The 135,628-nt window shown below is 42.0% G+C and overlaps 17 protein-coding genes across 24 annotated transcripts in view; 8 read left to right on the top strand and 9 right to left on the bottom strand.

Annotated features, from left to right (window-relative positions):
• The first annotated feature begins 1,583 nt into the window (after positions 1-1,583).
• On the top strand, positions 1,584-14,545 carry polr2a (RNA polymerase II subunit A). Its single transcript, XM_041030887.1, has 29 exons — positions 1,584-1,906; positions 2,713-2,845; positions 2,956-3,092; positions 3,192-3,365; positions 3,489-3,770; positions 3,901-4,062; positions 4,163-4,383; positions 4,494-4,626; positions 4,719-4,843; positions 4,945-5,155; positions 5,257-5,466; positions 5,555-5,723; positions 5,875-5,969; positions 6,064-6,267; positions 6,394-6,616; positions 6,758-6,941; positions 7,088-7,259; positions 7,386-7,491; positions 7,895-8,100; positions 8,200-8,463; positions 8,644-8,851; positions 8,969-9,069; positions 9,179-9,283; positions 9,429-9,611; positions 9,717-9,920; positions 10,043-10,229; positions 10,326-10,439; positions 10,527-10,676; positions 10,816-14,545. Exons 1-29 carry the CDS (start codon positions 1,820-1,822, stop codon positions 11,964-11,966), a joined length of 5,901 nt encoding a protein of 1,966 aa, XP_040886821.1. The 5' UTR covers positions 1,584-1,819; the 3' UTR covers positions 11,967-14,545.
• Positions 14,546-16,997: 2,452 nt separating this feature from the next.
• On the top strand, positions 16,998-26,438 carry capgb (capping protein (actin filament), gelsolin-like b). The gene is made up of 9 exons (XM_041031870.1): positions 16,998-17,135; positions 21,518-21,711; positions 23,812-23,966; positions 24,433-24,591; positions 24,823-24,972; positions 25,140-25,226; positions 25,313-25,445; positions 25,788-25,879; positions 26,001-26,438. Exons 2-9 carry the CDS (start codon positions 21,519-21,521, stop codon positions 26,064-26,066), a joined length of 1,035 nt encoding a protein of 344 aa, XP_040887804.1. The 5' UTR covers positions 16,998-17,135; position 21,518; the 3' UTR covers positions 26,067-26,438.
• Positions 26,439-28,781: 2,343 nt separating this feature from the next.
• On the top strand, positions 28,782-32,897 carry si:dkey-219e21.2 (nuclear factor 7, ovary). Its single transcript, XM_041031427.1, has 9 exons — positions 28,782-28,815; positions 29,142-29,296; positions 29,465-29,563; positions 30,528-30,659; positions 30,754-30,879; positions 31,063-31,191; positions 32,031-32,109; positions 32,235-32,261; positions 32,365-32,897. Exons 1-9 carry the CDS (start codon positions 28,782-28,784, stop codon positions 32,895-32,897), a joined length of 1,314 nt encoding a protein of 437 aa, XP_040887361.1.
• A 392-nt stretch (positions 32,898-33,289) lies between these two features.
• LOC121177151 (CD209 antigen-like protein C) lies at positions 33,290-35,831 on the bottom strand. Of its 2 annotated transcripts, none has more exons than XM_041031368.1 (6): positions 35,702-35,831; positions 35,067-35,162; positions 34,782-34,895; positions 34,464-34,624; positions 34,044-34,168; positions 33,290-33,649 (listed from the first exon to the last, which is right to left on the bottom strand). In XM_041031368.1, the coding sequence occupies exons 1-6, from the start codon at positions 35,751-35,753 to the stop codon at positions 33,532-33,534; spliced, it is 666 nt and encodes a 221-aa protein (XP_040887302.1). In that variant the 5' UTR covers positions 35,754-35,831; the 3' UTR covers positions 33,290-33,531. The 2 variants fall into 2 exon arrangements, with proteins under 2 accessions (XP_040887302.1, XP_040887301.1); XM_041031367.1 differs by having other exon boundaries at positions 34,782-34,898.
• A 654-nt stretch (positions 35,832-36,485) lies between these two features.
• LOC121176723 (receptor-type tyrosine-protein phosphatase eta) lies at positions 36,486-41,576 on the bottom strand. The gene is made up of 12 exons (XM_041030773.1): positions 41,543-41,576; positions 41,331-41,423; positions 40,860-40,948; positions 40,074-40,635; positions 39,708-39,956; positions 39,174-39,422; positions 38,720-38,843; positions 38,330-38,478; positions 37,977-38,231; positions 37,529-37,792; positions 36,989-37,086; positions 36,486-36,862 (listed from the first exon to the last, which is right to left on the bottom strand). The coding sequence occupies exons 2-12, from the start codon at positions 41,377-41,379 to the stop codon at positions 36,779-36,781; spliced, it is 2,172 nt and encodes a 723-aa protein (XP_040886707.1). The 5' UTR covers positions 41,380-41,423; positions 41,543-41,576; the 3' UTR covers positions 36,486-36,778.
• Positions 41,577-42,339: 763 nt separating this feature from the next.
• On the bottom strand, positions 42,340-48,537 carry tp53 (tumor protein p53). Of its 2 annotated transcripts, none has more exons than XM_041031253.1 (11): positions 48,380-48,537; positions 47,051-47,197; positions 46,880-46,964; positions 46,581-46,772; positions 45,188-45,362; positions 44,948-45,060; positions 44,576-44,685; positions 44,253-44,377; positions 44,084-44,175; positions 43,924-43,994; positions 42,340-43,604 (listed from the first exon to the last, which is right to left on the bottom strand). In XM_041031253.1, the coding sequence occupies exons 2-11, from the start codon at positions 47,137-47,139 to the stop codon at positions 43,508-43,510; spliced, it is 1,149 nt and encodes a 382-aa protein (XP_040887187.1). In that variant the 5' UTR covers positions 47,140-47,197; positions 48,380-48,537; the 3' UTR covers positions 42,340-43,507. The 2 variants fall into 2 exon arrangements, with proteins under 2 accessions (XP_040887187.1, XP_040887186.1); XM_041031252.1 differs by having other exon boundaries at positions 46,581-46,775.
• Positions 48,538-52,090: 3,553 nt separating this feature from the next.
• On the top strand, positions 52,091-61,509 carry LOC121176923 (solute carrier family 2, facilitated glucose transporter member 4-like). Its single transcript, XM_041031066.1, has 11 exons — positions 52,091-52,366; positions 54,127-54,222; positions 54,925-55,085; positions 57,011-57,135; positions 57,311-57,426; positions 57,539-57,701; positions 57,867-58,054; positions 58,207-58,311; positions 58,819-58,920; positions 59,032-59,235; positions 59,405-61,509. The coding sequence occupies exons 1-11, from the start codon at positions 52,334-52,336 to the stop codon at positions 59,627-59,629; spliced, it is 1,518 nt and encodes a 505-aa protein (XP_040887000.1). The 5' UTR covers positions 52,091-52,333; the 3' UTR covers positions 59,630-61,509.
• Positions 61,429-65,258, bottom strand: LOC121176924 (Y-box-binding protein 2-A-like). Of its 3 annotated transcripts, none has more exons than XM_041031068.1 (10): positions 65,100-65,257; positions 63,985-64,048; positions 63,797-63,830; positions 63,638-63,727; positions 63,295-63,537; positions 62,963-63,051; positions 62,643-62,853; positions 62,294-62,425; positions 62,081-62,154; positions 61,429-61,735 (listed from the first exon to the last, which is right to left on the bottom strand). In XM_041031068.1, the coding sequence occupies exons 1-9, from the start codon at positions 65,176-65,178 to the stop codon at positions 62,119-62,121; spliced, it is 978 nt and encodes a 325-aa protein (XP_040887002.1). In that variant the 5' UTR covers positions 65,179-65,257; the 3' UTR covers positions 61,429-61,735; positions 62,081-62,118. The 3 variants fall into 3 exon arrangements, with proteins under 3 accessions (XP_040887002.1, XP_040887001.1, XP_040887003.1); XM_041031067.1 differs by having other exon boundaries at positions 62,081-62,157; XM_041031069.1 differs by lacking the exons at positions 61,429-61,735; positions 62,081-62,154 and having other exon boundaries at positions 62,303-62,425; positions 62,639-62,853; positions 65,100-65,258.
• A 2,079-nt stretch (positions 65,259-67,337) lies between these two features.
• LOC121177075 (eukaryotic translation initiation factor 5A-1) lies at positions 67,338-73,141 on the top strand. 4 transcript variants are annotated; one of them, XM_041031272.1, is made up of 6 exons: positions 67,338-67,723; positions 69,522-69,694; positions 70,222-70,326; positions 70,874-71,005; positions 71,400-71,472; positions 72,526-73,141. In XM_041031272.1, exons 2-5 carry the CDS (start codon positions 69,527-69,529, stop codon positions 71,460-71,462), a joined length of 468 nt encoding a protein of 155 aa, XP_040887206.1. In that variant the 5' UTR covers positions 67,338-67,723; positions 69,522-69,526; the 3' UTR covers positions 71,463-71,472; positions 72,526-73,141. The 4 variants fall into 4 exon arrangements, with proteins under 4 accessions (XP_040887206.1, XP_040887207.1, XP_040887208.1 ...); XM_041031273.1 differs by having other exon boundaries at positions 67,341-67,723; positions 69,525-69,694; XM_041031274.1 differs by having other exon boundaries at positions 67,341-67,460.
• A 321-nt stretch (positions 73,142-73,462) lies between these two features.
• Positions 73,463-77,211, bottom strand: gps2 (G protein pathway suppressor 2). The gene is made up of 11 exons (XM_041031271.1): positions 77,047-77,211; positions 76,511-76,628; positions 76,212-76,321; positions 75,996-76,108; positions 75,818-75,897; positions 75,635-75,714; positions 75,330-75,501; positions 75,049-75,132; positions 74,813-74,889; positions 74,490-74,585; positions 73,463-74,301 (listed from the first exon to the last, which is right to left on the bottom strand). Exons 2-11 carry the CDS (start codon positions 76,602-76,604, stop codon positions 74,209-74,211), a joined length of 999 nt encoding a protein of 332 aa, XP_040887205.1. The 5' UTR covers positions 76,605-76,628; positions 77,047-77,211; the 3' UTR covers positions 73,463-74,208.
• Positions 77,212-77,957: 746 nt separating this feature from the next.
• gabarapa (GABA(A) receptor-associated protein a) lies at positions 77,958-81,082 on the bottom strand. Its single transcript, XM_041031379.1, has 4 exons — positions 80,837-81,082; positions 79,336-79,414; positions 79,111-79,229; positions 77,958-78,952 (listed from the first exon to the last, which is right to left on the bottom strand). The coding sequence occupies exons 1-4, from the start codon at positions 80,924-80,926 to the stop codon at positions 78,872-78,874; spliced, it is 369 nt and encodes a 122-aa protein (XP_040887313.1). The 5' UTR covers positions 80,927-81,082; the 3' UTR covers positions 77,958-78,871.
• Positions 81,083-83,372: 2,290 nt separating this feature from the next.
• Positions 83,373-92,332, bottom strand: ctdnep1a (CTD nuclear envelope phosphatase 1a). The gene is made up of 8 exons (XM_041031766.1): positions 91,610-92,332; positions 88,403-88,469; positions 86,494-86,612; positions 86,314-86,385; positions 85,924-86,040; positions 85,671-85,782; positions 84,966-85,050; positions 83,373-84,663 (listed from the first exon to the last, which is right to left on the bottom strand). The coding sequence occupies exons 1-8, from the start codon at positions 91,712-91,714 to the stop codon at positions 84,603-84,605; spliced, it is 738 nt and encodes a 245-aa protein (XP_040887700.1). The 5' UTR covers positions 91,715-92,332; the 3' UTR covers positions 83,373-84,602.
• Positions 92,333-93,052: 720 nt separating this feature from the next.
• Positions 93,053-95,978, bottom strand: elp5 (elongator acetyltransferase complex subunit 5). The gene is made up of 8 exons (XM_041031268.1): positions 95,525-95,978; positions 95,349-95,409; positions 95,141-95,221; positions 94,608-94,819; positions 94,159-94,334; positions 93,983-94,078; positions 93,781-93,881; positions 93,053-93,691 (listed from the first exon to the last, which is right to left on the bottom strand). The coding sequence occupies exons 1-8, from the start codon at positions 95,577-95,579 to the stop codon at positions 93,583-93,585; spliced, it is 891 nt and encodes a 296-aa protein (XP_040887202.1). The 5' UTR covers positions 95,580-95,978; the 3' UTR covers positions 93,053-93,582.
• A 48-nt stretch (positions 95,979-96,026) lies between these two features.
• phf23b (PHD finger protein 23b) lies at positions 96,027-100,763 on the top strand. The gene is made up of 5 exons (XM_041031267.1): positions 96,027-96,575; positions 97,841-97,872; positions 97,978-98,070; positions 98,176-98,788; positions 99,005-100,763. The coding sequence occupies exons 1-5, from the start codon at positions 96,548-96,550 to the stop codon at positions 99,196-99,198; spliced, it is 960 nt and encodes a 319-aa protein (XP_040887201.1). The 5' UTR covers positions 96,027-96,547; the 3' UTR covers positions 99,199-100,763.
• A 5,177-nt stretch (positions 100,764-105,940) lies between these two features.
• On the top strand, positions 105,941-115,294 carry plscr3b (phospholipid scramblase 3b). Its single transcript, XM_041030913.1, has 8 exons — positions 105,941-106,096; positions 106,819-106,910; positions 109,215-109,510; positions 110,551-110,593; positions 110,791-111,011; positions 112,365-112,526; positions 112,939-113,100; positions 113,192-115,294. The coding sequence occupies exons 2-8, from the start codon at positions 106,898-106,900 to the stop codon at positions 113,249-113,251; spliced, it is 957 nt and encodes a 318-aa protein (XP_040886847.1). The 5' UTR covers positions 105,941-106,096; positions 106,819-106,897; the 3' UTR covers positions 113,252-115,294.
• Positions 115,243-123,439, bottom strand: tnk1 (tyrosine kinase, non-receptor, 1). Its single transcript, XM_041030912.1, has 14 exons — positions 123,135-123,439; positions 121,232-121,410; positions 120,930-121,000; positions 120,648-120,821; positions 120,402-120,554; positions 119,990-120,267; positions 119,748-119,874; positions 119,379-119,525; positions 119,115-119,209; positions 118,523-118,768; positions 118,024-118,091; positions 117,365-117,855; positions 117,168-117,263; positions 115,243-116,355 (listed from the first exon to the last, which is right to left on the bottom strand). The coding sequence occupies exons 2-14, from the start codon at positions 121,392-121,394 to the stop codon at positions 116,179-116,181; spliced, it is 2,286 nt and encodes a 761-aa protein (XP_040886846.1). The 5' UTR covers positions 121,395-121,410; positions 123,135-123,439; the 3' UTR covers positions 115,243-116,178.
• Positions 123,440-124,718: 1,279 nt separating this feature from the next.
• trmt44 (tRNA methyltransferase 44 homolog) overlaps positions 124,719-135,628 on the top strand; it is a 13,792-nt gene continuing 2,882 nt past the window's right edge. Inside the window, exons 1-11 of the mRNA XM_041031767.1 lie at positions 124,719-125,300; positions 125,379-125,496; positions 125,603-125,822; positions 125,920-125,988; positions 126,438-126,545; positions 126,857-126,928; positions 127,560-127,666; positions 128,076-128,259; positions 129,238-129,589; positions 133,640-133,756; positions 134,978-135,628. The exon at positions 134,978-135,628 is cut by the window's right edge and continues 2,882 nt beyond it. Of these exons, the coding sequence (XP_040887701.1) occupies positions 124,958-125,300; positions 125,379-125,496; positions 125,603-125,822; positions 125,920-125,988; positions 126,438-126,545; positions 126,857-126,928; positions 127,560-127,666; positions 128,076-128,259; positions 129,238-129,589; positions 133,640-133,756; positions 134,978-135,210 (1,923 nt within the window). The 5' untranslated portion in view covers positions 124,719-124,957 and the 3' untranslated portion in view covers positions 135,211-135,628. The remainder of the gene's footprint in view (positions 125,301-125,378; positions 125,497-125,602; positions 125,823-125,919; positions 125,989-126,437; positions 126,546-126,856; positions 126,929-127,559; positions 127,667-128,075; positions 128,260-129,237; positions 129,590-133,639; positions 133,757-134,977) is intronic.

A 135,628-nucleotide genomic window follows, 5' to 3' on the forward strand; every position in this document is an offset into this window, starting at 1 on the left:
TTGTGCGCTAATGGAGACCAAGTAACATTATGCTAGCTGTAACGGCCTTTATTTTAGTCCTAAAAATACCGTTAAGATGTAATAAATGCCCCCCACTGTAATAAATACATAAATACAGTCCTGTTAAGTCTCAACACGAAGATTAAAGCTAGCTCGAAAAACCACGGCTTTAATTAGCTAATGACTAACGGGTAAGAAGCAAGCTAAACGTTTTGTGCCATTACGTTTAAGCCGAAACCATCAAGCTACTTGACCACAAAAAAGACATATTCTGGGCATAGTACTACCTGATCACAATATATATATATCGATATCAAAGCCACAGTAGTTTTACACAATAAATGCTGAAGATGTGTAAAATGGCAGACAAACAGCAGGGAACATACTGTCGTTGTTGACGAAGTAGTCTGGCATTAAGCTAACCAACTCACCAACTGCATTGCTAAAAAAGCAAATTGCGAATCTTGGTATCTTATGGTGTTATTAACTGGCTGGTAAATGACTTGCAATAGTCGCACTTTTGAGTAATTCAAATCAGTAGTCAATAAAATAAATAGCGAACACATGTTACTTAACCGCCAAAACCACGGCATTTCGGATTGCTTTCGGAAAAGAGGCCTACGACAAAATGTAACATTTTAACAAAAACATTCAAAAAGTAATAACAATTGAACAATATAATATGATAAAATCAAACACAAGACACGTATATATGTAAAAACAGTCAAAAACAGTTGAAAATTAAACGTCAATTGAGCACTTAAGGCTTCCCCCAGACTTTCCTACAGGCTGTAGGGAAATTCCAGTCCACTGGCCGGCAGTCGGTCCTAGGCGAGTCCGAGGCTTGCAGAAAAGTCCCAGACATCCAAAAATTCACTGAACGAAAAACCAGCAGCTCGACACGTTTCTAAAATATCTCGAAAAATAATCCATTATGTAGTGTTTCAAGATGAAAATGTCATGTATTTTGACAGTTTTCCCGTTTCATCAATGATCTTAACAGGCCTCAGCCCTGAGCCTCTTTTCTTAGAGCCCAGGCTGATCCAGAGCGAGACGAACGGGACAACAGAGATTTTTTTTATTTTTGCTCTGAGGGAAGAAATTCACATCGGCAGTATTCGGCACACATCGGAAACTGGGTGGGTTTTGTTGAAATTATTCTAAGAGGGCTCTTTTCGTCGTAGTCATTGGCCCTCTCCTTCCTACTATTTAATATTTATAACATGGCGGACGAATCGAGGGCATTTTAACCGAATATTCATATTTCGGATGCAAAACATAATTAGCGCCGCCTACTCTGTTTTAATAAAGCCAATAGGGATGAGTTGAGATTGGATCAAGGCCCGCCTTTAGTTGTGATTCGGTGAAAAAAACAAACGTGCGCTCTCACTGGCTGTACGTGTGATCAAATGAATTATTCATATAACTGTCTTGAATGGCCAATGAGCGTTTTACTACAGAGATCCATGTCCCACCTTCCGCAGAGTCAGTCCCTGTGTTTCTGAGTCTGCAACCCCGTAGTATGCGCTCAGTCTATATAATCAAGAGTTGGTCGGCTTCATGCTCAGAAGCGCTCAGAGCGCTCCAGAGTATAGATCAGGAAGAGGGAGGGGAACAGTCGGTAGCCAGCTTACTTAGGACCAAAACATAAATAAATCAGATTTAGAGGCAACCGACAACAGAGGTCCCTGGGATATCGCCTTCGGAGACTTTCCGGTCACCGTTGGCGGCCTGACCAGAGTCGTGGTGACAATTTAAAGGCTGTTCCTGCTCACAAAGCGGCGTGCCGAGGAAGGACGCGTCTCTTTGAATAGACAGGATGCACGGACCGCCCTCCGGCGACAGCGCATGCCCATTGCGCACGATCAAGAGAGTTCAATTCGGCATCATCAGCCCAGATGAGCTTGTAGGTTTTCTTTTCGGGGAGTGGGGATTCTTTATTAATTCTCTGACAGATCACACACTACTCTTACAATTTCTTGACTAATCTTGTAGTTTAACAAATACGGAAAAGACATGGTTCTGTTTACAACGGAAAATGCTTGCTGTTAGCCTAGCCTAGCTAGCTGTGTCAGGCTGGTGGAGCTTGCGCTAACTAGCATGTTGCAGGAAGTTTGAAAAACTTAAAGCACAACATTATCTAAAAGGATCCATGCTGATCACATGAATTAAACCCCCTTTTTATTCATGCAATGTAACATTTAGGCCCACCAGTAAGTGAAGATTTTGATTACTATATAGATATTTCTTTGGTTTTATCACTGACCGCATTGTACGCATTGGTCTGTTTTCTTTCACAATAAATGAATAAAAGGTAACTTGAACAAAGTCAGATATGCATGTTTTCTTTGACGCATAATTTTGTATTTAGAAAGTGCAATGTGCACAGTAATATGTTTATTTTTGTTAACATTTTTTACCGGTTTGTCGTTGAGTAAACCGTTTCATTTCATAGTAAAAGTTATTATATACAGAATTTAACTTTAACATGCACCAATTTTAGACAAACTTTGATTCTCAACTGTTTTTTTGTTTTGGTTTATGGAAATTTATATTTCATTGTTTATAATGATGAATAATGATGGAAAGTAAATTTTTGTGAGTGACAGATGTGTGAAAATTCTAGCACTGTTGGCAGATGATCAACTGCTGCCTACTGTAGCATCAACTGATGTGTGTTTGTATATGTACATATGCTGGTTTTCTCCATAGAAACGGATGTCAGTCACAGAAGGGGGAATCAAGTACCCTGAAACAACAGAAGGAGGACGTCCTAAACTTGGTGGCCTCATGGACCCAAGACAAGGTGTCATAGAAAGAACTGGAAGATGTCAAACATGTGCAGGTACAGTTTCATGTTAGCATTTGATGCTACAGTATGTTATTTATCAGTTGATCACTGTCCCTAACTGATGTCTTGACTTAATGTTATTGATATGTTTTTTATTCCTACAGGCAACATGACAGAATGTCCAGGCCACTTTGGGCACATAGAACTGGCAAAGCCAGTTTTCCATGTCGGCTTCATAACAAAGATAATGAAGGTCCTCAGATGCGTCTGCTTCTTTTGCTCCAAGCTTTTGGTGGATTCGGTAAGTGTATTCAGCATATTACAGTACATAATGTTAAAAATCCACTGATAAGTAATCGTAACTGTATTATTAATTTGTTCCTATTGCTGTTATCTCTAGAACAATCCAAAGATCAAAGACATCCTGGCAAAATCTAAAGGGCAGCCCAGAAAGCGTCTGACACATGTGTACGAGCTGTGCAAAGGAAAAAATATTTGTGAAGGAGGGGAGGAAATGGATAACAAATTTGGAATGGAACAACAGGAGACAGAGGAGGACATTACCAAGGAGAAGGTATTTGGGTGGAGTCTTTTTGTCATAGTTGATGTGCATCTCAGCTCTCAACATTCATGGCTCTGCTCAGCCTATTTTCTTTCTCATACTCTTATCTTCACTCCCAATTTTTGACATACACAGGGTCACGGTGGCTGTGGGCGCTACCAGCCACGTATCAGACGTTCTGGCTTGGAGCTTTATGCTGAGTGGAAGCACGTTAATGAGGATTCGCAGGAGAAGAAAATCCTGCTGAGTCCTGAGCGTATACATGAGATCTTCAAGCGCATCTCAGATGAAGAGGACATAATCTTGGGCATGGACCCCAAGTTCGCCAGGCCTGAATGGATGATTGTAACTGTGCTGCCTGTGCCTCCACTGGCTGTGAGGCCCGCTGTAGTCATGCAAGGATCTGCACGCAACCAGGTAAGACAATACAATTCCAGAATGAATGTTTTGATGTGTCACTAAATTACATTTTATGTTCCTGCATGTCTTTAAGCTGTCTTAAAATGAGATCTGCACCTGAGGATAACAACTGCCTCCTGTTTTAAAGGATGACCTGACCCACAAGCTGGCTGATATTGTCAAGATCAACAACCAACTGCGACGAAACGAACAGAGCGGTGCAGCAGCTCATGTCATAGCTGAGGATGTGAAGCTGCTTCAGTTTCATGTCGCCACGATGGTGGACAACGAATTGCCAGGACTGCCAAGGGTATGTGAGCGCTTCAGATATCAACTAATGTTTGCCGTACTTCAGTTTTGCATAATATTTTTATGGTACTTAAATTTTAATCCATGTTCCACTATCGCAGGCAATGCAAAAATCTGGCCGCCCTCTCAAATCCATAAAACAACGTCTAAAGGGAAAGGAGGGGCGAGTCCGAGGTAACCTGATGGGCAAGCGTGTGGACTTCTCCGCCCGAACTGTCATCACCCCAGACCCCAACCTGCAAATCGACCAAGTTGGCGTACCACGATCCATCGCAGCCAACATGACCTTCCCAGAAATTGTCACACCCTTTAACATTGACAGGTGCACCAGAATAGTTACCTAATTAAACCTTACTTAATGTGTAAATGCCTATATAAATTTCTTGTAAGTAGATTTGGTGGCAGCTAATTTATTCTCACAACTTTTATTAGATTGCAAGAGCTGGTGCGAAGAGGGAACAGCCAGTACCCAGGCGCCAAATACATCATCCGTGACAATGGAGACAGGATTGACCTGCGATTCCACCCGAAACCAAGTGACCTTCATCTGCAGATTGGCTACAAGGTAAGATTAAAAATATGCTGTTCAACAGCAATGTGGGTCATTAGGAAAAACACAATGATTTAATTCTAAAAAAAATGTTTTCCTCTCTTTAGGTGGAAAGGCACATGTGTGATGGTGACATCGTCATCTTCAACCGACAGCCTACACTACATAAAATGTCCATGATGGGGCACAGGGTTCGGATTCTGCCATGGTCCACATTTCGACTCAACCTCAGGTACCAAATAAAGACCAGACCTTACCGGCTATTATAAATGTTATATAGTTTGTATAAATAGTTTAGTGGCTCTAACATCCTGTCCTCTCTTCTCCCTTCAGTGTCACCACCCCATACAATGCTGACTTTGACGGGGATGAGATGAACCTCCACCTGCCTCAGTCCCTCGAGACAAGGGCAGAGATTCAGGAGCTGGCCATGGTGCCACGTATGATTGTTACACCCCAGTCCAACAGACCCGTCATGGGTATTGTGCAGGACACCCTCACAGCTGTGCGCAAGTTCACCAAGAGAGATGTCTTCTTAGAGAGGGTAAGGAGTTACCTCATGAATGCATAGTGTTGGTTTCAGGTATTCTATCAGGGTCTTAAATTTCATCATCTTACCACTCACTGTGCGTTTTACCTCCACAGGGTGAAGTCATGAACCTCCTCATGTTCCTCTCCACCTGGGACGGGAAAATGCCTCAACCGGCCATCCTCAAGCCCCGTCCTCTGTGGACAGGCAAGCAGATCTTCAGTCTAATCATTCCTGGACACATCAACGTCATCCGCACACACAGCACCCATCCTGACGATGAGGACAGCGGTCCTTACAAACACATCTCACCTGGGGACACTAAGGTACAAATCCCAGATTAAATAACTATAGATCATTTATATGAAAGTTGGTTTCAACACAGGTAAACTCACATCCAACTCACTCACACAGGTCATAGTGGAGAACGGCGAGCTGATCATGGGCATTCTGTGTAAGAAGTCTCTTGGAACCTCAGCCGGCTCCCTCGTCCACATCTCCTACCTGGAGATGGGCCACGACATCACCAGGCTCTTCTACTCCAACATTCAGACTGTGGTCAACAACTGGCTGCTCATCGAGGGTAAGGACACAGTAAAGTGAATATAACTTTATTGCTAAATTATAGTATTGAACTATTAACATTAGGCAACAATTATATTTTCTCCATAAATTAAGTTTAGTGTTTTTGTTTTCCTTACTGATGTTTTGTCTTACTTACATATCTTCTTCAGGTCATTCCATTGGTATTGGTGACTCTATTGCTGATGCCAAGACATACCTTGACATCCAGAACACCATCAAGAAAGCCAAACAGGATGTGATAGAAGTAAGCACAAAATATTTCAACACTGTATTTTTTTACCAGCTTTTCAGGGGTAGTACAGAAAAGTTATAGTTCTCCTTTACCTTTCACCTCCCAGGTCATCGAGAAAGCCCACAACAACGAGCTGGAGCCGACCCCTGGTAACACACTGAGGCAGACCTTTGAGAACCAGGTGAATCGTATCCTCAACGACGCTCGTGACAAAACGGGATCCTCTGCCCAGAAGTCTCTGTCTGAGTACAACAACTTCAAGTCCATGGTGGTGGCTGGTTCTAAGGGATCAAAGATTAACATCTCACAGGTAAGAGTGTCAGTCTAACTATTTTTACCTTACAATAGATTAATTAGATTTAATTTAATAGAACACAACCGTAGAGTTCACATATCTTGACCGCCCCTTTACCTCCGATCTTCTGTCCTCGTTTAGGTTATTGCTGTGGTGGGGCAACAGAACGTGGAGGGTAAACGAATCCCCTTTGGCTTCAAACACCGCACGCTGCCTCACTTCATCAAAGATGACTACGGTCCCGAGAGCAGAGGCTTTGTGGAGAATTCCTACCTGGCTGGCCTGACACCAACAGAGTTCTTCTTCCACGCCATGGGAGGCAGAGAGGGTCTGATTGACACAGCCGTCAAGACTGCTGAAACTGGTGAGTCCGGGCATCTTGTGTAAGAAGAGGAAAACAAGAGTCAGGATTTTCATAAATGTAAGGGGATGTTCCTTTGGTACAAAGAAGACAAAAAAAGTTTTTAATGTTTTAATTTTTTTTTTTTCAATAATACCTCAACAGGTTACATCCAGCGTCGTCTGATCAAGTCTATGGAGTCTGTGATGGTGAAGTATGATGGAACGGTGCGTAACTCCATCAACCAGGTGGTCCAGCTGCGTTACGGCGAGGACGGCCTGGCGGGAGAGAACGTCGAGTTCCAGAATCTGGCAACAGTCAAACCATCACACAAGGCCTTTGAAAAGAAGTGAGTCACACGTCCATATATATGTATATATCAGGAAAATTAAAGTAAAATTTACAAATGTATTCTCAGATTCTTGGCTGTGCATACTTTCATTGTCTCCTAATGGTCAGACTTAACCCTTGTCTCATCTTGTCTAATCTGTCTAGGTTCAAGTTTGACTGCACCAACGAGCGAGCACTGAGGCGGATGCTGCAAGAAGATGTGGTCAAAGATGTGCTGACCAACGCCCATGTGCAGAGTACCTTGGAGAGGGAGTTTGAGAAGATGAAGGAGGACAGGGAGATCCTTCGAGCCATTTTCCCCACTGGGGACAGTAAGGTTTGTGGACACATTCTCACTCAGCTCCGCTCTTAATGAGTCTCTTACTCTGCAACATGAAATCAAAAATACTAAAAAAAAATTTAAAAAAGGGAAAGATACAGCAATATTTCTCTTCACCTGCAGGTGGTGCTGCCATGCAACCTGGCCAGAATGATCTGGAACGCTCAGAAGATCTTCCGCATCAACACTCGGACCCCGACAGACCTGAATCCTCTACGAGTGGTTGAGGGTAAGCTAAAGGGGAAAAAAACATGATATGTTAATTTATGTAGTTAATTTATGTAGCAAAGTTCATATTTTTTATTTAGTTCAGGATTTTGAGAGTCACACGGACAAACGACTCACCGTAGAATCAGACTAAGAGGTTGTGGCCCGGCCTTAAGTGCTCCTTAAAGCTGTGCAAAGCCACCTGGGGAATCCACACCTGTTGCATAACAAGTAGAACAGCTCAAGTTCTAGACAAAGAGTCTTATAGACTGTCACATTTTTTTTTACCAGAATGACAGTAAAATATAACATTTCCTGGGAGAAAAACTTGGCTTTAGATGAATTAATTTTCATAAAACTACATCAGAAAGCCCAGAGATTTGTCACATAGATCTTAATCTTTGGGTTTGTATTTGGAATCCCAGGTGTTCAGGAGCTGAGTAAGAAGCTGGTGATTGTGAATGGTGACGACCCTCTCAGCAGACAGGCCCAGCAGAACGCCACTCTGCTCTTCAACATCCACCTGCGCTCCACACTCTGCTCCAAACGCATGACGGAGGAGTTCCGCCTTTCCACCGAGGCTTTCGACTGGCTGCTGGGAGAGATTGAGACCAAGTTCAACCAGTCCATCGTAAGTTTAGCATGTTGATGTATGTGGTTCAAGAGCTGTCAGATCTCTGAGACGGTTTAACATTAAATTTTAACCCCATGTTTACCTCTCCTTTATCAGGCTCATCCAGGTGAAATGGTTGGTGCCCTGGCTGCTCAGTCGCTGGGAGAGCCAGCCACCCAGATGACCCTGAACACTTTCCACTACGCTGGTGTATCAGCCAAGAACGTAACACTCGGTGTGCCTCGTCTGAAGGAGTTGATCAACATCTCCAAGAGGCCCAAGACACCCTCGCTTACTGTGTTCCTGCTGGGTCAGGCAGCACGTGACGCTGAGAGGGCCAAGGACATCCTCTGTCGACTGGAGCACACCACACTGCGAAAAGTAAGAGCAAAAAATTACTGAACACTTCCTGCTTATGTTGTTAAAGAAGCTTCGCTGGTTTCCGGTGTCATCAGGTAGAGGGATTTTACATCCACAACAACTCTAAGTCTTCTGTTTTATGTCCAATAATATAATAAAAACAAAAGAGTTTCATCCTTATCCATCCTAACTCATTCCCAGGTGACGGCCAACACCGCCATCTACTACGACCCCAATCCCCAGAACACAGTGGTGGCCGAGGACCAGGAGTGGGTGAACGTCTACTACGAGATGCCCGACTTTGACGTGACGCGCATTTCACCGTGGCTGCTGCGCATTGAGCTTGACCGCAAGCACATGACTGATCGCAAGCTAACTATGGAGCAGATTGCAGAGAAGATCAACGCCGGTGGGTTACTTTGACGTGCTTTTTATTTTGTACTTTGACCAAAGTGAAGGGCTTTTCCCAAATGTAACCGTGGTTCTCTCTCTCTCTCTCTCTCTCTCTCTCTCTCTCTCTCCAAAGGTTTTGGAGATGATCTGAACTGTATCTTCAACGACGACAATGCTGAGAAGCTCGTTCTGCGAATCAGAATCATGAACAGCGACGAGAACAAGTTCCAGGAGGTGAGTAATGATATTATACACGTATTCAAAACACCACAGTTAATACTTTTACAATTAATGTGGTGTAATTTCCACATTAACGACAAATAACTGTATTTTCCTTGTTTAGGACGAGGAGGTGGTGGACAAAATGGATGATGATGTGTTCCTGAGGTGCATCGAGTCTAACATGCTTACAGACATGACCCTACAAGGCATTGAGCAGATCAGCAAGGTAACAGAGTGAAGACAGTAAAAGCCTGTAGCATTCCTAAATTAGATTTCCCCTCAGAATCATTATAGTGTACAAATCATCAGTAATTAAAGCATATACTTGCCTGTGGCTGTAAGTCAAAGGTGAAACTCCTCTTCTCCTCCAGGTGTACATGCACTTGCCCCAGACTGACAACAAAAAGAAGATCATCATCACCGAGGACGGTGAGTTCAAGGCCCTGCAGGAGTGGATCCTGGAGACAGACGGAGTGAGTCTCATGAGAGTCCTCAGCGAGAAGGACGTGGATCCCGTCAGGACCACCTCCAACGACATTGTGGAGATCTTCACGGTACAAAAAGCAAAAAGAAAAAACATGGTTTTGTTACAACAGTAGAATTACAGCAAGTTTTCCTTGATACTCATCAAGTCTCCTGTTACTCTCTCTTTTATGTAGGTCTTGGGAATTGAGGCTGTGCGAAAGGCTCTGGAGAGGGAGTTGTACCACGTCATCTCCTTCGACGGTTCCTACGTCAACTACCGTCACTTGGCTCTGCTCTGTGACACCATGACCTGCCGCGGTCACCTGATGGCCATCACACGTCACGGCATCAACCGTCAAGACACAGGGCCGCTTATGAAGTGTTCCTTTGAGGAGACGGTGAGAAGATGATCAATAACTGAATCATTTTAACAAACTCCTTTGATCTAATGGTTATTCTCAGATACTTATAAAAAAAACTTTTAATAACTGTATTTCCTTTTGTTAATACCTCCGTCAAGGTGGATGTGTTGATGGAGGCGTCGTCCCATGGTGAAAGTGACCCCATGAAGGGTGTGTCAGAGAACATCATGCTTGGTCAGCTCGCCCCGGCTGGTACAGGCTGCTTCGATTTGCTGTTGGATGCAGAGAAGTGTAAATACGGCATGGAGATCCCTACGAACATACCTGGCATCAGCGTGGCTGGACGTAAGCGGAGAGATGTTTGTTGCACCTTTTGTGCTCTTATAGTAAAAACAGTATAAAAGTTCTCATAGTAATGTTCTGTTTCTGACCTGTTTGCAGCCACTGGAATGTTCTTTGGCACAGTGCCGAGCCCCATGAGTGGTATGTCACCTGCCATGACCCCGTGGAACACCGGAGCTACGCCAGCCTACGGCGCCTGGTCCCCCAGTGTTGGTGAGGAAATCCCCAGGTTTCTTTGGCTCTTCTCCTTCTGTTGGTTTTTCATTCACTGAGTTTCTTTTTTCTTTTCTTGTTTTCCAGGAAGCGGCATGACCCCCGGTGCAGCAGGTTTCTCTCCCAGTGCAGCGTCAGATGCAAGCGGCTTCTCTCCAGGCTACTCCCCAGCCTGGAGCCCGACTCCTGGGTCTCCAGGATCTCCAGGACCTGCGAGCCCATACATCCCATCTCCAGGTTAGACACTGCAGAAATCCTTCATATACATCACAGTTTGTTAAAGAAGTGATACTGCTTATGGCTCCATTAACATTATAAACTGTTACAGGTTCAAATTTTCTAAAATTCTCTAACATTCGTCTGTTTTCCTCTTAAGGTGGAGCCATGTCACCCAACTACTCACCCACCTCCCCGGCCTACGAGCCTCGCTCCCCTGGAGGCTACACGCCTCAGAGCCCGGGATACTCCCCAACATCACCCTCCTACTCCCCCACCTCTCCCTCTTACTCCCCCACCAGCCCCAACTACAGCCCGACATCTCCTTCCTACTCCCCCACTTCTCCCAGTTACTCCCCAACTTCTCCTTCCTATTCGCCCACATCTCCGTCTTATTCCCCAACATCCCCATCCTACTCCCCCACTTCCCCGTCTTACTCCCCCACTTCCCCCTCCTACTCTCCCACCTCACCGAGCTACAGCCCGACATCACCGAGCTACAGTCCGACATCGCCCAGCTACTCTCCCACCTCACCTTCTTACTCACCCACCTCACCTTCTTACTCTCCCACATCTCCATCTTACTCTCCAACCTCCCCCTCATACTCCCCCACCTCTCCTTCCTACTCGCCGACCAGCCCGAGCTACAGCCCCACGTCGCCTAACTACACCCCCACCTCCCCCAGTTACTCCCCCACCTCCCCCTCCTACTCCCCAACATCACCCTCTTACTCCCCAACCTCCCCCAACTACACCCCAACCAGCCCCAACTACTCTCCCACCTCTCCCTCATACTCCCCGACCTCTCCGTCCTACTCCCCTTCCAGCCCACGCTACACCCCGCAGTCACCCACCTACACACCCAGCTCGCCCTCATACAGCCCCAGCTCACCCTCCTACTCCCCCACTTCCCCCAAATACACCCCGACTTCACCCTCGTACAGCCCAAGCTCCCCAGAGTATACTCCCACCTCTCCCAAGTACTCCCCTACCTCGCCAAAGTACTCACCCACGTCACCCAAGTACTCACCCACTTCTCCCACCTACTCCCCGACAACACCGAAATACAGCCCCACCTCCCCGACCTACTCCCCCACCTCCCCGACCTATACCCCCACCAGCCCCAAATACTCCCCTACCTCCCCGACTTACTCCCCAACCTCACCCAAGTACTCCCCCACTTCTCCTACGTACTCGCCAACTAGTCCTAAAGGCTCCACGTACAGCCCCACCTCTCCTGGATACAGCCCCACTTCGCCCACCTACAGCCCAGCCATCAGCCCCGACGACAGCGACGAGGAGAACAACTGATGAGCCGCGGCAGAGAAGGGCGGGTGCCTGAAGAAACCCCGTCACCACACGGTAGACACCTGAAGGACAGCACCTGTAACCAGCTGGAGGTGGCGGTGTTTTTAGCCACAGGGGTCCCAGTTGTGATAATTTTTCTTTGGGGACCTCTGTCTTGACTATCTGAGGGAGCTGCCCCACCTTTATCCCACCTTTATCCCCCCTACCCCCCACCCCCACCCAAAAAAAAAAATAGTTAAAACTATTATGTGAAAGACTTGAACTGCTTTGCCTGAAGGAAAAAAAGGCTGCCTTTTGAAATAGTTTTTTAATTTTCACACGGGGTGTTGAAGCAAAACTGCAAATCCCAAGAGGGAATGAAAAGGAGAGGAAGATGTGGTGAACACATGAGGGGGAGAAAAAAAAGTCCCTTTTTAACTTTATAGTGTATTACATCCAGTCTCTCTCTCGTTCTCTAAATGTTGGGTGTATAGTTGTTCCTGGAAAGCGTACATTTTGCCAAAAGCCTTTTTCGAAAAGCTAAGTGGATTGTATTCATCACTAAAGCATAAGCTCTAAAGAGAATCAAGGAGGTAAGGTTTAGACTTTGTTTACTGCATATTTCACCAAGGTGTATCTTGTTAGACCTTTTGCTGCTTTTGTAAAAGTACAGTCGCCAGTTTTGGGGGCATTTTGTGGATGAAAGAAGAAGGAGCTTTAGGTGTTTGATTATATTCAAATGGTTGGGTCAAATCATCTAAAAGAAGAGAGTTGGGTGATCAGCATAAATACATGCATTATAGGAGAGAGAAACTGGCTCGCAGGGGGAGGAAAGTTCACTCTGAACATCATTAACTACATAGGTGTGTGTACCCATCGCCCTCCCCTCTTCCTCCTTCACACCCCAAAGAGAAAACCTGAAAGATGTCATGAAAACACCCACCAGTGTCCTCTTGTCCTCTACCATTTTGGAGACTTGTTCATCAATAGCAAAAAAAAAAAAAAAAAAACAACTTTTTCCAAATACTATTCTTCCCTTAACTCTGGGAAATTAAAGATTTATATGAAAAACATAATAGTCAGAATTATTATTCTGTCTTTAATTTTGATTCTAGGAGGAAATGGGGCACATGTGGAATAGGGATACTAGTTTGGGCGTTGCTGCTTCTGTCATTGTTTGCATGAGTAGCACATGTTAATACATTTTAATCAAGCTTTAGGTTGAAATTTTTTTGAATCCCTCCCACTTATTGCTAATCTTTGTCCCATTTCTAATAGCTGATGTGTACGCAGGTTTATTTGGACTATTCAATTTATTTAAGAAAGAAAGTTAACTACTATTCTGTGTGAATACGAATAGAGGAAAATTAAGAATTTTAATTTTTTTTTTTTGGCTTTTCTCTTGTTTGCTTTTTGGTGACTTTGTAAACCTGTTTGCAGGAGGCTCATGTTCTTATACTGTGGATGAAGGGGCAGGGGACGGAGGGGAGTACTTTACGGCGACTGCTCTTTTCACTAACAGTTGTACAGAGATGTCGCTTGCTGTCACCAGGTTGTGGCGTCGCTTCAGTTAAAGGTAGAAAGGCAAAAAGTTCAGTGCTCTGTTTGGTGTTTTCACTTCTCGGGACGCCAGGGGGCAACATTTGTCCTGTTGGCCTTTGTCTTCACAACGGAGCGAAACAGTTAATTTTCTTTTAAGCAGAGACTGTCCAAAGAAACAGCACTTTTGGCCTCTCTATTTAAAAAAAACAACCTTACCCACTACATTAGTGTGAACTTTCTTTTGAATATGGGTGCTTTCTCACATGACTAAACCTAGTTTGACTGCATTTGGGAACCGTCTGTACGCCTGAAACTTTTTTTTTTCCTTTCTCTCCTCGTTCCATTTGATCATTCAACGCGGTTTCTGAATTTCTTGGATTAGCTGGGTCCCCTCCCTCTTCCCTCTTCATCCACAAGTGATCCTCATTTCTGAAATCAGTGTTTCGTTTTTTTTTTTTTCTACCAGTGTATGTATCTGTGATGAGGGGAATCATGGGGAGGGGCGGGAGGGGAGGGGGATGTATTGGATCTGACTGGGAGTCCTGAGAAGGTAAAATAAAATCAGTAATTTTTTTTGGGTTATCTTCTGAAAGCGTTCAAATGATTTGTCTAATTTTGTGAAACATTGCTTCCAAGGTCTTGAATTGAAAGGGCTGCATCCTCTGGCCTTTGAGATAAAACAGGTTTGGTAATTGCACTTAGTAAATATTGTGGTGGAGCTTGTTGCTTTCAATGAAGCCCATTAATTGTCAATTTTTTGTTTTTGGTCCACTATGCTTGCATCCAATCCTGTTGTCTTAACTGTGTGCTGTCCAGTCAATTCAGGACGTCAGGACTCCCAGGTCAAATGAGTGACTGGAAGTGTGTATGTGTGTGCGGTTAGTGTGTGTCCAGAGGTGAGACAGGGTTTCAAGCAGAGGAAAGACTTCACGTCTGGGCAAAGGAAGGTTTAACTTAAAAATTGCCACTGTATAGAAATTGATTCATTATCTCATTCTCTGTATCTTTGTTCTGTTTGTTTTTTGACTTGGAAAAAAAAAATGAATAAAAATTTTACTACATGTCTTTGCTATGTTTTAGAGCATTTGGGGAAAAGTGCTAAATTTAGTGGTTGTTGGGGGAATATTAAATTTTTTTTATATATATATATATATAGGGGCAAATTGATCATTTAAAAAATGAGTAACGGTACAAATTAAGTACATTCACTCAAATATTTCACTGAAGTACAATTTTGAGATAGTTATACCATTTTAAGCAACTTTATAACTCCTACTTTACTACATGTCAGAAAGAAATATGGTAATTTTTACTCCACTACATTTCTTTGACTTCTGTATTTACTAGTTATGTGGGTCAAGGTTTGAAGAAAAAAGATGATGCATTATCATAGATTAAACTATGAAACAGCATCTAAAGTGACCAGCAATGACATTAAAATGCTCTGTATATGATGACATATTAATAATAATAATTAATTACAATTGTCTAAATACAGTATATAATACTACACTCTGAAATAAAATTTTACCGAAAATACTCATGTTCTGATCTGTAAAGTAACTTGTAACTATAGCTGTCAAACAAATGTTGTGGAGTAGAAGTATTTAGTAGAAGAAAAAGGAAATACACAAGTAAAGCGCCTCTAAATTGTACTGTTAGTTTTCACCACAGCTGTTATATAACAAGAGAGAATCATCCACAACAGCACAGCCTGTTTACTGAGGCAGTCAATCATCTGATAAGTCCTGATGCAAAACCCCTGCATCATCAGACCATTAACAAGAACATACCAAGCATCTGTTGCCTGTTGTAAGTGAAAGCTAACATGCTCCTTCCTCTTGGGGGCGCTCTCACCTTGCTGTCAACCCACCTGCCCCCTGACAGGAAGTTAACCTCTGAATCAGGCTCATTCACAAACTGGCACTGACACAAGAAACAAGACCTTTCAGACACAGAACTAACAGCAGAACATCAAATAACATTTTGACTTCTCTCCTTACAAACTCAGTCACACCACAGCTAACATTAGCTCAAGAGAAACAACTGTCCACTGTCCACATCATTTAAATTAGATGTACACAATAAAAACGTAACTGAGTACTTATACCATCATATCACTGATATAATATCTGATTCTGTCAGTCTGAGGGATAACAACAAAAGCTGAAAGAGCACATGGGTTTAGAGGAAAATTACTAAAAAAGATTAGAAAAAGATTAAAAAAGATATTTACCTGACCTGCTTGTGCAAGTAGGAAGGACAAGAAAAAATAAGAAGAAAATCTGCCTTTAGTTGTGTTTAATATTTGAGAAAAACATACTAAATGTTCAGCTTGAGATTGGCCTTAAAAATTAGAGTTAGCATTGACTTGTGCGCAGCAATTTACTGACCAAAACACCACGAGTTTAAGTGTCTTAATATTCACAGAGAGATGCTTCACGGTTTGAGCCCCCAGCATTTAGATCAGCTGTGACCCTTTAAAATGTCAGTTCAAAATACTAAAAACATAAATGGAAACTGATTTCCTACAAACATTTTACTGTATTTTCCATGATGATTTTGTTGCATAAATATTAATTAAAGTATTTTTTAGTTTAATTTAGTGGTACTTTTAAAATTTTAAATTACAGTCATAGATCAGTAAGTCAATTACTTTGTGTTTTCACAGCTCAAACAGAAACCTACCAAAAACAGCTGCACTTTATAAACTCGAAATTAACAAAACCGTGGCGAACTTTAATTTAGTAACTCAAAATAATGAACGCAATTTAAGAGCAACTATTTAAATGTTTTCTTGTGTACTTCATATGACTTTGCAAACTTTTAAAGACAAGGACTCTCATTTTTGGGCTTGAAATTTGGACTTTAGATAAGTAAGATTTAGTTTAGCTGATGTAAAAGTAAATCCCTTGTTAGTACACACGCCTGTAGAGATATCACGGGGCTCTCCTAGTTTTATAAGGGAATCCTTCAGCCCTGTGGAAATAGTGAATCACAGGTTTCACTTTAACTTTAGTCAGCTTAAACTATGACATATAATGATCTCAGTCTACACGGTGCAGCTTACACTTACACAGACATAGGTGTGTTTGACCTGAGGGAACTCATGACTAACGAGAGTGTTTGGGCCGGTTGCTGTGGTGATGTTTGCCAACTGTGGAGACCTTGAAGTGAGTCATTAAGGTAAAAGGATAGTTCATATTTCTGAAAAGGAAACAAAAATTTGTGGTATTGATTAATATGATTGTACGAGGGTGAATTGAAAAGAAATTCAGGGCAAAAATGTGCAACTCCGTGGAACTGCACAGACAATTCTGTGTTTTTAATCACCCAATTTTTTGTGTTCTATTTTATCACTTGTTTTATCAGCTGGGCAGTGAGCTTGTGAAGCAAGCACAGTTTGCATTTGAATTTTCCCTCCACTCAAAGTCCTGATTCACTCAAATTTCCTCACTTTTTGGTCCTTTTGTGGTTGAGTCAGAGGGCCGGGCCAAAACAACCACAGGCAGAGGCAGGAAATGTCTTGTGAGTGTGAGAGAGAGAGAAAAAAAATTGTACGTTTAGGGACGTGTTTCCCGTTGCATGACTGCTCGTCTCTCCGCTCTCTGCTCAGACGTGTTGTGTCCCACTGCTAACTCACTTTCCAAGGTAAGTTTTAATATGAAACCTTTTTTTTGTTTGCACTTTCTGCTCTACAGTCTCAAAGTCAAAACTCTACTTTCTTTCACTTCTGTTTGTCTTTTTTTCTTTTCTCAGTGTTTTACCCTGAAACTTCTTCCCTGTTTTTTGTTTTTTTTTTCCTCACTCATTCCTTTTTCTGTTCTGGGCATCACATTCCTGGAGGAGGAATCAGCTGAGGAATCTCACGTCAGCAGGACAATGAATTTTTAGTTTTATCTCGGCGAGACTCCACTTTGCCTGGCATCCATCTTTCCATTCAAACTCTGCACTTATTCTCCTTTGCTGCACGTTTCTGTTATCAGTGGGGAAAATCCCCATCTTTAATTTCCTTTTTCACTCCATTCCTGTCTCGGTTCCTGCACATAGCCCTGGTTCTATTTACAACTCTTTCACAACTTCCTTAAAGTCAGGGTGGGGTGCTAAAGACGTCACTGTCTCACAGATCTTCTACTTCAGGTCAGAAGAGTAGATGCAGAAGAAGAAGAAGTTTGGTGTAATATAAATTAACAACACATTCAACTACAACTGTAAAGGTGTAATTTATCTTTCATATGATTCTCTATTTCTGTTTTCATTCCTCTTTGTTCTCTGGGCCTCTCAAATTCTTCCTGTCTGTATCAGTCTGTCTTGATTTCAGTCCTCTAATCTCATAAACATACAGTGCACCCAGCCATACAAACACACACACACAGTTTACACTGACTGTCAGTTGACAGATTGCTCTCAGATCTCTCTACGCCTGCTGCTCTGTCCGCCTGCATATTGTCTGCTCTCATATTTCTGTCTGCTTATCAGCGCATGAATGACTGATCGACTCACTGACCCCTGCAGCCTATCTGTGACCCTGTGTCTCCATCTAAACCCCTCTGTCCACTCTCTCTTTCCATCTCTGTATCTCCTCTGTCTAACCAGACGCCACTGACTGCTTCAGTAGCCAAGGCCAAAAGGTCAAGTTTCCATCTCTTCATCTTGGTGACATTACCAAGACTCTCTTCTGACTTTACTCCTCACTCTTTTCTTTGTTACAGCTCACAATTCATGCAAGAACACATGCTTGCAAGAGCGCTGCAGCTGAAATAGCAAATTGAGCATGCTGCATCATCCTCATCCTCTGGAATTCGAGCCTAAATTCAACTTGCCAAGTTGTTGAATGCAGTTTAATCATTTCCTTAATATTTCTCAATATAGTAGGTTTATATTCTGGCCATTTGTTTAGTTTAAACAGCTCTAATCACTACAATATCCACAATCCCTTGCCACCATTTGCTCTGGAGAACAAGCCAGTCTAAAGCACAAATCAGGAAGAAAACACTAAACCATTGTTGCTGAATTTGTCCAAAACTGACCCAGAATCTGAAAGTTAATTCTGTTAAGCTGCAGATTATATCATCATTTTTTCCAACAGCATAATCTTTCCTGAGTTCTAAGCTTGGTCACTGTTTCTTACAGAAATGCACCTTGGGAGCTGTAGTTAAATTCTCATCTTGTATCTTTGAGTTCTTAACTGAACAATCAGATGTTTTCTAAAGCATTTCTTAAAATCTCTTTGTACTGATGATTCAACTGGGAGAGTTTTGATGTGCATCCAAACTGTGGAGGCTCTATGCAGGAAATGAGCAGGGTTATCAGGGATGCTCAATTTCTCTTCCAACTTGTGTAGCACATCAGGGGCCTATAAGTCCTTCTTATGCTCCCTCCTTGGAAAAGGAGTAGATGATCTTGCCCTTTCTTTAGAAAGAGGGCACACAGGGACAGTGTGAAGGAGGAGGGGGGAGAGCTGGAGCCAGAGGGGAAGAGAAGAATGGAAAGATGGAGGAGCCAGCAACTTGCTCTCCAGTAATTATCCACTTGGTGTTTAGCTTTAGCCAGGAACCAGGAACCCGACTCTACCCCCCCGCCCTACAGCGTCCTATCCACAGTCCGCAGGTAGGCTTTCATCACACCGGCTCCAGTTACCTCCCACATATAAGCTAACCAGGCCAGGTGAGCACAAACACTCCTCCTCACCAGACCTCTAGGTCCCTTACAACCCCCTGCACACACACACTCCAGTGGACACGCAGAATGGAGCCGGAGTCAGACAGCATGCCAGAGGTACCAGAGGGGATCATACAGTTAAGTGGACCAGGGCCTTTTTCTCTGCCTCCTTGTCTTGTAGTGGCTGTCCAAGCACTGTAACCTTATCCCGAGGGCCCCTGCATGTGCCGCCTCTGCCCCTTTCTCTGTTTCCCTCGCTCCCTCAGCTCCTCTCCTCCTCTTCTCTACCATTTTATGAGCTCAGATATTCACTCCGCTGCACTGTCACCCTCTCTATCTGCGCCTATCTGAACAACACCTGTTTATTGATCACAGTTTACTAAATTGATACAGAGTTGTAAAAGTATTAGCCAATATCACATTTATCTGGCGAGGAGAGCAACTGAACCGTAAAGTTAACTTTGAAACTGAAAACACCCCCAGAAAAAAAAATGGAGCGGGGTGGAACTGCTGCTGACAACCCGTGTGACTGACCACACTGCTGACAGTTAGCGCTAATAGCTTTTTATTTTTTGCTGCCTAATGAGAAATGTTTAACAGATACTCTAATAGCTGACAGCGGCATCTCGCCTGTTGCATTGCTGTCCTCGGTTCACTGTAATCACTATAAACAGGCTAATTGTTTGTTTTCTAGTCCTCCTTTATCACTGATGGTTGCTGCCTGGCGCCGGTCTCGCAGCAAAATTGAAACAAACTGCTGAGTTATATAATCATATATAATGATAGTTAAGTGTTATAAATGCTCCACCCCCGTGTCATGTTGTTTATTTTACCACCATAAGATTTATATGAATGTTTAATCCTGCTAGAGTTTATTTAAAAAACAAATGTCACAATCCCCATAAAGCGAAAGACAGGAAACCTAAGCAGCTTTGATTATGAAGCAGCGACATAGTTATGATAAGGTTCCAGATCTTTGCACGTTATCACCCCGGAAGAGCCTGTAGATAAACCATCGAAGCATGAAACTGCAAATATATAACACTATGATATTACATTGTATTTCTAAGAATTAAATACTGGATTTTTCAAAAGTCAGTGCTGCACACATAGTCCAACTAGCTCGAAAATAATACAGAATTATTATAAAGCAATCCTGCATTAAATTCTACTGTCATGAAAGTTGTAAAGACTTTTTGTCTAAGCTGTTTTTGGGAGGCGTCTCTTCAACTCTATGGACATTTTGGAGGCTATAGTTTGTAGTGCTGTTGGTTTTTATTGTGTTATAACAGGAAAGTGTTTCTAACATTTTGTTCACCCCATTTAAATAACAGGGTGTGGACTCTGAGGGTAGTTTTTGACATTTGTTCTTGGTGGCACCTGGTCTTATCTGGAGAACTAAACAGGCACTGTTTCCTCTTTCTCTGGATGATATACCCTCTTTCAGATCTCCATTTGTCTGGTTTTGTTTAAAAGGGCATTAATGAAACCAAAATAGATTTTTAATTTGATATGTACCTGGAAATCAATACACTGACAAATTTACTGAAATGGTCAAACAGTAAAAGGTGAATGTCTTGCAGTTCTGTCACATACTACCGCATGGCAATGGAGTGGGACAGAGTGACAGACAATTAAAAAAAGAGATGGCAGTGACTCATCTGTCTATAAACCTCACTGTGTTTCCATCTGGCAAAATTAGCACAGCAGAGCAAGAGCAGACAGGAAGAGACAGAGGGGTGGTGGTGGTGACAAACTATTGACAATCTATTGTTTTTTTTAAACTCTTCCTGTGTGAAAGGAGGGTACAGGTATATGAGACGCAGAAATGTAGAAGTGGCTCAACCAAGTCCATACCTGGCTCATGCTCGAACCTGTGACATGATCCAGCATGCATGCAGCCACGCCTGGTTTTGTGCACTGACACTAGTGTTGTGTTAGTGGGGCCTGGGCTTGGTGTTGTCTTGCATAAAAGTGATGTAACGTAGCCCATCATCTTTAGGCAGCAACACAACCCCTCATTTTGTGTCATTAAGTGCAATAGCTCTCATCACATCACCACCACATCTGAGATTAGTTCCTGTCTTTACAGTCAAACACATTTTGTTTCAACAGCATCTCAAAATCCACCTTTTCAGTCAGTATGGAAAGGAGCTAAAGTCTCTCGTTGGACACTAACCTTCTGATTGTTAGTCACCCCCTTCATTTGTTACGATTTTGTGGCTTTTACTTCTCCTTACTCCAACCAAAAACCAGCCATCTGTTCCAAAATGGAGACAGTAACTCTGTGTATTTAAACTTCCTGTTTCAGCCAACTTCTTCTTTTCTTTTGTCTTACCTGTCGTCTTCTTCTTCTTTTTCCTTTCTCGCAGTATGCTCCCCTTCCAGGCAGCACCAGGTCAGTTCGGCCCAGAGGTCCGGGAGCCGGGCCTCCGAGTGTGGAGGGTGGAGAAGATGAAGGCAGTGCTGCTGGACCCTTCCGAGGTGGGAGCCTTTTACAACGGGGACTCCTATCTGGTGCTGGAGAACCGCGGCGAGCTGGGAGCCGACCTCCACATGTGGATAGGTGAGAGACTGGAGGCACATCTGGATTATGTGATGTGCATCTGTCGTGAAAAAACAATGTCAGAGGGATCATTGAGAAACTGATTATTTTTAATAAACTTCCTTTTAAGACAAACAGAGCCTGAATGAACGGGCAGTCACATGAAATGTGTTGCAACACGTGTCTCCTTAGCAAGGGACAACACAATAGGGTTATGTAGCATGCAGCTATGCACTCTGACTCAAGACTAAAGCTCTTTGTGCACTCAACAGGCTTCCAGTGTGTCTGAGTGTGTGGCACCTTCACAATGATAGCATCTAATTTCAGGACAGAATCAATCAGTAATGTCACACCACTCGTTAGCTTCATTTATTTTAAGAACCATCAAGCTGAGTACTAGACAAAGGATAGACAGAAACAAGATGATAGGAATAAGTGAAAAGAGAACATAAGGATTAAATGGGTCTCACTTTGTGCGCTCATGGTCTGTTTCCCCAGTTGGAAAAGCCAGTCAGAGCTTTGTGGGCAGGATCAAGAATGGGGGAGTCCTCTTCCTGAGCTTTTCTATAAAAAAAAAGAAAAAGGGCGACAGAAAAGTTGTACAGGACGTCGATGTGCAGAGAGATCAGCATATCATACATAAAGATGGACATACAGCCACGCTGCATTATACATGTAACACAATGCAGTACATACTGTGCTGTGTGCTAGGTTCTGTGCAGTGTTTCCAGTCTTCGACAGGAGATGGGTGACATGGAGTGAGGAGCGACATGAGTCAAGACCTGATTTACTCTATCAAAGTCTGTTTGTCTTGGGGAGTGAAAGAAGTCACATAAAGGCTTTAAAACTGACTCATGCCGTGTCACTTGAGTCAGCATGTGTCTGGTATGAAGACTAAAAAGTTTGATGAAGAAAAAAATCAGTGTTTTTAGTTAGAAAGAAGAAGAAGACGCTTACCAGGACTCTGCAGGCCGCTCTTCATCTCAGCTACATTAGCCTCTAGCAGCATTCACACACCTGAATCTCCAATTGAATTAACAGCTGTCAGGTTGCATCGTGGGTAATGTAGGCACCAGGTTTTGACAGGGAATAAGAATACATGTAATATAAAGGATGCTATCACTGATGAGCTGCATCAGTTTTTTGAATTAATTAATTAATTTGAATAAAAACAGTGTTTCAGGAGTCCAGTGCTAAATAGGTGGAGTACTCTTGCTTTATTAGTTAGAGAGAAGAAAGGGATGCTTCTCGTATTTCTATTTACTCCATCCAGCAAAGGCGGTAACCAGTGTCCAGTGCTTACTACACACACATAGCCCTGGCCCGGTGCTGCGGCTGAAAAGCTAATAACCCTCCCACTAATGGTGATGACACATGAGACACAGCGCTGACCTGCTGCATCATTGTGTGAGGAGAGAGGCTGGATGGAGAGAGGGATGAGGGTGGATGATGAGAGAGGGAGAAAGAGGGAAAGAAGTCCCGAGGGGGGAAAAGGGGATGGCTTTTGAGCAGGGCTCATTAAAAATGGAGGAGGACTGTTACAGTACTCAAATGTGGCTGTTGTTTCCAGCATGTATCCGGTGCTTAGGTAACACTAAGCTGATTGTCACAGCTCGGAGAGGGCTCTCTTTGCTCAAGCATGCGTCTCCCTGAACCCTCCTCCACTTGTTTACAGTTGATGACCCCTGTTGTCTCTTTGTGCGTCTGCTGTTTGTTTCTCATCTCATGTCTCTGTGACCCAGCACCTCTGTCGGTGGCTCTTTGTTCCCTCGTTTTTTGACATTTTAACCTTTCTGGCCTCATTTCCTGATGCTCTCTCCCTCCTCTCGTTTTCTTCTTTCTATTTTCATTTTTCTTATCTTTCTCTGTCGGCTCTTCCTTCTTCATACCGTCTCCATCATTTTGTTGTGTTGTATAAAAAAAAAGCAGCCGTCTGGCTTTGTCAGAGTTTACTACAAAGCTTGTATTAGTCACATATCTTAATAACAAATACATTTAAAATCCACATATCTACAAAAGATTTACAGACAGTCAGACATGGATTTTCTGTTGCATGACATTTAAGTATCCAAAAGGTTTCTCCTCTCTGGATGAATGTGGACAACTCCTCTTTTTCTGCAGGTGAGAAGTCGTCTCGGGATGAGCAGGTGGCGTGTGCCATGCTGGCCACCCAGCTGGACAACTTCCTGGGCGGCGACCCCGTTCAGCACAGGCAGGTTCAGGGCTACGAGTCCTCTGAGTTCATGACGCTCTTCCCCAGAGGTGTCAGCTACAAGGTGAGGACCTGGGAGAGCCCTGATTCTGGATGCTGAGATGTTTGGTTTGGTACTAACTGTAGGTAAAACAGGGATTTCCTTGAAAGAAGAGCCCCTTAAGCCCAAGTACACATTCATTAATTCATCATTAATTTTCACCCTGTTACTACTCAGCAATTTAAAGTGCTTCACATAATAAGACATTAAGGACAAGATAGAAAAAGCAAATTTAATGGCATCTTACATGTAATCTTGCATCATTTTATTGCTTTAGAAAGCCATTTATCATGTCAGTCACCCTAGGTATTATGGCCTCTGTGCCAAAGTGCAGTCATATAACTCGGTTTGCATGGCCTCCATATCTGTCTCCTTAAAACAAACAATGATCTTAAACCTGTTAAATCACTGGGACGTTTCCCAGCAGGTCAACTGGAATAAAACATAAAAACCACCAGACTTTTAAAGGAACCTCCATCTTCTCTCTCAGGAGGGTGGTGTGGAGTCGGGCTTCAGGAGGCCTCAGGGCTCGGGGACGGTGCACAGGTTGTATCAGATCAAAGGGAAACGCAACATCCGTGCCAAGGAGGTGGAGCTGTCCTGGAACAGCTTCAACAAGGGAGACTGCTTCATCCTGGACCTTGGGGAGGTGAGGACACTTAACCCAGCCAAAGAAGGACATACGTAATATTTAGGACAAGTGCAGGACACAAAAGGATTTTAAGTCACAAATCACCTGCTTTTCTCATATATGAGTTGATATGTGCACTACAAAATATACAGTTTGTGGAACTGAAGCACATTTACAGCTGCAAACAGTTTGAAATAAAATGTCATTTTCTTACTCTTGTCTATCTGATGCTGCCTCGTCGCTCTCCAGACGATTGTGTCATGGATCGGCTCTCAAGCCAACATCTTCGAGAAGCAGAAAGTGCGTGAGATCGCCTCGCTGATTCGTGACACCGACAGACACGGCAAAGCCCGAATTGTGGACGCCAACGAGGGGGAAGAGCCTGAAGAGATGCTCAAGGTAAAGATAGACTTTTGAAGAACTTGAATTCATCATCGGGAGACACTGGAAGAAGAAAATTACTTGTAGAAAACAGGATTCAAATGATTTTGATCCAGTTACAGAAATCCCCAAAACATATCTGAATCTATTTTGTAGTCTTTAAAGTTTCTCGTGTTGATGAGCAGGTCCTGGGACAGATGCCAGCCCTGGCAGAGAGCACGTCAGAGGAGGACAGCAAAGCAGATGCCTCCAACTCTGCCTCTCTCTACAAGGTAACTTTATCTGCACACCTATCAAACTACCATTCACTTCTTTTTTTATTAAGTAAAACATAAACCTGTGTGCATTTACTCCACAGGTGTCCGATGCGACAGGTTCCATGACCATGACCAAAGTGTCAGAGAAGAGTCCGTTTGCCCAGGACCTGCTGGTCCGTGACGACTGCTTCATCCTGGACAACGGCGCCAACGGAAAGATCTTCGTCTGGAAAGGTGAGGAAATACTACTTGACCCCCGACCCAGCAGACTTCTGCTGCCTGAAACGCAAACCGAGGAAAGTGATAGTAGTTAGATGCTGGTGATATTCGGTATCTAATTGGATGAAATTTTAATGAGCATTGTGAAAAATAATGATTGATGGTTCAACAGAGCCGCCTCGGCCACAGCTTCATGTTTGAAGCAGAGGAGTTTGCTCAGTGAGCATCACCTGTTCTTCTTTACTTCCCTGTCGATCTTGTCATTCTCTCAGAAAAAAAATATCTTGAAAACCTGAATGCTGCCACTCCACATTTTTCTCTCTTTTTATCTCTTAATCATCGTTCGTTGACTGTCAGGTAACGGAGCGAATGCTGAGGAGAAGAGGGTGGCCTTACAGATGGCGGACAATTTCATCGAGCAAATGAAATATCCCAGGATGAAAACACAGGTACTGCTGTGAGAAAAGCTGATACGTTCTCTCACTGTAAATGTTGTCATAGTTGTTACCTTTAGCCTGTTACGGTTGTGTTATTATTACACAATAAGCAGTAAAAGTTTCTGTGCTGCAGGTGGAGATTCTGCCTCAGGGGAAGGAGACCATCATCTTCAAGCAGTTTTTCAAGAACTGGAACTAAAACATTTCATGGGAACAATTGACAAACCCTGCACTCAAGGAGAAGCCGTGGATCTGAAAACAGACAGCATCTCATACAAAAATAGATTTCATTTTTTTTTTATATACACAGTTACTTGTATGTATATGTATTTGTAAGGTACCTTGCTGACAGAACACACTGTAGTTTGTTTTTGGCCTTTGGTAGAATCAGAGATGTGATGCCACTTTTATAAATGCAAACATGTTTCTTCTGCTCAGAGTATAGAGATATAAAGAGATATAAAAAGAACCTTAAGTAAATGAGTTTGATTTTTTTCTTTTTTACATTTGTTCTAGTGTCACAGATTTGCCTGCCTTTGAAAAATAAATCTGAAACTGCTTGCTACTTGCAGAGGAAGTGGTTTGTTTTTTCCTGTAAACACACGGTGCCGGGGGGTTTCAGGTTCGCTTTCACATGTGCCAATACTTTCAGCCACGCCTCTGCCCATGGGCAGTGGTGTTTTACGTAACATTATTCAAACTATGCCCTCTCTATAGCCTGTTACCTGCACACAATAACCCAGTATGATAAAGTCACGGTCATGGTACATTGTTATCATTGCTTTTACTCAGGGGCACTTTTAAGGTATCTTACTTGAGTACTGCCCTTTAGCGCTCCTTGATACTTCACTATATTTTACAGGGAAATATTGTCCTTACTACTCCACTACATTTATCTGACAGCTGCATATTAAATACTTAAGTAAAAGATCTGAATACATTTTCCACCACTGACAGTAAGTTCAGTCCAGATGAACGAATGTCAAATTTACTGTCAGGTAAGGTGAAGTAGTCAGGCTGATGACAGCAGGTTTAGGGGGCAGAGCGATGATGATACACGTTGGGAGGAACAGAGATGTGATGTGTTTTTCTTTGACGTCTCTTCTTCTTCTTTATCAGGAAGTCACTGCAGGCAAGAAAACCATATTTCAGCTGAGTCATTTCTGATTTTTTTTTTTTTTTGCAAGCATTAGGCAAGCATGTTGTTTGCAGCCTACCTTTAGTGTGTGTGCATCGATTTTTATTACTAGGACAATTCTTATCTTGAAATCTTTCTTCCTTTCTTTTTAAATAAAGTCCTGGCCAAAATATCAGTCAGCAGAATTACTGTAAGCTACATAACAAGAAGGAAGAGAAATAAGGAATATAAGGGGTAAAAGCATAAAAGCCTCATTTCACACATCATTTACCTGCGTACATTTATATTAATTTACTCATAAGACTGTGCCAAAGCTTTATGATGGTTTTATGGTTTTGTCTTTTTACCTACAGAACAATACCAGTGTGAAAGTTTCTCCCTCTAAAGCCCTCAGTCGCCAAACTCCAAATCTGTTTTTTATTTTATTATTATCATTTTATTATTTTGACAGTTTATGTTGAGGAGAAGAGATAAGTGATTACAGTAAACAGTTATCTCAGATTATTAATATAATATTATATGTGTGAAGGCAGAGATTTCTCATTTTCACTGGCATTAAAATGCACATAACACAATGGTAGATACAGTAAAATATTTCAAATAAAAAGTGTAGTTCATATTAACGTAAGAAAAGAAAATTTGTTTTTTTTTTGTTAATTTTTTAAAAAAAATTCATTATTATTTAATTTAACCTTTTAACATGTTTTTGAAATCTATTATAATCCCATCTATTATAAAATCTTTGTAGATCACCAGCAGAGATTAACAGCAACAGTCCTGTTAATAAATGTAATAATAGTGACAGTAACACTGCTTCCAAATCAGCGCATATGCGTCACAGACACTTATCACTGTTATAAAGAATCATGCCTTTCTGCCCCTCATGGTGAACGTGCCAGCAGCTGCCGGGAAGGTGTGAGGATTTCGTGTCAGTGAGCTCTGCAAAAAGTTTCCCTCCCTCAGGGGCTGTAAAAAGAGTCCAAAGATCAGGGAGACCGCGACAGGAACAAATAGACTGGATCTGCAGCAGTGGCTGTCCAGTCTTCTCCACCAGCAGAGCTGCACCACCGCTCCCTCAGACAAAAGGTACGACATGATGAACTCTGAGAATATCAGCACAGGTTATATTATGATAGACTGTAAATGTCTGTGTGAGATGACTGGATTTCTGAATATAGAATTTGGGATGTTTCCTCAGATTTAAGAATATTCAGCACTGTATATTTCTTTCTTTTTTTGCATGTGATCTACAGATTTTCTAAAAATGTATCCAACTAATTTTCCAAATTCGTATTCAAGTATCGCTGAGCTGCACATCATTGTTGCTGGTTTAGTGTTTGTCATATAGCACAATTAAATGAATCATTTACAGTCAAAGAACTTCTGTTTCTCAGCATTTTGTGGCTGTTTCATATTAACACTTTCTCACTTATTTGAATTTAATTTTCTTGACAAACAGAAGGTAAATCTTAATTGAATCTTGATATATTGCTACATGTTAAACAGTATATAACACAGTTCAAGGCAGATCCACCTCAACCAAGTACAAGAGTAAAATGATGCATCAGTAAAATTAATCCAATTTTGTCATAATTAATGGCATAAAACTCATAGCAGCCATTTTACTTTTGATACTCAAAATACATTCTGTCAATGTCACTTATGTTTTTCCTTAAGCAACAGTTTCAGTATGAGGCTTTTACTTCTACAGGAGGATTTTTACAATAACTCAAGGACTTCATGTGATTTTCTCTTCTCAGGAGTGAGGACACCACCATGGAGATGAAGAGCATCCTGAAAGCTAACAAAAGTAGGTTTTATCAATATATAAATGAATATATTTTTATTAATTCACTTCAATTGCTACTTTTCCTGCAATGTGAACATTCGACAACTTATAACCTTTGATCAGCATCCAATCAAATGCTGATATTTCTGACCTTGATAACGCCTTTGATTGTGGCCAATTTTCTGATTTTATTGCTATTTGAAAGCATTGGTATCATTAATCTGTTTCACTGATTTATTGCCTCTGTCAAAAAAAACAAACAAACTTCCTTTTACCCATGACTCGTGAGCATCCATGTTATCTGTGACTCAAAACACTCTGTCTTCTCCCGCCCCCCCCCCCCCTAGAGGTGAGCACGCTGCTGAAGGTGGAGGACAGCAGCACCACCCAAAGCAGCTCCATTGGGGCCGTACGCTGGACCCTGCCTGAGGAGAGCGTCCAGGCACACAGCTCGGCCCCCAGCAGACCTGCCAACCCCAACAGCGCCAACAAACACTCACAGGTACATCACACATTCTTGAACTCTTATTTCTTTTTTTTTTTTGCCATTGAGTGTTTGTCAGTGACTTCTGTTTTGTTGAACTCATTTTTAAAGATGTATGAGTTTGTTAAACCTCACCTCTGGGCTGTGTAACTTTTATAAAAAATGCACCCGTCGTGTTTCCTGCAGCAGCATCCTCGACAGAACGGCCTGAAGGATCTGCGCAGCCTGCAGGAGTGTGTGCTGTTCATCCAACACTGGAAAGAGCAAGTGGACCAAGTCTGCAAGGTAGGACCTGAGAGAAGAAAGGAAAATGTGGCTCAGCAGACACACACACAGCAGCAATATTATAGTGTCAGTTCAGTTTGAACAAGTGCATCACCGCACGCCTAACACGTGAAGTGTGGCCATAGGGAACAAGACAAGGAAGTAATGATATTAAAGGTTTGTTTGCCCCATTTTAAACAGGTTTCCTTTAATATAGAGGCTTTTGTAAGTTGTTTGCCAGCTCAGGGGAAAAGTCAACTAAAAAAAACAGATAAGAGCCGAGTGATTGAGTCAAGAAAAAGGATAACACAAGGTGTCACAGGTTTACATGATGGATCATGTCAATCTGTTAAAGGTTCACAGCTGGAGATAAAGCTCTTTAAGACCCACACTTACAGTTCATTGATTTTTTCCCCCCTAAGATACGACGGTTTATTTAGTGTGTAATGAGTTCATGTGAACCAGCATTTATGAACGCACAAATTAGATAAGCGTTGCCACGGGAAACGATTCCTTTGCTCGTTCACTGGGTGGGTGGATGCTGACAGGACACGTATACTGACTGTTTTACAACCTGGCTGTGTGAACTTCTGCCCCACTGCACTGTAACAAAGGGGTGGGACATGTAGGGTGGGGGTCATACATACAGTAAGACATGATGTACTATATTTTTTTTTTTACAAGGGCCCCATATGACTTCAACCTGGTGCTTCTGACATCTGTAAATGTAAAACTTCCCATATGTGCCCCCGTTTTAAAGCAGATTTAACCTGTAAATCAGCTGCAGCTGATCTCAGAAACATCAGGTGACGTAACCGCAAACAGCCTGTGCCCGAGTTTCCTGAGCTTTGGCCTAAAAACTCACATTTCTGTCAACGTGAGCAGTTGTCGTTTGTCTTAATGTCTAATTGTCACAGTAACTCAGCATGATGCTTTTAAGAGTGTGTGACATCGTCTGACAAACTGTGGTCTTGTGCTTTAGCAGGGTGGAAGTGATCCAGAGGAAGGCACCAGCAAGAAAGAGGCCCAGAGCTCAGACCGGCGTACCGAGCGCAGTCTTGAGGAGAGCAGGAAACTGATCCTGGAGTGGGCCGACGAGCTCCATCATGTCGACAAGGTCAGTACACACGCTAAACGACATGTGATGGATGTGCAGTGTGTGAACAAATAGCAAATATATCAATCTTAACTCACTGATTTTGTGTCCTCAGCTCCTGAAGGAAACCCCCTGGGCACATGAGGGTCAAGACCATGAAAATAAAGAAAACAATGATGCCAGTGAGGAAGTACAACTGAGGATGATGGAGTGGGCAAAGGAGCTGCAGAAAGCCACTGAGGTGAGGAGACCTGAACCTGAAACCAAAAAAACCTGTGGAACCCTACAAATCGTGAACCCTTCACCTGTTTGGCATCAAACGTGGAGAGAGAGCAGAATTTATAGCACATGAAAGAAAATTGTGTTTCTTGAAGAAAACAGTACCAAATCTTGCACCTAAAACGAGTGGTGTTTACGTTTGCAGAGTTGTGGCGTGCAGAGCGACGAGCTGGGAAAAGTGTTGCGTCTGCTGGGCCTGAAGAAGAAGCGGCTGGTCAACCTGCTGCCTCTGCTGGAGTTCATCACCTGGTCTCTGCTCAAGGAAGACAGCACGGTGAGCAGCTAGTCCCACAAACGAACAGATGTCTTACTTCCTGTCTAAAAAGAAATAGGTTTGAGCATGAAACAGTATTAAAAAAAAAACTAGGTTCCTTAAGGTGGAATCTACCTGAATTCAAAGATAAACAGTTGAATTGATCTTATAGTGCACATATAAACCATTGTTAGAGCTGTAATACACAGAATTGGCCTGAGCTCAAAATCAAAACCAGGCAGTTGTTTGATGCCACGCAGTTTAGACATGACCTAGTTACAAAATGACTTTATGTAACTTGTTGATACGAGTGAACCCTGCTCTTTGTATCAGTGCTGCTGCTCAATAAATGAACTCTGTGATTCAGTTTATATGACCATGATCTGCCTCTGCCCTGATAACACCCAACAGTCCTTGATAACTGAGCGAAGACTCTGCAGATATAATATAATCTGATTTACAGATGATGGTGCAGCGTACATAGCATAGTTATTAATTTACTTTTGAAGGAATATTCTGTGGTTGTGCCTTATTTTATTTCATTTTCAGTTTGACATGAATACTTGACGCCCTGCAGTCAGATCCAGACACAGTTGTAACCTTTTGGGCGTAAACCTACTGTTAACCGACTTCCAAAAAAAATGGAGCCATGAACCTTGTGTTTGACATTATTGCCATTATAAAAGCAACAGAAATCAGCCAGCAGCTTAGCTGTGCGCCAACTGTCTGAGAAGTCTTCTTGAAGGTTCACACAAGGATCAGCGATTTACTGAAACCACACTGTCATAAGGAAATGGAGACAAATCAAATTAAAAAAAAATATTGCTCATGTTAAACATGTTTTCATTTCATCTTTTCAGAAGATGATTCCACAGTTATGGTTACTGGCAAAGCAAAGGACCTGGAAAGCAGGAATTCCAAGATACATCCCCAACTCAGGTGTGCATTTTAAAACCAGTACGGTTTTGCATTTCAGGGAATCACTAATTTAGACCACATATAATAAACTTTTCCTTGTTTATCCACTGTGGCTATAATATCTTGTCTGTTTTCTCTATTTTCAGTTTGGAGCTGGATTTGCAGTGCATCAGGTGAGAACACTAAATGTTTCTTTCATCTCACATGACAACCAGAAAAACAGCAAACATCACATTTACAGTAAAAGAAGCTAATTTATCTTATTTTTCCTAACAGCTGATGTGATTCTCGACCCCATGACCAGCCACTCCTGGCTGCAGCTCTCAGACGACCAGCGCATGGTCCAGGAAGGCCTCTCAGAATCCAAAGTACCTTACAGCGCCCAGCGCTTCGACAGCTGGCCTTGCGTGCTGGGTTGGGAGGGCTACAGCAGCGGCCGCCACTACTGGGAGGTAGACATAGCCAACAATGGCTACTGGCGCGTTGGACTGACCACTGCCGACTCCAAGCGGCAGGGGCGATTCCCCATGACCCCAAAGCACGGCTACTGGGCCCTGTGGCGCAGCACTCACCAGTTCTATGCCTGCGCTAAGCCAGAGGTGCTGCTTCCGGTCGGCCTCGTGCCTCGACGTATGGGGATCTACTTAGACTACGAAGAAGGTCAGATCTCCTTCTACAACGCAGAAACAAAGTCCCACATCTACACCTTCACTGGAACCTTCAAAGGGAAGCTGTACCCTCTGTTCGCCCCGCTGGATGGTCGCACACTCATGAGAATCATCCCACCACACAAAATCTCAGTAAACTGAGAGAGATGGACCTTAATAACTTTAATTGGACGCTTGAAAGAATTCATTTTAAGGAAATGAAGTTAAAACTGAAAAGAAGACTCACCACTTACATTTAAACTTCACTTTCAAAACAGAATATTTAGAATGTTTCTCTTCATCTAAATTTCTCTCCTTAAGTTGAATTTAAAATCTCTTAAGCATTGACACATGGATAAAGACTGAACTGTATCAAAGTGCTAATGATATTACCAACACAAAACGCACTCTAAAAAAAACAAAACAAACATCAGTGTTACAAATGCTGATTTTTATCGAACCGTGAAAATCACAAACTGTATAAACTCCACTCTGAGCGCATATAAAATTATTTATTTTAAAGAATTGAATTTTAAAGAATCAGCGAGGCTGAGTTTAATTTCTACAACATTTACATGTAGGCATGAAAGTGTAAACACTCATCTACATACATACTTGCACTTTCAGATATCCACACGATAAATATTTTATATACATTGCATGTTATCTTTTATACTTATTTTAGACTTTTTTTAAACCTGTATGTCAGGTATAAAAAAGGTGGAAAACATCAGTCTTTTGCTGGCACACTGTAAATAAAGAAATGTAAAGCGTGTGTGTGTGTGTGTGCAGCCTGTCAGGACTCTTTCTTACAAGCCCAGGGTCCATACGCCTCACAGTCTGCAGCGAAGAGTCTTCCACCTCCTCTCAGGTCTGCACAGTCCCTGTAATCAGCATCCCAGTCCACCGTTACCCTTTAACACACAGACACAGACACAGACACACACACACACAGACACACAGACACACAGACACACAGACAGGAAATAAGAGAGGAAAGCCCACCTGACCTGACAGAACCTCAGCTTTCTAACCCAAATAGAATTGATCTGTATTAACATATTTAGAATAAGAGCTGATTAATTTATGGAATACTTAGATTAGCTCGATTAAAGCTGTATTTGTGATCATGTTAATATATATGTATATATGTATATGGATGTACAGTATATATGTACTATGTCATTTTAATAAAAACAAACTGAACTGAAATATTAGGATTTTTGTGTGTTCATTTTTTCATTTATTGATCACTTAGTCAATTAAATAAGCACATTTTGTTTGAACAGAGTTTGAACTGTGACTCACGGCATGTAGTGCTGGATGTCCGTCCCGTCCCCCCACAGCCACTGACCCTCCTGCTTGGAGTCTGTCAGTCCCACCCACAGAAAGGGAAACTGAGGGAACTTCCTCATCACAGCTTGGATAAATTCCTGAGGACGAAAGCGACATTTAGAGGACATTATATCCAAAATGCTTCACTGCATGTTGACTGTCTGCCACGTCTGCCTAGCAACTAACAGATCACACTTAAAGGGTTAAACCTATAGAGTATAATGATGCTAAAAACTGTACATTTGTGGGTTTACCACAGAGCTCCTGGAGAGAAATCTACACCTCTGAAACTCAGTGTGAAACTCTCTACATTCCTCTTTGGCCTTGACTTGGCTTCTACTAAGGTGGTGTTTACTACACTTAAGTGCATCCTCTCCCACTATGCACAGTTACCATCTCTGCAGAGTCTTTGATCACAGCCAGACTGCTGTTGTGTTCCCGACAAAACTCAGCGCTCTCATTCCACCGCCGATTTTCCTGAAGTCCCACCGAGAAGAAGTAGCAGTTATCCCTCCACCACAGCCAGCCGCCTGGACACAACCTGCATCTGGAGTCTACACACAGCAGGTAACGTAAGTTTATGAGACTAAATTTCACTTTATCTCAAAACATATATACAGAAAATGGTTGATGCAAGCAAACAGTCCTTTCTGAGACATCACATTTGCAGGACGTCAGGTGTTTCGTATCAGAGAGGAAAATGTGAATCACCTTGAGTAACGGTGTGGAGCATCAGGTTCAGATCATGTCGCTCATTCTGACACTGCTGCAGTCGCTCCATCAGCTCCTTTACTGAAGCGTTGGACTCCGGATCCACTTCTGGTCCTGCTGTCAATAACTTGATGTGAGTGTGAGGCACTCTCAGATTGAAGGTCCATTTTAATTCAGGTGCAGGATACCAGACTTGGTTACACTCAATCATAGAACCCATTTGTACCGTACATCAAACACAACATTTATAGGCATGTACGCTTTCTATTTTATATTCATGCTCACCAAATAACACAAAGGACAAAAGGAGTCCACCCAAGAGGATTGCCGTTGCAACAGCCACTCCAGCTATCACATGACAAATTTGACAGGATCCAGCATCTGTGATGGTTAGGGAAAAAAAAGAAAGAAATAATAATCATGAAAAAGTATCTGTGATCGCAGCAGAATCTTTTTGTACTTCCACTTTACAGAAGCTCTGCACTGGCTCTTTAAAATCATGCCATCATGATGTATTATCTAAATTCTGCAAATGGAGAGATTTAAAGTGTGAGAAAGTGATAGCCAAAGACTTAAAGAGATAATTCATTGTTATAAGGACTTCTCATATGTTTACTTGTCTGTACAGCACATGCACCGTGTCACCTTTTGGCCTCTGACACTCATTAAGATAAAACTGAGAAACTTTCTAAGAACAGGAAAAAAACAAAACACAAAAAAAACTTGGACTTTGAAAGCAGAAAAACTGTAGATTTGTTCTGAATTAACTGTAAAATCAGGTGACGTATTTGGGATGAAACACAAAGCACTGAAAAGCACAACAGTATAAGACGAGAGAAAAAAAATTAAAGTCCTACCTTTTTGTGCAAACTCTTCTTATAAACGTACACTTTGTTTACTTTATGCTCTTAATAACGAACCTGCAGTAGTTTCCCTCTTGTGTTCATCCGTGTGTCTCAGTGATGGATCCATGCTGGAGCTCGACGCTCTTTGTCCTTTTACTTCAACTGTTTCAAAAACCTGTTGACTCGTAATTCGAACAATTTCTCGTGCTCACACATTTAGCCGAACAAAATGTGACCACTCCGCCTCTTCCTCATATTACCTCCGCTCTCTTCAGCGCGAGAGCTCAAAAAGTCAAGTTTTGAGCCCTAAAAAACTTTTAGCAGAGGAAGCTGGCTGGGTGTGTAGAGCACTAGCAGCTTACATATGCAGTAACTATTCATAACAGCACCATCTCAGACCCTGGAGGTGTTGTTTGTGTATGTTATATGTTATATTCAGCCGGCCCAAACCTGAACCAGACACCAGAGACAGCTTTGTCCCTGTCCTGTTCTTGTTTCTGTGTGCTCCTCCACAGTGTGTTTATCCCCTGACCTGATCTATCTGCTGCTTATCTACTGATCTACTGACTGACCTATCTCCTCATTATCAACAGTGATTCTCACTTTGAGGAACAATAAAGTTTGTTTGTTGTTGATAAATGGTGGGGAAAAAAAGTATGTTTATTGATCTTAGTCTGTTAAAGAGTTGTCATTTGGAAGAGGGAGGATTGAACAACTTTTTTTTCCTTTTGTCTGTTCTGGTTAAAATTTTAATCTTAATTGAAGCAAACTGAAGCTTAGAAACTGAAGGATTCGGCTCATTATCAATTATATTTTTGGGAATGAAAAAAAGAAGAAAAGGACAGAGTGTACACCGAGATCATGGACAGAAGCTGAATTTATTCTTTTACAGTGATTTTAAACTTTGGCCAAGAGAAAAAAAAAGTCTTCACAACTGCTTCATACTTTTTAAGAAGAGTTGATTGTAAATATTGTCTTGTGATTGAGTGAACCTGTAAAATTGGAATAAACAGTGTGTGTGTGTGTGTGTGTGTAAAATAATTTTCTGGGCAGCAGGACAATGCAAAAGCGTTTAACAATAACGTGTCTGAGACAGAAAACACTTACGTCTAAAATACCTTCACTAATACCAATAAAAACTAGACAAACACGTTAGGTTGCAGACTTCTCACTCTCTTTCTTCTGGAGTCTCCAGAAAATACTGTCCCCCAACCGTGATTCAAAATATGTCATTAGCTGCAACAGAGCACAGAAAAGACAGTTTTCAATAACTGCTGCTTGTCTGTTTTACAAAACTCAAAAACATCACCTGTGGGTTTACTTCCCAAACCATGTGTTTTGCCCACATAGTGACTGACATACCTTATTGAATACAGTTTCCTTCACAGTACCATTAGCACAGTGGAGGGCTTCAGAGGACGAGCACAGCATAGACAGGCTGATTTCCATTTTCTCTGCATCTGCAAACCAAACAGAGACGTGTAAAGAGGAAGTTAGACCAAGGAGACACACTCTCATTCTCTCATTCAGGCTGTAAAGTTTGCATTCGGCCGAAAAAATAATGTCCATGTGGTCAGATGCTATCAGCGAAAAGTGCACAGTTAGTTTTGTCACCTAAGTTACCGGTTATAACTGCACGCAGTTTATGAACTTCCTTTTTTAATTTTAGCCCATTAACTACAAATCAAACACTGTCGGATTGCTGCCAGACATTTTCAAAAACATAACCTAAATATTTAAATTCATGTTTGTCTTTGGGTTTTATTTCCTTACTACACAGCATGTGAATGCAAGACGGCTGCTGAAACAAAAGCCAAGCTTAGGAAAATGGAACTGTCATGTGGAACATACACTTTGCAAACAGGCAAAAGCATTCAAGAGCACCAGGTCTGAGAACCTCACCTGTATAATGTGAACAGTTTTCCGCCTCACTTCTGCTTTCATCTGCCATTGTTCGCACCTGAAAACTGTACTTGGTCCCTGAAGCTAAGTCACCAAACATGTGGCTGGTTTCCTTAACACAAAGAGACTTGTTGTAGCCCCAGAAACTGGAGTTGAGGCTGACAAAGTAGGTGACTTTTCCTGCGTCCTCAGGGGGCTTCCACTGGAAGGTGATTTGGGTTGTATTGGAGGAAGAGACACTGACGTCAGTTGGCGGACTCGGCACTGAACAAAGGAGAGAGAGAGAAAATGAGGCAGTGATTTCTCAAATTATCTTACAGTTTATCTTCACCACTGAAGGCCCTAGCCCTAGTCTAGTAACCTAACAGTGATGTTTTTAATTTGATCTCTATCAGTGCTGTATTAAGTCACAAGTAACAAAAGAAGAACAGAACAAGAAGTGACTCACAGGTGAATTTGGACTTTTCCACTGGGGGGCTTTGGAGATGTCCACTAACGGTGTAGACAATCACGGTGTAATTGGCTGAATTCTTCAGCTGGTAAAAGCTCTTGTTAAGTTGTGTTAGGCCATGTTCACTACATACAATTTGGTCTCCCAGCTTGAGATGGACGGTGAAAGACGAGTAATTACCAGGATGGATCCAGGTAGCATTGAGGGTGTTATTTGTTGACTTCAATGTCAGGTTGGAAATCGGTTCAGGAACTTTGTGGGAGTCACAAAGTCAGATTAGTGACATTCAACACAGCTTCTGTGAACCAGCGAGTGACGGTCAACTGCAAAAAACATTAGCAAAGAGCTACCTGTGTAGTTGACGACAGTCACGTTGTCTCCCTCGAGAGTGCCATTGACCAGTGCCGTCACGCTGAGGGTTATCCTGGTGCCCATCGGCAGCCCTGTCACTTCCTGCTGAGTCTGAGTTGAGCTGTGTTCCCCATTATTAAACAATTCGCTGTCAGGAGGAGAAACAACTGAGCATGACAGGTGATAAGTCAGAGCAACACTGCTGTAATTAAGTCTGAATAAGCCCAAATAAAGTGATTTAGGTTAAACTCTTGGTTCGGTTAGAGTGTGTCTGACTCCTCTTTGTGCTCTGTCAGATATTATTATAGTGATGTTGCTGTAGGTACAATGTTATCACTGACCATGAACCATCAAAATAAGACTCAAATTGTTTATAATTACAAACATACTTATCACTGTCATCCATAGCCACCACCCTGAAAGCCATGGCATTTCCCTCAGGTGGATCCCAGGTAAGCAGCAGTGATGTGTTGGTGTTCTCAGACACACTCAGGTTGGACACTTTGCCCGGCTCTGACAGAGGGAACAAACAGATAAACACGTCAACAAACACAGTCTCAAAGGCGTCACTGTTCAGGTCAGATGTAGTTCTAATTTGCCTTCACTGATTTGAATTTCATATTATGTGAGCAAGAAATAACCAGCTATAAACCTCTTCCTCCTTTAAACTTGAACAAGCTCTCATTGTGTTTCCACTGGTCTCAATCATAAAGTGTACTTCCTGTTAAAATCCTCTACTAGACAAAAGGTTAAATATATATATATTTTTTTTTTTAAAACCTTTTGTCTATCTCTGAAAAATCTTCTTCTTCTTGTAACCCTTTAAATGTGACACAGACTCACTTGTATATGCTGAGATTGTAGATTCTTCGCTTTGTCTGGATCTGTCTTGGACTTCAGCGTGGACCACGAATGTGTAAAGGTTTCCAGGTATCAAACCATGGACCTCTGCGTTCTCATTGTAACTCTCTTTACTCGTATTGTTGACCTTGATAACATAGAAGCTCACGTTTCCATCTGATTTGGTCCAGGCCAGAAAGACAGACGTTTCCGTCACCTTGGTTACAGCGAGGTTTGTGACTTTGTTAGGTACTGGAATAAAAGAAGAAATGAAGCAGAGAAAGAGCAAGAGAGAGAGAGTGAGCGAGTTTTCTGTGAAACCCTTCGTATCTCCAGCAGCAAACAGATTTTTGTTATGTCCAGTTAAATGTTAAAAATGTATTATTACTTGTGATGAAATGAATATTATTAAAGCACTGTGGCTTTCACCAATACCACTTATCATTTCTGTAATATAACAGATCAGTAATTTGAAGCTAACCAGTGCAAATGACTTTAAATGAGACTGTTTTTTAACAACAGTCAGATGTTACTCACTGGTGTAGAAGGTGACTTCCTGTGGGTTGAGGTCTCGATCACATTTAACAGGGAACACATGGACTGAATAGCGGGTGCCCGCTGTCAGGTTTAAAAGGTCATAGGTCAGATTGGTCAGGTTTAACGTCATTGTAATGTCACCTCTGACCTCTACGCGGTAATGGCTGATGTTTCCAGGTCCCATCAGCCATGAGAGAGTGGCGTTCCCAGTCGTCACATTCGTCACATTGGCTTGGCCAAAGAAACGATCTGTGGTTGGAAATGAGACGACGATCGTTAACTGACAGAGAACCTGAGATTTCCAGGGAATAAAAAAATAAATAAAATACAAAGAAAATGAGTAAGGATGCAAAATATGAGTCCTACCTTCATAACAAATAAAAGGCAGAAGCTCTGAGCAGTTCTTTTCAACCCAAGCCCCAAAGCTAAGCATGGCCACACAAGAGTCCTCTATATAGTTCTCATCAGTCTCTGGGACATCGGGCGGCAGCATAGGCGAGCGCACGCATTCTGCTGTGAAGTCCATGTGCGTGGTATTGTTTGTCAAATTTTGGCCAGTGGTGGTGAAGATGCTTGAGTCCGTCACGTTTTCAGTCATGAAATCTCCGAATTCGCTCGTCGTATTTAGGGATATAAATTCTGTGTACGCGGCCAGGCTGGTCGTTGCTGGGGCTGGTGTCGTTGCCGGGCAGGTGCAGGAGCAGCTGCAGCAGGCTTGTTTTGGGGGGGGGGATTTGAACACAGGCCAACCAGGGTACCAGTTCTGGAAAGCAAGGGGATCCCCGTTGGCCCAGCGAGTCCAGAACACAGTAGAGTTGAAGGTGGAGTAGAAATTCTTGCGGAGGCCGATCCAGTGGTCAGAGCTGAGATTACGGGCAATGCCCTGGGTGTTGTCAGGGGTCAGAGTCACCAGATCTTTGAAACAAATCTGAAAGGTGACAGAATTATATGAAAAATGTCTTGTCAGCTACCTCCTGATATCTTTGGATGGAGCCAGGCTAACTGTTTCCCCCCAGTTTCCAGTCTTTATGCAAAGCTAACCAGCCGCTGGCTGTAGCCTTACATTTGGCGAACACATGTGACAGTATTTTCCAGTATTTTCACACATTCCCGCCTCTTTTTTTGAAAATAAAACTGAGGTTCGTGTTGTACCTGGCAGTGGTTCCTGGCCTCATCCCAAGTGAGATTTCTGGCCTGGGGGAAGTACTCCCGCTCTGCCACACCACACGTCCACATCAGAACTGAACAGAAACACACAGACTTCAAGCTAAAATCCAAAAACCAAAGTTTGGTGTTTCACCATATTTGCTTCTACCTTTACTCTGAAAACAGCTGGTGGATAGAAAATTAATGAACAATAATTCTTGTAGTCCGTTAACACACACAAAAAGGGGTTCCTGCTTTTCTTAAGTTCATGTGGTTGTAATTTGGTTATTTTGCGGTTTTACACTGTGACATCTGAAGACGTCACCTTGGACTCTGGGTAGTTAGATTTTTTTTTTCTAATAATCCTTTATAGCGTAAACGAAAAGTTAGTCTAAAAAAAATAGTCTAGCAAATTAATCAATAGCTCTAAATACTGTGCTTTTAAGAAAGTGCTGAATATAGAAAAGTAAGACTCACCCAAAGTTATTAAAATACAGACTTTAATGTGGAGAGATAACCTTCTCATGTTGGCTTCCTGTTGATCCTTTGGATAATTTCACCAGAAAACAGCTGTAAAAAGAAAAAAATGAAAATGAACCACACAGTTTATGTTCAGACCACATTTAAAATCATTGATTTTTTTTTAAAATTCCAGTTGAAGGTGGAAAAGCTGATGTCTTACTACTCACCCAAACTACAGATGCTTCATCCGGCTCTTTGAACAGGGAAGGAAATAACCCAACACTATGAGATGTGATTATATGGCACACACAAAACACACACCTGTTGGTCCACCCACATGTAAGATCAACAGCACATTTGACTAGCAACACAAAGCTTCATTCATTCAGGCCATATAAACACTGTTAGATGCTGCTGGATTTGCATCCAACTTCCAAACTTGCAAAGTACTAATGTGAAAAAGAGAAGTGATGAAAAGAATCAACATGTCAGGGGACGGATACAATGACCAAAACATTTATATATGCTGTGTAAGAGAATACAAGGAAAACCGTGTGACATTAAGCATTTATTTTGGCTTAGAGCTTTGAATAACAAAATGGAAATTAGTACAAAAGAAGCCATGAAAAAAAAATAACAATGAAAAATATAGAAAGATAAACCTCTTATATAAAACTAACTTCCCAAAATAATCTATAAAGATACAGAAACAAAACAAAGAAATGCCTTAAGTATATCTTTTTCTTGGCAGTGTAAAAAACAAAAAAAGTGGTTTTAGAAGTTTACAATGATTGGTCATATCAAACTCAAGTGCTGATTAAATGACGACAGCATGATCTGTGGATGGAAGGCCCAAAACAAAAATATCACATTTTATCAGTTTACATAGACAGAGTTATACAAAGTCAACCGTTCTGATATCTGAGCACAAATTTTGAAAAATAATCAGTTCTGTTGCCAAATATCCAAAAGAGATTTTCCTGTATTTGTGTGTCAGAGGTGTAATTCTTTTGTTTTGCCCCACAAAAACTTGTGTATAAAAACATGCAGATAGTAAAAAAAGTGATAACGTTTTGGGGTGATCCAGCCAGCCCCCTCATCTACCAAATCTGGTGTTAATTTTAATGTTTGTTTTTTTTTTTAATTATGAAGTTCCCTATGACCAACCTCACCATGTAAAAACAAGCATCACTGAAGATAACATACTGATCTTTGAAAATAAAAAATGAAAATAATAAAAAAATAAAGACAGAAGAAAAGCTCCACTGACAGCATATGATAGTATGAATATCACTGTTAATAACAGCTTGTTTTACCTGTGAATTCATTAGTTTTGCTTTATTGGTTCCTGACTTGTTTCTCTTGATCTTTAGTTTTTTAGAGACTTGTACAGAACACTGAATCACAGTTTGACAGCAACGCCAGAGCCAAATTCCCTCACACGGGTAAATGAAAACGTGAATTTTAATGAACTGCGCTACAGTAAAACAGCAATACTAATATTGGAGGTAAACAGCCATTCAAGTTTTACATGGCTAACGTCGAATAAATGGCAGTGACTCGTTATATTTGCGTTTTTTTGTTTTTTTTTAAAATCACTTGTCTGCCTCAGTTTGACTCAACTGATAAACTGATCTTTTTTTTCTCTATAACCAATTTAAGATCATAATTACTATTTTGACAAAACATAAAAGAAAAAAAAATGTCGCTGAAAAACCAAGACACTACTCCTGTGGTTTTCCATCTGCTAAATGTAATACATTTTAAATGACAACATGACATAAATTTTAAAAACGGAGTGATTAACGCTCAAATTAAAATCCCAGACAAAATTAACACTGATTGAATCCAGTCCCTCCCAGTTTGAAGTGCCCACCCCGACATCCTGTCTGACGCCATCACAGAAAGATTAAGATCTTACAGCCATTTCATGGGTGCAGTGGGGAAGAGGAGGCATGATTTCTACAGTATGAACTGCTCTCCTCTGCAAAATGTATTCAACCTTCATTCATTTGCATATGTCTTAAATGGAAAGACACTGTACAGTACTTACAGTACAGTAAATGTTCAGGCAGTACAGTTATCATCAAGTTTTCTGGCGTACTGAGGCAGGAGGTGATTTTGGACTCCAATGAGAAAAAAAGCCCTGAAATAAACCCGATGGCTTGGAAGAGCTCAAGGCAGCGAGCTTCTCAGTCACTGTCACTCCGCTCTCCTCTCTGCATGAGTCTCTTTCCGCAGGAGGGCAGAGGAAACTCCACCTTCACAGAGGCCTTAGGCTTGGTTTTGCTGTGGAGGGACACACGGGAGACGTGACACATTTGAAATGGTTTTGTTGATGACACGGAGACATGGACAACACAAATTAATGGAAGCCATCAGCTCTGTTATTAGTCTTCTTTCACCATAAATACTGAAAAACTCTAATGTTCAGAAATATTACTGTGCTCTGTTACACTCATTTTTAATCATTATATATAGTGACCTCTGCTGGCAGGTGATTTCAAGAAAAAAAAGGCAGCAGGAAGGTTCAGACTAAAAGGCAGAGTTAAGTTAGATGTTTAGTCCACTGAAAGTGACTTGAGGTTTACGTGAATGCATTTCTTACCTTTCTTTGTCAAGCAGCTCCAGACCATCGTTGATTTTCTTCAACATTTCGAAACGCTCACGACCACGAACCTGCACGAGAGATGGGGGAAAAATTATTCACAGCATGGAAAATTTTGGGATGAAAATCCACCTCTGTAACTGTGCACATCTTTACTTACATGCAGAACATAGACATCCTTTTCTTCCTCCTCTGCACTGGAGGCAGACTTGGACTTCTTCACAGAAGTCGTGTCAGGAGCAGGAGTGCTCTCTAAAACAAAAGTGAGCTTAGTGAGGAAACAGAAAGGGATAGAAGCTGAAATCCAACACAATGCAACAGACACATACTTCGTTTTTTGCTTTGCTTGGTGCCATTCTGGGCCTTGGCGCTATTTTCCTCCTCAGTTTTGCGGTCCCTGCCTGGACATGCGCAGATGCGCACCTCAAAGCATCTCCGGCCCAACACCAGTCCCCTGGGAAGGAGATGAATATTAGCATGGGTTAAGAATACTTTCCTGGGCCGCATAAAGAAAATCAATATTTCTTAGTAATAAAATAAACCAATGGCAGTTTTAAAAATATGCGAACATCCATCAAATATCCATTTACACCAGATACGTCAGCACTCCTTCTATCCACAACAGACCTGGTTAAAGAGAAACAAGACTTACTCTGGACTCTCAAGGGTCAGGATGGTAAGGATTGGTCTGCGGTTCATGCCGCCCATGCAGGAGCTGTTGCACATAAAGCTCAGCAGGATGGTCGTCATCTCTGAGCCCAGCTGAAACAGGAAACGCAAAACAAGTCCATGCAATTAGGGGAAAAAAGGAAACTTAGCTTAAAGAAAGAGTTCTGGCTCTCTCAATAAAAAGACAGTTTAAAGATCACATTATTCTGACAAATGCTTTCATACAGAAAATAATTTTATTCATTAATTCACACAGAAAATCCTTTGAGGTCACACTGTAGGAAACGTGAATAGATAAAAATAAAAACAGTGTAGACATGTTCGCGTTCAGACAGACTGGGTGAGGCAGCCGTACCTGGGGGGGCTCGTAAGGGACGGTCACACTCTGCCTCTTTGTGTGCGGATCTTCAAAATACTGAGCCCTCTGGTTGCCCTCCACTCTGATCAGATGGCTGCGATGCTCCGCAGCTAAATGGAAAAACGTTTTTTTAGATCACCTCAGATCTACAACACTCACAATTAAATTATTCTAGCAACAACAAAAATTCTTCCACTGCACAAGCACAGTAATTTTTCACAGAAACATTTTCCTTACGGTCCTCATTCTGGTGATGCGGACATCTGCGAACCACACCAGCCGCATGCTCGGTCTTCTTGTAAACTGCTGTTGCCCTGAGGATGGCTCCCGGAGGAGGCTCCTTGACCACCAGCACCTCCACAGGGCTGGTTTTTGCCAGCTGGCAATACAGCTTGTTGAGAACCTCTGAAAACTGAGAGGAACAAAGGGAGATAGGCATGCGCCTTATTGCCAGTGCACTTCTGAAGAAGTAGAGCTGCAATGTGTGAGCACTCAAACCAAGCACTGGTCTGAAATTTGTCTCAGGAAAAAAAATAAATAAAAAAACTCAAACCCAAACATTGTAATTAAAGTTTGATCAAATTAGTTTAAACTACTCTTTCTACTCTAAAGAACCAAATACAAACTACGTGTTAAGTTTCAAGTCAGATTTATCAAATTTAAAAAAACAATTTACCTCACTTGCTTCTGTTTTTAACCGTTTCACTGCTGGAGGAAGACAGCTCAGGAACATGTCCCGTCATGTCAGAGCTGTACTTTACCACTAGACTGCAACTCTCCCACAGACCAGAGCACAAGTCGCAGGGGTGGGAGTTTCAGGGCAGACCAACCTAACCCTCAACTAAACTGGCCAACCGTGGCATGGTGCTGCTTGAGTCACCGTAGAGATATTAATGCCATTGGCTCTTCAAACGCAGTGACTGGCTCTAGACTTTAAAATTCAGCGAATCGTCACAATGAATAAGATTCCACATGGATGCCAACAGGAGAGATTAGAAAGAATGGACTATTAATGCGACGCTAAGGTAAGATATTTTACTTTAAACTTTCTCTTTTTTTAAAGTTTTTAATGTTTTACACATTTTTAATAACTTTATAGAAGACAACTTCAGGGACCTTCAGAGAGTTTGAAAATCCTTTCAATTTACAAACTAAAAAATTTTAAAATTCTGTGTAGAAAAGCTGAATTTGACTTAGTATGTTAAAACAAAATCCGATCACAGCACTTCTACATATAAAAGCTACAGATTGAAGAAACTCGGTTTAAAAGTGAGTGACGCCTCAGCACTGAGCAGCTATTGAAATCCCTTTGTCTCAGGCGAGCAGCTTAAACAGCAGACCTGTGCTCCTTGCCATGTTTGGTTGCAGGATAATCTTCTGCGAGCGTTGTTAAACTTAACGTTTGGGATCTCACAGTTACGTTGGGTGTAAGCCTGTTAAAATTATACACTACGAGCTGAAAACACAGATTTCTGTTGCTGAAGTTGTCAGTAATTTGTCAGACATTGATCAGAATAGATATAAGACATGTATCAGAATAATAAGTCATCAGTTTAAAATACGAAAAAAAAAAAATCAACAAATAAAAGTAATTTCTAAATTTACAGTGCCCTGGTCGGGAATTACTTACAGTGGAAGTGACGGATTTGGCCATGCCAGATCTTTGAAATCTGAGCTGAAAGCCATATTCCCCAGGATAGTCAGTTGTAACAGGGACGGTGGAAGCCGGGGGAGTGACGCCATCTTTAGGCGCTGTCTCCGGGGGTAGCTGCTCAAACAGCTTCTCATCAAATCCGTTAGCCAGCACTTCATCCTGCATGAGCTGCTAAAAGACAAAAACGAGCTTTAAGTTAGCATCATATGACCATTGTTACAACAGAAAGCTTTCTCCTGCAACAATTCAACAAAGGCATGGCTAGGAACGCTTACCAACATATCCATTTGTTCACCTGCTCTCCATGCCTCATGACCCGAGTCAGTCGCTGCTGGGAAGGTAGAGATGGAGGGAGTCACTCTGCAAAAACAAACAAACTAGTTAACTCTTCTGTAGTAAACTGACATTTAAAAAAAAATGTCATCCACTATCAAAACATAACTTACACACTCTCCCACAGCTCCCTAAAGGAGTCCTGGCTGAGTGGCAGGTTCTGGCTCAACTGCAGACTGTCGAGATTTTGCTCTTCCATCATTTGTTTCCCTCCTTTCCCAGCTGAGAGAAAATGAGGGAAGAGCCGAGATGCAATAGTGCTGTGGGGATAAACAGGAAGTAAGAACTCGTGTTGGATTAGTGAGGTACGTAACAATTTGATCTCTACCGAAATCCCCATTTCACTAATTCCACAAAGTTAATTAACTAGTGTATGACTAACGTTATGTGCAACAATTATCAGAATTATTAATGAATGTTTTTCTTTCTTTAAATTGGTCTATTAATTGTGTAGTCTATAAAATGACCATAATTTCCAAAAGGCTAAAGTGATGTTTTTTTTTTTAAGTGATGCTTTCTTTGACCTGTCAATCCAAAAGAAAAAACTCCAGATATTTGAGACCCGTTTTCATTTAACAAAAAAAATTTATTAGAGCAGATGGAACGTGGGAATCCCCGGATTTTATTTAATATTTTATTCAAAATTATTGCACAAAAGTGAAGCTATTTTCAAAATAATACTGTGTCGTCTCAACTTCTTTAGTTAAGACGCAACAAACAGACAAACATTGGGGAAAATTACATTAAACCTTTTGAGGACCATACCAAAGCGAAAAGGAACAATGAGGATTGAATAGTGCAACGTTAATATTTTAGTCTTTAAGATGAATTAACACCAAAATATTGTTAAACTCTGGTTGCTGCAACAAAGGAAGTGCGAGTTCACAAACAGAGACAAAATAAAGTAGGCCTCCTGCTCTGAGAGCGGCTAACTAACGTACATCTGTTTTAATATATCACACAAATATTCCTACACACAACCATAAGTAAAATATATGATGTCTGAAAGGAAACCCAGCTTACCGACTTCACAATCAACAGCCCTCAAACAAACAAAAAACACGAAAAACCAGTCAACATGCTAACATTAGCCACCGTTCATTTTCGAGCAGGAGGCCTGCACAAACTAAATGGACCTGGATTCACTGGCCGGCACTTTTCACCACCATAACTCTATGAATATAACTTCATTTAAAGCCAAAATGTGATTAAATACAAACAATCATCGACACTGTAACAAGGCTGCATCGCACAGCCTTTTTTTGTTTTGGCTAGCAAGCGCTGCGCTAGCTTCCCTAGCTAATTACGCTAGCACTACGTTTTGGAATCTGAGCGACTAAGGTTAGCTAACTGCAGCCAAACTTTTTATTAGCAGACAATGATTTTTACCGGCTCTACGGTCTTTGCTTTAACGACTGAGAGGTGAATGAGCACACAGCTACCTTGCAAATCCCGCTACCGCTGTCCACAGAGAGGTGAGTCACTTGTGTGAGTAGAGGAAGCGAAATGAAACGGCCGAAAAAAGCCAAAATATTATGAGGTATAGCAAAGCACGTTGCTGTCGGGGATTCCCACGAAGAGGGCAACGGGAGCGGGGGGCGGAGGCAGCTATTTAACACAGGTCAGCGTCCAATCACAGAGCGTCCTGCCGTCCTGATCCGCGAAAAACGCGACACGGCGAAACACTGTTGCTGCTTTCAAATACCATCGGAAATATTACAACCCAACAACAAATAACTGCACGCAATATATTGTATTATTCTGTGTTATTATTGTATGAAAGGCTGTAGAGCTTGAATGTGGGTTTTTGGTTTGGTCTCTAAACCACTTTTTAAGGAGGGCACAGACTGTTCTCATGCATTGAGTGTATTAGTCCGGACCACAGTTGAATGCTAAACTGTATGACGACTAAACTTTATATTTATTTAACTTGCCAAACGCCAACTTTGTTTTGTTCCTGGTACAAGACAAATAGGAAAGTTTACACGTTTCCTATGAACACTCGAAGGCAACATGACGGCATTATGACGAAGAGAAAGTGAATGTTAAGGAAAAAAAGCATAAACTCACTAAATACAGCAGGTTAATTTGACCAGTTTTCACCATTTCTCTATTTAAAACATGAAGCTCTGAAGTGCTCTGGGTGATTTTCAACATAAAGGGCTACATACGGAAGACAGATGATTTAAAATTCACTGTGGTCAGCTGTGAATAAATAAAGTTTTAGGATTATTTTCTGTGGTTTTTTTTTTTTCATTTTAATTGAAACTTGTTTGTCTAATCAAGTTACAAAACTCAAAAATGTATTTAAATCTAGTGTTTGTTCCTCTAATAGTTTTTCATCTGACAGCAGTGAGTTGTGACAAGTTTATCTTTGGGTGATGAACCCACATTATGCCTGTGCATCTGACTCCTTCCAGTGAAGTCAGAGGTCAACTCCGAGGCCTTGTCCCTGGAGTGGACAGGGTCAGCGTCTCTCTTGAGGACTGTCAGGGATGGTTTCCTCCTGCGTGGGTCTGGGCATCTCCTATTCTTTACGTTGTGCACAGACTGTGTTAGGTTTAAATCAGCTGATTGCACACTCTGACACTGTGACTTGATTTCATAATCTGCACCTCTGCTACGGCTCCCGTCATGCCACTTGTGCCATGCTGCTGGTGTCTTGTCCCGAACTGGCACCTGTCGTCACATCCAAAGACTATGCGCTGAATGTTGGTCCTCGTCCATCTCTCAGGGAGCACAGCGGTTATTGGTGCCACTTTTGGGCTTCGTGGCTGTTTGACCTTTGAGTGAATGTGCTGATGGTGCCAGCAAGTCCACTGTGAACTGAGTGGCACTGCATATAGATACAATAGAGAGGTCTTTTTTTTTTTTTTTTTTTTTTTATCTCTAAGTGAATTTGGCCTCAGTGATGGTATTATCTGCAGCATAATTTGTACATTTTCATGTCAGCACAGAATATTGTTTTAAAACTCACATATATGTTTGTATATAACAGCTTCAATTAATAAGGACACTTTGATTTATTATCTCGAATTCTAATAAAAAAACTTTCTTCTATGAGCTGAATGTGCTTCTCCGACACTTTTTGTCCTTTGTGATTTTATAGTTGGATGGTCTGTGGTTGAAAACTGAGCATGTGGCCTATTACACTATGTGTACATAGCTACAACCCTCATCACTGATGTTTGTTTCCAAGTTTTTTGAACATTGAATTCATATTTGTTTTCTCCCAGCAAACGGCTGAACTCACGTGGCATTTTGGTGGAAATGTTGGTGCCTGTTAAACACTGACACTGACCGCAATACAGTGCAACACCTGTCATCCATCACGCGATTCAGTTTACTGTAGCATGACTGTGAACCAGCTGACCTCACTGACCGCACACACACACACACACACACTCACACACACACATATATATACAAACACACGCAGATACACTTACAGGTCATGACAAGGAGGCACAGTATTTGCACAGGCTCTTTTTCTACATCACTTGGGTGAGAAATAAAGGGCAGTCACATGCTGTGTGTGAGTGTGTGTGTGTGCGGTGGTGTGACTTTTTTGTTTCAGATAACAGTAAAACATGCACCAGTTTCCAGTGTGGGGACAACACAGGTGACATTTTGTGCTGAGAAGCAGCGCTGAACAAGTGTTTTTGGTTGAAAATGTTTGCAAGGTTGCGAGTGCGTGAGCTTATTTATACCATTTCTACGTCTGAATTTGTGGTTCTCGGCTCTCGGCTGTGTTCTTGGCTCCCTCTGTATGAATTCACATGATACTTTTTGGAAATGTAATATAACCTCTGTCTGAACCTTGTTGCATACACAAATCCTTAAACTATGCTAGATGGGACTACGCCACTGTTCTGATGGGGTAAAGTTTCTCTACATTTAGAGTCACACACGCACACATGACTGGGCTTGGGGCCCCCTGGCTTTGGAAGAGAGGTGTCAGGTTCTTCCACTCTTTCTCAATGTGCGTATGAGGGCAGCAAAAGGAAAAGGAAAAGGCTGCGAGCTCCAAGGAGAGAGTGGTGTTAGTTGGGGGTGTGGCTGCAGGGGCTTGGCTTGTATCTTTTTTACTGAGAGATCTGGAACAGATATTTTTCCACTCAGCTCTTTGGCAGATATGTGGTTTTCCCACCCAGTGCAACACTCCCACAACACACCCCCTAATCCCCGCCTCGGACACACCGTCACTCCTGTCCCCAAACTTTCCCTGACCACACCTACACTGCTAACTCAGGTGGTGCAGCCCAAATTTAGAGTCCACCTGTCGCCTGCTGGAAGAGGATTACGCTTTGTTGTGTGCAACAGATGGGGAGGGTTTGTGGAACGGGGTGAGCTGTGGTGTGTGACCTCTTTGGCATGTGATCTGAAATAGAAAGGGATTTATGGTTGTTGGGGAGACAGACAATGGCAACCAGGGCGTCAAAGACGAGCCCCTCTTAGCCGCCCACAAAAAATGTTGAGTCATAGCTGGTGGCATGTCGGACTCTGACTTGGGTTTGGCTGAGGTCCAGCACCTGTGCAACCACCTAACCTCCATGTTTCACCTTTAACAGGTGATGCTTCAGAGATTTGTGAGTCCAAAGATCTAAATTGCAAATCCTGCACCTTATGAGAGAGAATAAAAGAATTATGCTTCAGATCTTTGATTTGCAAATCTGCCTCTGCTGTGCATCCACTCAAGGGTTTTATAATTCTTTAAAAGGCCAGTCGACGTTATGTAACATGGCTCATAAAACTGGGCCCTGAGACCAAATTTGGCCCTCAGCAAATCTTTGGCTCCTGAGCCTCGGCTATTGATAAATGATTGTTGATTTAAACAGGAATCTTAAAATGTAATCACAGCTCTTTCACTTCTGTGCTTTGTCTCTTGTGCACCGCAATAAAAGCCAGACCCCCTTTTGTGTGTAAGAGCCTGCAAGTCTTCTCTTGTATAGCTTGGTCTTCTTCCTGTACACATGCTCTTTCCCCTCTCATCTTCAGCCAATGGTAGTTAAGGTCAGGAGAGCGTCCTCTATGGCAGGACCTCAAGATCAGCCCAAGGGGCCTCTCTGGAGCAGCAGCCTCACCCCCCTCCCCTCAAGACCCCTCCCTCCCCTGTGGATACGGAGAGAGAGGTGTGCACGTGGGTGTGCGGTGTCATTCTATCTCAGCTGGACAGACGCAAGGCAAACTTCAAAGAAGCGAGGACAACCTGCAGGACAGGACGCACCGGGTTGATCACTGAGGGCTTCCCTTCTGGATTTTACTTTTCCCTCCGTTTTTGGCGCTAAAGGGCTCAGGGTTTAAGTTGGGGCTCATTGTCCTGTTCCACGTGTCCCCATTTGGCACCAGACGCATCTGTCACCGACTTCCACCGGGTGTCTGGAGCTTCCAAAGTCATGCCGGCCGGGTTTCAGCAACTCGGAGGGGAGGTAATTTTTCTCTTGTGAGCTTTTCACAGTTTACAAATGTCGTTGCACCTCTTCTTCTTTTTTTTACTCACAAAAGTGATGTGATCAAATGTCCGTTGTACGACAAACCGTTATTTTAGTTTGACTGCGTGCGTATTTTTATTTGGAGAGGTTTTACGCACGGCTTTCTCTCCGTCGTACACAAAAATGTATAAGTGAAGCTGCGTGCTTTGCTGTGCAAAACTGCAGTTTGCCTCGTACAATCCAGTAAATGAGCAAAATCTAACTGGTTGGTCCAGTTAAAAGTAATAGTAATAGTAAAGTAAAAGTTAAAAGTAATCTTAGAATAAAAATGATGTGAAATAGGATTCATTGGCACGATTTATCTTAGTTCTTGAAACTTTAAAACAAGTAGAACAGCGTTGAAAACGTGTAAATCAATGATCTATATTGTACTTAAGATAAAGTCCAAAATAAAGGATAATTCAGAGTAATAATAATCTGTAATATATGGGTCAGTAGATGAGTCAGTTTCAGCACGAAAAAAACCAAACATCAGCCCTGGTCTAATGGAGCTTTGGCCCTTATTTTGTTATGAATGTGACCTTGACCGGGCAAATTTCTCAGTTTACAGGTCAGAGCTTTGTATTGTGGGTTTGTAAGGCCACCTAGTTGGACTGGTTCAGTTTCACCACCCTTATAAACAATGCCTGGGTTGTATGCTCCCCCCAGCTCTCCTCGAGAAATCATTTCTGGGTCAGATGGATCTAAGTGTCGATTTTAAGTGTTTTATTCCTGTAATTCTGGACACTTTAATCTCTCCTCAAAGTATAAAACAAGAAATCCCATCAAGACAAAAGTTTGTGTGAGCACAGTCTGTATCCTATTTTAATACTAAGTGTTCAGAGCAGGTTTTCTTAAGTGAGTATAGTATATAGAGTCTCACAGAGAGACTTAGGCAAAGCTTAAAATTTGTTTTGACATGGCCTTCTGGTAAACCGAGTGTAGTTATTACCCTGGTTTTTAAAGGCAGCTACTGATTCGTTCCTGATAAGTGAAAAGTAAATGAGCGGCTGCACATTTAGCTGTGAGGGATTTTTAATAAAAATACAGTTCACATGAAGTGTAACAGAGCATAACTGGGCAGCTTGTAACATTTTTACCTTTTCTGCAAGGACACGTGCACATAGGCAAACACACACCATTTTGTTTTGGTTTGTGAATACTAAACAGCACTTATCTACAGACTCAACACAGCAAGGTCAAGACAGAGTTTTACAGACGCACTCTAACTTATGTTTTTTTTTTTTTTTAGACCTAGGTCTTAAACATCTAACTGCTAGGTAACTCATCTGCCAGTTATGAAATGGCTCTCTGAGAATTAAACACACTTTGCAGGAGGGGAAGACTTCATCCCCCCAAGGTCGTCTCGTCTGTCACCGTGGAGACAGGTGCCTGTGGCCTGATGGGAAACTGGAGGGAAGCTAAAGTTCAGGCATCAACAGTAAAGCAGCCTGTGAAGTCATGGACAGCGCTGGAGATTGTCTCTCATCAGAATCAGAGTTATATATAGATGATGTTAGTGGAGTAGAGTTATGAGTGTGTCTGTGTGTGTGTGTGTATTGAAAACAGTTGTTCACTTAAGCTCTTATATAATTTGCCGTTGTTATCTTCACTACAACACGTCTCAGCATTGCTCACCATTCAGAAAACAATATAGTTTTAAATGTGTTGTTTACTTCTTTACAGTGTGTTTGTTTGTGTGTGTCTCTCTGCTCCAGACAGTGACTGCAACCCTTGCTCTCTCCGTCTTCACTGCTGTACTGGGATCTCTGGAGTTTGGATACAACATCGGTGTCATCAATGCACCTCAGAAGGTAAAAACTGAGCACTGATCACTTGGATGATGTTCAGAGCTGACCAATAAAGAAAATGCCCAGCAGCAGCCCATCTGGATTATAGAGTATATAATCTATAGTATAGTGCTAATAGATCTGCTGGTGCAGGAATGCAGGAGACTAAAACGGTGGCATTTAACCAGATGTTAACTTTGCTGTTTCTCCACATTACCTGACTTTACACGTTGGCGTGTTTGATGCCACAGCATCCCGCCATGCTGCCTCAAGGCACATGATGCTGTGAAGTCCTCTCATGCAAAGGACATGAGTTCAGAGGAAACAGATGAAAGTTTTAAGTTAAAGAGTGAACGCAGGGAGCGATGTGCCTGATTAGCTTTCCGTCACTTTCAAATACACTGTCACTCTCTGCATATATGGATGGAAGCACAAGGTTTTTGAAAATCTTGTGGTTTCATCTGACATGGTTTCACAGAGACTCTAAAACCAGAACAGAAGAGAAACTTTTTATGTGTTATTAAGATGCAGCTGAGTATTGGTTGTTTTTAATATACAGAATAAATTGCTCTACTGTACAGGAGATTCCCTCCGGTTATTAGCCCATGATTTATTGCCAATGGATTATGAATTGTGCGCAGTGAATGCTGCTTTTGGATTTTCCTTGGCTCCTTAAAGGTAAATGCATTTAAAGACTGTGGGGTTTTTTTTGTCACCTTTGTGCAGATCATTGAGGAGGACTATAATGCTACATGGGTGCACCGGTATGGAGAGCCCATCCCCGTTGGGACCCTCACCTCCCTCTGGTCCCTGTCTGTGGCCATCTTCTCCATCGGGGGCATGCTCTCCTCCTTCTGCGTGGGTTTCGTCTCCGAGTGGCTGGGCAGGTGGGAAAACAGGATGTCACGCTTTCTAATCTATGTCTTTCTTCTAGAGGTGGAAGTTAATATTTTCCCTGTGTTTGCTGCATGAACCCTAGACTACGAAAACCTTTGAAAATATTTTATACGCTCCAGCCTCCAGACATTCTTCAATGTCAAATTACACTGGGATTAATAAAAAATGTACACTCTTTTCTTCCTCCCAACTCAACAAAAATGTGATGAATTTTAAAGGTTTTATAGTCCTCTGCACTGCCTATACATTATACTTACACAATGAAAAGCTTGAAAGCTATAAACAAAAAACTTGCCACTGACAAAGGGTCATACTGTTGAAGTCAGTTATGACAATACTCAGTCAAACACTAAACGTAAAATGTTTCTGTGGCGGGCTCTGTGAGTATCTTCTTTCCTCCTCTGCATGGATCCAAAATGGATCCCAACTTCAAGTTTCAGTCATTCAGGGGGAACTCTGCCCAGGATGTTCCCTGTCGACCCAGTTTCCCGCTGTAACCTGAGCTGGGATGCAAACTGGACCTGAGCCCACATCTTCCACTGGCTGAAAGGGGATCTGAACAGAGCTGGCAGCGCTGGGTCAGGAGGGGCGTAGAAGAGTCGGGGGTGCTAGCGTTCCGCTTGGGTGCACTCAGGACAAGGTCGCCTGGTGTGGCTGGCGAAGACGGGGGGGTTGCTGCAGCCTCTGGGGTCAAAGTGCTTTAGATGCAAGTCAAGTCTCCTGTGAACACAGAGTCTCCCTTTAACAGTGGATCTCATTGTTCAGCGGCGTGACACAGACTGGAGTGGGATCACGACACTAAGAGCACTGAGCATTTCCCACTCGGATGTTTGAGCTTCACTGTGCACAATGATGTCATATCACAACCAGAAGTCAGTCATGGTCCAGTACGTAACTTGAGGCCTCCAGTGCACAATCACTGAGAATGGAGGAGGCAAGAAGAGACATGTAGTGTCCAGCTTTTGAAATGATCCACATTTGTATAATGACACATTCTGGATTTAACAAAGAGTGAGTACAAGTTTAAAACCTTTTAACAAGGCAACTTTAAAAAACACATCATTTCACATATCACATATCGTATTTTTATATGTCTTAAGACATGTTTGGAGGGATCTTTGAAATATTTTCATGTTGATTCTTTATCCTTTTAGTAAAGGTTGCTCATCTGGTGCCCGTCACTGCTGCTCTAGCCACTGTTGCACAACTTTCTTGCACGACTTGCAATGATCATCTAAAAATATCTTCAAAAAATGGAATAAAGCCAAACTGCAAGTGTTTCACTGTCATATTTAGGTTAACCTTGATGGGTGTTAGTTGACACTGATCCCACCTGTACCTTCTCCGTCATTTCAAATTTTTTAACAAAAATATTAACCACTAATTTAAGTCAGGCACCAAGTGACTAATTGAAGGCTTAAGTGTTTTTGTGTGACACTGCCCCCTGGAGCCTAAAATATTAGTAGCTTTCTAGCTGTCTAATTGCAGACAGTCAACACAGAAACTATATGTTGTACTCATCCTATTGCTAAAAAGTATGTTTTAAATGTTCCATATTAACATTTTTGTGGACAAACACTGTTACCCGGAAGGTTTAATTCCAGTCTGTAATTGCACTGACAGTAGCCATTTGTTAAATGACTGTAATTTTATCCTTTATTTAATATGAATGGCTTTTATTTTTTCAAACAGCGTGTCAGGAGCCAACTTAGCCAAATGCTCAAGCAAGTTAATTTAATATTAATGGTGTTTGAGTTCATGTGAACGCCCACTCTGACACATGGCCTTCATTTTATGTTTCTGAGTCAAGTGGCTATCTTGATAATGATAATTAAATTAAATTTCATGCAGAGTCAGGATATTTAACATTGGAGATGCATAATTCCAAATATGCTTATCTGTTTATTTTTTCCAGGAGGAAAGCCATGCTCATAAACAACTTGTTTGCCTTCATTGGAGGAAGTCTGATGGGGATGTCCAAGCTCTGTCGCTCCTTTGAGATGATGATCCTCGGACGTTTTATCATCGGTGCCTACTGTGGTGAGCAGTCCACTGTCTTCTGTTCTGCATATATTTATTTATCTGACAAATTTAAAATCACAGGAAAGTATTTTAAACTTAGAGCGTTCTCCTGACTCTGTTAAACATGCAGCTAGGAATTATTTGCAACCTGAAACAAAGTGTCTGTCTGTCATCCGACGTTTCCTCTCTGCAGGGCTGGCATCAGGTTTGACACCAATGTATGTGGGTGAAATTGCTCCTACGAGTCTGAGAGGGGCGCTGGGCACGCTGCACCAGCTGGCTATAGTCACAGGCATTCTCATTGCACAGGTACAACAGCACACTATGATCTGACTTTATATGATCAAATGCTGTACTAGCTTCATCTTCAAATGAAGAAATTTTACTCACACGCTCACATCTGCTTCCTCTCCCTGTGCAGATTCTTGGTCTGGAGTCATTACTGGGCAGTGAGCACTTGTGGCCTGTTCTGCTGGGTTTAACCGTCGTGCCAACTGTACTTCAGATGGCGCTTCTTCCATTCTGTCCCGAGAGCCCCCGATTCCTCTACATCGTCCGCTGCCAGGAGCACCACGCCAAGAGCGGTGAGCAGAGGGTGGAGTACTCCACACTGGTGTTCGGACTTCTTTAAGGTTCTGACCTTATCTTGGAATAAGCTCTACTGTTACTCTGTCGGGAAACAAAAAGAAAAAGTGTCCATCACTTTGCACACTTATCAACTCCTTACTCCTTACATACCTCCTGTGCAGGCCTGAGGAGGTTAACGGGCAGGCAGGAGGTGGGCAACATGCTGGCAGAGATGAAGGAGGAGAAGAGGAGGATGGACATGGAGAGGAAAGTGTCCATCAAGGAGCTCTTTCGCTCTCCAATCTACCGCCAGCCCATCATCATCTCGATCCTGCTGCAGCTCTCCCAGCAGCTTTCTGGGGTCAACGCGGTGAGTTGCATGAAGGATCCACAGTTAGACAGTTGCATTATTCTTTACTCTTATTTTGCATGGCACTAGTAGATTTTACATAAAAGACCCAAAAACAGGAATCAGTGCAGTATAATATTGACTTAACCTAATCCTGTTTACCCCCCTGGCAGATTTTCTACTACTCCACCAGTATCTTCATGAAAGCGGGAGTCCAGAGTCCAGTCTATGCCACCATAGGAGCTGGTGTGGTAAACTGTGCCTTCACTGTGGTCTCAGTGAGTAATCGCACCAACAGGCCTTCACCTTGGCTTTTTGATGTGCTCCTTCTTTCTTACATGAGAATTTGATTTTAAGTGTTCAGTCTCTTTTGAATTTAGTACAATAAACACTACAGTCCTGCTATGACCAAAGTGTGTCTCTATTACTGTTTAACATTGTTATCGAACAGCAAATAAGATAACAGAGGAGGCTGGTCACTGTTTTTTTTTTTTTGTGCCCGGTTCTCAAATCTTCCTGCATTGGGTTGGCAAGTCAAGATGCTTCAATGTCATTAAATGGGTCAAGAAATGTGATTTTTAGCCACACTAGCATACCAGGCTGTTCAGATGGCAGAATCAGTCTCAGCAACTATTGTGTGGATAGTTCTGAAATTTGGTACAAACATTAATGTCCTCCTCAACTTTAATTATAGCCTGATGTTTCATTTAGAACCATCATCAAGTCTAAATGTTAATTTGTCCAATATTTTTCTGCCTGTTTCCCTATTTTCTTCTTCTTACCAGCTCTTCCTCATAGAGAGGATGGGTCGACGGACACTCCACATGCTTGGACTGGGAGGAATGTGCATCTGTGCAGTGATCATGACCATGGCTCTCGCTTTACTTGTCAGTTTCCCAAAGATGCAAACTTCTTGTACTGTACTTGATGTTTGTTTTTTTTCCACATGATCGCCAGTCTCCACAAACTTCTGAACCTTGTCTTCTTCCACCTGACAGGACAGTGTTCCTTGGATGAGCTACATCAGCATGCTGTCAATCTTTGGTTTTGTTGCCTTCTTTGAGGTGGGTCCAGGTCCCATCCCCTGGTTCTTCGTGGCCGAGTTGTTCTCTCAGGGTCCGAGACCAGCTGCAATGGCTGTGGCTGGCTGCTCTAACTGGACAGCGAATTTCATCATTGGCATGTGTTTCCAGTATATTGCTGTGAGTATATATATATATATTTTTTTTTTTCCGTAAACAGATGATTTGGATTTCCTAAACACTGATGAAAGTACCCCATTGCTGGTTTTGTAAGTCTAGCATTTTCTGCAAGTGTCCAAGCTTTTACTCCTTCTCGTGTTAATCTGGACTTCCTCCCATCCTGCCCCAGGAACTTTGTGGGCCATACGTCTTCCTGATCTTCGCAGGACTCCTCCTCTTCTTCCTCATCTTCACATTCTTCCGGGTGCCAGAGACACGGGGGAAGACCTTCGACCAGATCTCAGCAAATTTCCACCAGCACTCGGCAGGAGGAATGATGGATATGGACATGGATTTGGACATGGACAAGCCCAGCACTGAGCTGGACTACTTGGGGGAAGAAAGCATCAACTAAAGAGTCGCTGCTTGTAGGGAAATGGAACTGAATGCAGCCTGGGATGAACTGTGTGTATGGGCCTGACTGTTATTTTCTGTCATGTATATTGAGGTCTATTGTTGTATTCATATAGATTGTGGTGCCAAAGCAGTGTTAAAGGTGTGTAACAATTTGGGTGTTTTGGAATTGTCCTTTGCTGGTACCACTGCAATACAAGGCTAATAGTTAAGAAATAAGTCTTGACAAAGGCTGAAAACCTATAGATTAAGAATTGACAGTTTCAAGGAACACAATGCACATAAGGAGAAGGTGTCTGGACTGCTGAGGCATCGACTGCTGGCGTTGCAGTATCGTCAGGCGGAGGTGGAGAGAGAAGAGGATTTCCTGCACTTTATCTACAAATAATTTTCAGAGTTAGGTAAAAAAAACAAACATATAATGATATACAGCCACAGAGTTGAGTGTTTTTGTCTACGTTATGCAGAAGCTGGGAATGCACTAGAGACTAGAGACTGGAAAATGTAAAAATCCAACACTGAGGCTTAAATCCTACAGGTGCAAGATTATTTTAGAGTGCATTTTATTTAGGGTGATACTCTGGTGTTGTGTTTAGATGCTTGGCTTCTTTTGTAAATGGGGAAAAAAAGGTTTGTAGAATTTTTGTTTTATTCCTTAAAGTACCAAAACTCAAGATGAACAACATGGGCACAGAAAAACATCAGATGATACCCAGCCCTAATGGCAATGTGCCAACTGTCCCTGGTGACCCACTGATTTACCCAGACTCTCTTCAAGGTGCATTCCCAGCTTACACGGAGGTAAAGTGCCATCACAAAGTACTTTTCTGATCACGAGAAACTCATTGCACAACCTGTAGAAATGCTACTTTTAAGAGAAACAAAGTCTATTTTAGTACTTCATGTGTACATATAGTGTGTGTTGTGTGGTTGTTGATACAGTTTTTAAGGGTGTGAGGGTCTAAAACTTTCACTTCTTTATGCACTCCAGCTGGTTTTGTAAACAGAAGACTGATATATATATATATACTAAACTAGAGCAAGCTGTGCAATCTGAAGGGCTGCCTGTAAAGAGATCTTCCTGTAGATTAATTTTGTATCACACAAGCATAATGTTTGTGTATTTTTCTGGCATTTGTCATGTGCACTGTTTGCTGTCTGTTCTTTAAATAGTGTGTATCATTACCTTGTGAAGAAAACTCAGAATGAGATTGTTAAGAGGACCTGTGATGTGTACAGTGAGTATTGATGCTGTGGTCATGCTGTGAGACTCAAGGATGCAAGTACTGTAAATAATGTTACTGAAACCAGCTTTGAAGGCGTCCATTAAAGGACCGTACATCAATCATCTTTAAGCAATCCGGTTTTTAAAAACATGCAACAAATGCAAGAACTGTGCAAAGCAGTCTCTGATCTTTGTCTGCAACCTAGAAATCAAACGAAGAAATACTGAATCCTGAGATTTGCAAACATGATTTATTAATTAGCATTTTAAGTATTGACATTGCACATAATCCCCTCCAAAGAAAAGCACACACAAATAAGTAAAACAAAAGAAATAAAGCTTCTTTTCAACCTATCCTCGGCTGAGGAGGATGAAGGGAGTAGTATGTTTTAAGAATTGATTGAGGTGGTACCAGAACTAAACCGACTCCCATAATGCACCACCAACCTCATACCTGCTTGGTTTTCCCCTCTTCAACCAAATTAAGAAGTTAAATAATAAATCAAGGCTGGTTCCTCTAAACGGCTTGATGTGCCCCATCTGATCAATTAAAGAAAATTTGTTTTTAAAGGGGGGTTGGAATAACTGGGCTACCAAGCAGAGTGTCCATTCTCTTTTCTTTTTTTTTTTTTTTTTTTAAGATGTACTGTAATTTTCTAAATATGCACCCACCACCCACCTGTATCCCGTTTTTCCCTACCCCGTGTCCCTCTCCAAATGTCAGTGTCTAGACAGGACAACACAAGACAAGATGAGGGAGTGGGGAGGGAAGGGGCCTGAGGGGATGACAGCGAGACGAGGTGGGCTGGAGGATGGGGGAGTGCAGGGAGGGGAGAGCAGTGCATGTGTTTTGAAACCGGTCCAGTCCTCCAACCCTAGGACCTATGAGACACAAAAACAAAAATGAAAATGAAAAAATAAAAACAAAAAACATGAGGGAGACACAGGGATTGAAAGAAAGAAAGACAGTAAAGAAGCAAGAACATTAAAAACACAAGACACCTCTAACCCTGAAACAATCTGAAATCCAGGTTCCCATGTTCCCTGCATCAAACAAAGATTCTTTAAAACCATTTACTTGAGTCAACAGCCCGTTAATGTCCCTCATCCTGCCCTCTGTAAAAGACAGCCAATGTTGGTTGTGCAGCACAAGAAGTGCAACTCTACACCCTCATGTCTCCCACCCCACCTGACCCAGGGTTGCACTGCATTAATGTGGGGTCCCACCTCTTGCCAAGGGTCACACGACTGTCCTCTCACTGACGTCACTCTGTTGGTGCTGGGACTGTTGTGGCAGCTGCCTGCTGTGGGGAAGGACAGTTAAGATATTTGTGTCATCACAACAAACACTAGTGATTACACAAACGAGGAAAATATTAGTCATCACAGCAAATACGAGTGGCAACACAAATGAGGAAAATATTAGTTTTAACACCTTACCTCAGGAGATTTGGGTGTTTTAGGGGAGGTTTTAGGAGAGGCCTTCGGTGATTTCGATGTGGATTTCAGATCAGCTGGTTTTGAATTCTGAGGGGGGGTACCAGGCTCTGATGCTGACTTCTCTGTATCATTCTGCAATATGTGCAAGCAGGAAAAAACTGCGTCAAGTGTACAATACAATAAACCATTACAAGATGGTGATGTCTAACTTTTACTTAATTTAGATAGAAAACGTAAAAGCACATGATGCTACATTGCTCTTACCAACTGCTAAAGTCCACCCAAAAAGCTCACCTGTCACTCGCAGAGCACTGGATGCAGTTTACCCACCATTAACAATCATACTCACTTTTGAGGCAGACGACTCTGAGTTCCTTTGCCTGCGCCGTCTAGGCTGGCGCCGTTGTTTCTGGCCTTGGCCCTGTGCTGCTTCTCCATTGGTCTGTGGGCCCTCATAGGCCCCTGTCTGCTTCACCTCACCTTGCTCCTGGCTCTGCTCTGGTGCAGCTGCCTGCTCGCTGTCCGCAGCCTGATCAGAACGAGGGCGAGGTCGGAACGGTCTGTGAATCCCAGGACAGAGGGAATATTAAAACCTGCTCTTCATGCCTGGAATCCTGAGGTGGGAACAATTTAAAACCCATATAAGTTTAGGAGGTGATGTCAAATCACCTGCGGTATGTACTCCAGAATCTACGCCGTGGTGGTCGCTGCGTTTGGTCGTCCTCTGCTACTCCGTTCTTTTGCTCTCCAGACTCACCCTGAAAGAGATCAAGCAACAAAACCTCGAACTGGTCTGCTACAGAACCTGGTCTGGAATAGAACCTCTCTTTAAAGTAGCTCTCACAATGCTAAAAAGAATTTTCCCAGAGTTGTACATAAACAGCACTCTCGTTCTTTATGATGAGACCTGATTTATACTCTTTTCTACTCCAGGTTGTAATCAAATCCTGTCTCCACTGTCCCATAAACTACTTTTCAAGGTTGAAAAAACATCAACTTACATCTTGTGCCTCCTGACGTGGTCTTTGGGGTCTGCGGCGGCGCTGCTGAGGTCTTGCTATATCAGTTTTTCCCGCTCCCTCGCCCTCAACGGCGGGGGCATTGCCATCAGCTGGTTTGCTCTGGTCACCAGGTCGAGGGCTGCGAGGGAAGAACCGTCGACGGAAGCGGCGTTTGTTGGGTGCGTAGCGGCTCCCTTTGACTGGAACGCCACCTGGGCCAGTCACATTGGCTGCTTCCGAGCCCTAAAGGTCACCAAAGGGTGGGAGAACATGGAAAAATTTAAGATCAGACATTTAAATTTATGTTAACAACATATTATCAAATAGATGCCACAATTTTTACCTTGGCTGCCTCAATCACGTCAAACTCTACAACCTCCCCGTCTCCCACACTGCGGAGGAATTTCCTAGGGTTGTTCTTCTTGATAGCAGTCTGAGGAGAAAGATTAAGCATCAAAGGACGACAAATCTACATAACATAAAAAATTCTTTCTCGTCTTACCTGATGAACAAACACATCTTCTTTAGTATCATTCCTGTGAGAAATAAAACCTCATTATTAGTACTCTTGACTCAGGGGGCTTTAGATTATTTCATTAGACTATTAGTACTGGAAAAACTTGAGGATGCATTGAAAGGCAGTGAAGTAACTAATGCTGATAGCCCAGAGTAACTGAAAGGAAACAGTACCTGTTAATGAAGCCATATCCATTACGCACGTTGAACCATTTCACTGTGCCTTGGACCAAGGTGGCTGCAACAGCAGGTAGCACACCATTAAAAACAGAGCCCCTAACATCTCACTTATAGTTATACAGCCATCCAAAGGATATACTGTTATCTTGCTTGTAAGAATGGCAGCCTTGCTAACAAGAAATGGGAGCTCTGCGCGTCAATCATTAACTGTATAACTTTGAAACCAGGTCTGCGCTGGGTCACGAGGGAGGGCTGCTAAACAAAGATACACGTTTCCCACCTCGACACAAAAGGGTCATACAAATAAGTCACCAAAAACCTCAAGGTTACATCTTACTCATGAGGACAAGGGGTGCACGGCTTCTTTTTTGGAAAAACCACCTAAACGCGTGTAATTGGTGCGTTTGATTCTCACTAAAATGATTTGCACCTGCGAGGGCCCCGCTTGGAGGGCGCGACAGCTGATAAAGAGGAAATTTAGGTCATGAGTTCACACTGCTAACACACACACACACACACACACACTTAAAAACACAATGTGGCGTTATTCTTTTTCCTAACAGCTACAGATAAAACTGTCGTAAATTGATAGAAGCCATTTAACTGTAATGTACTAAAGAAAAGTCATGTCCTAGGGACTTAGCCTATTTATGAGCAACGAATAAAACTATTTCATGTTTCAATATTGCCAAATAAATGTCTTCCATGTTGTTTTTCCTCGGTGCAGGTTTGATTTCTTTGGTATAAACCCATGCGTAAAACCGAGGACACGTGTTGCTCCTAAAAGGAAACACACCATGGTGTCAAACGGAGAAGTGATTGACAAACAGTCAGGCTCTTTGTCGACATAGCTTGTGGAATGCCTTGCTGTAGTTGACACAATAGATAAGCTACACAGTTTCACACATAAAGCAGCTGATTTTTTTATTGGTGAGATAAAAATGTCAAAAATAAATGAAATAAAAATAAAATCAGTGCGGGGACAGCATGGTCTGTTTATCTGACTCATGTCAAAAGACGCACATGAATTCAGGCTAAAGTTGAGGGTTTAAAACTTTCCTTGACAACTAAATTGTCAAGTTTAGACCATGAGCACCTTCTGCACCCACCTATGATTTTTCTCTCCGGCTGTGGCTTTTCTTCCACCGGTGCCGATGGTGGAGCGCTCTGCGCCTCCGCGTCGGTCATGCTCGCTGTCGGATTGCTACACTTCCAATCCTCAGTCCCCTCCCTCCTGCTCTTCCCGAAACTTTTTCTATCCAACACGGCTAAGTTTTTATCCCGACATCCCCTCTGGTTGCCGGACGGAAGCCGCGCCCTCATTGGTTTCACGAGACCTGGAGCTGTAGTGTGATTGGCTGGGCGTGGTAGGCAATTGGGAGGGAAAAATTGACAGGTGGACAGGTAACACTGAGGGGAGCCTGATTTTGAGAGTGCTTTCTTTATAATGCTCAGTGAACTCAGGTTATGATTTTGCTGCACATTATATATTATATATACTTTGAAGGAGGGTCTGTTTTAAACAACTGTGTGTTTTTGAGGGAGCTTTCATGGTTCATAGACCATTTAATGAGTGGAAATGTGCTTCTTCTCAAGGAGAAGCTCTTATACTTTAAATATAACATTATTTGGACACGTAACCAGATATAAATATATGAATAATTTGACACATGCATCTACATCTAAGAGGTGCATGAAAGGTCACTTGTTATCTAGTTGGCAAACCATTCTACAATATTCAAGTTACTGATGAATCTATAAATTATCCTTCTCTGTAAGATACTGACGTCTTGTCACCTTTACCAACAGGTCATGTCTGTTAAAGCTGGACAGTTATTTGACCCTGCAAAGACTCTGTTTTATTAGTATAATTCACACTGTTAAAAACGTACTACTATTAAAAACTTTTAATGCGACATAGGATTAAGAAAGCAATGAGTGAATTTTCATTTTGGGGTTAACTACGCCTTTAACTACAGCCCTCAGCACATAGGTCACAGGACTCCAGTTTCACAGCACTAAATTTAACCCAGCGGCTCGAAGAACTGCCAAGTTCAACGAAACCATTCGCTGAGCGCAGAAGCCATGGGTCTCTGGACAGAAAAAATACTCTAATTAGAAGTGTAATTATTAGTAACAGAGGGAATTACAGCCAGCAGAGGAGCACACAGACAGGATGGCAGCACTGACACTGTGGAGGGTAAATAATAGGAGGACGTACTTGGATCTTGTTTATTAAACTTTTGTTTAGTGATTGGAAAATCATTCACATACCCCTGTCTTATACTTTGAGTTCACTGGATGAGAAATGTTTTCCTATAATATCCAAGTAAAGGCACTGGAGCCTGTACACATGGGGCATTTTTTTTCATTTACAGTAATGGTTATGGCTCATGATGATGAATATGTGCAATTTAAGTCTTTTTAGCCAACTGTTTCCACAGTTGTAACCATATTTCCATATTAGTAGGCTGTGAAACTATATGTAAAGGTCCATGAGCAGATACACACGCACACACGTGTCATAGCGTTTACGTACAGTAAGTCCAGAGAAAGAGCTGTGATCCATTCTGCACTAGAATGAAAAGCTACGCATGCGCAAAAGGCGCCAGTTTGCCGAGGTTTGTTTCATGGGCATTTGGATGAAAGCAGCATCAAGCCACTTTAAGTTAGCCAAGAGAAGACCGGAAAAGTTGCAACTTCACCTTCAGTGTAAAAGTATGTATTTATGTCAGACATAGGAAACAGGAAACTGTCTCGGTTTTTTTTTTTCTTAAATTTTTTAGTATGATTTATTACATTATTAGTATGATAATGAATGAAACAGATGTTTATATTAAAAACAGTAATGAGAATACACCCATCACAGCCTATACTATTTCTCCTAAATTTATTATTTCTTACATTATAATATGACAATACAGGTAAAAAATAAATAAACAAACAAACACATTACATTGTATCATACATTCTGGAACACAATGTAACATCTACATTCCAGAACGTTACTAAGTGACTGCTTCAAGCTTACATCACGTAGTGATGGCTACTGCCATCTCCATGACAACTGTACTCAGTCCTGTGATGAAAACCATTACATGTGGTTGAAAGCACCAGGAAAGCTGGTAAGTTTACCTGGACTTTTTTTGTGGCAAACTATCCTTTTTATAACCATAATAATATTAATCATGATATATAAAGGGCAGGAAGTGCGGGAAAAGCTGACATGACTCTGAAGTAACATCGTAATAACGTCTTTTAAGTAAGGATGGGATTTTATTGTGGCAGGTCCAACGGGAAATCCAGTGTTTAGATCTTTCTAACGTTGTGATCGTGGTGAGGAGCTGGATGAGGGAGAGACAGAGAAGGTGGAGTGCAGGCTACAGACAGTACATACACAGCGGGGTCCAGGGCTCTGATTCTTTTCGGCCCGGCGGCTGACTTTGGTTGTGTACCTCTCCCTGTGCGAGGTAAACTGCAATCTGGATTACAAACCAGGGGCAGAAGAGAGCCGAGCGGAAACGTTTGGAATGAAAGAGGAATAAAGAGATAGCCGATAGCTTGAAAAAAAAAAGAGGGGAGCGACATCGCAAAAAACGAGCCACAGAGGAGGAAACAGACCCCAGCCAGACGACCCGTTTGCACGGATACAGGGAGGCAACAGAGGAGGAGGTGGAATTAAAGGGAGAAAGGCTGATAAGTAACACAAGAGAGCAGAGCTATTATCACTAGGGTAAGTTCCTTATCAAAACATCCAATAGACGGGGCGTGTTTGCGCCTGAGCAGATGAGTTATCCTATGCACATGTCTGTCTGATGCCGTATTATGATATATTCCCTTTAAACGCCCCCATGAAGTAATAACAACGGTCCGTTTGACTGGAGGACCACAGCTCCGGCAGCTCCAGCTAACTTATCCCATCCTAACGGGAGCCTCAGCCTCACTCGGCGGCTAAAATGGAAAAAAAAAAACATCCGATGATTCGTTCGCTCGCCTTTACCGTCGCCGTTTTAAGTTTGCAAACCCCGCAGGACGTGGCTGCGTTTTGGCGTGTAGCTTGCACACACATGCCACCGGCTCTAACTCAACACACAGCGTGATTTAACTCTGTGATACTGTTGTCACTAATGCGCCGTAGCCATCGCGAGTATTAGCTTAGTCATTACTGTTCACCAGCGGGCCAAAATCCAATCAATTTCCATGGTTATATCAATAATCTGTGGGCGTGTTACCGGCCATAGCGGGGTTAAAACGACCGGTGTCGTCCACACGGAGGTCCACATTAGTATAAAGGAGGGTTTGAGCGCCTCACGGGTTGTCATTTTGCCTTGTGAACTTGAATCTCTTTATCAGCAGGGCCTCGGCCTGAGTGCAGTCAGTGCGCATGGATGCGGGGACACCGACTGTTCCACGTTACCGACGGCGGGCCGTGGCACGTTATGTACGCACTAGGCCGCAGTCAGCCCCTTCTTCTCCCCCACTGCGGACATACCGTACACCACACTGCCCCCGGGGTGTGACTTATTCTAACATTTGGCTCCCATGAGTCAACGTTTGCATGTCCGGCAAACAACGCGAGGGGTAGTTAGGGCAAAGTCACGCCCGGCTTGAAATTTGATTTATGGGTCATTAGCGCGGATTAGCGGCCCCGGTTTAACGCTTTACCCGGCGAGCAGCCACCGTAACCCAGCAGCAGAGCACATAACTTTGGTCTTTACGTTGTTTTTCATAGGTATGTGTTTCTAGAATGTGTTGGTTTCTTTGAGTATTGTGAGTTAGTGGCTGAAGTTTTTGTAGCTGTCAGTAACGCTGTACTCGTGGCAGGTAGCTGCGCTGCACCACCGGGACAAAAGTTTGGTGCTGAAGTAGTTTGGCACAAACACCGAGGATTAAAACTGCAGCTAAATATTAAACTCCAGCTTTATATATAGTTATATAATATTATAGTTATGACAATTTATATATTTATTTTTTACATTTGGACTGTAAATAGTTGAGCTGACAGGTGCCTTGCCTCTGTTGCTTTATTTAGCCCTGTCTGCTCTGCAGCTTTGAATCAAAGTGTTATTTCCTCTGCAGCCCCAAGTTTTAATTCACATCAGAAGCCAGCTGTCACATTTCCATATCCTTCTGCTGACATATTTGACAGATATTCACCAGGCAGCATTGGATGCTTGTCTTTCATGGAGGACTAGCTTGCATAAACCCTACTGATTGTATGATATATAAATCCAATTATGAGTTTATATCTCACAGTAATGTACCAAAGTTTGGTCTGAACTGAAATATATCAACCCTGGTAAACACCAGTCATAGAGTGAGAAGATAATGATAAAATCAATTGGCAATATTTACTGTGTGACTGTTCAGTCAATATTTAATGTACATTCGTAGTTTTCAAGTCATTAAAGTGGCTACAATAGCCAAACAAGTAAAGCCCACATCTGAATATTACACCTTAAATTCTCTTTTGTTACTGTAGCACGGTGACCAGTTATGAACAGTTGTACCCTGTGTGTTGGTTTCCACAGCAGGTATGGCAGATGCGGAGCTGGACTTCCAGACTGGTGATGCCGGGGCATCCGCCACCTACCCCATGCAGTGCTCGGCCCTGCGCAAAAACGGCTTTGTTGTGCTGAAAGGCCGACCCTGCAAGATCGTTGAGATGTCCACCTCCAAGACTGGCAAGCATGGCCACGCTAAGGTGAGGAAATCACTGAAGTGCTGGGACGCAGTGAATGCTGATGTCAGGATTTTAGCAAAAAAAAAAAACTTTTTCAATCTAATGAAGCTAATGCATATTTTATGGTGCAGCTCTTTGCAACATGGGTTCACCCTGGAAGAAAAACATAGTGTCGTTTTGGGACAGTATTCCCTACAGGTTCACCTGTGAGGGAGAATGCAGACAGAAGGAGAGCATCAGTAAATCATCACATTACTATCCCTGCATTTACCTCTGAAACAAACACTCATTAATGCACCTTAATGGACACTTTCAGTCTGTCCTACAACATTAATGTGTCCCCCTAGGTTAGAAAGACTGCTTAAAAAAATTATGTATGTGCTATAAATTATGTTTAAACATTATACACTTGTATCCAGTACTTGCTTTACACCCTGAATATTTCATAGATACTGATTGATAAAGTAAAGCAGATTTTTTTTTCTCTAAAGTGTATGTTTTGTTTTGGGATTCACTCCTTCATCCGTGTTTTTCTTTTGCTTGTGCAGGTGCACTTGGTTGGTATCGACATCTTCTCTGGTAAGAAGTATGAGGATATTTGTCCCTCCACCCACAACATGGACGTCCCCAACATTAAGAGAATGGATTACCAGGTGAGACCGCTGGAGGACAGACCAGGTCTTTTTGGAGGTCTTAACTCTCGTAACGCTGGCTTGTTGGCTTGTATTGTTAAAATACAATATTACATGGCTAATATACTAAATATCAAGAAATTACATCACATTTTTGTTGTGTTATGTAAGTGTTCATGTGACAGGAATCTGAGGCTGCCTCGTCTTTGCGAGTATGAAATTTTGAGTAGATAATGGGGAATGTGTTATTTGTCATAAATGGGAAATTACAGTCACGCCTTTGATATGACTGTAATATTCACAAATAAGCTTTGGTCTTTAATAAGCACAAGACTTTCAGATATAATTCTGCATGGCTGCTAGGGGACAATTAGCAGTTGGATGCTTATTTGAAAAAAAAAAAAACAAGATTATAATGAAGAATTTCTCTAGTGAGAAAAACTTCACAGACACAAACGACATAGAAGCAGCAGGCAACTGTGCTAATTCTGGTGCAGGGAAAAACTGCTGGTCATCTTTTGGGATCATATCGTGTTAATCTGTGAGCGGCTCTCATGTGTTCTCCCAGCTTATCGGGATCCAAGATGGCTACCTGTCCCTGCTCCAGGACAGCGGGGAGGTGAGAGAGGACCTGAAGATTCCTGAGGGAGACCTGGGCAAAGAGATAGAGAGCAAGCACGAAGCCGGAGAGGAGATCCTGGTCAGTACCGTCACCTCACTGTACGCTGTTCTGAAACCCACCTGGGCAGGACACATCGTTTTCACCGCTGCCTTCAAACTATTTTGTATCTCATCATTTACAACTAACGATTATTAAAATTTTTTGCAGATCAGATAATCAATAAATTGACTGAAGATTTGTGACATTAGCAGCTTTAGCTTCTCTAGTCCACATTATCGAAGCAGCCACAAACTTGTCCACCTCTCTTGAAAATTCTTCTAGAAAATGAAATGATAACTCTAAAATAAATCAGTGGGGGAAAATCAATCACCACCAGCTTCAGCTTTTATAAAAAAAAAAAAAACAACAGTGAGAGAGTGTGAGAAAAATGTCCTCACCAAGCCTCTGTTCTGATTCCACTTTGCTCTTTCAGATCACTGTTCTAAATGCAATGGATGAAGAAGCTGCGATTGGCATCAAAGCCTTGGGTAAATAAGCCACTGCAGGTAAATACAGAGCTACGGCTGTTTCGACTCACAGCTGTCCTCTCAAACCCCCGTACCCCCAACCCCGACTACCATCTGACCCAGGCCTGCCTGAAGAGAAGCATGTGTGTGTTATGTAAAATTATGTGTGTGTGTGTGTCTGTGTGTGTTTGGGTGTTGCACCACAAGCCACCAGCATGTGCCATGCCAGTGCAAGTGTGTGTGTGTCATGTACAGTCTATTGTTCATCAGTGGAGCAAAGGGGAGGCAACTCCAGCCAGCGAGATCCGAGGCTGCTGCCGAGAGGAGAAGTTTAGATTTTACCTTGGGTATTAAAGAAAACGACATGCCATTTTAAAATGTTACAACTCTGCGTTTCGACTTTACTGGAAACATCAGTGTTTTTTTTTTTTTTTCAACATTACTGCATTGCATAATTATGTTTTACATGTATATATTTGTTTGAACTGGACTTATTAGTGGTCAGCTGAAATTTAAAGATTTAAAATTGACGAAATGTAACTAATTCGAGGAGTGTATTCAAAATCTGAAGCTTGTGTGAAGTGATGGTGTGTTACTGCGGATTTGCCTACCCCTTAATGTACTTTTTTATGTTAACACTACTACAAGCATGTGTATCATTTTTACGTAGCGCTATCGAATATAAATGAAAGCTTAAAGTTCATATTGTATTTTTGAGCGGTTGTTGTATTTTTTTCTGTGGGTTGCACTTCATTTTACAGCCTGATCTAGCCAGTTGCTCCCTGTATTTCCCCACTAAGAAACGGCTTGTGGTATTGTTGTAATTGTTGGGTCAAACTGTTTTATGCACTTTCTCACCTGCAAACTGTGGGCTGTAGAATAAAGTGTCCACAAAAGATATGTTAAAAGCTGTTGTTCGTGCAATGTTTCCTCTGCAGAGGCTAGTTAAAAACACTCAGTGTCTCATTAAAATGTGTTTCTCTGGTGTTTATTTATATATTTTTTCTCAAGTATCTTCCTTCTCTGCTTTCTGACTTTTCTTTCCTCCTTCCTCTCATTCCTCCCCCCTCCCCCCTTGTAATTCTGTTTCAGGAGCAAACGAGATGCACTGGACCTGGGGAAAAGGAGGGGATATTGCCTCGTCAATGCTATTCTCCCTCTTTTTTCTTTCTTTTTGTCTTTGTTTTTCATACTCTTTCTCCCTCACGCTGTTTTCTAACCTTCCTTTGGGTTCAATTAGAGATGAACTTTAATAAATAATTGGAATGTCAAATGGTTAAAAAAAAAAGGAAAATTCTCTATGTACATTCACCCACAGAATAAAACAACATTTAAGTCCAGAGACGTACAGATGTAAAGAAAAAAGAAAAAAAAAAGACACGTAGAGGAAGGTCTCTCTCTAAATACTGAGTAAGTCTACAAATATTCAGTAGCCACCTACCATCAGGGGAAAGAAAAGTGATAATGTCACAGCTGTTTTTGTTTTTTTATATGTTCCCCTGTTTTATCAAGGGCTTCAACTCTAGACCTGCATTGTTCAGTTGAGGCTTGTTCAGCGTTTGTGCCGTACAGGACTGAATACATGACTCGGTTTTGTCTTTTCCGTATGGCACTTTTCTTTTGGCAATTCATCTGAACAAGCCCCTCCTTCTGCTGTTTATTTCATCACCTGAAACTTGTCTATTAAACAAAGGTTACCAACATGGCACACCAAGGTTCAGTTTCTTTTTGTCTCAAGGCCTGAACAGTGTCAAAGAGAAACAAGACCCTGCTCTGAGGACATACAAATAAATTCTCATGTTTGAAATTCTTCTGCCAAACCTTGATCCAGCTTCATTCGCTTCTTATAAAACCCCCTTCACAGAGACCCTCACACCAGGTCTCCACACAGAGCTGTTTGTGAAAATGACTGGAATTTTATTTGGCGTACTCTGAAACTCTGAGCGATGATTCAGGAGGCAGATAAGTCCAAACTGTGCAGGATGTCCCCATGGTCGAAAAAATAAAAGCTGACACAAACGGTTGGACGTGGCGTTTGCTTATCGTTTTATTTAGCAACGTAAAAGCTTTAAAACAGAACAGACTTAAACTTGATTTATGCTGCAGAGGAAAAACGCAAAACACTTGAAATCTTCTGTAATTGTGTCAAGACCATGATCATCTTGATTTAATTTGTGGTCACCAACCCTAGTGGGTCTAATGTGATCAACCAGACGTCAGCAGCACATTGAAATAGAGTCTCAGTTAAACCAACGTGTCTCTGCTTCAGTAGTGTTCATCAGTGTTTGTATGACCTTAGCAGAAATAGGTTGATTTAATCCACAAACTCTTAATTTCAACCACTAAGTGTTGATGAGAAATTTTTTTTTCCTACTTTTTAAGCAAGTCTTTGCAGAGACACTCGACCCTCCGCTGATGTACTTACGAGATGTTAGTATGCAAAGAATAAGTTCTGGTTCATGCAGAGTGGCTTTATACAAGATATTAACATTTTAATTAACAAAAGCACCTCCAGAATGGCTTTACAGTGTACGTGAAATCATAAGCTATTTTACAAATTAACATCATTTGACGTTATGTAAAAATCAAAGCCGGATGTTTACAGAAGCACATGAACATGAGGACTGCTGACTGTCGCTCATTCACAAAATCAAAACACAACTTAAAATTCAGATACTATACACAAAATAAAAACACACATCGTATGACATAATCCAAGCTCATGACTTTTGTCGATCCAGTCACACCGACAGTGAAGGTGAAGGTGGCTGTGAGCTACTTGCCATGGTGGTAGAACCTCTGTCCACTCTGGCTGTGGGGGAGGAAGCCGTGGCGAGGAGTGGGCTGGGGAGAGCTCTGGAACTGGGCCTGACGAAGTGATGAAAAGACAACAGTCAAGTCTGAAGAAGCACTTTCACAGTTTTTATTGTAAATATAGTGTAAATCATGACTAGAAACACATGGTGGCAGCATAGTGACGCACTTTGAGAGGTCAGCGTTGTACGAGGTTAAAATACATTGATATCAGCAAATTACAAAATTTTGGTGGTATGTACCTTTGGAGTAGGAATCTGGACCGCCATTGATGGTGTGGGCAGCAGTCCTGGAGCAGAAGGATGCATGGCTGGTGGATGCATAGGCCTCAAAGCACCCTGTGAGGCAACACATAGTACTTGTAATCAGGTAAAGACGTACAGCTTCAAGGACAAGGCAGTGGAATGAAGAATATGCCAGATTCAATATAGCCCCTTCAATTATTCAGGTAGTAACATGTCTGCATTTTTATTTTCAATATTCTATATCCCCCTCTCTTTTTAATTTAATGTTTATTGACCTTCAGCAGGACCTCATCAAGTATCTAAATGTGAAATGGTCTTACGGCATCAGTGAAGCCTGACTGCTGGTTGGCATGTTCCAGCTGCTTCTGAAGGGGTATCCCTGCTCCAGGGATGTATCCTGCAGGAGATACACAAGTTAGCATTTATTGCATAAAGCAGTGCAGCATCTGCAGAGCATTACTCTGCAACTTATTTTGGATAATGGTACTTATAGTTGGTCTGTAGCAAGAGAATTTAGTATGTAGAAAGCATGACACAGGGAACATAACGAACTGACCAGGCTGAGAGGTGAAGTGACTGTGGACGGGATAGCCAGGCTGCTGGTGGGGGAGATACGGCATGGCCTGAAATGCAGACGCACCTGGGGGAGAACGAAAGCCTGGTTAACAGTTTCCAAGTTAATAAACTGGAAAAGAAATCATGTTTTTCTTTTATCAAGACTGTATGAACTACATCACTGACATTCAGTTCTTTCAGTGAGGATGTAACTGTAACACATTTTCTTACATTACAGATGATGTGTGATCCCTGCCACTCAAACAGACACATGTTCTGTACCTCTGATCTGAGAGCTGCTTGCGAAACTGACAGGTACAGAAGGTCCAGGGGCGTAGGTGGAAGGATGCTGGGCCTGGGCCACCCCGTAGGGCTCGTGGACCCCCTGTCCACCACTGAACTGCCCGTGCTCTGCTGACCCTGAGCTGAAGCCAGGTGTTTGATAGTGACGTGCCTAAAAGAGGAGGAGAATACAACAATAACAATACAAGTGTGCACACAAATGTTGGGGTAACTGTTGGGGTACTTTACGTTCACACAAAAGTGAAAGTGTCTGTGAAGAGATCAATGAACTGTTCTTTACTTACTGGAATCACAGCAGCTGGGAACAGCTGTTTGCTTCGTTCTCCAAGCAGCGCACCGGGTCGACTGTGACTGACTGGACTGCCTGAGTGAGGAAAAGAGGATCAGCTGACTGATATTAATAATGGCAGACATGGACAATTTCCCACATTACCCCAGATGAGTTCATGTGACGCACAGAACCTGACCTTGAATACTGAGGAGGTGCTGCCCTGCGTGCATGGGCAGACTAGGTTGGTAGCTGGCTGATGTCAGTGTTGTGATATCACTAGAGAAGACAGGGAGCACAGAAATGATGCCAGTTACCAAGAATATGTTGTTAAAATCACGAGCATAGTAAATGAATTTTAAATTAAAAAACGCTACCTCTGCTCCTTCCTACGTCTCTTTTCCTCTTCATGGAGAACTTTCTTGAGCTGTAAGAAGAGCTGGTGTTTCTCTTCCTGGAGTCCCTGAAGTTTCTCACCCATCTTCATTACCTGCAGTTTAGATTTGTGTTGGGATTGCAATATATTTTACCATCTATTTTTCAGTAGAAACATCTTACTTCTATATAGTTTGTGTTTTCAACATTTTCCCCACCTGTTCTTTGGTTTCCTCCAGAGACATCCTCTCCTCTATTTCTTTTGTCCTTTTCCTCTCTTCCTCCTCCTTCATCTTCTGCTCCATCATTTTGTCCACCTCTTCCTCCTCTGAAAAATGGTATTCATGTTTTTCAGTGGTGGAGAAAGTACTCAAGACCCTTACTTAAAAAAAAAAGCGCAGCATAGCGTAGAAATACTCAAGTAAAAGTGCCACCATCGACACCTTCTAACTTTGTGACGGTGACCACTAAGCCAAGCAGTTTAAACACACACACAGAGCACCCATTGACGGCGCACCTTGTCTCTTGCGCTCCCTTTCCCTCATGATGTGCTTGTGGAGGGCTCTGGCCATCGCGTTAGATAGCTTGGGTCTCTCCAGCAGGGCGGGCATGGTGACAGGCAGTGGAGGGGCCAGCTGGTGTGGGTCGAAATTTCAGTTTAAAATGTATGAAGGAATGCACAAAGTACATTTAACGGTTTTGTCTATATGTCACTGTAAATGTAACCAGTAAAAAAAATAACACAGGTGTTTCGTGTTATAGGCCTGGCTAGTCCGCTAACAATGCTAACGGCTAAGTTAGCATTGTTGGCTTCAGTTGCTGTTTGCTGATAATATATTTTAGTATAGTTCATCAAAGCCAACGGTACAGTTTGTCATGAAGATACGTGGATCTTAAATATGTAAACCAGCGGCAACAACTTATTATTAAACATTCTCGAGAGCAAACGTTGACTGGAGTTAGCTAGCGGCTTAGCACAACGTTACGCATTTTATGGCATCTATTCTAACGTTACTTTAGTGTGGTGGAGTTATAAAGTACGAAAAATCTTACTTTTGTTGCTTTGTGGGTCGTTTAATGAGAACTTAACCGTCTTGCGGTTTCAATTTGAGGGCAGTTTGCTGAATCTGAGGGCAGTTTAACAAGATAAAATTCAAACTTCTCAACAAAATATAAACAGACTATGAGGTTCTCAGCCCGGGTAATAAAGTTGCGCTTCCGGTGCCATTGACGACGTCCGACTCCACATTGCATTCTGGGAAGTGTAGTTGTGGTATTTAGGCAGAGACGCCGGATCCCCTGTCTCAATAAGCAGATGTAATTTCCCAAATGTCCGTATTTACCAATACGTTCATATTAAGTACGGGCACGTTGTAAGAACCCTTTCAGACACAACACATTAAACTTGATCTTATCCTAAAAATGTGCCACCATTTTCATGTCCTGACACTGTATTTTACACAAAAAACCTTTACTATGTAAATATTACATTCACCTGTGCAAGAGTTCTAACAAATGTCCTTATTTAGTAATTTTCAAGGTCTAAACATTTTGACAGGGATGCGTAAAATACTGTACTGATCTATCAAAATCCTTCAGTGTTTACTTTGCCTTGCTTTTTATAATTTACAGTATGCTTATATCTTGTGCCTGATTTCTTTACCTATGTTGTCGCTGCTTCTCTTCCCATTCCTTACATTGTTGATGTAATGCATAAAACAAGTTAATGGAAGAAAAACATTGATTTTATGCTTAGTTAAACCAGCCTCTTGCACAACAAACATAAAAGAGCGGCCTTGCACACCTTGGAAAGGCATACATTATCTGAGTGCTCACAGTAGCTGATATGATAAGAAAGTTCCTGCCAGTACAAGAATAAAGGCTGGGAGGGTTGAACTAATGTCCGTCTATCTAGTCAGTATGCAACCCATAAAGATTTTCAATAAAAACCAGAAGCACAGATAAGCTTTTCATCACATTTTATCATGTATGGTCATGAGTGGAGAGAAAGAGCCAGTAATGCAGCTGTATACAGAGTTCAAATCTTATTTTTTTTTTTAAAAAAAGGAGACAAACTTAAAAAAAAAGAGAGAAAATTGCACTCAGCTTTACAATACCTTTAGAAATTAAGCCATCTAAAATTAACAATAATAACAACAATAATCATAGTAGCAGTCAACAGAATAGTCTTACCACTGAAAGCAGAGGATGATTGTTTAGTCTGAATTCTATTATACTCCCTGCTAGGATAAGATGAAGGGCAGCACACTAAACTGTCATTCACAGACTTCAGTGACTGGTGAGTTTTAAAAAAATTTTTTTTACCTAGCCACTTTAGTTTTTTTCTCAGAGAAGAACTGCTGCAAAACAGTTATCCTTTACTCTGCCTGAGACATTATCTGCCCTCAGCTGGTTGGTGCTATTGATTCACTACCCTAAACTCAAAACACACTTTACATTCCTGCAAGCCAACAAAAGTGGACAGCCAAGAACTATGTTCACTGTCAGTAAGAGCTGATTTGAACTCACTATGTCTTTCTTCCCTTAACCCCGGAGTAACTATAATTACGGCCTATTTCTAATATTATTTCATTAATCTTTTCAGTTAAACATGATCAATTATGAGCCTAGAAAAATAACTGGCCATGAGACCACTTAACCCAAGCTGTTACTGAAAAGTGGAGGCAAATACAATTCAGACTGCAGAATAATAAAGACAGAAATGGATGGGAGAAGGGTACTGTATGGGCGGTGGAAGTGCATTTGACAATATTTACTGTGGGAACTCTAGGCTGCTGAGCTGGATTTAATATTTAAATGAATGAATGGTAGAGGTCTCAGAAAGGTGGGTAGTGGTTGGAGGGGGGTGGTAGCGGGATCAGATTTCCCTTTGGCTGTTCCCATACACGCTCTCATCACTGTAGGCAATGTAGAGGAAAAAGTCCTCTTCGTGATGCTCCTGAGAAAGAGGGGAGGGGGGAAAAAAGATGTTAGTATGATTAAAAAATGTAGAGGAAAGCTCATCTTAATGTAAGTAGGTAACACAAACACAGATACACTGATAAAGACATGGTGTAAGAGCTGGTCAGTGAGGGAGAAAGGGAGTAAGACTCTTGCCTGGTACAACAGTCCCATGGTAGCTGAGGTGGGTGGAATGACGTTGTTTACAAAGAAGAAGAGAGCATCCTCAGCTCGCAAGTGGATTCTTTTCCGGATGAGGAAGTAAAACTGGCCCACTGATAAAAGAGAGTATAGAAGGTTGTGCAAATTTTAAACATGACTATAACATACTAGTGTCTTTTAAATATTGTTCAGAGACTTGGCACATAATACAATCTTTACCTGTCAGATCGGAGGGGACAAGATATTTCTTCTTGTCCAGATCTCCTATTCTGGCTTTTGGGGCTTTCTCCACGATAACCTGAAAAAGAAAATGAAAAATAAGAGCTACCGCACAACATGTCCTCATCAGATGGAACTAGAGCATTTTCCACCGAACAAAAGCTGCAATTATAAAGTGAGACATAGTTTAATAGTAGGTTTCACCTTTCTAAGAAAAGGGATCTGAGAATATGAAATACTATGACTTCAGCGAGCACTGAAGTATATTTAACCCAGATGTAGCTTATATTTTGAAAAACTCCCTCAGTATACATACATACATTTACAACTCAGACCTCAGGCTTAGCCTAAGGGGGGGGGGGGACAAACATGAAACTATTTTTAAGTTTCTTCTCTTAAGTCTAAAAATAGGACTTGTAAAATGCTACCTGCCCACACACCAAGCAGTAATATATCACTGAAGAGCTTAAACAATTAGTCAGTAGACATACAATTAATTAGCAATTTTTTTGGACAATTGATTAAATGTTATTTTTTATTTAAAAAAGGGGCAAATAATGACTGGATTCAGCTTTTCAAAGTGAACGTTTTCTGGTTTGTTTACTCTTCTATGACAGTGAAAGGAACTCCTTTCGGTTTTGGATTGCTGATCACACATAACATCTGAAAATTTAATTTTGGGCTCAGGGAAAATGTTATGGGATGTTTTTACCATTTCCTGTCACCGTAAGGATCAAATGAATCAATTAAAAATTAATAGTAAGGTTAATACAACCCATGACAGACAGCAGCTGTAAAACGAAAGGCAGCGAAACTGGGCGGCTGTTGTAGAGGCAGGTGAAGCTCGTCAGACATTACAGAAAGCACAAAGCACATTTATTTGCTGACAGTTTTGACCCAGACAGTCTTGTTAGGTCGGTTTGAAAAAAAGGCCAAAGGTTGTGGACCTATTCATCTATCTACAAGAGCCAGTGCGACGTAAACAAGTGTCCTGTTTGTTGACACCAACTATTTTAAGGTCCACTGCTGTTATCGTTTCAACGTACAGCCTAAAACTACACCCTGCCGCCCGATCAAGCCATAATCAGTCTGTAAACACCTGAGCGTATTTAACTCACTGTCACTGTCTTTATAACAAGAGAACTGTCATGTTTCCGAGTCATCAAGGATCTTTCTTTAGGATCTAGTAAAATTAGCCTAACATAAAAAATACGATGGATAGGATAGGATAACACGAAGCTCTCAGCAGCTGGCCTGTTCAGTACGGCCGAAATTCTTGTTGGTTAACCTCTGGCGTAACTAACGTGGCAGCCTACTACGGAGCAAGATAATATGTGAGGCTACACCTGAACTGCATCATTATAGTTTAGCTTTACGTGAGAACATTAGGTGTCACGATCAATCCTCTAAATACGACTAGCATTACAAAAGCCTGATGTTAGCTAGCCGTCAAATTGCTAATAGCACAGATCGAGCCAACAAGCTAACGTTAGCTACTTACTGGTACCCTGTCCGGATACTTCTTCCTTATTTTCTCGCCTTCGGACCGCCTTTTCTCAAAAGGGTGCTCCTCTTTGTACTGAAACTTCATGGTTAAAAGAGATGACAGACAACAAGTCGGTCACTCCGGGATTGTAAGATAGCGGTTTGCGCAAGGAACGGCTCAAATCGCTGACACACTCACACGACAAAAACAAACGGTGCTAACTAGCTTTAGCTTTCCACAGCTGTTTTCCTAGTGCGACTGTGGCGGAGGGATACAATAACAACATGACGTAGAGGAGAGTCTAGTTCTCAGGGTGTACCTCTCGCTATCACTGACCACATAAACGTTGATTATGTGTTGACAATCGCTTTCTCTTCATGTAAAATTGCTTACTTGAAATTAATATTTTTAAGTGGTTTAAAATCTATGTTGCATTTTTTTTTTCTGTGGAACTATTTTATTTTGACCAACCTCTGCGCGTTAAGACGTAAGGCAAGGCAGTGAGGTGGCATCTGTCCTTGTCATATGACCGAGGCCCAGCAGTTAGCAGGCAGGGAGAGGAAAGCCCAAAAACATGCAATGTTTTAACTGCAGGTTAGGCTTTTCAGCTCAACGCTGGCTGTTATCGGAGTCCAGAGACATTTAGTAGGTCCTCAGCAAAATGGGGGATAGTGCAAGTCACTGTTTAATCCATTCATTATCCCGAGCACAGAGCCTAATTATTTCTAATTAGGCTTTAAGTTTTCGCAATTTCCGTTTACGAGATTGCTCCTCGATCACATAATCCCCTTAAAAATTAAAATAAAATATACAATATTAAGGAATAGTAATGTAAAATAGATTGTCACACCTAGTATACGCTTACTAAATAAATATAGTCCCAGGTTGTCGTTCATATGCCCATATCGTGAAAAGTTGCCAACCTGTGTGTTGTGCAAGTGACCCAAAGCTGACTCACTCTACTTGCCCATGTGACAATAAACTCCCTTGTGTGCTTCACAGTCTTATGATATATTGTTCTGTGTAAGGTGTCAATCAGTCAGGCTGAAGAAATCCAGAAATTCCCTCCTATGTTCAAACTCCTCTCTTTGACAAAGTATACAGTGAAACCAAAATGTTTGCTGATCATCTTCAGTGGTAAGTACGACCTGTTCTTTCAAATACTGGGTCCAGCCCATCACTCATTCGATGAACTTGTACCCACTGGATTATTTTAAAGTTAATGTCAAGTCAATGTACAGGATAATCTAATCTCTTCCATGTCAGGGACTTAAGATCATAGGTTATACTCTGCTTTAACAGGATGTAATGTGCTGAGTCACTTAGGGACAGGATTTTTTTCCAACGTCAAGGCTTGAAAGAACATATTTTACAATATTACTATGTTACTGACAGGAGCTTCAGTCTAATTATTTCCCCTACAAATGCTCTTCATCATCAGTGACAAATCCTGCCTCACCCTCCATAAACCACTGATGCAGTCCTCAACAACAAACTCACTGAGGAAAGACTCACAGTACCCCATCTCATTCCTCCAGTGGTGCAAACCTGGATTGATATCTTGATAATAGGAGAAACACATCACAGGTTGCGCAATTTAACAAGGTGATTGGAATTCTTTCAGGATTAAAGTTACTTTAATGGCAGGTGCATGTTTGTTGTTTCAAGCTTTCTGATTTACTTTAAAACCATCTTCAGGGGAAGGTAGAGGTGTTGGGAAACAGCAGCTACTATATAAAGTACCAGTGTGCTCCTAGCCCACCTTAGTAGTTTCCTAACCCTGCACTAGAATAAATCTTAGACACTTCCTGAATGAAAGCATCTGAGATTTAAATGCTGAAGGAAACAAAACAGCTTCCCCATGTAACCATGTGCACTCACAGCTGTGACAGAACAGTTCTGAAACTTACCTGTATCCTTTTACTGGGAGGGATGAAAATAACGTGGCAAAAACTCAATGAAAAATGTAATGAACACTCATAAAATTAGCACTGATAAAAAAAAAAGCTAGAAATATTTAGTTGTCTGGAAAAGACACAATTACTTAAGCTGGACAGTTGTCCTTAAAATGTGACATTTCTGCACATTTACTACAAAAGGTATAAATATCAACATATACACAAGAATTTCAAGCTATGAGCATCTGCACTGGTGCCATATCAGACACAATATAAGTCTCACCGCTTTTAAACAAGTGCAACTGTTGACAGATGCCTTCTCATGTAGATTCCTTCAGTAAAAGGAAGGAGGGAATATACCTTAATCTCTAACTCTGGTGCCAAAGGGTATTCTCTTTGGAAAAGCCTAAAACAAAATAGGGCAGTGTAGGAATACTGAGTGAACCAATGCAGTTTCCTGTTACACCACATGATGGCAGCAGAATATTAGCTCAAATCTGTCTCACACAGAAACTGAATTCCTCGCCACATTTCTCAATCCAGCAAAGTTAGTCGGTTGACAAGCTGTAATATGTTATGCATCACATATAACATAAAAAATAATGAGCTGCATTAAAAAACAAAACAAAAAAACAAGCTGGATAGTAACTGGCCGATACTGACAAGTGTTTTATTAGTAACACAGACCTGGAGACAGAGCCAATAAGAAGCCGCTGTGAGCCTTAACAAGACTGACATTGTTCAGAAGGCATTTAAAGACGGAGGGTCTAATAGTTGAACCCATACATTAAGGGGAGAGGGTAAAAACTGAAAGGGGAAGGCTGCAATTTTGAATCAAATACAAAACCAACGGCAACAAAAACAGAAGGGGGAAAAATTAAGTGCAATTCCTATTAGATGAAATCAGGATGGCATCAAATGGTAAAGGGGAAGAGCGAAATGTCATGGTTTGCAGAAGTCATATTATCATATATTACGGTAACAGAGAAACAATCAGATATGGAAAGGCGGCACGGCAGTCCACATATCGTTACAAGCCATTCTTTTTTTCTCTCACAACTTTTAGGTCAAGTCTTTATCACTGAGCCCCATGAGGAGTTTCTGTGGAAAGGGTGATGTTTATGGCTGGGGGGAAAAAAATAAAAAAAATAAATAATCTCAGAATGCTGGGTTGTTTGTCCAGAAAAATGCCTGTGGATGGTATGTTGCAAGCAAAAGTCCGTCGATTACATCATGTAAGCTGATCCATTCTTGTTGGGGGAGAAAAAAAAAAAGGTACCTCAGGAAATCAATGAATCACCGTTGGGGTATAAGGTTGATCTAAAAAGGGGCAGTTTTCTATTTTCCCATTCTCAGTTGCTCCGAGAGGTTAAGACAGTAAATTGATGAGTTGTTTGCTGAAGTGCAACGTCTGGTGATGATGGAGAGGAAGAAGAACTAATCATGTAGAATTGTCTTTGTTGCTTTGCTGATCCCTCTCTTTCCCCCCTCCCAATCTTCAAAAAAGTTTAAAAAGGACTAACGAACTCAGCAAGCATACTCCGACTCACGTACACAAGCTCACCTCCATACGCACACAGTCAGTATCAGGAGCGATAAGGCAGAGAGGCTCCATTTTGTTTTGGAAAAAAAAAATACAAATAAAGAATCAAGAAGAAAAAAAAAAGCTGGCTCCCCCTCCCTCCCCAGTAGTTTTTGGGTTCTGATGATCCCATACTGTTCACCCCGTGTTAGACGGTCACCCCAACCCTCACCTCCCCAGGACACGTCTGAGAGGCTCAGAGAGGGCTGGTGGGTCGTCTGTGTGGGAACGGAGGGCAGGAAGGAAGCCGGCAGAGAGGAAGAGGCTGGTCAACAAGTCCCGCCCCCCTTGATTCAGCCAATCACCAGAGCCGGTGCTGGTGGAGGTTTCGACTGAGGACGGAGCGGACATCAGCAGTGAACCTAAGAGAAAGAGCAAGCACAATTCAGCTACTTAAAAATCTTTGCTCTACTGTCAAACCACTCAGGGAATAGTTCAAGGAGATATGCTTATTTGCTTTATTTCTGAGAGCAAGATGAAAAGAAAAGAATATCAGTCTATTCAGGCTAGCTAGCTGGTTCCTGCTGCTTTCAGTCTTCGTGCTAAGCTAGGCTATGTCCAAAGTTGATGGGTTGTTCTCATACTATGGTGGACAAAGTAAGCCATGAGTTAAAGTGTTTGCACTATCTATTTGATTTCATGCCAACTTTATTATGCCCTTTACCTTAGTGCATCCAGCATAGGCAGCAAGTTAAGAAGTGCTGTGTCACTAGGATCGCTGAACCAGGACTTGATGGGTATTGCATTGTCTGGAGGGCAGAAAACAGCCAGTCAGTCGTGTCAGAGGAACAGACATGGATGTGATTTTATGCTGCTCTGTTAAAGAGGTCACTGAGTGTTAGAGGAGCTGCAGATTTAATGCACTGTAACAGCATTTACAATACAGGCCTTGTAGTGAGAAGAGATGGTTCAGTTATTTGTCCTGTTCCTGGTTCATCACAAGGTTTGATGTGTTTAGGACGAAGCCTCACTTAATTTTTTTTTGAATGAATGTACACAGAATATATACAGGTGAATATACACCTCAACCTGTTATCATTCTTATTTAGTCTTTAAACTATAGCACTAAACCTTTAAAGTGAGACTCCAATTATGAATCCAATTTATAGGCCTTTTTCAAAGAAGACATAATGACTTGTCATTGCAGTAAAAGCACTGGTAGAACAAATAACATTAACGATGGCTTTACTCTAGCAATTATTGCAATCTGCAACTAATTAGCTTTTTAGTTACACCTGTAATTTTTCCACAGTCCTTTTCAACACCTCTGCGGTGAATGTATTTTCCTTGTATATCGGTAATGTAATATTAAGGGACAGAGAGTGATGTACAGAAGGTGTGAGTAACTCCATGAGGCTTTAAGTCTTACCTGGATGGCTACGATAAGCACCAGGCGAATTGTCCAGGATGACAATACTGGACAGGTCATCGTGTACTACAGACAGGTCTTTAATATAACTACCTAGATCCAATGTACAATGCTGGCAAAAGACACAAGGAGACGAGTCAATGACACCATCAAAAAGGAGAGAGAATGAAAAGATTTCAAAGGCCCAACGGAATGAAAGAGCCTAATCACTACCACTTATAATAATAATCATAAAAACAGTTTTGAGCAGTACCTGTCTGTAATATCTGCGTTTCAAGATGTTCCTGTTGTTGTCCAGCTTGTCTGCCACCGCTGAGCCGTAGATCTCCATACTGGCTGTGAAAACCACCAGCTCATACCACTGGCTCACCTGTGTACACACACAGAGTATAGTGCACACAATAGTATACGTACACAAGTGACAGCCAGTGCCTCAGTAAGTCAGGAAGGACCATTATCTAAAATAAATATAGTTTCATGACATCAGGTAGTGAGAGAGTGCAGCACAATGGAGAGTGCTAGGAAAGATGACAGACAGGATTAAAGGTGACCTGGGAAAGACTCGGCCAGTGGTGTTTTGTGTTCAGAGTGTGCTTTACCAGTCCCCACCATGTTAATCTAGGATTCAAACACAGACACTCACCACTTCTAAAAAGAAGTCAACATGTGGCCTTTTATGTACGAAGAATCTGACTGGGTGCTTATCAATGACAACCTGCATGGGAAAGCAAACAGAGGAAACCAGTTTGTTTAGACAAAACCGGTGTTTAAACTGGGATGCATTTGTGTTAAAATAAGTACATATATGTGTCAATGCCCGTACTTTGAGGATAAAGTCTGGCGGCGTGCCAGGTCTCACTGTGGGTCTGAGGACCCCGTCATGGTGAGAGTGGATCAGCGTCTCGTCCAGGTCCAGAACCAGAATCTTCCTCTTTACTGCATCTGGAGTTTATCAGACAATATAGACACTTTATTATTTCATGTACTTTATTCAGTATACTTACTTACACAGAAAACAAGTCACACAAAAACAAGTCAGTGGGAGAAATGAGGTTACACCGGAACTGCGTTTACATCTACTATAGTAACTTTACGTTACTGAAAAATCTGCATAAACACAAAGCAGGTCAGTAATCAGATTTCTCTCTTATCCCTGACTTTATTTTTGAAACAGTGGCTTGCGTATTTGAAGTGTTTTAGTAAAACCCTGCTCTGATTTTTTTTTTTCCAGAGCAATTAGACAGAAGAGTGAAAGGAATCGCTGTATAGTCCAAGAGTTTTTTTCTTTCAGCCCGTATGTGTCTGGATTTCACAAACAGCCAACTGTTTAGATGTGGAAATTACTTTTTAAGACTTACAGAGGCTACTTAATGTCAGTTTCAAATCAATAATTTTAAATGCAAAGATGCATCCCTATTTGTGACAAAGTCCCCTCCTAATGTGCTGTCAATGCAAGTGACCACCGTTGATACAGTTACTTTAATTCAGTTTACAACCTTGTCTATACCAGCAGAAACTGCAGCTATGTATAACTGAATGAATGTAAAGGAATCACTGACTCACTCAGTGGAGACTGGACCTGAGTCTCAAGCTGAGGTCACTGAGTGAGTTTAGAGAGGCGAGTAGAGTAGAACTGAAAAACGATCCTTGCTCTGAGTCAGGAGTGTGCTTTTGAATGAGCTCTCACAGACATAAGGGAAGCTCATTCAGAGTGCACACACACGAGCTCGTGTTAGTGTTAAGTGCAACTTTTAACATGTGCATTTCCTCTCCACTACCACACCACAAACACATCTTGCCACTGTTGGTATCATGGCAGGAAACTGCAGTTTTTTTTTTGGTCAACGTGCCACAGTCTCCAGTGAATTCTGACATTTAACTGCTGGTGTAATTCTGCGTCTTACTCAAAAGTTTCTTTCTTTTTTTGGAGGGACAATGGCCGTTTACCCAGCTCACTGGCTTCCTGTCTATAGACAAATTAGGCAGTCTTCTGATTTTGCCATGATATACACCATTCTTGTTATTTTACACTGGTTCATTAATTATCAAGCATCAGTGCTATTGATTAGCTGTGGTTTAGATGGTGTCTGCTTTCCCTTTATTGACAGGCATTTGTCTCATGTCACATTCAAAATGCAGATGTCGTCTCAGTGAGATTCAAATATACAGTCAACAAAATCTCTCTCTCATTCTTAAACACAATAACTGAGCAATGTAGAACGACAGGTTTCCAGAAACAATTGACAAAGAAAACACAGGCCAACTATGGTTTGCATCTAACCACGTGATACACCTAAATAAATACACAACTACAGGATAACCCAGAGACATGACAATACAAATAACAGTCAAGACATTGTCCGGGTTTCCTCATATGGGGAAGGTATATCATAGGAGTTCTGTCAAGACTCTCTGAACTTATGATGCTCATTTACTCTGAGGTGAAAAAAGTCATGAGAAAAGCGCCACACTGTGCAAAATTGTGTGCTGTTGCAGATAACTTTCTGCACAGTCACTTCTTCCCTGAAAAAACAGTTAACTTTTACTTAAATTTCCACATGACAAATATGTATATATGTGTCTCTATTACATCTCATATCACAAAGAAAAGAAATGCGTAAAAAGCATTGAGGTGAAAGCATGTTTCAAGAGAGAACAGCAATGCCTTTCCAACTATTTATTCTTTACAGTCTTCACAGCAGTCACATCGTGAAAACAAAGTGTGTACTCACTGAGTCTGTTTCTGGAGATAGGTGACAGAGGCAAAGTGTCATATCGCACCGTTTGATACTGGATTATCTGCAATATGAACAAGGCAATAGAGACAGTCAGACAATCCTCAAATCACACTGTTAAAACATCAAAACATATACAACATACATCATTGCATCATGGACAGATTTCAAATATAGAGTTTATGATTACAGGTGACAAAGGTGAACTACATTTTTGATGCACTGAAACTTCCAAGCTTCCTACTGCACTTTAAGTGTCTGTCTTCATTTCCAAGGCAACGAAATCTTGTGTGATTTTACACAGAAGGCCAGTATTAGTGTTTTGGGAATCCTTTCAGGCATTGAAGAAGAGCGGCTTTGTAACAGCTGCAATCCATAATCCAATTTGAAAAAAGCATCATGACTGAAATTTAACTGTGCTATGGACGATTTGGACCAGACATGAGGCTAATATCTCCATGAAGGTCATATCTAAAACCTTTAAGTCCTAAGATCCTAAAGCTTATATCTCAGCTTTTTAAGACAATAGAGAATTTGGATGAATTGAATGGCTACCTATTCTTGCTGACCATCAAAGATTAAGTGGAGGACATCATACAAATTAACTTCCACCCCACAGCTCCCCCTCTCTCACTTCCTTGCTCTGCGCTGGTCAGATTGACTACAGAGAGGATCCTTTCCAGTGCCGCTCTTGCCCAAGGGCTCTGCACTTTTCTTCACAGGGCTATTTTTATCGCCCCCAGCTGTCGGTGGGTGTCAGCGGAGCATGGGGGCACACATAGAAAGGAAGACTTGCAGGGTGACTTTGACTGAGTCTGAACTGCTTGGTACCTAAGCCCTGGACAGGGCCTCCCTCTGTGTTCCCTCCCACTGCTGCCTGGCAGAGTAAGCTTGGGGGAAGCCTATTGGTGGCAGCAGCTGCTGGGCACCACAGGGGGACCTCACCCTTGACTCAGATCTCTGTGCCTCCAAAAGTGTCCATCTGGACCCCAAACCTGGAGTCCTATGCCTCCAAACTTTACCTACAACTAACATTTCAAGTATTTTTGCTCTCTTAAGTTGACCAAAAGCCACACCACTCAAAATCTTTAATTTATAATGATATGTAATGGAGAAAGCAGCTAGAACTGCCAGCCCCTTCCATATGTGTAGCTGCAACCAGGATACTGTAATTACACTTACTAAATTACAACAAACAAGCTATCAACTAAGGCTGCAACTATTTTATGCTATCGATTAATTAAAAAAAATATATTTTCTTGATTAATTATTTGGTTCCAGAGACCAAGTGAACATAGTTAGATTGCTTGTTTTGTCCGAATAATAGTCCAATATACAAATAAGTTCACTATTGTAGAAAAATAAGAAAACCAGCAGATTTTCACAAAAAATTCCTTGATTATCAAAACTGTTTAACTAATTGATTAATCAACTCTTCATTTCAGTTCTACTATCAGCTATTGAAGTTGGGAGTTTTGTGTTCATAAGCTAATTGTTTCAGCACTTCAGCCACACACTGTTACTGTATTGTGCAGGAGATAATAAGCAGAACCATTATGTAACATTGTTGTCGGTAAGATTAATAAACAACCTTGCTGTCATCTGTTTAGACATAGTAGCGTGCATGGGATTATGACCTGGTCCTAATATTCATAATCCAATTGAGCTTTTATTGATCCAAATTTTTGGATCAGACTGCTTTATGAAGTGTGCTGTACTCGAACAGAAAACATAAGGTCTACCTGATCCACATACAACATAAGAAGGAATTACCAAGGCTATTAAAGCTAAAGAAATAAAGTGGGGTAGACACAGGCTTAAAATTAATATTAATACCTTTGTTTTAAGAGGCACTGAGATGGCACGGTCATAAAATCCTAATCCTATTTTTTCATCGAATCATCTGTCATGGTTTATTCGATTGCTATCTATAGGGTCACCTACACAACAATGCTCGGTACATAAGCGCTCCCTGGATCGTGACATTGTTCCAGTGGATCGCAGATTGTAAACAACAGAGTTAAACTGTGAGTGAGAATGAGAGAAACAGAGGGAGAGAAAGAGAACAGTACGCTCCCTGTGCTGACATAATCCCTCTCACTTCAGCCATAACATGGACTGAACTACTCACTCTCGGGGCCTGTTGACAACCCGCAAGTGTTACTGCTACACAATAAACTACAGACAAACCTCGAAAAGAAAGATGATTACAACACACAGGGCGCTCCTCCAAGCTTTGTTGGCTTGATACGGAGCTAGAGTCGAAGTCCACTCATATTACACCACATATGCATGTCTATTAACAACTCAACGACACCTGTGTGTGTGTCTAAGTTACAAACAGGCGGCTTCTGTCACCTTAAATGCCATGTTTATTGTGGAGGCATTTATGAGCAATTGAAGGTGACCTGCAGGCTTGTGCAGGCTGCTCCTCAAATTCAGCGATTGGATGTGAGAGGTTTCCACTTTGTAGCTGTATGAGCCATTCATTCACAATGTCTCATGACATAAAAACAGACACCTAGATACTTAATTTAAGAGCTGAAATAATTTGCCTATTTATTGATTATTCAGTTGTAGCGTCACAAATGTGAGGATTTTCTGGTTTCTGTTTTAGCTGGATTACAATTGAATATCTTTGAGGTCTGGGCTGTTAGTGAGACAAAATGAACTATTTAAAGACCTCCTCTTGTGATCTGGTAAAAATATTACAGACCTTTTACAGAGTAAATGGTTTATCAACTATCTGATAAAAGCAATGGATGGATTAATGAAAAATTTAAGCAATCCATAGTTGCACTTTAGTGCACTTTAATCGCCTGTGTAGCACTTTATGTACCTCTTGTGTTACCCATATGTGCAAATTGTTTAATATGCTCTTTTATTATGAAGTTTTTAATAATCATAGTTATCTTTATGCTGGACGGTATAGCCAAAAAAATGATATTATTTAGCTTAAGTAGGAGGTTGAAGCAACTCAGATAGCACATAAACTACCGGATTATTTGGCAAAATCATCATGATGGATGCACAATGAGACAGAATTCACAGGTAACCTTGCTCCCTTAGAGCCAAATGTGCAGCCCTATAGATGGATGACATCTGAAAAAATAATGTTGTTTGCCATGTCAACCTAAGCCATGACTTTGCCCACTTGTTAAAGAAACACAAGTATTGCAAAATAACTTTCAAACCCCTTCTCACCGTTCGTAGGTGCTTCCTGAGGATGTACATGATGAAGCCCCATATTCTGGACGTTACGCCGAGAAAAGTGCGGATGCCAAGTAAACACTGCCGGGTCTTCAGCATGTTGATGAGCACGCAAAGACCCCACAGCAACTCAACTTCAATTCTTAGTTGAAAGCACGCTTGTGCTCGAAGTTGTTGGGGTAATTACTGAAGGAACCTGCTTGCTAAGTGAGTCAAAACCCGTCTTTAGCCACAGCCGCCAAACTAGCGATTCAAATTATCAAGAGGCCAAGCAAACGTGTGAGTACCTCGCTCTGCACACTTGTGGCACAATTAGCATTAAATAGAGTGCATTCGCATCGTCACTGTGAAAGACAAACGTGGACGTGTTCAAAAGACAAGCTGCTGCACGACGACTGCTGTTGTATGGATCTTAGCACGCAGCTAGTTGACAAGCTAGCTCGGGAGCTAGCTGTGTACCAACTAACGTTAGCAAGTAGCCGCCGAGCTACCGCTAGCTCGACAGGGTGACCACCTTGAACCTTGGACAAAAATACCCCAAAAAAGCTGTGGGGCCGCTCGTTGTCAAGCAGTGGTTCAGCGCGACTTCCCTTCGTGCGGCGTCCGAGGAGAGACAGCTTTACAAAAGTTCCCCAAAGTCTAACCGGACCGGTTAAAATCTGTTTGTAGTCCAGTGGAAATCCGGAATGAAAATGCGAGCCGCCATCGCCGCCTTGCCGTCACTTCCGCGAGGAACCCTGGGGTAGCGCGCAGCACGCCCACGTGGAAAAAAATAAACAGACGTGGACGAGCGAAGGTGGCAGTCTGTAAAATTAACCGACTTTATTGTCATTTTTTTTAAATTTAGTTACGTAGTTTTGTAACTACTCTGGCAACTGTACTTCACTTAAACGTGATTTCTGGTATGACATGTATGTCTACAAATAGCTTTGCTCTCGTTTTCACAGTTGCTTACTTGGTGTCAATAAACCGCATTTTCCCTCTGATTCAAAGTTGTAAAACAATACAACATGAAAACAAAACCACTAGGCGTGGGTAAATTAAAAATTTTATAGGCAGTGTGTCTATTATAATATTTGGCAGGGGCAGGTTTTACAGCTATCAGTAGACACAAGGGCTTGCCAACGGCCAGTCAGTGCAAAACAGTTTACTACACCTAATTAATTACTTCAAACTATTGGGAAACTCAAACAATCTCCTCAGACACTGCCATGCAAATAACACAACCGATATTGTGCAAATACAGCTGGGGCATTCATTGATGAATCGATTAAAAACCTTAACACAATTTACAATGAAATGGCAAGTTATGTAATAACTGTAATCATACAAATTATGATTACAGTTATTACATAACCTCATGAATAGGTCCACAGTGTAAAGTATGTATCAAGTAAAGTATAAAGTATATAATATATATATGTATAGAGTATATGTCTACATTTCCTTCACAGAATGTTTCATTCCTACAATTGGATTTTTAGAGGGTTTGGAAAAGGAAAAAAAAGAGTAAACCTTAAGAGAAAAGTCTGCAACAAACTGTTTTTGTATGACAGACGTGTATGTTTTTCCTTTCTTTTCACTTTAATCATCTTGTGATCCCTCACATTTCTTTTGTTCCGAACCCCAAGTTGGGAACCACTGCAATAAATAGTGGTGTAAAGATTCAGCTGGATGACTGTGCTAAAGCAAAGTGAGGTGTAAAGTAATATTACAATAATATAATTTTATTCAATAGGAAAAACACATGTATTATTCATGTGATTAATAATGAAAAAAAAAACATTTTATGAACATAATACAAAGTCCATACAGAAATTCTAGGCATAAAATTATATCTTAAAAGCTCCAAGAGATGGTGGTAAGGCTTTGAAACTGCAATGCTGAAAACAACTCAGTATCTTGAATGGCAAAGAAGACGCTAAACATGATTCTTCTGAGGCGTCAGTGGGTTTTCTGCCCTAACCCTACACATCAAGATCATCATCTGGGTCCTCCTGGTCATAGTCGTCATTGGCATCAGGCTCATACAGAATTCGTCCTGAACCTGGGCCTGAGTGGAGCAGAGCTGTTTTCCTGAAAATACAAAAAAGAGAGTGTTGTTACATTGTTGGAAAAAAAACATATGGAAAAAGGTTGAAAAATATTGTGTTCAAGTTTCTCACTTCTCTTTGCTGAAGACAAAGGGAAGTGCAAGTTTCTCCTTGGCTTCACGCTCTGTGTCAGATAAGCGAAGGTTGAAGGTCAAGTTTGCAGTTGGGTCCATCTACAAAAACACAAAAACAAGAAACTGTTCAGTCCTTTTCAGAATGACTGAACCCTTTCTTTATTCTATCGATCTGATAGAATAAATGTGTTATATTGCACCTCCTGTTCCTCTGGTTCTGGCTGTTTGGGTCCTGTATGGCTGGGCTTGCTCTGTACTATGACTGTAAGATCCTCTTTGATGTTGAAAATTTCTTCCTAAGGACAAAAAATACAATTATCAGTCATTGTCAGCAGTATAGGAACTACACTGTCATCCCAAAGGAAATGCTACTTACATCTTGCATAGCCTTCCCTGATTTTGATCGCTTTGTTATCTTTGCCACTGCTTCGCCTCCCTTCGTTCCAGGTGTCACAGTGATGACTGTGGTAGCCAAATGGCATACGCTTCCCACAGTACCTCTCTGATGCATATCTGCATGGAGCAGACCAATAATAGCTCTCACAGCTCCCCCTAATGAAAACACAGGAAAGAAAAACTTAAATAGTGGAATTACTGCATAGTCTAACAGTTCCACTTTACTCCCAATCAAACAACCAAGATAGTTTGACAATAGCTTTTAATAAATATTTGCACTGATGTATTATTATTTGTTGTTTTTTTTTTCTGGAAAATAATTAATGAGCCTTACAGTCACTCATAAAACCTGGATATCATAGCTTCTACAAACTACATTAAATCTGCACATTACACTGACATAAAGACATTTAGAAAATAATATATCACCTTTTTTAAGCTGCTGAAGAGTCTTGCAAACAGCAGAAGGACTGACATGTCTCAGAATCCATGACAGAGAGTCGATAACCAATGTAGCTGGTTTGGGGTGTGATGTTTGCTTGACCAGATGTGTAAGTTCTTCCAAATTGAATTGGTGAACTGTGAAAGCTGGGTGATCAGTCCAGCCAAGGGGGTCTGTAAAAGCATTGTGAAAGTGCAACCTGAAGTGACAGAAACAGATAATTCATGGTCAGTTTGTTTATAGGTTGAAAAGAATAAAGAATAGAATAAAAAGGGTTGCACAAAACTATTATTTTCATTATTACTTTGATCAGCTGATTAATCATTTAGACCATAAAATGTCACAAGTTTCAACAGTTTACAAAGATATAGCGCAGGCGAAAGGAACAAATGGGAGAAGCTGGAACCACTGAAGCTTTTGCATTTTGCTTGATAAATTACCTATTAACCAATATCAGAATAGGAGGCTGAATGAAATTTCCTTTGATTAACATTTTCATTTCAACACTAGTCATAGTTACCTGTGAGTGGGTGATCCGTTCAATCCATCTCTCAGCTCTTCTTCGCTGACATCAAAGCCAAGGACATGGACCGATTCCTCCCTAAATTCACAACATAGGTCAAGGTTGTTGTTATTGTTGTTGTTGTTTTCAGAACATAACTTAGAAACACTGACAAGTAACTGCACACACATAACCAAGCTGTCCACATAAGCACTTCTTTAAATACCTGTTCAAAGCAGCATTGATGAAGCTCTTCAGGAGATGTCGACCAGAGTAACTAGCAGAATCTATCAATGCAAGTATAAATTACATGACTTTATGCTATTCCTTCGATTCACATAGATAAACGTGTATGTCACTGTTCGCAATTTACACTTAAATTAATTTACAAAAGGCATTTACCTTGTATTATGAGAAACCCTCCAGCATCAACGCCTTGCAATAAATCAGGCAACATGGTACCCTATAAATAAACTGTAAAAGTCCAGTTAGCTTCAGCTAGTTAGCATGCTGCTCATTCGCCGACTAATTAAACATGAACACCATAACAAACATCGGAAAACGCGGTATTTTAACATTCGAAAAACTGCATCTCTGGAAGTTGAGGATGGCGACCACTGAAAGTCGCGGCAATTTAAATTTCACAGGAAATAAAGCTTTCTCAAGTCCAGCATTTCTCGCTAGGTTGCATGTTTGTAGAATAGAGACTCAAAAACGTCATGTCCCAGAATTCCAGTTTGCTCACTACTGATCATAATTGGGAACTGTAGTTAAACAACATTCAAGAGCCCTGCTAGTGTCGGGACTAATGACTGCGCAATAAACTACGTTACCCAGAATACCCTACAAGAAACATTGCGCTGGCAGCATCAAGAGGCTTCTACCGCGCACGGAGAAGACTGTGCGGAATAAAGTCAAAACTCCAGTCGTTTTGTATGCGGACAGCGAAGAAACGAAAAACTTAACTCGGGAAGTTCCCATTATGGACTTACATTAGCTAGTACTCGCGTTTATCCAAGGAATTGTATGGTTCTGCTATATTCCAGTACTGATCGTTATATAAATGGAGTGACGAAGAAAAGGGAGCTTTAAGTGCAGCACGTTAAACGACAGACGAATTAGTATTTTGTCGGGCTAATAACGTTAGTGTGGCCACAATTCAGAGGCGGTTTGCTTTTGGCACGTTAACGTTAACTGTTGTTAACGGATCCCCAGCGAGGGGCTATTACAACTTGGACCCCACACTGGAGAGCCTTTTGAGGAAGAGTATTTTCGGTCTTACGCGCCCTTAGCTTGTTGCGGCTAAAGTTGCCCGGCGGTAAGGTGCAGCCACGCCGGGGAAAGGCACAGCGCGACGGCCGCTACTCCGGCTAGCTCGCCTGCTGCTTCTGTCTGTGGGATCGAGGCCTTGTTGGTGAGGCGACAATGCTTGACATAATGTCTGAGCACCAAGGTATGTTCAACCACTATCCGCAACGAAATATTAAACGAACTGTTGCTTGTGATCTTAATCTGTTCACTGTTGAAACCCGTCTGTCGTGTTTTACGCACATTAAAACATAAGTTACGGCTAACGTTAATATTACGTTTGGTTGCGTATGCTGCATTAATAACATGACTTTTCTTTTTAAACTTATGTTTTGTTGTTAAAATATCATTAAAGTTTTGTTAAAGTGAATATTGCGTGTCTAGTGCCTTGTTACGATTGATGATACTTAGCCAACCTAGTGTTAATCTTTATTTCACAGTTAAGTTAGCTTGCTAGTTGGTTAAGGCGCCTATCCACCTAGCTTAACGTTAATAGCTGGGTAGCTAACGTTACCTAGCCACCCCACTCAAAACACTTTCGAGCTTCTCCGTTTTAGGTTGAATCAGCTTTCTTATCAACCACTAAAGACATTGTTGTTAACACTGGTTGATCGTTTAAAGATGACAACACTGTCGATTAAGCGTTGCATCTTGCTAACATTGAGCTAGCATTGCTACCAAGCCTCCCACTTCCATTTCAAGAAGGCTAGCGTGATTAGCTTGGTTAGCACAAGTTAACTCTCTTAAGAATTTAAATAGACCGTTAGCAGAACATATTTGCTCTTGGCGAGTCTGAATCCAATTCCTTAAGTGTATCGGACATCAAGGAAACCATCAAACCATATTTGCCCTTATGGTTGCAAACTGGATAACGTGTTGTTAGCTTCCACTCTAAATGTCAGCTAACGTTAGCAGGTAGCATCCAGACAGCACAAAATGACAAGTTAAAAGCTTGGCAGCCAGCAAAGCTAGCCATCTGAGATACGCTTTTACAAAATCAGCCGTTTTAACGTTGATGTTAAATCGGTGAACAGTTGTTCATGGGTGATGCCGAAATATCCAGACTTGGTGTGAAGTCCAGACAGCGATCAAGTAACACCGGTTGCAGATATTGGCAGCAAGATAGCGTTAACATCAGATGAGAGACTTGCTTATTTTCCTCTCAAACTGTCATCAATAAAGTCTGTCGGCCAGTTTGAACTAACTAAATAAACCCGTTTCCAAAATAAGCTCGACATTTCTGTCACCAGCAACCGTGATTCAAGTTAGTGAGCCGTGCTAGCAAGCTAATGCTAGCATAAGTCAACTATTGTGTAATCGTAGCCCTAGGTGCTTCTTTGTATTGGCTGTTTCTGTGAAAATTTGACTGGTTCGTTTGTGACTTAAAGAACTGTTTTCCCCCTCCACCAGATTCACTGCTGACATGCAAAACGGAACCTCTGGTGAGTACTTTATAATGTTATCTAGAATACTCTGTGTAATTCAGTCGGTAGCTTTCTGCTGTTGGAGTTTCTTCTTCTTATTTAACAAAGATCTGCATTCTGTAGCCCCCAGAGAGGAAAAAGAGGACTGTTGAGGACTTCAACAAGTTCTGCAGCTTTGTCCTGGCATATGCTGGTTACATCCCGAGTCCAAAGGAGGTAAACTGCTTTGAATAGCACTGTGGAAATTAGAAGTGACTGTAATTGTCTACCTTTCTCAGTATGTGAGGAAATACCAAAGTGTTTTTTTTCCCTGTCTTATAGGAGAGTTCATGGTCCCCGACATCATCCAGCTCTGCACACAGTTCAGGGTTGTCGGCAGATGGAGGTGGTGGAGGAAGCAGCAGCTCCATGGGCAATACTTGGGCAGATGGAAGCTCCGACATCCACACCATCCATACATTTGTCCGCAAAGCTCGAGCAAATAAGGGCAAAAACATTCGCCGCATGCACTCTGATAGCACTCTGCTGGATAAGATGCGCCTTAAAGACTCCCTGTACGAGAGCCAGGCCAGCACTAAGGCAGAGCGCAAGAAGGACAAAAAATTGAAAAAGCTGTCACTGGGTTCTGCCATGACGGCAGCAGATAGTGGCAGTAGTGAAGGTGAGAAAAGAGCCCGCATCAAACGCAGCAAAAACTCAAAACAGCCAAAAGCTAAGAAGCTGAAGAGTTCAGCTGCTCAAAGCGAGACAGACTCAGAGGCACGGCATACAGAGGTACGACCTGTCAGAGAGGAGCTGACGGTGCATGGGGGCTCCACCCCAAGCATGCAGGGCCTGGGGAAGATGCAGCCCGATGAGTCCATCAGGGAAGCAGAGATGAGCTCCAGTGAGGGTGAGACTTGGATCGCAGATGAAGACATCATGGTGGAGTCAGGTATGTAATTGTGATTGTGAGTTGGTGTTTTTTTTGTTTTTGTTTTTTTTATATATTTTCCCAGTTTCCATCTAATCAGGAAGTCTTTAATACCCAAACCACATAAGTGTATTTTCTGGTAACCTGTTTGCTTTTCTTATTAATTCATATACACATATTGTGGCCTTTTTTATCATCAGTAATGGCCTATTAACTGTGTCCTCTTTATGAACACAGGAGATGATTCATGGGACTTGATCACCTGTTACTGTGGGAAGCCATTCGCTGGACGGCCAATGATCGAGTGCAACCAGTGTGGCATTTGGGTGCACTTGTCATGTGCAAAGATCAAAAAGTCCAACGTTCCTGACATCTTTTACTGCCACAAGTGCAGGGACTTGCGGCGGTCTGGACACAAAAAGGACACTTAGAGATGAAGAGGATGGGAGGGACGAGAAGCACCCACCCTGTTTTTGCTGTCCTCTGACACTTGTTTTCTTTGATGCCTACAGCCAAAACAGCCTAAATTATCACCTGGATGGCAACTGTATTGTCAGTTTGTAGGATTTCTTTTGACAATCACAACCATTCTTATTTATCCCTCACTTCTTTTTTTTTTTTTAATTTCTAGTCTTTTGTTTTCTTTGGCTACTGTGAAGAACTGGACAGACGGCAGCAGTGACAGTGGAGAATCATTTATTTGTTACTAATTAATCCCTGCATTAATTGGCTTTATTGCTATATGTTGTACTGGTGATGTGCACATCCATTTTCATGTTTGTTCTCATATTCACTGAAGGTGCGTTTTGACTTGTAAAAGACTTCTTGAGGATATTGACAAATCAGTGAAATTTTCTTTTAGTGTATCAAGAAGTACCATTTTCAGTTTAAAAGCCTTGTCCTCCAGGTTTTAAATCAATGAAAGTTTCACACATTGGGAAAAAGTATATCCTAAGAGATGGGAAAATGTCACTCCTGCTATTTGTTTATAAGTATGTCATAATGTTAGATGGGCAGCTTATTTTATTTGCTGTTGTATTTTGTCGATTTATTTTTGAGTTTGCTTATTTTTGGTTGTCAGTGGTGTTCACTGAACGATAAAATGTAGAAATCTCACTCCTCTAGAATAAGTGATCTTTGAATTTATAGAATCAGCTAACATTTATTATTTTGCGTCTGCAATTGCATCTAAATTGCTAAATTTCAAATTGCACACAGACAATTCTTTCAGCAGTGCACTTTTTAAATATAAACCCAAATACCATTTCCACTGCATATATGGATGGTACTGGGAATTTGATGAGCTACAGCTGATTAAATCTGTACTTAGCATGTAGCTGTGTACATTCATGATTGAGCGCTTAATGTTTCTCCCTGTCTCGCTTGTTAATCAATCATTGGTAGCCATTTACCATGAACAACATTTACATTGAAAGCTGTTAAATTTTGATGTTTTTGTTTCACGTGTGGTCATTACTTTTCTTGTTGAAATCTCATCGTCTTTGAGGGGGTAACGTTGCTGTAACATGAATGGTTTGGCAGTGCTTTACAATGTCAAAGTGGCTCCGAGGCTTGTTTATGAATGGTTGTAAAATATTTGTTTTTCTATTTCATATAATTGTTTATTTCTTAGCTTTCTGAGAAGCGGGTTTAGAGATGCACCCGCATCAGAGAATGGACATAAGATTGTCTCACATCGAGAACAAAGTTGTAGTGTACAGAAAATAAGTTGACGCCGCGTAGGTTGTGGCATTTGTTTATGTTGTTTGGTTTTACCATGTGCTTTTCTTTTGTTGGTGGGAGAGTCTTGGTAAGTCTCCAGTAGCAGTTGCACTCTCTCTACAACTTCGATTCTGTGTACATATCCTGTTCTTTGACAACTGTACATATGTGAAAGTGAAGAGAGAAAATACCCAAGCAAAATCTATATTTTCTGCAGTCTGATATTGTTTTCTTTAATTGTAGCTTGAAAAATAAAAGTCTTTGGGAACATAAAGGTCGTGTTTTCAATCATTTGCATTGAAAGGACTTTTAAAAAAAAAAAAAAAAAGACAAAGACATCTGAAATGGGTAGTTTGTTCCATTTTATTAGATGCTGGCACACTGAGAAGTGTTTGTCATGTTTGTGTTTTCTACCAGTAGAGGGAGATGGTCGACAGGCATTTCAGTTGTTAGTATGGCAGTGAGATAAATTAGGAGTTAATGAATAAATATGGCACATATAACAAAGATCACACATTAATTAGCACTGAGAAAATATGGAAAAGAGCTCCTCTTCAGTCTCTGTAATCTTCCCCATAGATGTCAGGCTCATCCTATAACACACGCAGTATCAAAATGCTCAGTTCTTCTTACAGTATTAGACAAGAACAAAGTCTTTATGAATTATTAATAATAAACCATTGTTGTACTCTATATGAGTGACTCGAGAAATGGGCCCTAGCATCATGGAAAACCTGGACAAGCCATTTAAGTTGAAAATAGTTTATGCAAATGATGGTAAATAGAAGTAATCTAAAAAAAAAAAAGGTGGCATTTAAAAGACATTGTAATTCAGGCTGAATTGCGTCAGAAACAAGTGACATAAACATCCTTCATTAAAGAAATACAGTAGAGAATATCACTGAACATAATGTTAGACAACTTGTCTCAATGTAGCCTGTAGTATAGTCCCTTTATTTACAGTCAGATGGGTTTTTTTCTCGTTACTCACCTTTCGGTTTCGGAAACTGGACATTTGAAATCTGCCAATGGAGTCCAGAGGAGCAACCTTCCTCCTGTAGACACAGGAAAGAAAGAAGAAGGGTATCAGTCCAAAACACCAAAGTTCTGAGATGTAAGGTTAAGAGCCATTTAAATTAGTTAACTTATGAGTTAATTACATTTCTAAAAACCCTGACTTGTTCAAACAACATATCACATTTTGTAAAGCTTTATTTCTGTGTTAATTTCATAATGTGAGACTATAAAACTACTCGAAGTCTCAACTCATTCAAACTGTAAAATACCAGGTTTCTGATCCTCCCTTTGTCCTCGTTTGTCCTCACCTCTTTTCGTTGGCTTTGCGGTTGTACTGGTACTGGTTTTGGGGCTGGTGTTGGAGAGAAATGTGTTCTGTTGGGTTGAGGAAAGTCTCTGAATGAGCGGGGCGACCATCCACATTCCTGCCCATCTCCCCTGCATCACCCACAGAGAGGTCTCCCCTGTCTGAGCGATCAGGCAGGTGGGAAAAGAGCTCCTGGTCAAGCAAGCTGATCTCCTGCAGAAGATAATCATACTATTAAAACACAAATTCACTACAGAAGATTAAATGCCTGCAGTTATTTGATTTGTTTGCCCAAATTCTGACACGTTTTCCGTTTGTTAAAACCTACCCTTTTGTTTCTGAATCTGCCTGGCAAAACTGCAGCAGATATCTCCTCCAGCAACAGGGAAAGAGCCAGGAAAGGTAGCATACACCTGGAGCAAAGCATCTGAGCAGAGTGAAACAGTCAATTCCATGTCTTTCATTCACTACAAGGACACTGTAACAAAAGCAGCTATACGCTTACCTTAAATCTTATGGTTTCTCTGTGGATTTCTGTCCTCAAAGATCTGGGTTGCAGACGTTGTGTCCTCTGAGCTGCTGACCGGTTTGGAGGGTATTTGTAGCCATGCATGTAGGGTGGGTTTATATTATGGGACTGGCACCGAGGGCTGTTTAGGCTAACTGAGTGTGTATATGACTTCAGACATGCCAATTACATCTGCCGCCTGGCCGCCTGGCATTGTCATCATTAGGTCCAAACCTCCAAAGCCACTCTTAAGAGATCTGGAGTGCTGACAACATGCCTTGACACACGTACATATATGTGCACATACACACCATCCCACCCCCAAGCCCTCTTTCCATGAGGAGAGATGGGAGCATGATAAGGCCATTGTTGAGGATGTTGCTGTTACAGACTTGCCTTGCGGTTTTACATTACCCTCAGGCTGGTTCCAGCTACGTGCATCTGAATTTACATTTTTAAATTCAAATGTGTTTTTTTCTTAAACACATGAACACATCTTTTATCCACTCAGATGAGTTATTGAGGCCATTGGTTTGTAATCTGAGTTGGGTGATGTGTCTGAAATCAATATTATGATAATTTGATTTTATCCTAACGCTGATGTATGTCAGAACCTGGTAAATGTGTGCAAAATTACATCTAAAATGCTCATTTTACATCCACTGCAGTGAACTGGGTTCACTGTTATTAGACCAGACATAACTCTTTAGAAATAAATGAAAGCTAAAAGCTACATTAAAAAAAAAATAAAATAAATAAAATAAAATCATAATGTGAAAAAATTCCATCACATCAAGTATTTTTTGTCCATTCCTGTCTTTTAACAAATAAGGGTAAAATCTTCAGGTTTAAGTTGTTCTACAACAACCATAAAAGCCATGAGATGACAATACCAAACAACAATTTATATATTTATATTTAACAAATAATATACAAATTAATAGGCTTAAACATTTAATTGAAAGTCAGAATTAGAGATGATTAATTAATCAGTGACCAACATATTCACCTCTGCTCTAATTCAGTGTGTTTTGGTTTAAAAGACCCAAAGGAAAGCACAGAGACAGAGAGATCAGAGATAGTATCAGGACCCCTTGTGTGTGTGGCAATCTGGAGGACTTGATCACTCTGCTTCGCCTGACTTCACCGACGGATAGCCACCCAATCCAGACCACACACACTTCTCACCACCCCTCCTCTGCCTGCTGCCTCTGTCTCCAGAAAACAAAACAGAGAGGAGACGGCCTAGCAGGGATGGATGGGGAGATTGGCAGAGGATGGAGGGGTGGGGGTCCGCTCGGAGTATATGCGCGTTCAGACACGTTTTCACTTTTCCTCTTTTCCCGCCCTGTCCTAATTATTTCTATATTGGGACGCAGAGGCTCACCAAACATAGAGCCAGTGCTGATAGATCAGTCATGTATAAATAAACCAAGGCAAGGCTGGCAGCATGTCAGCAGGGGCAGAGGCCAGATAGGCTGCACTGATTACCTCCATTATCAGGGACAGGCCTCATTAGGGGCCTCTGGCTGGGTGCGTGACTCTGTGTGTGTGTTGAATTACAGGACCTAATGTCCTCCCAAAGAACTTGAGGAGAATCCTTTAAAAATAATGACATGTTGTTATCCCTCACTTCTATAAAAGGTTAGTTTATGGTTTGGGCTTCAGTTTAAGGTTAAGATCAGCATCATGTTTAGGTCAAGTGGATGCCAGTGCAACCTGTGTTGGCACATGTATATATTGTTAATGAATTAATTACAATATTAGCATGCCTAGCGCTGGACATCTATTACATTAAGCATGAGTGAGCATGAAAGTTTTTGATTAGAAAAGTACAAAAAGGGATAACATATGCATTATTTTGAGTGTAACTTTTTAATGTTCTTTGCTTTATGATGAAGGTGAAAGTTTGTTTAGGGTAAACTTAATGTGTCCAGTGTGTTTGTGTGTGTTGAATGCGTGTGGGCACATTAAATGACTTCCCCCATTCCCCGCCCCGGTCCAGTGCCCTATAAGTATCAGGCACTGCAGCAGGTGCCAAATATAGACTCAGCAGAGACTGTTCCCTCCACAAACGTGAGCAACCTCAGAGAAGATTGACGGGAAAAAATATATGAGCGATAGACAAACGAGACATTTGTCAGGTTTTAACTGGACCAGAAATTTCATGTCTGTTCAACCATTTGTGTTTCACCGACAGACCCAACACATGAGCTGAACAAAAGGGGCCATTGTCAGTAAAACAGAGGCGGTGGACATTTTGACTTGTCATAGCAGGAACAGCACAGCTGTAACTGATGACATTAACAGTGACTCTGTTCTGTATTATCGAGGAACAAGAAGTTTAGAGATCTCCTTTTACTACAACCATAACATCCAACCAGGCAGTTAATCGGACACCAGTCACTCATTCACTTTTAAACTCCATTTGGTAACTAATTCAGATATTTAATGTTCCACATGCACGTTCCAATTTTCATCCTGAAGATCCTGTGAAACTGTTAGAGACACAGCTTCCTGCTCCATGTTCAGCAGATTCACATTCTTCTAACCACGAGTTTCATGAACTAAACTTAAGTATTTTAATGATATGCTACTTAACAGGCAAGGGTCGGTACACGGTAGTCGGTAGAATCAGGCAAAAGTATTCATATCGATAGGCAAACCCAAGAAAACACAAGGGAAAAGCTAGGTCAATAATCACAGGCAAAACACACCAGGAAAACTGAAACACTTCACTCAAAGGACAAAGACAAACTGGCAGAGAACAAAGGGGAAGACTACTTAAATACATGAGGGGGTGGAGAGACAATAGGAAACAGGTGCAACACATTAGGGTGGAGCCAGGTAATCAAACAGGTGGGAAACACAGGAGGGCAGGAAGTAAAGCTAAAAAGAGACAGAGGGTTAGAGCTACAAAATAAAACAGGAACACAACAAAAAGACATAACTTGAATCATCTATCTATGTATTTAGCACAGCTTTCTGGTAAAGCCTAAACTTTTCTTGTTCTTATCTTTTCTTTCTGCCTTTTTTTCTTTGATTTAAAAAAAAAACATTTATCTGACATTTATATTTACTCATTATTAGCATATTAAGATTTCATATACAGAACATTTAGCCATGTTCATTTGACCAGCTCCTAAAATATTAAAAACTGTCCAGCAGTATATATCATACAATGTGCTGCTGATGCTTTTGTACATTTGGTTGATAACAGTCTTTTAAGCTTTTGACTGCAGATGTTTTCCACATGTGATGTCGTTGTTTTGGATGGTTGCTGAGGTATTGGCGCCCTCTGGTGGTTGTCGTTAACAACACGTTGAGCAGACAAATCCCCTCCTCCCGCCCGCTGCTGCACGGACCGATAATTAAATTTGCATGGTTTAAGCCCTTCTATGTACAACTGTGATTGAGCTGGATCAAGCACAAACAGTGGACCTTTATGACAAACAGATAAGACTATTCCCTGCTTTCTTTAGCTGGATGAAAACACAGATATTGATTCGGATCATGCTCTTGCGTCCCTACACGGAAGCTTTAATGAAGGTCGCATGAGCGTTAGAAAAAGGGGGAGGAGAATTTAAAAAAAAAAAAGTGATGGGAGGAGAGACAGCAACAGCGAGAAACAGGTTAGAAAAAAAGACGTGAGAAAGCGAGTCGCTGGGGTTACGATCGGTTTTGTCCTCTTTGATTTCTCTCAGTTTCCCTTCGTTGCTTTTATTTGACTGACAGTTTTCCGCTTGGTACAGAGAGGACATCAGCTGCCGGAGAGGTGAGGCTTCTGTGTCCGTTTGTGCCTTTTTAAAAAAAAATAATAATTTCATGAAGCCAGGATTAGAGTGTTTAGGGTTTTTATCAGGCTTTCACCAGACTCAGTGAGGCAGAGAGATACAGCTGGACAGGAAGGCAGTGTGGCAACTTTACTAAAGAACTAACCTGATGAGGGGTCTGAATATATTTATCTTTATCTAATTATCTTAAAAAGGGAAATTCAGCGCCAGCTGCAAATTTCTAATGTTAATAAAACCAATATGATAACCTGTAGAGCAGCATAGGGTTTGACTTGAGTGGGATCCAGTGGAAAAAGAAATTACCCCCCTCACCGCCATCCCCTCCCCACGCCAGCCTCCTCTAAGACACGGCGCACCCACTTTTATTTCCATGCATCTGAGCTCTCTGGTCATAATACAGCTCCAAGATCCTGTTCTGCCCTTTAGTTTCCACTGTATCACATGATACTTATTGGTAAAGTAAAAAAAATGGACCAGGGAACTTTGTGGTAAACACTTACTTATTAAACCGTTGTAGTGTTTCGACATCAACATCACACGATTATAGGAGAATAAAGGGCACTCAGTCGAATGAGGTTAAGTGCTGTTGGTCTTGGACTCTTGTTATTGTCACTTTCTGTTCCAGTGCAACACCCCTTCCATTTTGGGTTTTATCTCAGCCCCCCCCCCTGCCTTTCCCTTTCATTCCTGCTGTTTCCCACAGAGATCCAGGGAGGAGAACGGGAAGTGTGACCTCGTTTCTCTCTGTGCCCAGAAAAAAAATTTCAGCCAGCTCCTCGGCCATGTCTGCTCCTGGTAAGTGCCTCAGCACAGCATCAGCTAAGATTCTGGGAGAGAAAAAAAAAAGAGACCAGTGAACGTCACCGCCTAATCAACGAATGCCTTGTCCTGCTCCCAGACTCCTCCAACGGCCTACATAAATTTTATCCTACTCAGGGTGGTGAAATTTGAGAGAAATTCCTTGAATGCTTGAAAACTTTTCAGATTTTGATCTCGCGTACTTTTTCTTCTGTACGAAAAAGAGCAGCTTTAGGAGGTGAAAGGCCTCAATGTGTGGGCTTGTCAGTCTTTGCACATGAGGGTGGACGTTCTGCAAACACGCTGGCTTAAGTTTTTTTTTGTTTTGTTTCCTTGCAAGTTAGAGGAAGGAATGTGGAAAGAGGTGGAGCACCTACAAGCCTCAAAAGTTTAGGCATTACATTAGTCATGTCCTCTTTGACTTCAGGCTCTTGTTCAAAAGGCAGAAGTGGTGTGTGGGTTTGTTGCCTTCTAACTGTCATCCATGACGCTTCATTACACGAATGCAGCCTCGAAACCGTACGTCGACTCACAATCTTAACTGAAAAACAGTCTCACTATGAAATAGTCCAGCGACCTCTTATGTGTGCTGACGTGCTTAAGGCTATTGTTGGACTGTCCTGCCAAGCTAACAGAAACCAGTTTTGTCAGCTATGAGTCAAATTTGACACCAGTACATACATAACACACAAATCCATCTTATCTCTACACGGGTGACATGGCGATTGATGACACTATGTTTCTGTTACACACATAAGGTGAGGAAGTTTATTATTGTAGTATATTTATCATAAATAATTTCTATGGTACATTTCATTGCAAGAAAACTCAGTGAGCTTTACATTAAAATACAGACTACAACAAGGGATGTTACAAATAAACCACTTTGCACAGAAAACTGGCCACAGCCACCCCACAGGCAGAAACCACAAGACATGCAGATTCAGAAATTAGTCATTAGATGCCTGAGAGCATTGTAAGAGATATCAGACAAGGACCAAGTAACAAAAAACACTCTCAGCAGACCTGGATCTTATTCCAGATAGAAAAACCAACAAATGAGTGCGGTGCAGGTGCAAACCACACTCATTTGTTTGATGAATCTGATATCTGATAGTGCTTGTTCAACCCATTTCAATATTAACAATATTTACAGTAATTTAAACCAGAAAAGCAGTTTGCCTTTTTGCTTGGTTAATGGTTTAAATGACCAACTGACAACATGATGCATAAGATTGTGTCTTTGCAAACTTCACTCGAAACAAACAGCAATCAAACCATCCTCTTTAAGAAAGCTCTGCAGTGACTTTACTCTGCAGACGCCTGAACACATGACAGTCGTCAGCATTCCACCTAATTAAATACAGACATCCTCATGCAAGTCTCTGTCACAGACTCTTCTTTTAGCCATTTAAGCTCTGTTCCCCATGATCTACTTAACATTGTTTGTGGCTCTTTTAAACTAATTTTGAACAATTGTGTATTGAGTGAGTGAGGGTGTGAGTCAGTCAGTCAATCTCATTACTGGAATCTGCAGAATCTAAAAGTTGTGTCATTTTTTTTTTTTTAAGTTTAGAGGAAGCTTCTGTTATGGTGTCACCATTATAAACTGCCTTTTGAAATCATTCATGATTGGTGTAGTTTGTTCCAGTCAGGAAAAAAAGTCTGCAGCTCTTGAATTCATGCTTGGTTTATCAAGCTCTTTTTAGAATAAATAAATAAATAAATAAATAGTCCCTGAGAGAATATTTAGCATGAAAATGTGACATGTAAAAACCACTTCTGTAAGTGCTTTCAGTCTGCACTGTGCCTCTGCTAATTGGCTTTGCTGTGCCATCCTGGAAAAGCAGGATGATCCGCAGTAAACACACACACAGCACAGAGCAGCTGCTATCAGTCAGACACACTGACCGTGCAGCAGCAATGACCTGAGTGTGTTCTGCGTTATTAGATTTTTATCTTGTTGGAAGGTAAGAATTTGAAACACACATTTGGGCGAGAAATCTGATCATGATTCTTGAGATAAGATTTTGAAGCCAGGAAGTGGTTTTTTTTTTATGTTTTTCCTTTTCTAAATGAATATTATGTTTCAGTGTAACACGTTTTTCCAGTTTGAATGTCATCAGGTGTTGTCCTGTGGAAAAATACCTCTCTGTGTTGTTTTCAGATCTGTAGCTTGTATAATGAATCTATATGAAAACTTTTATCAAATTATTCGAATCGTGACTTATGAAATTTGGCTGAATTTACCTGTTGAGGGTGGTGTTTGTACTAATATCACTGTCTGTTTTTTTTTTCCAGGATACCCAGGCTCTCACAACCAGGCTCCCTACCCCATGCCTCAGCCTGGTGGCCACTCTGTATCCCCTTACCCAGTTTCTCCGGGGGGGTATGGAGACCAGAGTCAAGCCCCTCCACCAGGCTTCAACATGGGATACAATCCAGGCCAGCCTCCAGTCATGTATCAGCCAGGACCAGTAGGCCCAGTTCCAGGGCCGGAGTATGGCGGCCCCCCGGGAGCAATCTCCCCGGCTCCGGTCGGGGCTCCAGCTGTTGTTGCTGTTGGGGTCCCGCCAGGGCTTGAATACCTCACACAGGTAGGCCAGATAAAAATATAAAAAAATAGTGCACATTTTTTATGTCTAAAAAGAAGAGATAGAGATCTGAGAACATAGCTTTGGGTTTTGAAATTTCTTAACATGAGTCATGAGTTCTTAAGTTCTTAAGATAAATGAGAAGTCAGGTGATTTCGGATGCTGTTCCACCTGTTCTAAGATTTTTTTCTTCTGAACAAAGTCATGATTTCAGAAATGTATTCCTTTTCTGACCATTCAGCTCTCACTGAGGGTGTACTGTGTTGAGCTACTGTAGGGTACTTTCAAGTAATCGCTAAGATTCAAGTCACTACATTTACTTTTGCTGCGGTAACTGATTTACCTTTTATCTGTCTGGTTTATTGCACCTCGGTACAGATAAAATCAAATTAATTACAAAGTAAAACTGTCTGCTTTGCATCAGGAGCTGGACCCAGTTATGCTGTAATAAACTGTTATACAATGAAGAAAAGAGAACTGAGGTGACTTTAGTGTGCCCACCTTTTAATTCTGTTTTTTTTTCCCTAATAAAACAATGTAGTGTGACCTCAGTCCTCTCTCAGCCTTTTGAACTTGTAAAGATCATGTCCAACATTGTTCTTTTTAAAAACAGGGACTACTTTTTCTTTGGACAACCATTAGAGGATCAGCTTACAACAAATAGAGGTTAAACAAAGACTTTTAACTTGCTCTCAGCGTTCTCTTGCAAATAATCCTTCATGTAGAGACAAAAAAAAGGGAAACCATTTGTAAATACAGAAGAGTCTGCTGGTAGTAAGACGCCGACCCATTTGGAAAAGACTCTTTCCACAGCAGCTAGAGTTGGGTTAGTCTATAACTTTATGAAAATTCCTGAGGTAAGTAACTTTGCATTGCAGGCAAGAGAAGCTGTCGCTTTGTGTTTGCAGCTTTTCTCTTATTTTAAGAGGAATAAAACTTTCAGACTTGAGGATGGATTTATTTTTGTGGTGATAAACAGTTTCCATTTTCTTGTCATTTTTCATTTAGTCTTCCTCACATTATTTTCTGTTGTGTGGATTTAGATTGACCAAATCCTGATTCACCAAAAGGTGGAACTCCTGGAAGGTAAGGCATGTTACATGTTAATCCAGTCATATTTACTCCAGTTTGTAAACAGGACATAAACAGAAGCGATTTGTCAGTGTTCGATACACCCACAAGCTTTAAACCTCTCAGTAGAAATCATAATAATAAAATGACGTCTGTCCCAAAACTTTGTTGTTCACCATTTCCACTCTCCCCCACCTTCCAACCCTGGGCAGCTTTCATCGGGTTTGAGACCAATAACCAGTATGAGATAAAGAACAGCCTGGGCCAAAAGATCTACAAGGCCAAAGAGAAGAACGACTGCTGCACCAGGAACTGCTGTGGCTCGCTGCGCAGCTTCGACATGAAGATCAAGGACAACATGGACAGAGAGGTCATCCGCCTCATACGCCCTTTCCGCTGCGTCTCCTGCTGGTGCCCTTGCTGCCTGCAAGAGGTGTGTTTGTGTCTTGGTGTGTGTGGGTGGGTGGTTGTAAATGACTCAGAAAGTGTCAAAAGTCGCTGTTAAAAGCCTTATTTTATATTGATTTACCACAGCAAGATCAATGTTTTAGCAATTCAATAGCTTGTTCAGCACCAAATCATCCTGAGTACTCACCACAGGTATGGATAAACACTCTGATAATCTGTTATAATATTTGTCCTGTGTGTGTCAAGATAATGTGTACTATTATTAATACGGTTAATATTTAACCATATTGATTGTCTGAGGAGTTTGTGATTCCAGACATTTAACCTTTCTTTTGATAAAGCAGTTGATTCACAATTTAGCTTTCTGAGTAAAGACACCACAGAGATCACCACAGTGAAAGCAACCAAAGAGAAAATGGAGGTGCTAAATGTCAAAAACTGAAAAAAAGTTAAAGAGCAAGTTTTGCGATATTCTGCATTTTTCTTATTGTCAGGTAAATACCATAACTAAGCCTGACATATCTCACTCCTCTGTGATGAGCCGCACCATTGCACATTATTACCACGCACATGGACACTGTAGTTTATTTTGGTTCAGTCCACACACATTGTCCTGCTGCTGTAAACACTCCATATGTTTTAATCCGCAGCTAAAAATAGTTCCCCAGTGATTGTACTGTTTACTGTTTGAGTCTCACTTAAAATTACAGTGCCCAGCTGTAAACAGGATTTTTAAAAACACCCTTTAACACAAGGGGAACTTGAAAGCAGCTAATTTCACTTTCATTTACAGACGAAAAACCTTTAAGATCCCATCAGGTAAAAACCCCCTCAGCCTCTGAGCTCTCGGTGGCTCATATTTGGAGGCCTCTGTCTTCACTGCCTTTGCCTTGTGTTACTACTGAGTTGCTGAGTGGCGTTTCAGTGTCTTTGTACACCGGTGTGCTCAGGCAGGGGTTTGTTAAGACTATGAATGGCCCTTTGTCGAAACTATCTCCCAGACTTCCCCAATCCTCTGCCCTCCCTCTACCTCTGAGACCCTTCTCTTTCTGTCTCCATTTAATCACATGGTTGGCATCGACCGGCTACAGTACGTTCCTACTGGGCACGAATCCAAGCTCCTGCACTCACATACTGTGGTGGTCTGTTTACTGACCAGACAGGAGCCATGTGAGATGTATTACCTTTGTTATGTGGTGCCACAATGGAGCGCTCAGAGTCTCACTTATCATTCCTGCTGTCCCGTGTGATCTGCTGGGTAGCCCCCGGTTTATTTCTGTCTTTTTTTATCTGTCAGCGTCAAGAGATGAGGGCAGGTTTTAAAGCTCTATGGAGTCACTTTCACAATTTTGTGTCTCACTATGTATGTGACCCGCAGATGGAGGTCCAGGCACCACCCGGCACCACCATAGGCTACGTCAAACAGGACTGGCACCCTTTCCTGCCACGGTTTTCTATCCAGGGAGCAAACAAGGAGACCGTGCTGAAACTGGAAGGGCCCTGCTTTGCCTGCAACTGCTGTGGGGACGTCAACTTTGAGGTACGGTGAGAGAAGTTGCTGTTTGTGGGTGAAACTCAGCAACTTTTTGCCATTAATGGCAGCAATTACTAACATGTCAGTGGGATTAAACGCTTTAATTGGCTTAAGGGAATCATTTTGGGAAAACACATTATTTGCTTTGTTGCAGATGAGAAGGTCGATGCCAGTCACATCTGTCCATTAAAAATCCACCTACCAGCACCACTAAAGTTTAATAATTAACATGTCACGTTTTTGCCTGTTCAGTCTGTAGAAATATAAAACTGACACAATTCCCTGGACTCACTGCACCCACTTAAATAAATAAGATATAACCTGTTATATAGTGAGGGTTCTGGCAAGTGGATTTTGTAACCTTTGGACAGAGCTTTAGATCTTTACACTTGACACTGTCACACTTTTTGCTCTGCAGCTGAAGGGGTTAGATGGTGATAAACCCATCGGCCGCATCAGCAAGCAGTGGAGCGGTCTTCTGAAGGAAGTCTTCACCGACACGGACAACTTTGGCATCCAGTTCCCGCTGGACATGGACGTGAAGATGAAAGCTGTGCTCATGGGAGCCTGCTTCCTCATTGTAAGCCTGCAGTTTTATTGAATAACACTGATTTTAATTTGTGGGATCTTGCTGAATGATGATCATTTCCTTGTTTGTCCTCACTTCACAGGATTTCATGTTCTTCGAGAAGGTGGGGGAGGCCAACCAGCGCAGCACCGTGTTTTCATAACAGAGGAAGAAAAGGAGGGGAAACCAAAAGCATGGGAGCAAGGACTTTCACCAGTTATGCATACTCTGTTCATTTATTTTGTTTTTCTTTTTTTTTTTTTTGTTAATCCTTCCTTCACCAGATTCCAGCCAATATGGTGCCAACCCCAGGATCCTTTCACACACAGACACAGACCTGTTTGAGCCAATGAACTCCTGATTCAGGATAAAAAAATCCATCCAAACTCAGTGACTAACACTGGTTGGCATGTTGCTATTTTTTTACACTCCATACAGTCTATAGACATGTTTGTCTATTTTTAATTGAGTTCTATAAGCTGAGGTATAATCCTTGTCAAAGAAAATCAACCTAATCCTCAATATCTTTTCAGTGCCTACAGACAGAAATAAGTGGATATCGACACTCGGACTGTATCTGAACTTGCCTTATGCTACACTGGCGTTGACATTTTATATGTTTGCTGTATGTTTATCAATTATTATTATACTTGTAGTCATGCTTATTGAAGAAACTATATAAATAGATGGAGTATAAGTGCAATACTGTTGTGGATGTAGAAGCTGTATTCATTGGCTTGCTCTTTAGCCATGCTGGCAGCCAGCTGATGGTATTGTCGATCCACCACGTTGGTCTAGACTGAAATATTTCAACAACTATCAGATGGATTATCGTGACATTTTGTACAGACATTCATGGTCACTAGAGGGTGAATCTTAATGACTTTGGTGGTCCCTTCACTTTTCATCTAGCACTGTCTTCAGGTCAGAGGTTTAATTTGGCCAGTCCCTAAACCAAGGTTAGTGACATTCCCATCATCCTCAGTTGTACTTTAAGTGACAATTAGTAAATGTTAGCATGCAAAAAAAGCTGATATAGGATGGATCATTAACATTGTAAATATTGCACCAGCATGTTAGCATTGTCATTGTTAGCATTTTAGTGTGATAACGTTAGTGCTTAGCTCAAATAACTGTTGTGCCTAAGTGCAGCCTCATAGTGCCGCTTGCATGGCTGTACTCTTGTTATATATTAACTATATATATATAAGCTCTAAGCACTGAACACAGTAAATAGGCTGTTGTTGTTTTTCTCATATATATAGGGAAGTGTTGGTTGTGATGGTGTGAGGATTGGGAGGATGTTTAATATCTCGCGGTCAAAATTGTGAACTCTGAAGTTGACACGTATTTACCAAAGTTTTCTTTCTCTACCTCTCAGTTGCCTTTCTCTTCCTCGAAGCCCTCTGTGTCTTCAAGCCTAGTTTACATAATCTAACAGAACTGTAGCACAGGCTGCAGTGTAGATGCCCTCGTGCCTCCTCTGTGTTTTAGTTGTTGCTGTGGAGACTGATGCCACAGTCAGACCTCGCCCTCCAATTTCTCCAGATACCGCCGCATTGAACTAGTAATGACATAGGAGAGAGGCAATGTGGGTTATGGTTATATGGGGGGTAAATTTTTGAGCAAAAGAGAAATGAAATAGAAAGCAAATGAAAAACAGAAGTTGAGGTTAGTGAATGTAAATCTTAACTGGGGAACTCCAAACCACTTAGGTGTGTGAGGAAACACAGAAAGCAACCCGAATGTGAACTCGTGACTTTTGGCCTGTTTTCAGCTCATGTGCTCTGCTTTAGACTGATTTGAAAATTTCAATGTTTGCAAAAGTTGCTTATTGCTGTTTAATGGGACTCTTGTTCTGAATTTTAAAATCACAAATAACACAGGTGCTTCTCTTGTGATATTTGCTTGCCACAAGTGCTCTCTAATCCAGACTCTCTAGTACCCTGCCAGTAACTACATGTGTGTCATTGCATGGCATGCACAGTGCATTTAATGCAATTATTTGTTCACTGGGTCATGGTAATTCTTTGAGTCAGTTGTATCTGTGGTTGGCAGGAGCGTTTTCTGTTTCCTGTGTCTCTGTCAAAACTACTGTGTACCATTTTCCTGTAACAGTAGTATCTTGTCACAGTTTAATACTTTCTTTTTTTGTACAGAAACATAAAATACCCAGTAGTTCAGAAATAAAAATGCCTCGTCGTTGTTAAAGTTGTGTTACTCTGCTCCAGCTGATCGTCCAGGAAATTCTGGGGAAGCCCCACATCTGGTTTTACTTGGAAAAAATGATTGTTGCTTCAGAGAGAGATCCAGTTAACACCAGTGGCCAGTGCCACTAAAACTTTGCTCCACTTCAGTTACTGAGTTACTTTCTTAACACAATATGCGCTTTATTGGCTTCAGTATCAGCTTCCTTTCAGTCTTATCTTCTTGCATTTATATTAACAGAAAGATTATATTCATGCCCTACTTAAGATGCAACATAAGTAGGCAAGACCTCCCTTTTCTGCTCAGATACTAAATGTCTCACTGCTCCACCTCATGGAAGCAAGTGTGAAATACAACCATAGTATTTAGGATCATGTCTGCACATGTCCATCACTGCAGTGGGCTGCAGAGGTCTGACAAGCTCACTTCTTTCTAAGTCCAGAGCCAACAACGATTTAAGGCAGTTTTTTTTTCCTCATATGCATAAGTGCTCTCCAACACCTGCAGATGGACTTTGATGTGTAAAATCTGATCAGACCAGATCATAACTTTTATTCAACAAAACAGTTATTTCACAAACGTACAAACGTTCAAATTCTAAAATGTACAAAAGATAAAAAAAATCTATTTGCAAATAACACAATGTGCAGGATAACATCTCATTGCCATAAACATATGTCCTTGTGCATTCATCTTTTTAAATTCATCCACCTTCATTTTCCTTCTTTAACCTCCACAGGAGTGACCTCCCACACCTGGTTCCATATTGGGGTGCCGTCCTGTTGTTGTACTGGTAAGTTCCAAGGGTCAGAGTTTGTCACTGCAAAGCAGAATGAAAAAGTCGACCGTCCATGTAAAATCAGCCAGGAAAAAAAAATCCCTTCAGACTCGTCTCTCTGCGCTAACTTGAGGTCGCTCCCTCTCGCCTGGGCCAGGCCTGTCGTCTCGAGACGATCGGATCAGGTAGCGGCTGGCCAGCTGCAGATTCCACTGGTATCTGGAGAGGATCTTCACACAGTCCTCTCTGGAGCAGAGGCTCAGCGAGTACAGCTGCTCCAGCTGAGGGGAAAGGAACAAGAGAACAATGATCAAAAGCAGCCATCAAAATAATGTGTGTATATATTTAGCTTTTTACCTGTTGGAAACAAAATGGAGGAACAAATGAGACAAACAAAACTTGAGGTCAGAAAACTGCTCCTTATTTGCTTTCTGAGTGTTGAAACCTTCAGGCATGTTGCAGCTCTGGACACACCTCAAAGCAGGTGTTCTGCATTTGCATTCTGATGCAGAACACCTGCTGTGACATTACCAATGTGATGTCCGACAGCTTTAGTGACTGGTTACTTTCCATGCCCTTCTTGCCAAGTGAAAACCATGTATCACCAAACTGGTGGAGCATTTTCACAGTGTGGTATTAGTACACCTTTCACACCTGAAGAAAAAAATGCCTTTAAATCAAAACCAGATTAACCTGTTAGTTCACCTCAGGGCACAGATTCCATGTTTGGAATACGCACAGTGCACACAGCAGACTATACCTGTCAGATTAATTAATAGGCCTGTACAAAGTTGGTACCTCAGACTTGCCGTAAAGCTGTATTTCTATCTTTTGTATTGCACTATTTTAGATATTTTGGGTATAATAACTATTTATGAATACTTTTAAAACGAGGCTTAAAACTTCTCTTTTTGCCTCTGCATTTTATTAAGTTCACACTGAGCTGAAATTTTTTTATTGTTTACTTCCATTTTTATTTATATTTTATCCTAAGTTTTATTAATGTAAATCCCATTTGAACCGCATCAGTTGCAGATACAGGTAGATATGATGATTCTTCCTATTTGTGCTGACACTCATTTCATGGTCTGACCTTGAGTTGTTGCTCAGCTCGCACTGGATTCCAGTCATTACGCTGAAGAGCAGCGTGAACCTCTTCAGTGGTCACTCCATGTACTGCCTCCATAACCTGACCAGGGCAGAGCAACAACACTTGCATTTCAATCCTCTGAGAGCAGTGTCACGCAGAAAGAAAATGCATCTGATACAGTAAGAAAACTCGTCTCTTGCCTGTGTGATGAGACTGTCTTTCGTGTTCTGCACATGAGGCGATTTCTCTCGATCTCTGATTCGCTCCCTCTCTCGATCTCTCTCTCTGCTGTCTGCATAGTCGTCCAGCTGCGGGGTCGAGCGTGCCATGTGGGACATCTTAGCCAGGTTGGAGACTCCGACACCCTGCTGAGGCTGGTGCTGGGGTTGAGGTTGAGGCTGAGCGGGAAGGGCTGGGACCACCTGTGTGGGCCAGGAGGTTACTGGAGCTGGATTGATTGCGGGCCTCCTCTGAGACTTTATGTTCAAGCGTTTCAGGTTGGGGAGTGGCGGTCGAGGAGGAGGAGCGATACTGGCTTCGCTGAACCGACGGGGGTCCTGCTGCATCACCACGCTACGAGCTGCCATCACTGGGGCTATGAGTCTGCCCTGCTGATCCACCTTGACCATTCCCACTGTGTGAGCTCGAGGACGGTGTCCACTTATGACAGACTCCAGGCTCCGAGACATACCTGAAGACACAGGTGGAGTCTTTTTAATGCAAAGAGTTTAATGTATGAATGAGACTCCATAACAATGTTATAACATTCAAAACCCAGATCATATCTGGTTTCATCATGAAGTTATACTGATATGCGTTTTTTTTTTGGCTCTACCCTGGCTGTATTTTTAGTTCCTACCTGCCATTTTCTGCAGATTGGACCTCTCCCTCTCTCTGACAGGGCTCGGCTTCCGGCTGCTGCTGCTGCACAGGTCAGAAAAGTAAACACATTAGTTTGAAAGCCTTGACTGAAAAGATGCAGTGACTCACAGCAGGTTAAAGTTCAGCGCTGCACTCTGGTTAGCATTCTGCAATAAAACTCAATGACCCAGAGGCCTGAGATGGGAGTTTATATGATTTTCAACATGATATAGGCAGAGTTTTATAAAAGGGACATTTGTCAGTTGAAAAATCACAACTAACAACTGTTTTTTGTTTGTTTTGTAGTATCCTGTAGGGACAACAAATTAGGAGAAAAGCAGCAAAGTGCTGTTAATAAACAGCTACTAGAGGTCAGCATTATATCTCTGGGCCTGCTTGTGTCATGGTTTATCTGTAGCTGCAGCCATCATGTAATTTTTGCTTCTTCTATGCCTCCTCTAAGTAAAACAAACAGGAGGATGAGGGCTATCACTGACTCTTCCAGGTTCTCCGGTGATCCCCAGCAGCGTTCGGGGTTGATGTCTCCATGCCCGGTGTGATGCAGGGTGCCCTTCAGGGGAGTTGAGATATAAACAGAATTGGAGGCAGCGTTGGGCCCGGGGTTGTTGGAAGTGGAGGGAGCAGCAGTACCAGGAAGGACCGACGGTGCAGTGAGGCTTGGGGGAAAACAGCCGACTGCGAGCGTCCTCTGATTCTGGCCTTTCCACTCACTCAGCTCCAGACTGCAGACAGAGACGCAGGACGTGTGGTTAGAATCTTTACACTCTTACTGTCTCTAAAATGTAAATATGTAAAGTTAAATAGAAAATAAATATCAAATTTTATGGTAAAAAAAAAAGGTGAGTTTCATAACTGTTAGACTTGTTCAGAAAAACAAAGCAAAATGTGTTCAAGGACTCCCTAAGATGAGATTCCACCATTGGAATGCACTTTTGTGAGCCGGTTGATTTAAACCCCTGTTTCATCTTAACAAAAGCCCATTGTGTCGGTCAAAGATTTTCCTTTACTCCCACCCTCCTCACCCTCCTCACCCTCCTCACCCTCCTCACCCTCCTCCCCTTCACCCACCCATGGTCTATGACCGTCACAAGGTCATTGGCCACCAGTGTGAGTTTTCTGGGTTCAGAAAAGTCCCTTGTTGCTTGCACCTCCATTGGTTTAGCCTGTGGAGGAAAAAAAAAAGGAGAAGTGAGGAAAAAATAACACAGAGACATGAAAAACCACAGATCGGAAGCATTTCAAGTAACACATTCTGTCTGCTGGGGAGGTTTAACCAATAGTTCTTCCTCTTATTTCATTATTAGACAATAAAAACACTGAATATCTTCAGACCTCTGTCACCATTGTAGTGAGCTGGGCGAAGCTGGGTCTGTCAGCAGCATTGCAGGCCCAGCACTTCCTCATGACAATGTACAGCTCTTGAGGACAATCTGGCGGTTTCAACAGACGCTCGCCCTCCCGCTCCACACGCCACAAGATCTAGGAGTAATTTCAATAATAGTGAAAGTAAGTAAGTAGTAATTTTGGAAGGAGTAAATGTCAGGAACGCTACAGCACTGAATCACGAAGCGTGTAAAAAACACAAACAGGAGTTAGGGTGGGGACACACATTCCAAACATGAAGACAAACACACTGACTGGCATGGATACAAACACCAAAAGCAGAGCGTGAATGTTCAGGTGTTGCTGACAAGCGTGTACCTGTCGGCCTGACAGACCGAACCAGGGCTCCTCACAGTAAGTAAACATCTCCCACAGGGTGACACCGAACATCCACACGTCTGAGGCATGGGAGAAGGAGCCAACACGAAGACTCTCTGGAGCGCACCTGGAAAAGAAGCATGTTGACAGTCCAGGAGGAAAGTATAATGGGTGAGAATTTTAAGTATTATTTCCTCCTCCAAATTTGAACATGCCATTTTTTTTTTTCCAAGACTCCTCACCACGCGAACGGGATGCGTCTGTGCGCCGACATGACGTAGTGATCTGTCTCTTGGCTCAGGCCTCTCATCAGGCCAAAGTCCCCAATCTTCACCATCTCCCTGGAAGCCAGCAGCACATTTCTCGCAGCCAGGTCCCTATGGATGAATCTCCTGGTCTCCAGGTACTCCATACCCGCCGCGATCTGGGTGGCAAAGAGCCAGAGGCGGACCAGAGGGTAATCATACTGACGTGAGCGCAGGGTGTCATATAGTGAGCCCAGGGGGGCTAGCTCTGTTACCTAGAGAAGGGGACATAGGTCAGTGTTTATTCTAGCTCCTAAACACAGCTTAGTTTTAATAGACACATTCATTATCCCTAATTAGTCCCTGAACACCATGTTCAAACCTCAAAAAAAACAACAACACATTTTACCATCTTGAGGGGCTGCGTGAGCACCACACCATAGAGCCGTATGATGTTGGGGTGATCCAACGACTGCATGATGGTTACTTCTTGGAGGAAGTCCGTCAGCGTGTCTGTCTGCCTCGACATACTGCTCCTCAGTGATTTTACTGCTACAGGCAGCTGAGAAGAGTTAAGTCGTAGTTAAGTAGAGGCTCAGTCTCAATCAGGCACTCACTCCAGAAAATAAGTACCAATAACAAAACTGTTTCTTACCACTCTCCCTGTGGGTGTGTGCCACTCTCCCCTCTTCACCACCCCAAAGGACCCGGAGCCCAGCCTCTCACACAGATTCAGCTCGTTGTCTTGTATCAGACAAGGAAGAGCCCGGCTGGCCCCCTCCTGGCTGCTCCACTGCTCTCCTCCGTCCGGACCTCGTCCGCCAAGCACCTGTGTGCATCGGTAAATTAATAAAAAACTTGCCTGATTACATGTAGTTCACACAGAATGCACATGAAATCTACAACAAGGTTGACGTCGATGCTGGATGTTGCAGACCTTGGTCATCCATGGTCGTGATCGTGAAGTTGCCTTGTGGCGTTTCAGAGCATCCCATAATCTTCTTTGTGCTGGAAGAAAAATGTGATGATCAAACTTTAGGCAACACAAATGGACCATGAAATCAATCTAAAGGCTGATAAGGGGCCTTTAAAAGACGAGCACACTACTGTGTTCAAACAGAGGACAATGCTTTTGTACCAAAACCAATTTAAACCCTTCTCTGTTTGACAGGTACTGTATGTCTGTATGTATTGATTTCCACCCAGCATAGATGATCAAAGAGGGACGATCTGGCTCACCGGGTTTGCTGATGCCAATCTGCTCAAGGTCGGCCTCCTTGACGTAAGCAAAGTGCTCGATGCGGGTGATGTTGAGGCCATCTCTGACGCGGACATAGAACTTCTCCAACTGGACCTCGACCAGGAGTTGGTACAGCCACTGAGTCTCCTGGTCCATCAGCATGACCTGGCTGACCTACCTTTATGGGGAAAAGTAGGAATCAGTGTATCTATTTCTAACCTGGAAGAAAGGTAATAAAGGAAGCAGAGAAGTGAACGCACAGGCGGAGGAACAGGTGAAAGAGGCATCACGGTGATACAGGAAACAAAAGGAGAGATTAAAAGATTTTCATTCCCTCAAAAGCACAAACACGTAGGCTCAGTACGAATACGGTGGAAAGGGCTGTGACTCAGAGGAGACAATCCTGCAGTGAATCTTTCAGCACAATGAAAAAACTGAGAGGTGGAAACATTAGCTTGTCTGTGGTTAAGGGGCACCAGTCGGACCGGATCCTGCTCACACAGTATTTATGTAACTACTGAAGTCGTAGAGTGCCTTGAAAGCAGCGTGACTTTGAATAAACTCTGATGAGGCTGGTTCCTGCTTATCAGTTAGCATTTCTTTAATGCTGACGACTTAACAATGGCCCAACACTGAGGATGAGTAAGTGTGCATAACTTCCTTATAGCCACAAAATGAAAAGTTAAAACTCAACAAATTCTTCTTTTGTTGGATATAATCACTGGCTTCTGCTTCTAATGTTACAGGAGGGTTGTACAGCCATAAATCACCTGCTTATCAGCACACCAAGCCCAGCAGGTATGAGTCAGGGGAGGCCTTCAACATTCCCGTGTCATGGTGCCTGGGAAAAATTAACATCCACAATAAACAACTAGCAACTACATTATTTTCAGCGATCAACCTGCTCCATACCAGCCAGGGCTTGCATTAATTTCCAGGGACAACTCCCAGTTAATCTGCACGTAACTTGAGTGAGTAGGAGGCACAACTCTCTGCAGGGTGCACCGAATTTCAGAGGAAAAACTGACACATAAAAGATGTGCATTAGTAAACAAAGAGCGCTCTGTGCTCGTTCTCTCTGTGTACAGACTGATGAATCTTTAACCTGCTCAGCTACTGCAAAATCCTCTCAGAGTAATGGCATGTGTGACCAAGTGTCCAACTATTTAGTCAACAGCCTAATGTGGCTGAACAGTCGCTGGTTAAACTCGCCTGACTTTTATCACACGAGCCATTATCTGTGACTTCAAACTGGCCAGCAGCGTTGTTTACCCACTTCTGTTGGAGAGCATTTGTTTACACTGGTGATGCCTGTCTCTCCTTCGGCTGAGCCCAAGAAGGAATCAAGATAAATCCCCAGTGACACACGTGACAGTTTCATTTACTGCAGTAATAAAAGAAGTATTCAGATCTTGTACTGAAGTAGAAGCACTGTAATGTAAAAATGCTGCTTGCATTGAAACTCTTACTTAAGTGAAATCATTTAAGTTTAAAAAACAAAAACTTAAAGTATTAAATCTCTAAGCACTCATGCAGCACATTGGCCCTTACTATCACTGATGGATCATTGTGTATTGTACTGCAGTATTTTCCTGTTGTAGCTGGTGGAGGTGAAGCTGCTAGAAACTGCTATAAAAAAAAACTGATGGGTAGTTTGTGATGTTTGCTATTACAGTTTATTCTCAGTTATTCTTTAAAGGGCACTACATCACATTAGTAACAGAGTCAAAAATCCTTTCAGTGACCACTGTGTTAAATATTTTTCAAGTTTACATTTACTAATTTTCTCATTAAGAACTATTTGAAACTTGGTTATTTTATTAAACCGTCATTACTTATTCTCCCAGACCTCAGCCTCCACCATAGACCCGGGTCCTGCCCGATACAGGCTCTGATGCTTACCGTTCACCAAAATAACTCAGTCCTCCGGTGGCTGACAGCTATTTGTTAACCACGTACGCTCCGAAACAAGTGATCCATGTTGGCTCTGAAACCTCCAGAGTCGCCGACGGAGGATTTCCAAACGAATCACTCCTCTCCTCTGAATCCTGAACTTCTCATCAATAATAAATCACCCTCTGACAGATCCAGGCTGTTTTTTCGGTAAAGACGGAGGTATATATTTTAATATTAAGACACAACAAGTGCATTTGTGATCTACCTGCGTGTTTTCGTCTCCTTTCTCCGCCTCTTCCCAGATTCTGAACTGACCACACCTCTTCCTGACGCTGCACACCTGAGCTTTCAACACAGCACAAACCTCCAGACAAAATGAAATTACCTGCACAGGTAATAACATGACCTCATGCCATAAATCGTCAACTCAGGACAGTAATGTTGGTTCCCAATTAGCTACAACCATATGACTATGTGATCTGACTGGGTGAACTGAAGTTAAACACATATATATATATATGTATGTATGTATGTATGTATGTATGTATGTATGCATGTTTGTATGTATGTATGTACATATGTATTTTACTGTTTTAACAAAAAAAACTGTTTTAGTTTGGTGTACATTTCTTAATTATAACAAAGAGTTTAGATGCTGTAATAATAACTGGATTCTAAAGCAAAGTATCATGATAATGCTCGAGGAGGATTTTCCACAACCTGGCAACCCAGACGTTGTCCTTATCAGTAGCTTATAACTGACCCACGGGACAGCTTTTAAACCCTTTATGGATGTTGTCTTATCAGAAAGCGATACCATATAGTCTTTGCTGAATCTGGTTTGTAGAAGTGCTGATTCAACGTCCTGGTTATTTTGAAGGCTGAGTGTACCTAATAAACTGGTAACTAAAGCAATAATAAGTTAATTGCCCTCTGATTGTTGCCTAATTTCTTGTAATGTGATGTGTTATTTCCCTTAATTGACCAGAGCACACAAACATGTTTTTAACTGCCACCATGTCTAATCATATGGTTTAGCACAAAATTCCAATTAGTCATAACTGATGTGCAGATTATTACTATAAATAACACAATTAATTCTCTCCATTGACCATGTTCAGCTCTTACGTTTGAACTCAGACGAAACTTGCCATGAGCTATGAGTCAAATAAAGAAACTCAAATGGTTTTCCTGGCTCTGTTTTTCCCTCCGTCATACCTCCTTGTTGCAGAGCAAGTTTGACAGGATTTTTTTTTTTGTGTGTGTGTCCTCCCACTTGGCTGTTCATTTGAATGCGAACCAGGCAGCTCAGAGTGGAGGGGCCTGCCTGCACTTTACACTTCCTGGTACCGTATCTCCTCTGGTCGCTCCTCCCTGGCTGCCTGAGTTACTCAACATGCACAACAGATATCAGTGGAGTGGCCATTCAAAGGGCGCTGCGAACAGGAGTGGCTGTGCTGCGCCGCCTTAGGGACGGGCTGCGTTCAGCAGTGCTCTAACCAGGCGGTGCCTTGTAACTCATCAAAGATTGAATTGAAGACAAACGCCAACAGCGCCCTCTGCTGTGCCATCACTGTAACATCACTTGTCGACTGAGGAATCGTCATCACAGAGCGACAACATCTTTCTTCTCCTTGAACTGATACTAAAGCCGGATATATATATATTTTTTTAAGCTAAGATGTGATTCTGAAAATTATTTGAATAATTTTAAAAGCCAGTTTTATTTATTTTAACAGAACCTTCCGTATACAAAAATAAAAGTCCCCGGAAGTCCGTTCTCAGATTGGAAACACATGGTTTCTTCATGTCGTGTCTGAAGCTCAATTATGCCAAAACTATTCGATATAAAGTTTCCAGGGGATTGTAGGACTCTTCCCGAAGGCTTCTGGTCAGCTGTAGACGTGTGGATAAAGAAACCTCATGTTGTCAATAAGCGTCTTTGTGGGGTTAAAGAGACAGAGAGTAGAGACGTGGACGGAGAGGATGTACGGCTCCTGCTGGGCGTCCCTGTCTCTGAAGTCTCCCATGATGTGTTAACCTTCCTGACCAGCAAGCTTTCACCTACTCAGACACACGAAAGGGACAAACCCTGGTCCTCCACTGTCAGGACATTTATTCCTAAAGTAAACAGTTATGGGACAAGCCTGCATAAAGAAGTTGTGCTGAGAGGTGAGAGCTGGACTTGAATGAAAGGCTCTGTCTGCTCTGTTCTTTTGATATAAAACCCTTTCTGTTTGTCTTCTTTAGACTTTAGCAGACAACAAGTGACCTTTCTTCCACTGGAAGAGGACGCAGAAGGACAGTTGTCTCTAAAGAAGGGCAACATTTATCAGATTCAGCTCTGCAGTCAGGACTGTGAGGAGTGGTGAGTCTGAAACCGGTACCTGTCCTTTACAGGTAGATTCAGTTTGTTGTATTGACAACATTTTAAGATACTACATATACTCCAGTGACTCTGGTTTCATGGACAGGTCCTTGGAGCTGCACGTCTTGACTCCAGATGTGTGGTTCTCTGATGGCGTGGCGTACCCCAAGCTGCCCTGGCTGTCCTCGGATCTGCTGCCGAAGCTGGTGCGCTGGGCCACCGAGCGCAAGAGCAGCGAGTTCAAGAGCACCTTGTCTCTGCTGCCGGTGGAGAAGTACAGCCTCGTGTACCAGCAGCTGAAGGACAAGTACAAGGCCATGGTCAAGGTGAAGAAACTGGACACTCTGAGGCCTGTCTGTGTGTCTTTCGCTGTATGTAGTGTATTTTCAGAATGGTTTTTTTTTTGGCTCATATTCTCTCCAGGTTTGGCCTGAGGTGACAGATCCTGAGAAGTTTGTCTATGAGGATGTTGCCATAGCTACATATCTCCTGGTGGGTTCAGACCTGGTTTTCACTGGTTTTAGTGGGTCAAGTAAACTTGTTTTATGCTTGAAGTGGGTCTTGAAGATTGATAAAGCGACTTGAAAAGCAGTTCTTTTGCAACCCTCGTGGCTCATATATCTTCTTGCCCTTGCTTTAACTTAACATTGCCAAGTACACAAACGTGCCCACACTTGTTTGTGTGGGTGAAAATCATTTTTTATCTGTCACATGTTGTCATGTGGTTGTGAAACCAACTGTGGGTCAATCAATTTGAGTGTGAAAAATGACTTTGACCCATTAAATCAATCCATGTGTGATCCCTGAAACAGGTGAAAGGGTGTCAGGAGCAGCAGCAGCAGCGGGTGTCACACTGTAGCTGTAAATTGGGTTTCACTACAATGATTGAGAGCCCTCATGAACATACACAAGTGTTGATTCTCTGTCTCTGTGCTGTGCAGGTGCTATGGGCTGAGGAGCGAGCTGAGAAAGGTCTCACATCCAGACAGTCCTTTGTGGACCTCGGCTGTGGAAACGGCCTCCTGGTTCACATACTGACCAATGAAGGGGTGAGTTACGGGCAATTTATCTTTAAAATCCAGATAAACTGTCATTTTAAACACGGGCCCCTCAAAGCCAGAGGTCTTTCAATTATCTTCTCTTCTCCGGCAGCTTAATCAATGACATGGGGCTGGTCGCAGTCCAGGTGACGGGATTCATGTCTCTGAATATATTAAACCCCCACACTACCATGTCGCCTTAATCTCCAATCACAAACTAGGACAGTTGTAATTGAAATTACACACAGCGGCTGATAGTCAGAGTGTGAATGTGGCTGAGGCCGATTAGCCGCTGACCGTCACGCCATCTTGTGTTGCAGCACCCTGGAAAGGGTATCGACGTTCGGAGGAGGAAGATCTGGGACACGTACGGCCCCCAGACTCTGCTAGAGGTGAGCGGGCTGAGCGTGAAGAAGGCGGATTAAATGTAACCATATTAAGGTTTTTAATTAGTGTTATTATCCTTTCACATGAAACGGGGGATTTATGTCACATGATGGAGGTGTCTGTGGCAGCCTGAGATAAAACCTGAATTCAGACAAATTCTTGTAAGCATACACACGTTTGCAGGGAACCCTGTCCCCAAAACCACTGCACTCTCCTCTGTTCCTCTCGGCCTCAGTCGCTCATTTGACAACAAGCTGCTGACTGCTTCCATTTCAGGTCATCTATTATTGACTGATTTCGGCAGAGGCCCTGAGGGGCGATGTTCTCAGTCTTAAACCCTCATTTGGAAGCTCTGTGAACGTCACAGGCCTCAGTGCTTCTATCTTACACCGTGTGTAATGCTGGGCCTGTCTGTTGAAATGTCTCAGCTGGATCCACACAATCAACCAACCCAAAGACTAAATAAGGGATCATAAATATCACACTGACAGATGTGTGATACATTTAAAAGTTGGAGAAGATATAAAGTTTTCCTTTTAGACAATTTCCATTAAATGATTGAGAATCAAATCATGCCAGTGTACATCTTCCCTGCTCTTAGGCGCTCTTGTGCTTTTTGGGTCTTTGCTATTTCAGGAAAAGGCAATTACTCCCAGTGAGAGCTGCTTATTCCCGGGTGCGGACTGGCTGATTGGGAACCACTCGGACGAGCTCACACCGTGGATCCCCGTTATAGCAGCCAGGCGAGTCATCAGCAGACACAGTCTCACTCAGCAGCTCAAGTGCCAGCTGATCTCTCCAGTTTGGAATAACATTATGGGCAGAGGGAGGATGTGTGAATATGCGTGTGCATGTGTGTGTCCCTGTGCATGTCAGTTCACGAGCATGTTCATTAAGGCGACCACCTGATGGCGATGTTGAGCCTCAGTCTGAGAAATCTGCTTTTCCTCTAATGTGACAGCAGACGATAATCTCTTGCAGTGGATTGCTGCCTCGTCTCTGCTGAACAGTTTCAGTTTCAGAGCCTTGAAAACAGTTGGAATAATACTTAAATGAACATAAGCAGCGCTCAGTACATTCACCACTAAAGATTTATGATCATTGTTTTCTTTGGCACAGAGTAAGAACACGTCTTTTTCTCTCATACTGCAGGTCATCTTACTCCTGCCGGTACTTCGTCCTCCCCTGTTGTTTCTTTGACTTTTATGGAAAATACCAGAGACGTCAGTGTAAGAAGTCTCAGTATAAAGAATACATTGATTTCATCAGCGAGGTCAGCCGAGTCAGTGGCTTCAACACTGAGGAGGACTGCCTGAGGATACCGTCCACCAAACGGGTAGGCTTTCAAAGTCCAGAGTCAGATCTGATCCTCACAGCTTGTGTGTTTACTTCAGTAAACATTTGTCATATTGTGTGATTTACATACTTTATAGTCTTTTCCCCCCCTTTTAATCTAGTCTCCACAACAAGTTACTAAATGCTTTTGAAGCAGCAGAGGCCAGGATATCCTGATTTTTAGTCTGTGGTGTTGATCCCACTGCAAAGTCCCTGCATCCTACAGTTCCCATAATGCAGCTTGATTGCATCTTTTATTAGACTCTCATCATTCAAACTTCTTTATCTTTAGTTGCATGTCATCTGTTTGTCTGTGATTATTCTTGTCTCTTTTCACAGTGACTTTCCAACAAAGCAGCGATGCCGTGAATATTTCTTTTTTAATTCTTGTAAGAAAAGACAGTCTTTCAAGGGAGTCATTGGATCTCTCCACAAAATTATAATAAAATGTCTTCCTGTTCCTCAAACAGGCCCAGCTGTGTATCCCTGCCTTTATCCCACCTGAGCCTCATTTAGTACAGACGGAAGGAAATAAATCAAGTCTCTATTGTCCACAAAGGGACATTTGTTTCATAGCTGGTAGCCATTAATAGCCATGATGCACGTGGACACGTAAAAGTAAAAGTATTTTACTGGGCTTGGAACTTACAGGTTTCTGACCAGTGATGCTGGAAGAGATTTTTATTTCATTTTCTTTTGGTTTCACACATGGGAACAGTATTGGAAGATGAACATATAGTTCTTAGGTGATTACTTGAAAGTTGAATTTTTTTAATGGTTCATGAGATCACTGAATTGTCTGAAAAAATAATTAAGTTCTTTTCCCTGAGACTCAGCAGACATATCCAAAATTACTGTTATCATTGTTAGATAATGTTGCCTTAATTCTTTCATTTTGTGACTTATTGAAAATAAGTGAGTTACTGCCACATGTTGCACCCATGGGAGTCCTCCTGACATTTAGCTCTTTATTCCGCAGGTGTGTTTGGTAGGAAAGTCGAGAAACTATCAGCGATCTGATGAGGCCGAGGCAGAGCAGCGAAGAGCTCGTTACATCCAGAGCCGAAAAACCACACCTGGGGTCACAGGTCAAGGGTCAGACATCAGAAATGATGGGGACGGTTGCCATGGGAATGCAGACAGTGACAGGATCCCCAGTGAGTGCAGCTGGGGAGCCGGGTTCCAGCCCCGAGACAGGGTTGAAATGGTTCGAAACTGCGCCGCTCTCCCCCGGGACTTTGTCGACGGCGTTGTCCTGAAGGTTGCTAATGTTCTTCTGGGAATGACTGTGGATGACGGCGCGGGTTCCTCCAGTGACTGGAACCGAGGAGGTAAACCGCAACACGACGACAGCCGCAAAGCTTCAGAGATAAACAAAACAAATCACACAAGTCTCCCTGGACACGAGCTGCTACTGAAGTGATGAACAGGTTCAGAGTAGGACACATTATCTGTGAAGTGCTGATCCAGTCTTATTATTCTGCACTTTTGGGGTTTCAGGATTCATTACTTGGTAATATTTGTTGCAGGGCAGCTATACTGTCCTACAGAGGCAGAATCTAAAGATGGAGTGGAGCTGAAAAAAAGAACAGCTTAACAGCTACAAAGGGTGTAGTGCCTTCATTTTATGCCTTCAAGGTTCTTTTTTTTTTTTTTTTTTTTAGCTAAGACTAGCAGTGGACAAGGTTAGCTGTTGCTCCCTTGCTGCTTGTGCTAACCTAGGCTAACCATCCGCTGGCTGTAGCCGTGTGGTAAACACACAGATCTCTCAGCAGGCTAATAAGCATATTTTCCGAAAGGTCAAACTATTCCTTTAACTCAGTTTTGTCCAAACGTGTAGTAACTGTGTTTTGCCTTTGTGGGGCAGTATAGATGTAACCTGAACACCTCCCAGATAACACGCGTGAATACCTTCTCACATTACCCGTCAGTACTTTAAAATATTTTTCTAGCTTCTTTGTCGCACGTTGGCAGCTTCTGAATCCTGAGTCCTCTCGTCTGATCCCCCCTCCATCATCCCATCTAACCCCCCCCGCTACCACCACCTCTCTCATCACCACCCTGTCTCCTCTCGGCATCAGTTGGCGGGGCCTTTCGTGACACAGAGCGACGCCACTTTGAACTCTGTATCTCACCCTCCGCCAGCCACTTCCTGCACCGCACGGTACAGAGAGTGCCACACGCCGCATCACACACACATATACACACTGTTTCACTCACACACCACCCACGCATCACCTTTGTCAACGCCTCTGCACCCCCGCTGCCACACAGACACGCACCATGTGAATGAGATAAGGAGATGAGGACTACTATGATTAAAACAGAAAATTCCCTGTCAGGATGTCACTGCTGAAATTAGAGATAGAAAATATGAGGCAGAGCGAATAAAGGGAGAGTGTAACTCTGTATAGAGATGACTGGATGAATAATGCACCACCGTCTATGATTTATGCATGAGTATGCATTTGTATTGAGGTATTCCAACCAGTTATCTGCTGTGTAAGAACAAAGGGTAAATTCAGGGTGAGCCAGCCTATATTGAATAGATCCAGGAGGGCCCCAGAGTCATGGAAAGGCCTCTGAGATTCAGTTTCTCTCCATTTTTACTGTCATGGTTCTTGATATTATAATCTTTTAAATTTTGATATTAAAAATGATACTCAAGGTTCTCATATAGCTTCCCGGCTTTGGTGTAAGTCCAACTTTTGTTAGACAAAAGTTTCTCTGGAGTATCGGCAGATCTCTAAAACACACATATGTGTATGTGTGTATGTGTATATTTCTCAAAGAACATTGGTTTGGCATTCGAACAACACCAGCCTTGCTGCTGTTACATAATATGATGTTTGTGTCCTGAAGTTAAAGTGCTGTATAGCTCACTGGTGTTTTGAGCAGTTAACGTGTGAACGCGTGAATCCGGCTGCAGTAGCTATGAGTCAGGTTACTAATTCATGCGTGCTGTGCTGCTGACTGGGCTTGTGTGGTTATGTAATCGTGCTGATCTGACACGCATGACGTTCTGCAGCACCAGACCTCAAATCAGTAAAAATGTCTTAGATGTGCTTTTGGCAGGCCAGCGACAGAGGTGCAGTGAGTCTGATGTCGGTGTTCTTTATACTGCTCCTGTGTGCCGCCACCGTGGTGCGGAAACAGCTTGCGTCGAAGAGGGAGTGGGTGCAGTGTGTTATTAAAGGGTGGGTGCTTCCCATCACACTTAAGGCCCACAGTCCTTCAGAAGACCCGGCAATGATTTGTGCTTATCATCATCATCATCCTCCACACCCGCCCCACCCTTCACTTGTACCCAGGGTTACACCTCACTTACAGATCTGTCCCTAGAAAAACACTCATTCTGTTGCTGAGTTCTCATACTTTTGATGAATTAGGCTGAAATTAATGCTTCTTTTCGTTATCGATTGTATTGTTTGGTTTATTAAATGTCATCAAATAGTGAAAAAGGCCCATCATAAATTCTTTGGGTCCAAGTTGACATACTCACATTGCTTGTTTTGTCCAACCAACAACCCCAAACCCAAAGATATTAATTTCATTAGTATGTAAGACTTTGAAAAACAGCAAATAATAAATTATTGAGAAGCTGTGAATAGTTCAACCAAAGAGAAATGTTCCCCTCACAGATTGTTTTAATTTCACTGAGGAAACTCTCCAGTATTTCACAAGAAGAAAAAAAAAAGGTTTGAGAAAAGTCAGAAATAAACAACCCAAATTTTTGTGTAGCAGATTTTCTCACTGTTTTATTTTCTGTTTTTGAGCATTTCCAAGTTTGGAAAGATAATAAAATGAGTGCTCCTGTACTTCAGGGCTAATTTTTCTCCACTCAGCCTGATTCTGAATTGACTTAAGCAGCCAAAACAGTCCTCCACGACAAGCAATCAATCGCTGGGTGTCATTGGGAAGGGGGACATTCAACCTTAAACAAGTCCAACTGTACGTCAAGCCAAGCCATTAATAATCGTCCACGCCTGGTCTTAGTCCAAACAGATTCTACTCTGTCAATACTGCCCTTCTCCCATTAATCCCCATTAACAGTGTAGGCAGTAAAGGGCAGCTTTAAACGGTGTATTGATATTATATTAAGGCCTGGAGCTCCCTGGCGTCTGGGCTGTAGGACGGCAGTCTGCCCAGTTTCACACTCTGCAGCACAGGACTGTGTTTGGCTGTGTGAGTGTCTGTGAAAGTGGGAGTGTGTTGCATATTTTAGGGATTAACTCAGCAATTTGACCAGCTAAATTTGGGATTTATTTGGGTGGACAATATGTTTTGGAAAACTGAAAACTGTCGCACTGTAGCTCTGTTGTAATTCATTCACTGTAAATTTAAAAATGAACAAACTGAAACTTATTTTCCTTTGACCAGCTGAGCTTAGATCAGAGGCACAGGCAATATATTTCACGGTGAAATTTTCTCATATTCACTGATCTCTAATCCAACAGGGATTGCCTGAAGTGCCACCAGAGATTTGGTGTAAAAGTATGATGAAGATTGCATTAAGATGTCTGCGGATTTGGGTCAAATATTGTAATGAAACAGCACAAAGGAGCATTAGAAAGCCTCTTCTGTGTCCCTCTCCAATATGTCAGAGTAAAGAGGGGGGAGATTGTCATTTGTACAAACCAAAGGTCAGCCCTGATTGAATTCTCTTCTGGGGGGGTGGGGTGGGGGGGGGGGGGGGGCAAAGCCAGAAATTCAGAAAATCTGATGAAATGGAGCCCAAAGGCGGGGACCTGTGAACATAAAGGGGTGCGTCATTTATCTGCTAAGGATTCGCTAAACTCAGAGCTTGGGACTTTCTGTGCTTTAATATACCCCCCCCCCCCCCCCCCTTCCTCACCCCTTCTTTCTCCTTTTTTGCTCTTTGGTATCTAAAATTACTGTCCCAGTGGGGGAGTGATGACAATGACTCACGCTCTCAAACGGCCGGTGGGAGATGCAGCGGTGAAATGCATGCCGTTTGCTCTGACAGCTTGTTGGAGCAGCTTTAATTGAGCACACTTCACAGCCCTGACTAACACTGAAAGACAGTGACTGAGGTGTTTTTGTTTTTTTTATTCCCCTGTAAAATGTTCTGTATATAGCACTGATCACCCCTTCACTCCTGGAACATTTTCACTGAAGGGATGTCACACTGCAGTCATGGCTCTGCCTCTCGCAAAACAACCGGTGACATCGACTCAAACCAGCCAGCCTTATCGGATGCTTCTTTTTTTAGTGCGTTATGACGGATAAAAATTATTTCTGTGCACGCCTGAGGCCGTGTGGTAATGTATTGATGAATGTAACATCGATAGACCTCCTTCTGCTCTTTTGTCATGTTTATCTTTCATCCTCCCCTCCTCCTCCTCCTTCCTCCTCTTCAGGCAGCCTCTCTGTGAGCGAGGTCGCCGGGCTGTTGGAGCAGGAAACCCTGCAGCTCCTGAAGAAGGAGTGTGGAGGCCTTCAGACGCTGCTCAAAAACAACCATCAAGTCTTCAGAGGTACTCTGACCTCACTTCTCTTCATCTCCACAGTTAGTCTATGTGACACTGGGGGGGCGGGGCAGATAAATTCTTCACTGAAAATAGAAATATAACCCAAAAAAACTTAAGGTCCACTCACCTGCTTTTTGTCCTCCACATCTCATAATCTTCATCAGCAGATGGAGCTTGCTCAGTTGCCATGGAGATGACTACTACTATTACCAAGGTCAAGAATGAGCTTATTTGGAAAACGGGTTTATTCAAGAAGTACATTGAAGACGGTGCATTATCCCTTATTGATTTCCACTGGTGGTAATAATTCACTACCAGTTCCAGTGGACTAGATACAAAAGAACAGATGAGAACTAGAAAGACTTGGATTGCGAAGAAAAAAAAACTCTGCTGTATAATAAAAAAATGACTTTAATATTCAGTGATATTCCAATTTCTTGGTTTCCAAGGCCCTAAAGTGATTTTTTTCCCAACTTAAGTTTCTCATTTTGGGAGGATTTGCTTGTATGAAGTGAGCTGTTTATTTCTTTGGTTGGACCAATTGTTATCGAGTTTCAAAGTGAGAGGATATTCATTAAATTGTTGGTGTTTCTGAACTTAAAAACACAAGAATCTCCTCAATAACGTAACAAACTCTGTAGGTTTTTCCTATAGTGAGCCTCGGGTGTTGTTGCCGTGGAGAAGATGCCAGTAGCAGCTCAGAAACACGCTTTGTTGCACCTGTAGCCACCTGTCCAACAGTGATGTCACGGTGCCCTGGAGTACACCTGTGCATCACTTCAGCAAAGAGTGAAGTTAAACCACTGCAGATCAGCAAAAGCAAGACTCTGACTGGCTGCTAAGTGACGTCCCTCCGTCGGCTCCCGTCCTTTAAGAGCCTTTGTTACGTTTCGTTCATTTCCTGTCACCTCTCTGCTGTCTCCTCTCTAATAAAGCCATAAAATGTCATCCTCCCCCCAGAAAAGGACGACATTTTCTAACACAGTTGCTCGTCTTTTGTTCTGATGATTCAACCAGGAGAGTCCCAAGCCTTAGTGTGCTCCGACTGCCAGTCATCTGTTATTATTATGCAGAAAATAAACAGGTTGTTTACCTCTTGAACCCTGGATGCCTGAAATAACTCCTCCACTTCGCTTCTCGATAAGAACAGATTTATTTTTATCTTTTGGAAGGAGCACTTTACTCTGAGAAAAGTCCTGAATGTTCATGTCGTTCCTTCTCTTTCAGTGGAAGGAGGGAGGGTGTATATAAGAGACTGGCGGGACAGGAAGTCCTCCAGGGCGGATACCAAGAGGAAACCTGTTGCTCCCGGTGCCCTGAAAACTCGTCCCTGCTGGTTTCACGCCCACCACCCTCAGGGCTGCCCTCTGCAGGCTGAACACTGTGCCTTCGCCCACGGACCAGGTGACCTCCGACCCTCAACCAGGCCTCTGAAGAAGATAAAAAATGATGCGTTTTGATTGGATCATTCCTCCTGGACACTTTAGTTCATTTAATTTCAAATTGCTCCCAACAATAAACGAACTTCTGAGTTCAAACAACTCAATATCAGCGAGTAACCAGATTTTTAATTAACAGTGAGCGCTCTGTCCATCAGTGGAGGAACCTGCTGTGGAAACTCCACGCGTCCGTCTCTGCAGCCACACAGAGGAAGACGTTTTGGTCCGAGCTGTGTGAGTTTTATTGATGCCATGTTACATCATGGGTTATGAGCAGAAATTTAATTTCAAAAGATTCTTCTTTTTTTTTACTTATTTAAGAAGTGTCTTTGAATTTGTTTTTACAGATCATGAAATCTGTCATGCGTTTATTTTAACATTTTTCCTCAAGGTGAGTGGTTTTCCAAGTAGACGGGCACTTTGAGGTTCACAGGCAGGG

The sequence above is a fragment of the Toxotes jaculatrix genome, chromosome 23 (assembly GCF_017976425.1).
Source record: "Toxotes jaculatrix isolate fToxJac2 chromosome 23, fToxJac2.pri, whole genome shotgun sequence".
Taxonomy (NCBI): domain Eukaryota; kingdom Metazoa; phylum Chordata; class Actinopteri; family Toxotidae; genus Toxotes; species Toxotes jaculatrix.

Coding starts and splice junctions, on each gene's coding strand:
- LOC121177151 (XM_041031367.1), bottom strand. CDS start 35,753: ATGGATCCATCACTGAGACACACGGATGAACACAAGAGGGAAACTACT. Junction 35,163..35,701: donor CAAGAGGGAAACTACTGCAG/GTTCGTTATTAA, acceptor TAACCATCACAG/ATGCTGGATCCTGTCAAATT. Junction 34,899..35,066: donor TTTGTCCTTTGTGTTATTTG/GTGAGCATGAAT, acceptor AGTTATTGACAG/CAGGACCAGAAGTGGATCCG.
- tp53 (XM_041031252.1), bottom strand. CDS start 47,139: ATGATGGAAGAGCAAAATCTCGACAGTCTGCAGTTGAGCCAGAACCTG. Junction 44,378..44,575: donor CTGACCCTTGAGAGTCCAGA/GTAAGTCTTGTT, acceptor TCTCCTTCCCAG/GGGACTGGTGTTGGGCCGGA. Junction 43,605..43,923: donor GAGCTGCTTGACAAAGAAAG/GTAAGAAATGCA, acceptor GTCCCTCCACAG/CAAAACCAAGCCTAAGGCCT.
- polr2a (XM_041030887.1), top strand. CDS start 1,820: ATGCACGGACCGCCCTCCGGCGACAGCGCATGCCCATTGCGCACGATC. Junction 9,070..9,178: donor ACGAGAACAAGTTCCAGGAG/GTGAGTAATGAT, acceptor TTCCTTGTTTAG/GACGAGGAGGTGGTGGACAA. Junction 10,230..10,325: donor TGGCATCAGCGTGGCTGGAC/GTAAGCGGAGAG, acceptor ACCTGTTTGCAG/CCACTGGAATGTTCTTTGGC.
- LOC121176924 (XM_041031067.1), bottom strand. CDS start 65,178: ATGACCGACGCGGAGGCGCAGAGCGCTCCACCATCGGCACCGGTGGAA. Junction 64,049..65,099: donor GCCGGAGAGAAAAATCATAG/GTGGGTGCAGAA, acceptor CTGCTGTTGCAG/CCACCTTGGTCCAAGGCACA. Junction 63,728..63,796: donor AAGATGTGTTTGTTCATCAG/GTAAGACGAGAA, acceptor CTTTCTCCTCAG/ACTGCTATCAAGAAGAACAA.
- tnk1 (XM_041030912.1), bottom strand. CDS start 121,394: ATGCTGATGGACCAGGAGACTCAGTGGCTGTACCAACTCCTGGTCGAG. Junction 120,555..120,647: donor ACACACCCACAGGGAGAGTG/GTAAGAAACAGT, acceptor AACTCTTCTCAG/CTGCCTGTAGCAGTAAAATC. Junction 118,092..118,522: donor TCACCGGAGAACCTGGAAGA/GTCAGTGATAGC, acceptor TTCTGACCTGTG/CAGCAGCAGCAGCCGGAAGC.
- ctdnep1a (XM_041031766.1), bottom strand. CDS start 91,714: ATGCTGAAGACCCGGCAGTGTTTACTTGGCATCCGCACTTTTCTCGGC. Junction 86,386..86,493: donor CGCCAGACTTTATCCTCAAA/GTACGGGCATTG, acceptor TTTCCCATGCAG/GTTGTCATTGATAAGCACCC. Junction 84,664..84,965: donor CCTATGCTGGATGCACTAAG/GTAAAGGGCATA, acceptor TCTTTCTCTTAG/GTTCACTGCTGATGTCCGCT.
- gps2 (XM_041031271.1), bottom strand. CDS start 76,604: ATGCCCGCCCTGCTGGAGAGACCCAAGCTATCTAACGCGATGGCCAGA. Junction 75,898..75,995: donor AGACGTAGGAAGGAGCAGAG/GTAGCGTTTTTT, acceptor TGTCTTCTCTAG/TGATATCACAACACTGACAT. Junction 74,302..74,489: donor TCCAGATTCCTACTCCAAAG/GTACATACCACC, acceptor TCACTTCGTCAG/GCCCAGTTCCAGAGCTCTCC.
- elp5 (XM_041031268.1), bottom strand. CDS start 95,579: ATGTTGCCTGATTTATTGCAAGGCGTTGATGCTGGAGGGTTTCTCATA. Junction 94,335..94,607: donor TCTTCAGCAGCTTAAAAAAG/GTGATATATTAT, acceptor TGTTTTCATTAG/GGGGAGCTGTGAGAGCTATT. Junction 93,882..93,982: donor CAGAACCAGAGGAACAGGAG/GTGCAATATAAC, acceptor GTGTTTTTGTAG/ATGGACCCAACTGCAAACTT.
- si:dkey-219e21.2 (XM_041031427.1), top strand. CDS start 28,782: ATGGAGATGAAGAGCATCCTGAAAGCTAACAAAA. Junction 29,564..30,527: donor AAGTGGACCAAGTCTGCAAG/GTAGGACCTGAG, acceptor GTGCTTTAGCAG/GGTGGAAGTGATCCAGAGGA. Junction 30,880..31,062: donor AGCTGCAGAAAGCCACTGAG/GTGAGGAGACCT, acceptor TTACGTTTGCAG/AGTTGTGGCGTGCAGAGCGA.
- LOC121176723 (XM_041030773.1), bottom strand. CDS start 41,379: ATGAGAAGGTTATCTCTCCACATTAAAGTCTGTATTTTAATAACTTTG. Junction 40,636..40,859: donor AGGCCAGGAACCACTGCCAG/GTACAACACGAA, acceptor GTCACCTTTCAG/ATTTGTTTCAAAGATCTGGT. Junction 37,087..37,528: donor AAACTGTTCACATTATACAG/GTGAGGTTCTCA, acceptor TTTGGTTTGCAG/ATGCAGAGAAAATGGAAATC.
- LOC121177075 (XM_041031272.1), top strand. CDS start 69,527: ATGGCAGATGCGGAGCTGGACTTCCAGACTGGTGATGCCGGGGCATCC. Junction 70,327..70,873: donor TTAAGAGAATGGATTACCAG/GTGAGACCGCTG, acceptor GTGTTCTCCCAG/CTTATCGGGATCCAAGATGG. Junction 71,006..71,399: donor AAGCCGGAGAGGAGATCCTG/GTCAGTACCGTC, acceptor TTGCTCTTTCAG/ATCACTGTTCTAAATGCAAT.
- gabarapa (XM_041031379.1), bottom strand. CDS start 80,926: ATGAAGTTTCAGTACAAAGAGGAGCACCCTTTTGAGAAAAGGCGGTCC. Junction 79,415..80,836: donor AGTATCCGGACAGGGTACCA/GTAAGTAGCTAA, acceptor TTTCTTTTTCAG/GTTATCGTGGAGAAAGCCCC. Junction 79,230..79,335: donor TGTCCCCTCCGATCTGACAG/GTAAAGATTGTA, acceptor CTCTTTTATCAG/TGGGCCAGTTTTACTTCCTC.
- capgb (XM_041031870.1), top strand. CDS start 21,519: ATGCTCCCCTTCCAGGCAGCACCAGGTCAGTTCGGCCCAGAGGTCCGG. Junction 24,973..25,139: donor AGCCTGAAGAGATGCTCAAG/GTAAAGATAGAC, acceptor GTTGATGAGCAG/GTCCTGGGACAGATGCCAGC. Junction 25,227..25,312: donor ACTCTGCCTCTCTCTACAAG/GTAACTTTATCT, acceptor TTTACTCCACAG/GTGTCCGATGCGACAGGTTC.
- plscr3b (XM_041030913.1), top strand. Junction 111,012..112,364: donor GCCCTTGCTGCCTGCAAGAG/GTGTGTTTGTGT, acceptor TGTGACCCGCAG/ATGGAGGTCCAGGCACCACC. Junction 112,527..112,938: donor GTGGGGACGTCAACTTTGAG/GTACGGTGAGAG, acceptor TTTGCTCTGCAG/CTGAAGGGGTTAGATGGTGA.
- LOC121176923 (XM_041031066.1), top strand. CDS start 52,334: ATGCCGGCCGGGTTTCAGCAACTCGGAGGGGAG. Junction 55,086..57,010: donor GTCTCCGAGTGGCTGGGCAG/GTGGGAAAACAG, acceptor TATTTTTTCCAG/GAGGAAAGCCATGCTCATAA. Junction 57,427..57,538: donor CAGGCATTCTCATTGCACAG/GTACAACAGCAC, acceptor CTCCCTGTGCAG/ATTCTTGGTCTGGAGTCATT.
- phf23b (XM_041031267.1), top strand. CDS start 96,548: ATGCTTGACATAATGTCTGAGCACCAAG. Junction 97,873..97,977: donor CATGCAAAACGGAACCTCTG/GTGAGTACTTTA, acceptor TGCATTCTGTAG/CCCCCAGAGAGGAAAAAGAG. Junction 98,071..98,175: donor ACATCCCGAGTCCAAAGGAG/GTAAACTGCTTT, acceptor CCTGTCTTATAG/GAGAGTTCATGGTCCCCGAC.